General features: G+C 40.1%; 2 protein-coding genes and 1 non-coding gene across 8 annotated transcripts; 1 reads left to right on the forward strand and 2 right to left on the reverse strand.

The window, feature by feature from the left end:
- Positions 1–5205: 5205 nt before the first annotated feature.
- LOC131220995 (OVARIAN TUMOR DOMAIN-containing deubiquitinating enzyme 11) lies at positions 5206–37255 on the reverse strand. 5 transcript variants are annotated; one of them, XM_058216045.1, is made up of 10 exons: positions 37099–37255; positions 29753–29949; positions 27251–27324; positions 26573–26627; positions 25928–26002; positions 22589–22662; positions 22385–22433; positions 19344–19428; positions 5874–5930; positions 5206–5484 (listed from the first exon to the last, which is right to left on the reverse strand). In XM_058216045.1, the coding sequence occupies exons 2-10, from the start codon at positions 29915–29917 to the stop codon at positions 5441–5443; spliced, it is 678 nt and encodes a 225-aa protein (XP_058072028.1). In that variant the 5' UTR covers positions 29918–29949; positions 37099–37255; the 3' UTR covers positions 5206–5440. The 5 variants fall into 5 exon arrangements, with proteins under 5 accessions (XP_058072028.1, XP_058072032.1, XP_058072029.1 ...); XM_058216049.1 differs by having other exon boundaries at positions 29753–29918; positions 37099–37248; XM_058216046.1 differs by having other exon boundaries at positions 36977–37114.
- A 2346-nt stretch (positions 37256–39601) lies between these two features.
- On the reverse strand, positions 39602–39674 carry TRNAK-UUU (transfer RNA lysine (anticodon UUU)). Its single transcript has one exon. It is a non-coding gene; the product is annotated as a tRNA-Lys (tRNA).
- Positions 39675–84947: 45273 nt separating this feature from the next.
- LOC131220996 (exocyst complex component EXO84C) lies at positions 84948–113362 on the forward strand. 2 transcript variants are annotated; one of them, XM_058216050.1, is made up of 8 exons: positions 84948–84966; positions 85041–85153; positions 94044–94138; positions 96567–97602; positions 106036–106554; positions 107584–107772; positions 110823–110959; positions 112350–113362. In XM_058216050.1, the coding sequence occupies exons 2-8, from the start codon at positions 85055–85057 to the stop codon at positions 112594–112596; spliced, it is 2322 nt and encodes a 773-aa protein (XP_058072033.1). In that variant the 5' UTR covers positions 84948–84966; positions 85041–85054; the 3' UTR covers positions 112597–113362. The 2 variants fall into 2 exon arrangements, 1 of the variants encoding a protein (XP_058072033.1); XR_009158936.1 differs by lacking the exon at positions 84948–84966 and having other exon boundaries at positions 84973–85153; positions 112350–112662; positions 112844–113362.
- Positions 113363–121896: the final 8534 nt, after the last annotated feature.

Raw genomic sequence — 121896 nt, forward strand, 5'->3', positions numbered from 1 at the left:
CCAGTTTAGATACAACCAAATAAGTTTGGTTTATGATTGGTTATAAGTAACTTTTTTACTTACTTTGATTAAATTTTTAAGCTTTTCTATTTTCCATAATTTGTTGAAGAAAGGCATCGGGAGAAGAAAAATTGATAAGTATGCTGTTATTGAAGCATATTCATATTTTTAATAAGCAGAAACTAAGATAAGCTACTTGTGGAATAGGTAACTTATTTTAAGATACTTATGGTCTAAATGGGCCCTTACAGTGTAAGGAAGAATATTCAGACTTCATTTCACATGATTTTCATGGTTTCTTTTATTAATGACGACTTTCTATTATTACTGAATTTAAATTTTGCTCTATTTCACTGAGGAGCATTTTAATGATAAGTTACTTAAGATAAACTATTTATGCCTCAAGTAACTTATCTTCGTTTCTACCTATTCAATTGAAGTGATTAAGCAACTTTAACTTTAAAAAATTATTTATGGTGCTATCCAAATGGGCCCTGAAAGTCATCATGATTCACAACCCAACACATTGGCCAGGTTTTTTCTATTAAAAATAAAAATAAAAATAAAAAAAACCTTTAAAACTAAAATATGGAGATCATTTCCAATCAGGCACACTAGACATTTTGTCTCTTATCAAGACCATACATCTGCTAGGCCCCACTGCTGATAGGCTGCAGTCTAAAATTCACACAGATTAGATTATCCTAACTGTCCAATCAATGGATATTTCTCCAATTGAATGTGGACCATTGGAAACTTCCATTGCCAACCATCCACAACGAACTTCACCGATTGGGTGGTCAAGTTACAATCCAATCATTAACATTTGATCACTGTCCATTCAGGCACCTCTTGAACGGTCCAGATCACCAAACCGATTGTCCAAGCATACACTAGCAAAATCTGCAGAGGGCCAGTCTCAGTCCAACCCGCCTTACCAAAAACGACATCCATATCCTTCTCCACCACAAGGGCTTTTTCGTCATTTACAAAAATACCAGCTTAATTTAATTTCTGTTAGATTTTTAACAGAAGATACATAAACAATAATTACTTAAAAAGAGAGTGGAATGTAAATATAATAATAATAAGGTACTATTTTGTCAAAGTGCCTTTAAAATAGAAAAATGCTCCAGTGCTCTAGAGCACTATAAGTTATAATGCTCCTAGTTGCATTGGGACACTTGGAATGTTCAATCCATTCATCTAGACCGTTCATTAGGTCATGTGCACATTTCATGAGCAGCCAGGCAAACATCACACCAATCTAAAAAATATTAACCATTCGATCCATAGTCATTAATATGGATGATCAAGATGATTTGCAGAAAAATAGGTAAATTCAACGTTGGCACGTTTTATTTATTAGAGACTATCATGGATTACTTATTATTCTAAGGAATCACTTTTTCAGGTAATCATAGCCATCCATCCATGGACAGCTGTACAGCTCATGTCTGAGCCACACATGTGCCAACATGGCATGTAGGTCCAAGATCCGATCCATCTATTAGGATGGACCGACTTTTAGATGTTTTCCCATGGGCCGCAACATTGAGAACAGGTGGACCGGTTAGAACTTCATCTAAGTTTTTTATCACCGTACATTTTATTTGAAAGTTGTGGTTTATCTGACCACTGGATCAATCTGATTTTTTGTCTAGCGAATAAATATAGTGGTTCCCATCTGATGGATGGATCGGATCTTAGACATACATGTGGCATACACATGGCTATGTTGCACAAGGGTGAGAGCTTAGCAAAGCTCTATACTTCTATGTTTCAAATTTTAAAATTATTTAGGCTACGTTTGGTTGCACCAAAGTTCTTGATATTTCATGAAAATTTGAACCAAATTATGTAATTAATCATAGAATATCATGATATTTTAAGATATTAGGTGCAACCAAACGCAGCATGAGGAGTGAGATGATTTGGAAAATACCAATATTAGAAATATTATCACAATAATATATTGCTTGGGTTATATCTACATGATTTGGAACAGGCGTGACTATGATTTTATGATCTGAACCATTGAATAAGATGTACAATTAGACCCTTTCAACACCTTGCATGGTTGGAAGTCTAGGGTATAAGAGTTCTATAAGGTATCCCTAATTGATCAACTGTCTACATCTTCCTAAGGGTAGGGTTGGATATCATAATCGAGTATACCAATGGACTCCAGTAAAGTTGTAATTATTCTAAATTTGTATAGAAATGGTACACTTAATTACACGCACAGTCTACTAATTTGACTAAGAATGCTAAAATCATGTGGAGCCTTGAAGAAGAATAGTTTTGATGGGTTTCAACTCTATTATGTAATTACTTAAACTTGGTTGGCTAATCACACCTAGACTCTTATTTTGAACTTTAAAAAAAGGATGTAAGGTGCAGAAGATCCTGGCAATTAACATTCAACAAGCAATATCTCTATAATCAAGTATGCTTTAAATTTCTAGTTATCAGATCCTAATACTCGATGCATAATGCGGTACTTTTTCGTAGGGATGACTCATGGTGTTGAACCGAATTTGATCTGAGTCCGAGTTGACTCGGACAAATCACATCAGACTCGTCCAAGCATGATATGAAATGATAGATGAGACTTTATTGATTCTGATTGTCATTACCACCGCAAGTAGGGAGGCTTGCACTCTTACTAAGCTGACTATTGAGCTCAACAGCCGTAGGATGGCGATGGATGGGGACAGAAAGCCGCCTCGTTGTCATTCGAGAAATTTCAACAGCCTCACCGTCATTAGAGCAATTTCAACAAGATGTCTCCATGCACGGAACATGTGATTGAGTGAAATGTTTCGAGTGCAGACAGCTTGACGGTATATGACCGTCGTTTGCAGGTTCAGTCCCTCTGACCCACATGTTTCACAAACTGGTCCTTACTTTTCTGGTTTATTCTTTTTGGTTGGGAAATTCTACCCTCCCTCTTACCATGGTTCAAAAACTCAACTCGACATCTAGTTGGGTTGAGTTAACTCGAAGACCTGACCGAGTTTTTAATTGCACCAGGTTGGTCAAGTCCTTGAGCCGCCTCGACGAAAATTGCTGAGTGAGACTAGTCCGTGAGCCCAACTCAGACAAGTCATGCCTAGCCAAGGTCAAAAGCGAGTTTTCAATAGACTCAGTACATAATCTGGCCGAGTTGAGTTGACTCGGGCGAGTCTTGAATCGAGTCACCAAATTTTAGGATATACTCTAGACCTGGCTGGGTCATTTTTTTTGTGCATGGCCACATGTGGTACCAGGGGGAATGGATTAGGTGTGGCCCAGCTTCACCGAAGATGGCACAACACTTACCCGTGCGACCCACCTTGATGTAAGTGTTCTATATCCACACTGTCCATCTGTTTTGCTAGATCATTTTAGGGGTTAAACCAGAACAGATCCATATCTCAGGTGGATCATATCATAGGAAATAGGGTTGTACACGAGCCAATCTAGCTTAAAAAGCTCGCTCGGCTTGGCTCGATCTAGCTCGACTTGAACGACGACTCAAGGCAAGCTAAGATTCACATCACCCAGCTCGTTTTGAAAACGAGCCGAGTTCAATCATGGTGGATCTTTGACTCAAGGCAAGCTAAGCTTCACATCACCCAACTCGTTTCGAAAATGAACCGAGTTTGATCATAGTGGATCTTGACTCGACTCAACTCAAACTCGGCCCAGCTCGAAGCTCGATCTCAAGCTCTGCTCAGACTCATATATATATATATATATATATATATATATATATAGAGAGAGAGAGAGAGAGAGAGAGAGAGAGAGAGAGAGAGAGAGAGAGTTAAACTTAAAACCTTACCCTACATTTATGTCCCTTTCTTACCATTTTCTTTTCCCTTACCCAACTCGCTTCTTACCATTTTCCTTTCCCCTACCCAACTCATCACACTCGAGCTCCTCTCTCTCTCTCTCAGCACCAACAACAAGGTATCTCTATGGCTTTATCTAATATTTTATATATATTATTAATTGAATATTTGATTTGGAGGTTAAATCGGTGTAAGTTGGGTCTGTTGGGTCAGGTGGCTGGGTTGAGTCAGGTGCGGGTTGTTGGGTTGAGTTGCGTGCAAGTTCGGTCTGGGTTACATCGGGTTAAGAGCAGGCTCGACTCGAGATAAGCTCACCTTGACTCAATCCACTAGCTCGCCTCGAACTCGACTCAAAAGGTTTGGCAAACAAGACAAGCTCCAACAGTAAGCTCTAAGCTGAGCTCAAGGATAGCACGAGCGAGTCAAGCCAAGCTTAGCCCACCTCAACTCACCTCGGCTCGTCGATGTACAGTCCTAATAGGAAACGGTGGTGATTGACCCAAATTTTCTTGTGGGCCACAAAAGTTTTGGATCAAGCTGATATTTGTTTTTCCTCTTCATCTAGGTTTGTGTGACCTTATCAACAGGTTGGATGGCAAACAAACATTACAGTAGGCCCTAGGAAGTTTTTAACGATGGCTCGTTCAATCACCATTGTTTCCTATAGTATGGTCCACCTGAGGTTTCGATCTGCTTCCTTTTTTGGGCTCATACCCTAAAATGATCTTGGCAAAACAGATGAACAGATGCATTCATCAAGGTGGGCCGCATGGTGAGGGCCGCACTTTCTTGGGTGAAGCCGGGCCGCACCCAATCCACTCCCCGGTACCAGGGCTTCTATGAAGCCACTAGATCAGGAATGCTCTGAAGAATTCTCAAACATATGGTTAAGGTGTGTGTGTGAAAAAAAAAAAAAAAAAGGCCAAAAAATCTAACGGTTAGGATCTTCCAATCTTAAAGGTACACAGGGAATGCCCCATCCACACTGGGGCCCATCAGCTAGATCCACAATATGAATGAACAACAGGCCCTAAATGTGTGTAATTGAGAGCCTAAGCAAAAGAACATATCTTAGGCTGCATAAATGCAATGACAGAAGGTTCTTTGGCAGTTACATGTGAAACCCGTTAGCACTGAAGATTTCACAGCCTCATTGCATTGTGGGGTCTTTCTCCTTGCAGCCCTTCAAACCCCCCATATCAACAATTCAAAGTATCTGTGATGCAAATGGGCCAAAGCATTTCGTACCCTGCAATCAGATATCATCGCATACAGAGAATTGTGACAGCTGCACGCAAATGAAGCTCAAAGTGGCACACAAGCGAGATCAACGTCAATATATCAGTGGGTCCCACAACGACACATTCCATGCCCATAATAATCCATATCTTTCTCTAATCAAACACATCAAATTCAAACAAAGATGTTGTTTGCAGCATTCGATTTCAAATACAAATCTATAACTGAATTCTGTACAATAAAGATACAGTGAGGAACTGAAAAAAGATCCTTCATAAAAAAGATAACGGTACCTGGGTTGATTTCTATACAGTGGGGTGGAACGATCATCGGTCTATGACTTCTACACCAAGCCACAAGATCCTCTAGAAAAGCCAATGCTTTTTCTTGGCTGTTCGAGTAGGAACATCTGCAAAATCAATTTGGGTGCAAGTCATCTTTCTTTTTTTTCTCCATTGATTCATATGCATAAGCAAGAGGAATTGAAATGGTCCTAGCACTGATAAATGTACAGTTTGCTTATGCTGGCCGACTGTTATGCGATCCAGACCGTCAGTCTTCTGGGCCTAACAATAGACAAGGGGGAGAAAAACTCCCAGATTGAAATATTCTACCCCTTTAGCTTTTAGCCCTGCTTTCCATCAAATGTGACATTTATTTCTAGGACATAGATTGAATGGTTATGATCTTACATCCATGTGTACTGAATTAGAAGCATCAGCAAACCTTACATTTATAGAGGTAGAAAACCCCATATTTCATCCATTTGCAAATATTAAAGACAGAAAAGCCTATTACCTCCAATTCCATACAAGGAATTGTAATGCACCTCACTCCAAAAGCTAAGCCAAAGCTCTGAAATCAAATGATACAAAGACAAAAACTTAGGCTCGTATAAGCTAAAGATAATACAGTGAATTTCACACCAAAGAATACATGTTTGTAAATCGTGAGAGTTGTAAATTATCTGCGTTTGCTACCGCCACACACATCTATGCAAGGACACTTGCCAACCTATCACATGTGTAGGACATCCAAGTTGTGTATCCATGGGAGATACGATATATATCATCGGTGTTAGGGGTGCAACTCAGGTAGTTTGGGTCAGGTTGAGGATCAACCCAAAGCCCGACCCAACCTGAAGAAAACCTAACCGGCAACTGACCCAACTGGAATTCTAACCCATGGGGCCCAACCCAAACCCAACCACAATTCCACTATACTCGACCCTAAACCGACCAAAACTGACCCAAATGTATGTGATTATTCCCAAACTGACCTAACCAACCCGAATTTGCTCAACCTGACCTGATTTCAAATTGGGTGGACATTTTCCAACCCTAACCAGCTAGACCCAACCCGACCCGACCTCGGGTTAGGTCAATTGGGTTTAGGTTGATCTGAACCCAAGTTGGAGACCTAATTGGTGCATATGACCAGGTAAGTCAACTATCTGGTTGACAGCACATGTATGAAAATAATGCATGCTGCAGCCAAACTAGCAACTTCTTTTAGACCATCCATTGTTTCTGAATGCATGTGGCCAACCTATAAAGTTGGACAGTTGATCTACATGGTGAACCTCACCTGATATGTGGTTCAGATGTCCTTCACATGTGCAAGGTAAGCACACATCCACCAATGAAGAGATAGGTGTGGAAAGTACGTGTTGGGATTTGCAAACCTCCGCATCCTTTCCACCTCTAACATCATTCAAGTTTTGGATGGAGCATTACCATCTAGAAAAATGCTATCATGATTCATTCTTCATAAAGTTCTATGACGTGCCACACACATACACGTGGCAAGTTTGTGTGGTGTTTGGGACATGTTTTGGTCCATATGTTGATGCTTTTCTTGCTGTCGATCTTCATTAGAAAGATAATAAACTGAAGTACATCCAAGAAATCAACTTGAGAAAATTGCATGATACATGCCTCGAGATCTGACTTGGCTGACGACAGTCTAACGAGCGGATATAGCCTTGAGGCCAAAAATTATATTGAATTCGCTTTGGATACTTCTCCAAGAGGATGATTATGAGTTGCCGGTTACAAGAAAAGCAACTGTAATAGCAGTGGCACGGATTGATAATTTCACTAAGTCAGCTGCAACTCATCCGATTTGACTAGGACTTCGTCAATTCCAATCCAGTTTTGCACCAAGAGCCAGTATTGAGAATAGAGGTTGACTCCGCCTGAGATTCATCTGAGACACCCCAGCACCACCACCCAACTCAGCCGAGACTCGACTAAACACAAGATCAAACTAGTCAGGCTGAGGCACCATGCCAAAAACCATGGCCGTTACTGGGTTCCCTAAAGTATCAACCTTCTTTTCCCCCACCAACCATAGATCCAGCTTCACTTCTGCCGCCAAAAACCTCCATGAGCATACATCTTGTTATCAAGGATGAAAACAATATCCAAATCGATTCAGTTTTCGAGCAACCAAGATAGCATGCCCGTAAGGGCCATCTCTAGCCGAAGTCGCTGGGAAACAAACAAATAGATCTAAGTCTGGTAGACAATGGGTCAATTCAATAAAATGAAGCCCAACATATGGTATGGGCTACTTTCAGATGTATGGGTTTATAATGGGTTAGGATCTTCCGCCCTGAGAGATTCTTGGGGCATCTTTCAATGTATGCACTACCGTTGGGCGTTCACCAATTGGATGATTTACTTGAAAACTACGCACATAGATAAAGTCGCAGAATTCATGTAACTAATCTATCCTAACAAGTGCGATGGATGATACACGGCTATTTAGAAATTACTTCATATTTGCAAACGTGGAATACACATAGATCAAATCAACTATCCAGATTATCTTTTGTAGCTTAGACGCATCATCATCATCATTTATCATATAAGCCCTATCGCAACTAATTGGGGTTGGCTACATGATTCCTTTTCCATGGCCATTCCATCAAGGGCCATAACTTTGGTTAGACCATAGGTTGTCTAGTCTTTCCTTACTACCTACACCCATGTCATTTTGGCCCTTCCCCTTGCCCTTTTAGAGCCTTCAACTTGTATGAAGTCGCTCCTAACTGGCATAGGTCTTGGTCCACATTGCACATGACTAAACCATCTAAAGTTTACTTTCCCTCATCTTGTTACCTATTGGTGCTACTCCTAAATTCCCTTGAATGTATTCATTTCAATTTCCATCCTTCCTTGTCTTGCCACCAATCCATCTCAACATCCTCATTTCACCTACACTCATCCTATGGACGTGGTGTTCCCTAACTGCCCATCATTTAATCCCATAAAGCATGGCTGGTCTTATAGCCATACTACAAAATTTCAATTTTAGTTTTAGTGGTACATAACGATCACATAAAACTCCAGAGGCACATCGCCATTTCTTCCACCCCGCTTGAATTGTATGGGCAACATCCTTCTCAATCTCTCCACTCTCCTGAACTATTGACCCAAGACATTAAAAGTGGTAATTTTGGAAAAGTTCTTGGTCAACAATCTTTACTAATTTCACGTTCCCACTCCTATTGTTACTAAAATTGCACTCTATATACTTTGTTTTAGTCTGACTAATTTTAAATCCTTTAGATTCTAAAGCACCTCTCCATAAATCTAACTTCGTGTTTAAACCCTCCCTCTTCTTGTCAATCAAAACTATCTTTCACAAACAACATACACCATGGGATATTTTCCTGCAAATGCCTCGTTAACTCATCCATAAACAATGCGAAAAGGTATGAGCTCAATGACGGCTCATGGTGCAAGCCTACAGCAACTGGGAACTCACTTGTCTCTCCACCAACTGTCCTCACATTTTTTACTGCTTCCTCATACATATCCCTAATCATGTCGATATATCCTCTTGAAACTCCTTTTTCTCCCAACACCGATCAGATTGGTTTTTGAGGAGTCGGCATTTTAGCTCCCTTTTTCTTGAGTGGGAGATGAGGCAACGGTTTGCAAAGTGCATCCAAACACATAACAACAACCGCCATTTGGATCAAAACAGCATTTCAGTCTCAAAAGCCCCCTCTGGAGGGGCTGTCCAAATGGGCCCCAAAGCCATGTCAGTTGTCTTGGCTTCCTACTCTTTCTCACGATCCTCGTGCTTGTATTCACACTCCCATGCATGTGTTTTGATATAATTATAACTCCATTTACATTGTATCCAATCTATCTACAAACACTAAGCTGAGGGTCAATTTCTGAAGTTGTGCCTTAAAACTAATACGTGTCTATGAATAGAAAGCCAATGGCAGTTGGATGTTGAATATGTTTCAAAACCAAAAAGGTTGTGGATATGTGGGGGCCAAAAATTAGGTGGGTCTAGTCAACAGGTGGGACACATGAAGAATGGACCAATTGGTTTTCAGGCCATGGCCCACCTTGGAGAAACAGGTATGCGGCAGGCCAATCTGAGTTCTGTTTTCCTCGGATCAAAATCATAAGGAAGAAGGGCTGCTATTTTCTTCATGAGGATTGGGTAGTTTGGGCACCCCCTTGTCAAAGGAATTTAAAGGATGATGAGATTGAAGAGTCATGAGATTAATGAATCGACTTGAATCTATTGTTCTCCTCAATGAGAGTGATATGATGGTTTGGTCTACTCATAGTTCAGATTGGTTTTTAATTCACTCTTTCTATTCATTATTACAATAACCATCACATGCTCACCACACTCATTTTCCCTCTAATTTGTGGTCGTATGGTGCTCCTCCTCGAGTTGCTGCTTTTGCACGGTTTATGGGTAAAAAGTGAGTTTTAACAGTGGACAATTTACAAAGAAGAGCTCTTATTCTTTCAAATATTTTTTTGATGTGTGTGGAGGATGCAGATTCCATTCATCATTTATTCATCCACTAATCTAATGCAAGACGAATTTGGGAGCATTTCTTCGCCATTCCTTGTACTGAATGGGTGATATCGAGAACTGTCTTTGATCTTTTATGGGCTTGGCATGGGGGTGGGGTTGGAAAATCAACAAAAGCAACATGGCGTTTATTAATCATGGCTATTTTTTGGGTAATTTGGGGGTCTCGAAATGATCAATGTTTTCATAATAGGGATGTTTCAGTCGAGGATTGTGTTCATAAGATAATTCATTGCATTTTAGGGGTTGTTTGATTTTCATTCCATGGTAAACAGGTCATTACTATTCATTGCGCCCGTTTGAAAATAGGCGAGTATTTCCGCCTCGAAAACCGGTCTAGAAAGGGCTGACTTAAATTTGTGGGGCCTATCGTGATGATGTGAGATATTCATGCCGCCATCTGTTTTACTGGAATATTTTAGGGTATGAGCCCAAAAATGAGCCAGATCTAAAGCTCAAATGGCCCACAAAAAATCCTCCCCAAGATTTAAAAAAACTCCCATGGATGCCTTAATAAAGTAAAACCGACCAACCCTACAGTGAAATTCCCAAAAAACTCATGCCAGAAGAAAAAAGAAGAAAAAATGGAGGCGGGAGAAAAGGAAAATGGAGATTGGACGATCATCCCGGCCAAAAGAAAGAGGTTTTCTCTGCCCAATATTAGGGCACGCGATGTTGCAAGCTATCCCACGCTATTCGTAAAGGGATTTCCGGAGGGGTGGTTTCCATTAAACCTGGAGAGAGTTTTCGGCCGAGCGGGGATAGTGATGGACGTTGTCCTTCCAAGGTGCAGGAAGACGGGAGCCATCCGGGGTTTTGCGTTGGTCAGGATGAGCACAGATCGGGAGCTTTTTCAGGCGATTAAATGCCTTCATGGCGTGAGCTTTGGAGGTCAAAAAATGGTGGTGCAACGGGCGAGATTTGGTCCGGAGCTTAGACGTAATCGCATCCCTGCAATGAAGATGAAAGCAAAGCCAGATACGGTTCAGAAGGTTCAGTGGCCTACCACTCCTCATTTCAAGCCAGGATCATCCTCTTTCAAAGAAGTGCTTCTCACAGCGCCAGGGAATTCTCGTCCTGGTAGATCACCTTCTCACACGGCTGAGGAAGTCCCTTTGCAAGGTCAAGGTAGCTCGCAGAAGTGCCCTACGCAGGCTGACGACTCAGTGATTCAGATCAACTTGGACTCATTTTCCAAGTCCAAGATGGATCTTCGTGGATCGGTGGTGCTTATAACTAAGGAAGGAGAATCCTTACCATCGGTTAATAGATGGCTAGAGGATATCGGAGAGATGAAAGCGGGGTCTTACACCTCTAAGCCGATCGGTTTTAATGAAGTCTGGATGAAGGGGCCTTCAGGATTTATAGAAGACTATTCTGATGATGGCAGGGGTGTTGCATACCGATGGTCCGGTGTCTCAAATCCTTAAATGGGAGGAGTTCTGGGCCTTTGGGTATGTAGAAATATGGGTTCTGATTTGGTCGATTCCACTGGAAGTATGAAGCGTAGAGTTATTTCGGGTCTTGATATCTCGTTTGGGAGATTTAATCGAGATAGACCCCAAAACATTGGCAGGGGAAGAGTTGGGGGTCATCAGAGCTCAGATTCGGAGGAAGAAAGGGCAGCTGCTACCACCATTTCTAACGATTTCATCGGAGGAGAGGCAACTGATTTTGCCGATACAACAGGAGAGGAAAAACGACCCTATCCCAAGGTGGGGTGACCTCTAGCAGGCCAGAGAGATCCGTCCGTCGAGCCCGAAGGTCTACAATGAGAAGGGGAAGGAAGATGGTGCACAGATTCAATGCACCACAAGAGCACCATACCTCTGCGAGGTCCCATCCCACACGCGTCGCGCCCTTTCACCTGCTTTTGGGCACGTGACGTTGAGAGAGGGTGACGCGCAGATCCCCGCGAGTTTTCCTCAGTCCTTACGTGCGTCGGACGACATCTGTCCTCTGGACCCGCTTCGCACAGAGTTAGCGTGCGATTTACTTTAGGAGACTACACGTGGCACGAATTCGAGCGACGCTGGTGAGTCTTCCAAGCCGTCACGTGCTTCTCTCGAGCGAGCTGCGGAGCCTGAGTCTGGTCGTCCCCTCGGATGCCTCGCTGGCAGTGGAAGACAGGTTAGGTCTGTCTATTCGAGGCGCAGGAGTTGCATCGATGGTTACAAACCTCTCGAAAGCTCGGGTCGGGTAGTCAGGAAGAATGATGAGATTAGCTTCGGCCATTCTGTGGGTGGCTCAGATTTTTCGCCATCTAGGCCACTAAATCTGAGCCTTTCTTTATGTGCGGCTCACGTCCCCGATCCTTCTTCAAGCCTGATAGATATTTCATCACCAATCTCAGACCAATCTTCGTCCTTGCAAGAGGAACCGGACAGAGATGAGGATATGAACTCGGAATTCCTTATGCAAGCATCGGAATGGGGAAACCAATCTGATGCAGGGTCTCTGCCTTATTCCTTCAGCTCGGCAGACGCCTGTGACCAGGTTATTCTTTCTCTTCTCCAAGAAGACGCTGCTACCTACATTCCTGAAGATTAGGTTCAAGGCATCCTGGAAGCGGAACCTCTTCAGATGCGAGTAGCGACTGTAACAGTAAGTATGGAATCGACGCAGGTGTCTGAGGCCCAGAAAGCCAAAATTTCAAAGTGCATTCAGAAGAAACGTTGGATAAGGGATACCCTGGGACATATCGGGAGGTTCATTGGACTCTCATTCGGAGACAATCCAGAAGATTTCGTGGCTCTGTTCTAGTGTATAGAGGCGCGCGGTCGGCCTCTTTCAACATCGGTACCTCGGCGTAAAAAACACACTCGTACAAGACATAACAGGGAACTCCACAGTCCTCTAGCTAGTCCTAGTTCTATGTGTTTTAGTGAGAAGGGAACGACTAAAATTGGTCGTAGGGGCAGATCAGTTGCTTAATAATTATTATATCATGGAATATTAGAGGGGTGGGCTCTAGACAGAAGAGAAGTATGATAAAGGATATTTGCTCAAGAAGCAAGGCGGACATCATCTGCTTGCAGGAAACTAAAGTCCAAGCTTTTACTGACAACATTCTTAGCTCGTTGTAGAAGGTGAAAGATGGCTCATGGGTGGCCCTGAATGCAAAGGGTAGTGCGGGTGGAGTATTAATAGCGTGGAATCCAGCGGTCTGGTCGCTAGAGCAGAGCTATATTGGGGAATTTTCTGTCTCGGTTATCCTCATTGAGGTCAACTCCAACCGTAGCTTCCTCATCTCCTCTGTGTATTTTCCGAATCAAGCTGGTTACAGGGAAGATTTCTGGAACAAACTGAGTGATGTCAGGAAGAGGTTTGCTGGGCCGTGGTGCATAGGTGGCGATTTCAACATCACTCGTTATTCGGAAGAGAAATCTACTGGGGGTAGGGTGAAAGCGGGTATGAGACGTTTTTCAGATTGGATCGAGGACCAGGCGTTGATAGATATGCCCCTGATGGGAGCTCGTTACACTTGGACGAATGGTAAGGTGGATCCAATTCTTGCGAGATTGGATAGATTTCTTCTTTCTTCGGATTGGATTGATCTTTTCCCTTTGTCCACTCAATCTTCCCTCCCAAGACCGACGTCCGATCCCTGGCCGATCAAGCTGTCCATGCCTGAAGATAACTGGGGGCCAAAACCCTTCAGGTTCGATCTCTCTTGGTTGAAAATCGAAGGTTTCCCTCAGTTGATAAAAGGGTGGTGGGCTGATTTTGCAGTACAGGGTTTTCCTGGTTTCAGAATTCTTCGAAAACTCAAACTCCTTAAAATCAAGATTAATGAATGGAAAGTAGCTTTCCTGCGTGCCAGAGACCGAGAAACCGAGGACATTCTTGCTGAGATTCAGGCTCTGGATGATTCTTCTCTTATCAATCCCTTGTCTGCTGACTCTTGAAATAGAAGGGCTCAGTTGATTCACGATTATTCCTCAAGGGTCTGTGAAGCGGAGACTTCGTGGAGGCAAAAGTCGCGTCATAAATGGATTGTGGAAGGGGATAAGAATACTAGATTTTTTCATATCATGGCCTCTGTTCGTGCTAGAGCCAACAGGATCAGTTCTTTGGAGATTGAGGGTGAGCAGACTGAAGACCAGCAGCGTATATCTGAGGAGGTTGTAGGATATTTCAGTTCTTTATTTTGCAAAGAAAAATGGCGTAGGCCGAAGCTTGATTCTCTCCCTTTAGTCAGATTTCTCCAGCTGATTCCGTTGCCCTAGAAGCCAATTTTCCGAAAGAAGAAGTTCTTCAAGCTCTTAAAGATATGGAAGGAGATAAAGCCCCTGGACCGGATGGTTTCCCGATCGCATTTTTTCAGTTTTTTTGGGATATGTTGCAAGGAGATTTCATGGATTTTTTTAGCAAATTTCGTGAGAGAGGCAGATTATCCAAGGCACTTGGAGCTACCTTCATCACTCTCATTCCTAAAATTCAAGGTGTTGTCTCTTTAAAAAAACTTCAGGCCAATTAGTTTGCTGGGTGGTCCGTTCAAGATTTTGGCCAAAGTTCTAGCGACTAGGTTGAGAAAGGTTATGGGGAACATTATTTCGGAGAACCAAAGTGCGTTTATTGCAGGTAGACAGATTATGGATAGTGCATTGATTGCAAATGAATGTCTTCATTCCATTCATAAATCGGGGTCCAAATTTCTGCTTTATAAACTTGATCTTGAAAAGGCTTATGACCATGTTGATTGGGAATTTCTTCAGTATATGCTTCAGCGGATGGGTTTTGGGGTTAAATGTTGTCTTTGGATCAAGGAGTGTGTCAGTTCCGCCATGTTCTCAGTCATTCTCAACAGATCCCTAAAAGGGTTTTTTGGGAGCTCTAAGGGACTGCGGCAAGGGGATCCTCTATCCCCCTTCCTTTTCCTTATCGTCGGGGAGGCCCTTTCTCGTATGCTGAAAAGAGGCCAGGAAATGGATATCATTGGAGGGTGTGCTATCAGAAGGATGGACGCCCCAATATCTCACGTTCAATTTGCAGATGATACCCTCCTCTTTTGTGAAGCTAAGCAGTCTAAAATCAGCAATATGTGTACGGTCATCCGGTGTTTCGAAGCGGTATCAGGTCTCAAAGTCAATCTTTCTAACTCTAAAATGTTCGGGGTTAACATGGAAGATGTTGAGACTGCTCTGTTCGCTAGTTCTTCCGGCTGCTCAACCGGTAACCTCCCGTCTAACTTTGTTGGCCTTCCGTTATGCTTAGGAAAGCCTCCTAAATCGTTGTGGGACAAAGTTATTAATAGATTTGAACATTTCCTAGCCAGATGGAAATACCGGTATTTATCCTTGGGAGGGCATCTCACTATGATCAAGGCGGTCATTTCTAACTCGCCCTTATATTTCATGTCTTTATTCAAATGCCCGAATGCGATCTTGGACAAGCTCGAAAAACTCAGACGGGACTTCCTTTGGCATGGCAAGGAAGATAGGAAGAAATTTCATTTGATGAATTGGAAGGCGGTGTGTCAGAATGTGCATAAGGGCGGCACTGGTGTGAGGGATCTTAGAAGCATGAACCATGCTCTCCTAGGGAAATGGACGTGGAGGCTTGGTAATGAACCAGATACTCTTTGGAACCGTCTGATTAAGAGTAAATATGGCCACTCTTCAGGCGGGTGGTGGACGAGAGACAACTCAGTGTATAGGGCCTCTGCCTTTTGGAAAGATATTCTAGGCATGAAGAAGGATATTCAGCAAGGCATTCGATTCTCCATCGGCAAAGGGAACAAAGTTCAGTTTTGGGAAGATGTGTGGGTAGGGGATCAACCCCTTAAATGTGTTTTCCCAAACATTTATCATCTTGCTACCAAAAAATTCATTTCGGTGGCCGATAGTTATGATTTTCATGGAAATGAGGTTGTGTGGAATCCCCCCGTAAGAAGGAATCTCCAAGATTGGGAGATTTCGGAATACGCGGGCCTCTTGGAGTGTATTAGTAAAGTTATTCCCATCCAGGAAGACATCGACAAATTGGTTTGGAGCCAAGATAAATCGGGCCTCTTCTCGGTTAAATCAGCCTATAATTTTTGTGCCAGGAAGTCTCTGTCGACGGAAGAAGTGTGGACTGATAAGCTGTGGAAATACAAGATTCCTCCAAAGATTGCAGTTTTTGCGTGGTTGGTAGGTAAAGGAAAAGTGTTGACGGTAGACAATCTAAGGAAAAAGGGTATGATTCTCCCCAACATTTGTCTGTGCTGCATGGCGGAAGAAGAGTCAATTAATCACTTGTTTATTCACTGCCCTCTCATAGGCCACATTTGGTCTTGCATCCTTTCCTGGTTCAATCTCTCGTGGGCCCTCCCCAAATCGACGGGTCAGTTGCTTATGGCCTGGCATGGGGTTTCCTTTTCTAATCAGAAATCTATTATCTGGAGATTATCTATTGCGGCTATTTGGTGGGCAGTGTGGGAAGAGAGAAATGGGAGATGTTTTAGAGGGGAGTCTAAAGGGCGGGAGGCCATTTTGCAAAGGGTTCAGTTCTATATTTTCGAATGGGCTTCTATTGTTATTCCCCTAAAAGATTGTAATGTTCTTTTGTATGGAGCTAACTGACTCGCTATCCCAGCGGGCTGGTTGCTCCCTTTTCCTCTTTTAATGAAAGTTTCTGTTATCTCTCAAAAAAAAAAAAAAAATGGTCCACATCACAAGAAATAGTGGTTGTAAGATTTCCACACCGTTGAAAGGTTTTTTCTTCCTAGGGCCCACAAGATTGTTTATTTGTCATCTTACCCGTTCATAGGGTCACACAGACATGAATAAGGGGAAAATACAAATATTAGGTGTTCAATTCCCACTGTTTCTTATGGTGGGATCCACTTGAGCTTTGGATCTGCCTCATTCTTGGGTTCATGCCCTAAAATCATCTAGCGATAAGCCATATACATCACAGTGGACCCCACATGAAATTCACACCCCTCATTGATTTTAGTATTTAAAAAGCAAAACGTCAATGTCTGCATTAAGAATAGTGTTGGAATTACATTGGTAAATAATTATTACTTATTTACAAGTATTTACCATGGTGAATTAGAAAACAAACACTCCCTTAGGTTGGGCTCCATATTTAAAGTAGATAAATACTGACCATCTCCAACTGTAATTTTTGTCACAGTTTTTTCTCTTTCATATTCTTTTTGCTTGCTCCTCGCGAGTTTTTATAATATTAATGTTATTTTCAAAAAAATAGAAGGAAGAAGCGCTACGTGCCTAACATGTCTCTTTATAGCCTCAACATTATATGGAAGCCCTAATCTAAAGAGGAAATACCTAAAGTTACCTTATGAAGCAATTAAAAGTTGACCAATAGGTGAGGGTATTTTGTCAAATAGCCTTATTAAAAGACAATTTTATATATATATATATATATATATATATATATATATATATATATATGTTTAATAACCAACTAACTGCACTTGTTCCTTCTCACAATTGATCAATCATGACCATCTGCTTGGATCCGTGGACCACAAAAACATGGAAACGGTTCCATATTCACAGTTCAGATCACCAAACTAACACAATTGGGAACCTTTGATGGGGTTCAAAACTACAACATAACAGTAGAATGGTCTAGGTCTGTGGTCTAGCAATTGGATTTGACAGATCTTTGAACAGAACCAGCATTTGGGCCGAATCTGGGCCTTAAAGCCAATTATTTATGCTAGAAAAACTATTATTCAATAATCAACTGAGCACGGGTTCCTTCTCACGCTTCATCAGAACACTGAAACAGGGCCAGATATCTCATCATCCCTTAAATCTTGTCCCCATCACCAGCTTATACAATTGGGACCCTTTTATAAGGTCCAGGTCTACAATCTAGTTGTCGGGTGGCTAGGCCTATGATCTAGACAGTTGGATCTGACAACTTTGATCAGGACCATTGGTTGGGCGTGATCAAGACCTGATATACAATCTAATGGCCCGATCTCTCATCGGAGAGGCTGTGTAGCCATATTGTTAAATTAGAAAGAGCCCAACTCCTTTCCTCATCCTCAAATGCGTAAACAACTCCTCCATTAGGAAGGTCCGGAAGGTTAGACAACATCTCAATTTCAAAATCCCACATATTCCTACAGTATTGTAAGGACCAATTACCTAATGATTTTATTATTCACCACTTCATGTAAGTCTTCGATAAGGGTATCTTGGCTTGAAAGGGTGTGAAGTCTTAGGAACTTATTGGAAAGGGTAGAGTCCTAAAGCCATAAATCTTCCCAAAAGCAAACTTTCTCACACTATCCTCATTGGAAAGGGGATTTCAGTGCGCATAGCTATACTTACATATACAAAACTCTCCAAAGTTACATCCCATACAAAATATCCAAAGCTTTTACTGAAACTAGAAGAATCCTAGACCTAAAGCCAATTGGCTCACACAAGTACTTTAACTTAATTGTCTTAAAGCAGTAATAAAAGACCGAACAAATAGAGAATTTGAGTGAAGTGTCCAGCTGTTATTAAATTGTAAATAAAACCACCCATAAGGAGTGCATATATCAGCTGTATGGTGTATGGATTGTATAAAACCTCCACATTTTTCTTTGAACATTATTAGAACCTCCACAATGTAGCACAGTTCGCACAAAAGGGAATCTGGCTACTGTAAAAAGTCCAAATACACATCTCCATATATACCAATCGTATGAGTCTTTGTATACAACCGTATGGAGCATCACTGTTGTGTGGTCATATACAATCCTCTAAATAAGCAACTGGGTGATGTATGTATGTATGCATGTGTGTGTGTAGAATACTGTTGTTGTACAGTTGTATATGATCCACTAAATAAGCAACTGGGTGATGTATGTATGTACGGCTATTTAATCTCTCTTGAGAAACCAATTTCAACTAGAATACTCTATATGCCATTCATATGGCCTCTGTTATAAGTACAGTTGGTACACAAACAACAAGCCATATTTTATCAATTGCATGATGCATAGGGATGTTTGGACCTGTGGGTCCCACAGTCCAATTGGGTTTCATGTAAAGGGAATATATCACGCATCCAGTCCATCCTGGCCCTCTGTTTGTGCTGCATGACCTGATGGCCTCGATTCACCAGCAGGCCACACCATGCGGATGACCTGCCAGAGAATCAGACTGGCCCACATATCAAGGGACCCCCAAATGTACACTGAAAATGGATCATTGAGTTTGACCTTTTTCATTGTATGGTATATCTCTTCATACACAAGGAGCCCACCTAATGAGCAGACAGGCCTAGAAGTTTTTATGTGGCACACATTGGAAAGTGTGCCTGCATGTAGAAAGGTGCATCTGGGACCTGGAATTTAGCAAACCTCATTCTTGAAAAATATGAATTTTCACAGACAACCGAAACATGTGTGCCAGTCTAGAAATCTGAAAAATTGGAGAATGTATCCATTACCTCTTGAGGGATTATGCTCCTTGGGAACAATTTCAATTAAGCAAGTATCTCGGAAGGATGTGAGCAGACAAATCTTGGCTCCGAACTGAAGTTAAAATGTTCAGTTAGAAACAAAACTGTGCCTTAATGAAGGCTTAGAAGTGCAAAGACAAAACTAGGAAGAAGAATGTTGATATAGAAACAGAAATAGACACAAGACTGTAACCAGTTAAGGCAAAAGATGAAAATTTGAAACTTTTTCATGAGTATTATATGCAGAAGATCTAAATTGTTCTTATGCCCAAGAATCATCAGTGTGCAACATAGCAAGAAATTAAAAAGATCTAATGTGCACCTGAACTATTGTGGAAACAACCCAATGTCTGAAGAAATAACTCACCTTTGGTAACCTAAGCCATTGATCTGACAGCCCACAATATCTCCCATTTCAATTTTTTTAAAGAGTGTCTCCCATTTCAGATTATCCTAGACTTCTAACGAAAATGGCAACTGTAACCTATGGTCACATTTAACGGGGACGAAATGAGATAGTTAGGATGATCTGATAGGAGAGATTTTGGGGATCTCTCTCATCCACATTGACCCACTATATTAGAGATTTGAACCAGCAGAAAGTGTAAATGTACAGTTGTTTGGCTCAAAAGATGCCTTTTTCTTCTTTCTTCGCTCAATCAACGCTTTTTTCCTTTTCTTTTTCTTACACAATACTAGAGCATTGTATGTTTCCTCGAGTTCTATAAACGCGCAGCAAGCTTGTCAGAAACTACATGATCTAAACCCGAACTCTTTAAAAATTCCCCTTCATATGTAGCATGATAGATGGGATAACATGGTGTGTGGTAAACATGGATCAGTTATCAGTGGTCATTTTGCCACCGTACAGCCGCTCTAACATGTAATCAAGCATGACCAACCATGTGTGTGTGACTCATCTCAGTGGCTCCTCCATGACCCTAATATGCTTGCCCTTCAGGATGCGCGTGGAATATTTGGGCTGGGAGTTAGTACTGGGTGGGACCACATTGGCATGCAATTGTCAATGTTGGCCTCTGCAAGGGTCAGTTTCCAAGAGCCCAGGTAAAAGAAGGTTGACATTTAGTGGGCATGTGATTGTAGAACTTTTGTCCATCTACCTTTCAAAAGCCAAACATAAATTGCTAGGAAAAGAGACTGAGATGATATATCTTCACAACATCACTTAGGCATGCAATCAAACATGTAAATGACACAAAATAATAGAAAATGGTGGTTTTCAAAAAGTTTGATTTTACTAAGGGCCTATTTGGATTCGTGGAAATTTTTTTGAGGAAAATGGTGGTTTTTGAAAAATGCCATTTCTAGAAAACAGTTAGAAATGAAAATCCATTTTCCCTTATTGTTTTTCAACAAGATTATCTTTTTAAAACAATAAATTTTTAAATCTATTGTTTAGGAAAAGGAATTTTTCATGAAAATTTTACTCAAAGACCAAAGGTGACACGTGTGTTGAAGGTTAATTGTGGCACATGTCACATTGTCACATGTGACACATTCACATATTTGGGATACTGGCACATGTGGGATGCTTGAGATGGATGGTAACACATGTTGCAAATGCCGCATGTCGACACATGTAGCACATATGAAACGCTTAAAGATGAATGGTGGCACATGTCACATTGTTACAAGTGACGCATTACAGATGCGGGACACTAGCACGTGTGGGATGCTTGAGATGGATGGTAGCACATGTTGCAAATGTGGCATGTTGACACATGGCGCATATGAAGCGCTTAAAGATTAATGGCAGCACATGTGGCACAATAGCAACAGTGGTACATTTGCACCTTTGGGGTGCTTGAAGATGAGGGTGGCACATGTGGCACATGGCAAATTGGGGCATGTGGCATGTTGACACACTTATCAATGGGTGGTCACACATGCCGCACATGTGGCACATTGGCACGTGTATGGTGCTTTAAGATGGATTGTAGCACATGTGGGGCACTTGAATGGACATTTGCACGTGGGGGCACTTGAAGGTGGTTGGTGACACATTTAGCATATGTCGCACATTGGTGCATGTCGTGCATGTGAAGCGGTTAAAGATGGACAACATCCATGTGGTGCATGTGGCTCAACAACACATATGGCACATGTAGGGCATTTGAAGATGAGGGTGGCATATGTTGCACATGGCACATTATGGTGTGGCACATTGAAACATGGCCACTAAAAGATGGGTGATGGCACATGTGGCACAATGGCACATGTGTGGCACTTTAAAATGGATGTGGTACATGCTACACATGTGGCACGTTGCCACAAGTGGGGCACTTGAAGATGGAGGGTTGCACGTGGGGCACTTAGAAGATGAGTTGTGGCACATGTGATTACCATGTGGAGTACTTTATAAAAATAATGATCACTTTCTCTGATTTCCCTCATTCTTGGAAATGACTTTCTTTGGTCTAGGCAAGGAAAAAAAAAAAAGGTAGAGAGAGAGAGCATTTTTCAAGAAATGTGCAGGAAATAGAAACAGTATTTTTGAGAAATTTACAAAAACAATGGAAATGCCATTTTAATGAAATTCACATTTCCTCAATTTATATTTCAACGAATTCAAATAGGCCCTAATAGTTTGCACCCAAGAAACAGCTTATTCGCTGACAGGAGCTACAACTGGAACCAATAGAATGAAAAGGGTTAATGAAACTAACATTCTATACTTCTGGCACTGAAAGGTTTTTCTATATAGTCCTCAATGGGTGCCAATCCACTCATTGTTCTTGTAAGAAAATGAATTACTATCATTTGAATCATAAATGAACATCATCTACAACATTAAATCTAGAAACCCAGCAGCAGCACATCGCAACAATCACAGAAGAACATGTTGCTGCCACGTCCTTACATCTGTTCCATGGTCCACAACAAGTATTGAAGTGAATGGTGACAGTAACCCCAAAAAAATCATGTCCTGATCTGTTTTTAGAAGGTCCTAAATGAACAAGGTAAAAAAAAAAAAAAAAAAAGGACTCAAAATCGAAATGAAATCTTACCCGGTCTGCAGCTGCTTGAAGAGTAAGATGGTCTCCCCACTCTCCTGATCTGAAGACATACAGTAATTTGTAAGATAAAATGAATTAAAATGTTGTTTCCACAAGAATTGTGTGAATAACTAGAATCTGAATAGTGAAAACTATTTTTGATTTTTAACATTTTATATAAGGAAACAAGGAAATGTGGCACATTAGGCATCAGACCTTTTCATCTTCTTTAGGTAACTTTTGTACTTCATTGGAACATAGCCTTCATAAGATTTCTCGAAATGCTTAAGCTGAAAAACAAAATGACGAAACTTGTCATGATAACGTTTCATAACCCAAATGGAAGCTTATTTCAAAGCAATGTCTTCAAGAACAGTCTCTGTGTGTGCGCGCGCGCGTGTGTGTAAGAAACTAACAACACTCAAACAACACAACTATCGAGGTCGCAAAACCTGGCAATCACAAAAAGAAGAGTAACCGCAGACAATACAATCATAAAATGGAAGATTAGAGATTTTTTTTTGGACTAACAAATGGTGGAAACAAAGCTCCAAGCATTATCTAGATTGACGTGGACCTAAAATAGCACAAGAACAATTTGCACGGTTTTGAGGTCGTCACACTCTGATGGTTAAATCTTCATGCGTCGATGTCCGATTGTTGCTAAGGAGACCTGAACTTTCTACTCAATGAGGATTGACATGTTGGGTCAATTGGATTCACCCAATGGCTTGAGAGGAGTGAAAATCATGAATGTATGAATCTCAAGCACATAACACTTCAAGCTGATATGAATGGCACAGGTAGGAGGTTGGATTGATGAAGAGAATGAATAAGAAAATCCAGAGAAACACAAAGTCTGATGACCTCGTCTCCCTATGCCTCCGAAATTCCATTCTCTTTGAAGGTGGAGGGCATCAGATGAGTCTTCAACAATTTCAGACAGTTGAAAGACGTTTTCCTTGCCTTGGACAGAGAATCTGCGAAGCCCAGGAGCATTGCCTTTGTTAGATTCAGCCGACGGGAGCAAACAAATGATGCAATTTGATTCTTAAATTGGCCAAGGTAGGATTGTTGCTGTGGAGCATGCCAAAATAGCCAGGGGTAAAGCTGTTTTTAGATCGAATGTAGTGAAGGAAGAGTCCTCTTTCATGGGTTGCAGACAAGGAATAAACGCTCATCACCAGGAAGTATTTTGCTACAGCATTCCTTTAGGGCCATTTGATCCTGCCTGACAAGACTTATAGCATGATAAGGGAATATAAGGGAGTTTGATTGGGCCCGCTGATTCCAACTAAAGTCATAGTAAGGAGGAATGTGGCTAGAGAGAACATAGTCACCGACCAGTCAGTGCCTGAGGAGAATAAGACCATCCTCAAAGCTTTGATGGTTCGCAATTGAGGAGAACCTGCAAGTTACAATGGAAGTCTAGCCTCTTTCCAATTACACTTTTAGAGGTCCTGTTAAAGCTCTGAAAATGACTGACAATCACATTCTATTTAAGTTCCAAACAGCAGTCACCAATTGTGAGCATCTGAGGCAGTGGTAAACATGGGAACAGCAGCCTGAAAGGCTTATCACCCCAGTTGCACATGATTTCAACGAGGGGCATTGTGGATCAAGATCCATGGCACTCCACACCTGGGGAAAGAGGAGAGGGTGCAGAAAATACCCCATGGGGAAAGTCAACATCGATCGTAATTACACAGGCAAGCAGGTGAAAAGAAGATTGAGCAGGTAAGTTTTTTTTTTTTTTTTTTTTTCTTGTGGGGGGGGGGGAGGGGGATGGGGTTGTGAAGATGAAAATAAAATTGTGGATTATCAGAGGATTGTGACCTAAAACGAAACGAAGATACAGTCGTCTTGTGAGGAGGAAAGCTAACGCATTATTCATTTAGGAAATGGAATGGACAGCGATAAATGACGCTAAAAGTTTGGACATTTGGGGTGAAGGGAACTATCGATGGGTAGCAAAATCGTCAGGTGCCGCAGGGGCATCTTGATCGTATGGAAGAAAGATATTCTAGACAAGGTTGATCAATATATAGGGGATTTCTCTATCTCTGTTTGTCCGGAATGTTGTTGATGATGGTAAGTGGGCCATAACCAATGCGTACGGTCCTGCGGACAATTGTTTTATGGACAGAGCTTGGAATTATTTGTAATAAGTGAAATATGTAGTGGTGTCTGAAGGGTGATTTCAATGCTGTGTTAGGACTTGGGAGGATCTCAGATCACAAAAGGTATGAACAATTTGCTGACTTTGTGAGAAAAATGAAGTTAATTGGCATGCCCTTCATAAGAGGCTTGTTCTCTTGGTCCAATCACCAAAGATTCCCCGGTGTTGTGTTAAAGTCCCTTGATATGCATTGATACACCATCCTCTAACAGCTCGAGCTTTTAGATCAAGTGGTTGGTTAACGCGGTATCAAAAAGGAACATCGAGCTTAGGGGGAATGGACATATTTATCTGTTCAAGCTTGAAAACAAATGGCTGCTCAAATCTTGTAGTAAGGAAGGCTTGAAGAAACTCTAAAGAAAATAGAAGAGATTGATGATAGGAGGTTTTGTAAAAAAGGAAATATTTATCACGGCAAGAGAAGATTACTTGGAGGCAAAGATTGATGATAGGAGGTTATGTACAAAAAGGAACATCGAGCTTAGGGGGAATGGACATATTTATCACGGCAAGAGAAGATTGCTTGGAGGCAAAGAGCCCTATGGCTTAAAGAAGGGAACTGTAACATGATGTATTTCCACAGGTGTCTCCAATACTAGGAGAAGGGAAATGCTATCAGTAGCATCGCAGTGGAGGGTAAGATGAAAGAGGGAAGAAATGAGATGAGTCTGTAAGTGCACTTGTGGGGCAACGAAACCTCTACCATGTGAATGCAGTACAAGATAACTTCCCAAACCTGACAAAAATCCAGTTAACCTTTTCATCCTTCGCCATGCCCAAGCTCAGAACAAGACCTCTCCCTTAGAAACAAATCATTGAACTTTTATATGATAGTTTTTTTCCATACAGAAATTCGAGTGCTAATCTATGGTCTAACTGAAGTTATAGCCATTAATAGAGTGGAATGGCAGACAGGATTCGTGTTATCCAAACCCAATTAGTTGGAATAAGGCTTAGATGATGATTATGAAAATTCTACTGAAAGCCGGGCGACGGTTGTTACAGACTTCCTATGCGGCACACGTGTGGGATCCAGGCCATTCGTCAGGTGTGGCCCATGCCTTATAATCAAGCTGGTCCACTCATCAGGTGGGCCAAATCTCTATAAGAAAGGTGGATAATTAGAAACTACGACAAACAATCCATAATCAGCATACATGTGCTGGAATACACCCAAAAAATCTAATGGTCGACAAGAAGCTTCTTAGATCAATTTGAAGAGGTATAAAAGGTTCTGAAAACTGTCTGTCAATGTTGGGGCCATGACATCTGCCCCTAGGCTGAAGAGCCAAGAGCAGAACCACGTATTTTAGAAGCATCAAAACGGTCGGGTCAACAAGATTAGAAAGAGAAAAGGTGAGGTATATGAATAATACCTGCTTCACAACTTGCTTCCTCACATGTTTGTGGTATTCAGGATTGCGGAACAGCTGATCCGCCAGAGCACGGAACTGTTCATACATCACAACAATATAGTGTAAAGCAGAGTTAACAAAACAAAAGAGCAAGAGATGATTGTATAAACAAATGCATTTTGCTTCTCAATATGTGATTAATGAGCTTTGCTAAGCGAACACGCGTGTGCAATAAAGCTCATATACATGACATACATGATACATGTGCCAACATGCCACATAGGTGCCAGATCTAACCATCCATCAGGTTGGTCCAGCCTTTTTTTTTGTCCCAAAACAAATCTGATCCAATCAGCATGGGCGCCTAGGTGCATGGGTTAGGAAAACTTAAGCCAAGCTTTTCAGACTCATGTGTTTGTTTTGAAAACTGTGGCCCACCTGAACAGTGGATAAACCTGATTTTTGGGCTAGGGCATCAATATAGTGGTGCCGTGCTGATGGATGGATTGGATCTCATATTAATTGTGCCATGATGGCACATGCAAGGTGTGTACATGAGCTTTGTTGCACATGCATGTGGGCTTAGCAAAGCTCACCATTAATACTCCTACCAAAACAGATGGTAAGTACAAATTTTTAACCTATAGACAGTTATATTTATTGTACCTGGCAATTTCCATCCCCTTCTACGTGCAATTCAGCTAACCCATATGTGGCTAATCTGATGGAGAAACCCAAAAAATCATGCACCGAAATAGAAGTAATTAGACCATAATAAAAGGCTGAAGTACATGCACAGATCTGTTCTTATGTTTGTGTACTAATAGAAAAGTGAAGAACATATCAAAATTGTAAGAAAGAAATAAAAAATAAATAAATAAAAAGCCAAACATTTTAGAAGATGGATAAAGAAAGCCTGGCAAGAGACCATGCCTGCTAAGAAAATCTCACACCATTCACATAACTTTTTTAAAAAATGGATGAGAAATGCGAGGGCTACTAGTGTAAATAGGAGTCAAATCCTATTCTCACACACATGCCAATGTCAAAAATGTGTACAAGATCCAGGCTTTTCATCATGCAAGCCCACTATGTACATGAACAACATAGCTGGTCTGTTTAAAAAATTCTAACGAGATGTCGATGTTCAACATGCTGATATGGTTTGCTTGATGATAAGACCAAAATATGTTGGGCCACGGCATATACACATTGAGACCCACCCAAAGAACTGCATCAATCTCATGCGAATGAGGAAAGTAGGATTCAACATCTTATTCGCACAATTATCCATCGCTCATTCAAATTCCATACTTAGATCTATTAGAAATTATATATTCGAACCTCTCTGACAATCGTTCATGGTCTAAGGTTGCATCATCCACATCAGGAATTGCACCATTAACTCGAGGTGTATGCTGCCAATCCAATACAGAAAAATAAGTAAATAAATTTGCTAATGAGTTTCAAAGCTCTGCTATCAAGAACTAAATACGGGTTACAGCACCAAGAACAAAAGCAAACAGCATCGAACATAGATAGTCATGGTTCAATTGATGGGGGATTAAGCAATCTAAATTATATAGACAATCTCAAAACAGGGAATCTATAACCAAGTACAACCAATAGCCTCTGGATGTGTTCCAGTAAAACAAATTAATATTAGTTCTTGTCCCACATAAATATACCAAGCTATTACCCGTTGTAATAGAAAGGTCGATTGCATAGTTACCTGAATTGCAGTTCACCCTTTTTGAGTTTGTATTCGTAGTTCATAGCTCAACGAGTTTTGAAATTTCTTAATTCGCAGGGGTAGGTACATTTAGTTCGATTTTTAATTTGTCCAATTCCAAATTCGGGTCTGCCTAGTTCGATAAACCAGTACAAGACGTTACCCATTGTAATAGAAAGGTCAATTGCATAGTTACCTGGATCGCAGTTGGCCCTGTTCGAGTTCGAATTCATAGTTCACAGTTCGACAAGTTTCGAAATTTCTTAGTTTGCAAGGTTAGCTCCATTTAGTTCGTCCATTTCGCAATTTGGGTTCGGCTAGTTCGATAAACCAGTAGAGTTCTAGTTTGAAATAATTCGATCCAGTTCATATAGTTCTCAGAATCAATTCATATAAATATATTCTACATCATAGTTGCAAAGAACTCTTATATTATCATGACCACAATGAAAGTAACAAAAATTTTCAAACAATACATTGAAAAAATAAATGTAGCTACAAGATTACTTAGGCCATGTTTGGTAGATGCCTAAAAATGGGTTCATCTTTTAGTTAACTGTAGTTATGAATTAGAGATATTGATCTCTAATACATAATGAGTTCATGCTAACAATGATTGTGTATTAGGGGTCAAGATCTCCAATACATAATTAGCGTTAACTGAAACGAAATGAACTCATTTTTCGACGTCTACGAAACAAGGCCATAGGGTTTTATTTCTATAGATGGGGACCATCTGCCAGTGATAAACCGTGATCTGATGATAGCCCTGTAATCGATGGTTGATGTCCCTAAAAATATCTCGGATCTGAAGATCCCATCCCTTTGATATGATGCCTAAAATTAGGTGATTAAGAAAGAATGCAACAGTGGTCATCACTTAACCCAAACCAAAAAAGGCAAGGCATTCCATAATGGTAACGGCGGCCATAACGACTATCGCCTTTACCATTACGATACAGACAGTAATTGCCATTATGAATTATTTTTTTTCGAAAAAAAACCTACTTTGGTCCCTTAACAGACCATTACAGGGCCATTACGGATTAACTTTTCCATAACAGCCATTAAGACCCCAAAACACGTAACAGTTACCACTATTACCGTTACATAATTGTCCTTTATGTAATCATTTTGGGATACCTTAAGAAAAGGGTGTGGATTTTCTACTCCTAAAAACTTTTGATGCATGCTCCATCAATAGTTGGGCCCATCATATAAGCATTTTAGATCAACGAACAATGATCCCACATATACAGGAGCATGCCCCCATTTGGAATGTTGGCTTTTTTTGTTCTAACATCCAGTAGATGGTCCACGAATCAGCAAATTACCATCATCTTTTCAGCAGATTTTGGGGTTATTAGATCTATGGCAGGGCCCAAGATTTAGGCCTTCCACTCGAGGTACATGTCTCCCACATGTGCGTTTTCAATCTGCATGTGTATGGCTCGCTCTCCTGAAGTTCTCTCCTGTAACCCTTATTCATGCAACCCAGGAAAACAAGAGACCATTTTGAGGCATTCTCTTGTTTACAACCACCACTCACAAGTTACAGCGAAAGCTTTCTCATTATTTCTGAATTTGAAAATTAATTCGAATAAGCCCCAACCACCTAATTGAACTACATCAGACTAGCTCGATCAACCTGTCTAACCAGAGTGAATCGAACTGTGATTTTGTTCGTTTGAACTAGTTCACAGTTCGAGGGATGTCTAAGTGAATTAGGTAACTATAGTCAATGCATGGAATGGTAATTCTCATGACTACACATTAATATAAAATGAAATAAAAAAATAAAGGTACTGTGCATGACTGCACATATCTCTCTACGACTACTAGCATGCGCCAGGCATGTATAACCTTTACAATACATAACCTTCTAGTTCAACACCGGCATCTTTATAGTTCAGATTACAAATGTTAATCAAAAGAAACAACTTTTAGACCTTTTAATAGGAGATATACAGAAATATTAAGAAAGAAATACCAGAACAGAGATGAGTTTCACACAAAGAGACATCAAGCCAAAAAGAAGAAAAAAGCTAAGACACAGCAATTCATTAAATCAGCATATGTGAAACATTACAAGAAAGTATGAGCTTGGGTCTTACCGGGATGGAATCTAAATGAGATAGACGCTTCCCAAGTCTCCTATCCTCTCCGACATGTTCCTCTGATAGGATATTGGCAATAATCCTGTCATCCTCTGTATCTTGTAGGCTGCTATTCAGGCTCGAGCTAGAACTTGCTCCAGCATTGTCATATTGTTCAGACATGCTAACTCAAGAAGAGCATCTCGTCATAATCACTACAAGTCAAGCAAATACAGAACTCAAGGGGCCATCCATCAGGTGGATGAACAGTTTGAACTACATACATTGGATTACAGGAGCATGCAAATACACAGTTTTGAACTCCATGTGACATAATTTATTGGTATAACTGAATGTTAACTTTTACGAAGGACCTGTTTGGTGAACGCCTAAAAACGAGTTCGTCTCATTTTAGTTAACAGTGATTATTTATGAGAGATCTTGATGTCTAATACATAGTTACTGTTTAATATGGATTCATTAGGTATTAGAGATCAAAATCTCTAATACACAATTATTGTAGAATAAAATGAGATGAATGCATTTTTAGGCATATACCAAACAGGGCCCAGTAAGTTCATGTCAACAAATAGAAAGCAACCAGCAGCACAAGAACAGCAAACCAATACATTGCAATCTGGAAGTTAAAGAATAACAATAACAAGGAATAAAATTAACTCTTTTTTTTTTTAAAGTTGAGTAGCAACTGCATCTTCCAAAAATGTCAAAAAATTGAAAACCACAGAATTTATAAAATTTCATGAAGCTGAGTGTTTTTTTTTTTTTTTTGGCTTTGCACCAAATGCTTCTTTTGACCTAGCTAACTATAACAAGCATGCTATGGATATTTTGAGCCAATCGCACAACTATGACAGTTTGGGTGCGCTGACAAGCATATCCTTCTCTTGCTGTTGTGACTGTGATACAAACAAGACATCCTATTGTCAGGATTATAATTTATCACTGGGAATTTGTACAGAAGACATGCAAGGAATTATGTGGCACAACATTATAGAATTCATCAAAATAAAAAATACCACTTGCAAAACCCACCAAAAAATCTGCAAGATCATATAGAATTCAAACAAGATACCCAGAAGAATTTTTCTTTTTACAAAGACAGCCCTGACTCTTCATTCCACAACAAAAATACCTGGCTAAAAAAATCCCACCAAACAACTAACATGATACAGGAAACTATAACAAGATACCCTAGGAAAAAAACATTAAAAATAAATAAATAAATGATGCACCCCCCATTTTTATTTGCATAGATGCATTTTCCATTTCAGGGAGTAAAATAGTGCACTGTAATATTCCAATTCACAAATTTTAAAATGTTTGCATGCAAATCAAACGAAGGTGGGTATAAATACTAATGCCATGTATATAATAAAATGACCAATTTCCTCATTCAGCAAGAAAAAATAACCACTTTTAAGACCCCATCAAAAACTATGGCATAAAACATCAATTCTAACAACATACCAAAACAACAACCACTAAAAAAGGGAAAAAGCTCCTGTGGTCCCAAGAAACACCAACTCTTAGAGCACCCCAGTTCTCCTAGACACATGGACAGTCTAATCATTTATCTGGACCGTCCGTTAGGTTCATCCCACCTCCCATGGAACACCACAAGGAACTCGTTTCAATCAAAGGACACTAACCTTTCAAACAACACCACTGTTTTTATAGGCGTATGTTTACCAACAACAATGATTTAAATATCAATGGTGTTTACATCCAACCGATCACAACCAGATCAAACGGCCTGCAAGACGCCATGTGGCAACCATGCCACACGTGGTGTAGACAAACTACAAAGGGAAAGAGGTAGAGACGCGTACATGTGGGAAGCGTTAAATACTAAAGTCCCATCAAAATAATTTTCTAGCAAACATTAAATGCTAGAATCCCACCAAAAGCAACTCTCTAAAAAGCTTCCTACGCAAGAGTCCAATGACGTGAAGACTCCAGCAAAGCTTCATATGCAAGAGTAGTACTATGAAGACTCCAGCAAAGCGTCCAACACATATTGCAAGACTGTAATGGCAAGAGGCGGCATCATCTCTTTTGTACACACAACACCACCGCCTCTCTAAGTCCATGAAGCAACGCACGAATAAGAGCTCCAAGCCATAAGCCAATACAACAAAACTCAGCACAACGCTACTTAGCTATCTGTCATAGACGATTATCTTTCTTTTATTCTATTTTAGCTCACCATCGCTCGCCAACGCAACACTACTCATAGCATGGGGTCGTAGTCTTTATCCTTAGTTTATCTCTCCACTCTTCATCCACGGTATCCCGCTAGATCGCAAGGAAGCTCACTTAGTTTTGAATGGAAAATTGCGGGGCTTTCCTGCTACATGCTAGGTGATTCTAGTGTCATCTTACCACAAAATTCAGTCCACACTATACAACGAACAGATAGTCGAATCACGATCACCTCGCTACGTCTTGGTTCACAACCATCCTGCTACAAAGCTCAGTTCATGTTAAGCGACGAGCGGATCGTCATCCCTCAAGCTATTCATGAGTGTCCATATTATAAAATCATTAATAAATACTTTCAGTTTTTATCTTATTTCTCTATTGTTCTATTATTGAACTACGGTTGTAATCACGTGAATATCGAAGTGCTTTCAACCCAAAGGCAATAAAAAGAATCAATTTGAAGGATGAACCCTCTCTTTCACAAATCATTTGATCTCATACAATCGGTGGTTGGATAGACGGTCGATCTTCACAGATTCAGTCTTAAATGGTTTATCTCGGCGCCTGGGGTCACAAGGACTTCGGTTCGAATCAAGTTGCATCCAGATCTGGCACGCTCGGCACGTACGCAGAATTTGAGCCAAACACCATTTTCTAAAATGCCCAGTGGGACACATGTGCAACTACAAGTTCAACAGTTCAACAATATAGTTCGAAGATCTAGTTGACTCAGAAAAAATGACAGAAGATTAAGGAAGGCCTTTGCAAAAGGATATGTGCATAGATGTCAATCATCCCCCAGCAACTGCAATCCATGAGTCTAGATCCTCCAACAACAATTCACCTCTTGGATGGCATACGTGCTATCCTGCAACAAATTTCAGAATAGATGAGAATATATGCTGAGAACATCAACAGGTTCATGGAAATTCTTATAAAAAGAATGCGACTTCCTAACAATTGGCCTAAGATGTTATTCCTCTAATGAATCCAGGCTTAGGAAGAATGGCTAAGCTTTAACTGAGGCTTGGCCGATAAAATTAAGATCGATATTTCTCAAGTTGATGGAGAAGCAACAACCAACGGCCAACCATATGGCCAATATGACCGGTATGACCCCCATAACTCATACCCTAAGGGGCAGTATTACGTCAATGCCAACCAGTTCAGAGGGCAACCTCCCGTGCCTCTGGTGCCACACCCTTACTATACACGTGTCGAATAATCCAAGGGACAACCTCCCGTGTCACTGGAACACCTCAACAAAAAACAAAATTGGCCGTCAAAATAGCAAAGTTGACCATCAAAATGATGATGTTGGTAGTTAAGCTGCAAGAAACAACAGCCAACAATGGCCAAACAATGGCCGACAATGGTCAATTCGACCAAAATGACTGACTGAATGGCCAATATGACCAGAATTGTCAAATTAATGGCCGGAATGTCTAATTTCATGGCTAGAATGTTATACCTAACAGCCAATTCAACTCGAATTGCCAAATTAACAACCAACTCACGGCCAATTTGACCAGAATGGTCAAATTAATGGATGAAATATCCGATGTAACAACCGAAACGGCTGGTTTAACGACCGAAACGGCTAGTTCAACAGCCAATTTGACCAAGGTATCCCTTGTAATGGGAATCATGGAGGACAATAGAAAAAATGATCGTCTCAAAAGCAAATTTGATGAAGAACTACCAAAGCCTCTTCACATTCTCCGAATGCAAAGAGATGTCAAGGAGCATTAATTACACCCGGTCAATCACAACGAGATCAAACGGCCCGAAAAATACCACGTGGCAGCTATACTATATGTGGTATAGACTAACTTCAAAGGGAATGAGCTAAAAACGTGTACATGTGGAAGCATTAAATAGTAAAGTACCATCAAAGCAACTCTTTAGCAAACATGAAATGTTAGAGTCCCACCAAAAGTAACTCTCTACAAAGCTTGCAAGAGTCCAGTAACATGAAGACTCTAGCAAAGCGTCCAACATGTGTTGCAAGACCAGCACAACAAGAGAAGATGTGATCTCTTTTGTACAAGTGGCCTAATACAATATATCACACTTACGTGGAAACTTAAGAAGATTTGCACTGCTAACTAGCTTGATCTCTCACATTGTCATACGCTACGCAAGGTCACCGCCTCTCCAAGTCTATAAAAGCAGCACGCGAAGAAGAGCTCTAGGCCACATGCCAACACAACAAAACCCAACGCAACGCTACTTATCTATCAATCCATCATGGATGCTTATCTCTTTTTTAAAATTCTAATTTAGCTCCCCATCGCTAGCTAGTGCAACATTACTCATAGCATAGGGATATAATTTTTATCCTTAGTTTTTCTCCACCCTTCATCCATGGAATCTCGTTGTATTGCAAGAAAGATCACTCAATTTTGAATAGAATGTTGTGAGGCTTTTCTATTACATGCTAGGTAATTCTGACTACCATCTCACCACAAATTTTGGTCCACACCAGATAACAAACAAATAATCGAATCACGACCATCTTGCTATGTGCTCAGTTCCCACTTGAGTACATGAACAGACTATCACCCCACCGGCTATCTTGCCACAAAGCCCAATTCCGACCGAGTTATGAACAAATTGTCGAAGATCTATCCTCCATCAATCGTCTCTCCATGAAGCTTGTTTTCGATTGAGTAACGAACAAACGACCATGTTGCACTTCACAATTGTCCTGCTATGAAGCTCAATCCACGCTGAGCAATGAACGGATCGTCGTCCCTCAAGCTAATCATGAGTGTCCATATTGTAAAATTATTAATAAAATATTGTCAAGTCTTCTTTCTCTATTGTTCTATCGTTGAACTACGGTTGCAATCATGCAAATACTAAAGTCTCTTCAACCGAAAGGCAAAAAAAAGAAACCATTTAGAGGACAAACCATCCCCTTCACAAATTGCCTAATCTTATATGATCTATGGCTGGATAGATGGCCGATCATTATAGATCCAGTCTTAATTGATTTATCCAATCTTCTTCGTACACTACTTTTATAAACTTAAAGAGGCGGTGACCTTGCGTAGCATACATTAGCATAAGAGATCAAGCTATACAAATCCTCTTGAGTTTCCACATAAGTATGGCCCATTGCATTAGGTCATGTGTACAAAAGATATCACGTTTCCTCTTGCCATTCTAGTCTTGCAACGTGCGTTGAATGCTTTCCTGGAGTCTTCACGTATCTGGACTCTTGCATAGAAAGCTTTGATGGAGTCTTCACATCACTGGACTCTTGTATAGGAATCTTTGCAGAGAGTTACTTCTGGTAGAACTCTAACATTTAATGCTTGCAAGAGAGTTACTTAAATGGGACTCTAGCATTTAATGATTCCCGCATGTACACGTCTCTAGCTCATTCCCTTTGAAGTTCGTCTACACCACGTGTGGCATGACTGCCACATGGCATATTTTGGGCCGTTCGAACTGGTCGTAATCGGCTAGGTGTAAATAATATGCATCAATACTAATATTTAAATCATTGACCAAGACACATATAGGATGGTTATGGTCGTCTAATCTAAACAGTTCCTTGGAGACATGATACAAAGTGGACTCTACCGAATGTACAACTCATATTGAAGACTGGACCTTCTTCGATCCCAAGATTCCATTTTTGTATGCCACCTATCAAATGGAGAAGTTCCATTGACCTGCATGTATTTTTCATGATGGCCCCTGCAAAGCAGGATGAACCTAATGTACTCTCCAGATCAATAATTTGACTAAGAGCTTCATCGCACCCTGCTAGTCATCCCAAAAAATATTCACAAGACAATAATAATAATAATAATAATAATAGAATGCATAATCCATTAAAACCACAGAACAAAACTATAGCCAAATACATAGAACCTATGCAACAAGCATAAACTAACCATCCTAATTTGTTCAAAAGACAGCAACGCTTTTGTACATTTCAAGTATTTGAAATAGTACACTTTCCTAAGGCACTTCCATATTATTGCAATTCCCAAGATGGAAAATGGGTGTATGCAAACCAATCGAGGTGGTCCAAATATCAAATCCCTAAATATAACAATAAAACCCCATTTCTTCATTCAAAAAGAAAATTCACTTTCAAGACCACATTAAAACTGCAATGTAATGCATTAAATCTCACAACATACCCAAAGCAACAATCATTAAAAAAAATATTGACAGGACAATAAAAAATACTAAATCTCATCAAAGCTACAACTCGGTGCATAGAATCCTTACAAGAAGCAAAAATGAGTTTCTTGATAAGACAGCAACACTACACCTTTGTGTATTCCAATTCCCAACATGGAAAATGAGTGTATGACAATAAATCAAGGTGGGAAAGATACCAATTTCTTAAAACATATCCAATCTCTTCAGCAAGAAACAAGATACCCACTTTCAAAATCCTATTAAAATTACAAACAGCATACCCAAAACAATAATCATTAGAAGAAAATGATTGAAAGACGATAAAAACAAACAAATACAAGATCCTACCAGAACTACAGCCTAACACATCAAATACCCAAACGAATAATGCATTAACCAACCCAATTTCAACATAAGACAGCATGCTTTTATACACTTTGAGAAATACGCCATCCAATCCAATCATCTCACACGCCACACAAGGATGAATGGAATCCTAAAAACCAGGGCATTCCAGGACTGACGTGGGCCACACCACGTGAATCTAGAGTTTTTAGGCATGATTTTACAGCATTCCCTATGGTGTGGCCCAGCAAAGTCTTGGATTGCACTAATATTTTGGATCCATGGTGAAATTGTCGTTGTGCACCTGATGGACGGGGTGGATCTGATGCTCATTCTCCCCCAGGCAGTGTAATTAGTCCAAACTACGACCCAATACATGGAATTCATTCAAGAAGCATATATGCTAACCAATCCAAATTCTTCATAAGACAGATATACAAAAACCCAATTCAAAATTCAAAACACAAGGCATGGAATTCAACCTCATGAAAAAGAATCAAAAATTACAATTTAGTCCACTGATTTCAAGAACAAGAAAAACCCAATCCACCCAACAAAAAGAGGAACTGGTATCAGAGCTGAAAATTTCTATTTCCAATCATTGCAGAGAGCGAGGGAGAGATGCATACGAGGATTTTTGGAGCGTTTGGATCGGATGAAATGAATTTCTGTATAGGAACGAGGCTTGGACTTGAAGTTGTTTGGTCTCTGCCGCACGACAAGAAAACGAGAAATACACGGTTTCACAAGCTCGGGCCCCACGTGTCTGATATCCGAACTGCTGAACATCGGATCTACATTTTGCAAATACAGGCACCGGATTAGGTGATTCCCTTACCGTAGGGGCTACATTTATCGATTTACTCTAAATCCACACCGTCCATCCGTTTTTCCAGTACGTTTTAAAGCATCATGAAAAAAATGAAGTAGACTAAAATCTCATGTGTACCATACCATAAGAAACAGTGTTGATTGAACGATCCACCATTAAAAACTTCCTAGGGATTACAGTAATGTTCCAGCAATGTTTATTTTCCATCCAATCTTCTGATAAGTTGATACAAAACTCTATTAAGTCAAAAAAAAAAAAAAAACAAATATCATCTTGATCTAAAACTTTTGTGGCACACAATAAGTTTTAATGGTCACTCACCACTATTTCTTATGATACTGTAAACATGATATTTTGATATGATTTTTTGTTTGGTAGCATGAAATGATCTATAAAAACGAATGGACGGCGTAGATTTAAAATAAATATATCAATACGGCCCCAACAGTAAGGGTCGCACCGTCTTGGGTGAGGCCGGGCCGCACCTTATCCGCTACCGCAAATACAAATATCAAATGTTCCTATTGAGACCGAGCTTACCGTAAGTTCAGGTAAGGTCTATGAGGGATCCACATGGATGCTTATGTGATATCTGAACCATGAATCTGATGAATAACCTCCTAAAAATTCATTTTCCAAAAAATCATACGTACATGAATCTCGAATGTGCCACATCATCTATAATAGAGAAAAGTCATGCCTAATTGACAACGGTCCAGATTATTTGCATATCTGTAGCCATATGATGATCGAGTCAGCTTCCTATCAGTGAAGAACGACTAATGAACGATTGAGATTTTATACACGTGCGTATTTTGCACGGGTGAGGTGGATGCACTTGCAAAGTGGCACTCGAGCGAATGCCCCCCACATCATCATCTCCGTCCGTCGGAAGCATCAGAAAATCCACGGGAACTTCGTTTGGTCGTCGGTGCTCTTCCGGATATGAAAAACTCTAAATACTCTGATGGACTACAACCATCCATATACATGCCAAAAATAAATTACACGTGGCAGATATAAATCACAGTATATACTGTGAAACAATACGACGCAATGATTTTAGGCCGTGATCTTCAATTGATGACATTGAAATAAACAGTTAAGTGGAATCTTCAACGTCCCTGATTTAATAAACCAATGTCAACCGTTGAGAATTTGTATTATCACAATCAAATAGATTATTTTCCATATGAAACTAAAAGTAGGGTGAATTTTAACGGATCCGATTATGTTACGATTAAGCTACGTGAAAGATAAAGTGCGCATGAGTATATAAATACTCTGCCAGCGTATCCGCGGAGAGAACAACGCACGCCTTTCTCGCCTCGACACGTTATCACCGCAGCCCTCATCCGTTGACGTGTGCACTCGATAACTTGTTGTTTGTCTCTGTCGCGACTAAGAGTCCAGGGTACGTCACCACCAACAGGGACCCACATGCTAAGATGGTCCAATAATTTGAACCGTTAAAATTACTTTAATACTGTAAATATACTATTTTACTGTAATAATGTTCATTAATTATCATCAACATTGATTTTTTAAGAACAATGTGAAATTTTGAAATTTTAATTTTCAAAGTTATAAATTCATCTCCAGAAAATGATGGTAAAAACTATCTTTTGAGACATAAATCACAACATTTATGGTTAAGATCATTGTAGAAATCAATATATGGGCCCCAATAGCGAAGACATACCGTGGATCCTACGTCGCAGCAGAGGCAAAAGAGCGATAACTTGACCGGACAGATTCTGATACAGTGACAGGGTGATTCGCGAGAGAAGGGCGCAGAAGAGTCTATTCACAGCACACGTGTCAGAGTGGTCACATGTGTGAAATCTCGATCACTAACCAGGTCGGGTCCTACCTGAACATGGCATGGTCCAAATTTTAATTTGGTATACTCATTTAGTGTGCGACATGTATGCATTGAATAAACACCGATGGTTAGTTTCTAACCGTTCATTTTTAATTAAAAAATAAGTGTGGCCGGATTACAATAATGAACTCAATGATCTTTTAACCAATACCATATTCCAACTGATATTTACCTGATGAATGGTTAGGATTAAGAAAATAAAATGTAGATAAACATTTACGCTGAAAATCCCCTTTCCAATCTGTCCACGTGCACGTCGCCTTTGATCATTACTTCTGTAGACGGATGAGGCGATGAGATGATGAACCGGTACGGAAAAACACGAACTCTGCTTTCCGGACGGCACCATATGTTTATATGGCATCCAAACCGTTCATAAGGAATTGGGTGCGTAAGGGCCGTATAAAAAAAAAATCGCCGTCTGTGGGAATCGAACCCACGACCACGTGGTTAAAAGCCACGCGCTCTACCAGCTGAGCTAAGACGGCAAGGTTGTAAGAGCTATCTCTGAATTATTTATATTGATAACTATTATCAGTTCTTGGCCGCCGGTCACTCTCCGACATGGACGTTCCACCTTCTTATTTCTTTTCTTTTGCACGCGGGAGATTTGTTTTCCGAGTGCGGATCCTCTGTTTCGTGGAAACAGCGATCCAGCTTTATTGTTGGTCCAGGTCACTGTAAGTGCCACGCCATCAGATTTTTTTAATATATTTAAAAAATACATTTGAGGAGAAGTCCAACGGAAACGTTAGAACTTAGACGGTTTCCATTTGGAAATAGGATTGCATACTTAGTACAATAGGCTCTTATACTACACAGTAAACTCAGTTGGGCCTACATTATATGTAAGTGGTATATCCACGTCGTCCATTCGTTTTTCCTTTTAATTTAGGGGGTTGGGCCCAAAATTGAAGTATATCCAAATATCTAGTGGATCATAGTACAGTAAACAGTGGGGATAATGATTTCCACGTTGAAACCTTTCTAGGCCCCACAGTGATATTTATTTGTCATCTAACCTGTTCATAAGATCATACAGGCATGGGTGAAGGGAAAAAACAAATATAAGCTCCATCCCAAAACTTTTGTATCCCTAAAAAGATTTCAACGGCGAACATTCAATTTAACTGTTTCCTATGGTGCGGTCCATTTGAACATTGTATATGCTTCATTTTTGGTATGTTCTAAAATTACTTGGTAAAATTGATCAGCGGAGCGGATAAAATACATAAATCATGGTGTACCACAGAGTTTACTCAGTACGCTGCTACGCAATCCGCTTACTTCCATACGGGGATTCACAATCGGCTTCCTTCGGTACAGGGTTTTGGCGGACGGGTTGAGCAGTGAGACTGTTAAAGTAACGTCACCTAGTTACATAGGTCCTAGCATGATATATGTTTTGTGTCCACACTGTATATCCATTTGGAGATATCATTTTAGGGCATGAGCTAAATAATTAATTAGATCCAAAACTCGAGTAAACCCCACCATATAAAAAAGTGGAGAGAGTTATGCCCACCATTAAAAACTTTTAAGGGCCACAAAAGTTATCGATCAAGCTGATATTTGTGTTTTCCCTTCTTTAATGTCAATGTTACAGAGGATACAGGGGATCATCACTCTTGTTTTCCATGTTCCACATTTTCAACCCCGTAGTGGATTGGGCGTTACCTTACCGTGGGGCCCACCTTGATAATGTGTTAGATATCAACACCCTCCATTCATTTTTTCAGCCCATCTTAAGGCGTGGTACCAAAATTTAAACATATCCAAATCTTTGAATGCTTGCCATTTAAAAACTTCCTAACCCCATTGTAAGAAAATCAATGTTTATTACCATCTAACCTGCGGATAAAATCAGTCATGAATGAAGGGAAAATACTGTTATGAGTTTGATCCAAACTTCTGGGACCTATAAAAAGCTTTTAATGATTATTCACCTCTTTTTACAATGGTGTGGTCCACTCTAAATTTGGATCCGCTTGAGTAGGCCAACCTACTGAAAATAATGAGATTAAGATGCCCATTGTTGAAATCATTCCATTGGTTCTTTATTTATCTTCGTCAATGCACACCGTTGAAATCATTTTATTAGTTCTTCTTAGTCTCTGCATGTAGCATGCACTTAGTTGCACCCATTCACACCCAGATCCATAGCTCAAGTGGTAGATTGAGTGAAAGATACCACATTTCAACACTAGGGTCTTGGTATCGATTTCCTAGAGGGGGTGGCTAGCAGTGAAGTGTGAACTGACAATGGGTGTACTAACAAGCTAACAACAATATAAAATAAAAATAAAAATAAAAATAAAAAATTGCACCTATTTTCCTTTATTGTCTTCTTAATATCTTGCCGCTAGTTTTTTCTTTTTCTTTTTCTTTTTCTTTTAAAATTTTGAACCATGCTATATAAATGCTCAACCACTCTCAGGGCATCATGAGTAATAAGTGTGCCCGTTGCATTTAAGTGCACTAGGACACCTGAACTATCCAATCCATCGATGTATATTGATCATTTGGTCCAACACATTTCATGGATGACCATGCGGCAGCCTACCAATTGACAAATATAAACCATTCGATCAGTGTTATTTAACATGAATGGTCAGGGTATTTACACAAAAATAGGTCCAATAATAGTTTGATCCATCCATTTATTAGAGAGCATTGTGGATTGCTTCCTATTCTAAAGATCCACTTTTGTTAGGCAAACATAGTCATCCCATCTGTGTCCTTAAAATTGAGGATGGATTCAATCGTCATATCAACATGATTTTTGCATAGTAGTCTTATAAATGTATGATGAACTTAATGGACAATTCAAATCAGTCGATTAGACCGTTCAAATCAATCAATTGAACTATCCAACTAAACGAATATAAGTAAAAGCACTATAACTTACAATGCAGCGAGGGTGTTGTAGCATTTTCCTTCAAATTATATGTCATGCTTTTATATATTTTTTTAAAAAAATTTTGGCAGGCATAGTGTAACACCTTACTCTTTTTTTTTCAATGGTGGATACCCCTTTCCATTGTTCTTATGGTACGGCCCACTTTAATTTTGGAATGGCCTCATTTTTAGGCCCATGACCTAGCATGATTGGGCAAAACAGATGAACGAAGTAGATTTCTCATACATCCCACATTGGACCCTACGTATATACCGAATTCAAATAAATTTATTGTTAAGTAACGTGTGTTAGCACGTCACAGCTCACGGCAACCGCCCCATCTCCCTCGTCCCTCTTCTTCATTTCAATACCACACAACCCGACTCATCCATGATTTACATCGTCATCATGGAGGGACCCATCTTCCGATTATAACTGTCCATCTATCCTCGCACTGCACATCCCAACCATATTTTTCTCCAGACACTAAAAATAACTAGTTACGAACTCTACAATCCATGTTCTTTACATCAACAACTTACAATATAAAGAATTGCAAAACCTCCAAACCCATCGGTCCAACGTCTTTGGAGCTTCAATCTCAAGCATTAACAAGCATCGTGGGATTGATCCTGACTTTCCAGCAAATTCAAAATGAAAGATAAAACGTCAAGCCAATATTTGCCATTGGAGATCGTCAATAAACTGCAATCATGCAATCACGAATGGGACGCTAATATGCATTGTGAAGCTATTTGACAAGTGAAATCATAACTATAGTCCAATTATGATTGATGCAGCGTATAAAACTCAACCGCTCATGAGAATAGCATTGGCCTTACAAGTTACAAACCACGTCTTTGTCGCATCTTCCGATTTGACTTACTTCCAGAAATATTAGGGTTATAAACCTCTCTACAAATTCATATAGAGGGAAAAAATAAAAGAAAATCTAGGAAAATACTTGCAAGAAAGAGAAATAGAGCATTACCATCAAATCTCCACTTCTAACGTTCAACACATGAAATGATATGGAAATTTAGAGAACATAAAAAAATAGAAGGAGAAAATAGAAAAATAAATAAATAAGAAATAAGGACAATGAAAGAAATGAATACAAGAAAAAGGATGAGGCACAGCCGAGTCAACTCGTGACCAGACTAGTTAAAGTTAAGCATGTGCTTAATGTCTGGCAGGTAATCACCTTTCCTATTTTATTAATTAAGAATTGACCTTAAATGTCATTTTTATGTTGCAACTCAGTGAGTCAATTCACTTAGTTAAGTTGTTGTAGTAACTGTATTTAATATTAGAAACTTGTGAATCTTATACCTAAGGATGTAGGACAAGCGTGTGAAGTTTTGTGATGAGATTTTGTCAATGCACGTCAAAGATGCGTGTTGAGTCACATAAGTAAAGTTACGAAGATCTGTGTATGACTAGAATCAACCGAATTAAGCACATGTACTTCACGATGTTAAATCGGACCTCTATGTTCATACTAAGTAGGTGATCTTCCCAATTGAAAACCTCATAATAGTTGTCGTTTGATTCCATTTGATTATATATCGTATATTGTGGATTTTAAATTATTTGATTAATTATCATATATTATATATTAAATTAGTTTGATTATTGTTACTTATTATTGGTGAAATTTATTTATTTATTAGTGTATCATATACTAAATCTTTATTGTAAAGTACTAAATTGTCGGAGACTAACCTTTGTAGATAAAGGCTCAACCCTCTCATTTATATATATTAATTGTTCAATTCAGTGAAAGTTAGTATATAATAGATAGTATGCTTTGGATAATGATTAGTAAGAGTTAGAGACTAATTAGTTAGTATAAATAAAGGGTGGAATTAAGAGTAAGAATGTCCCCATCGATCTAAACTCTCTGTTCTCATTTACACAAGCATCGAAGCCATTTTAACCACTCAATATTAATAGAGTATAGTCGGAATCCTAGATTTGTGGTTATCTCATTTGGGATGAGTGTCTTTGTAACATCCCGTCCAATCGGTACAGTGTCCTGAGGCGTCCACGTAGGATTTTACCGCAGGACCGAACGTTTGAAACGTTCGTGGCAGGGATGCCATGAGCTAATTAATCTAGGATTAGCCCATTTGCCTGTACCGGACAGGCCATGGCAAGACCAAGTGCGGGCCGCCAAGCCGGATGACCATTTACACTGAGTTACAGTCCGTCCAGGCTGTACCGCGACGCCGGAAGGTCAGAAAAATCTATAAGTTTAGGGGATCATAGGTCTCACTGGGCTTGTAAACTATCGCGGACCGCGGACCCGGCAGACACTCAGAAGTGGGATCTGGCACTGACTTAATGCACTGCGACTATGCCAGGACCAATCTGGCGCTGGCAAATGGAACCAAGATTCCAGGTTATCCGACCATTGGATCTCTTCCATATTCACCGTGGAGGCCTAATGGATTTTCCTGCGCCTGCCCACCAACTCTGGGACCCGATCGTGGGCCGGTCACCATCGATCGCAAATCGGACCCGTGCGGTCAAACCCCTGGTCCGATCGTCCCCAAATTTTGCGTGGCCCTTCATCAGGCCATGAAGCACTCATCCTAGAAATCTCATAGCCTGAGGACCACCAGAATTACTCAAATCACTAAAATAGACCCCGCAGGGCCGTTTAAAGGTCAAAGCCTTTGACTCAAACCCCATTTTCGTCTATCCGTTTATTCCCAAATTTGACGCGGGCCCTAGTCGGGCCATAAGGCACTTACCCACTGAGTTTGGTGGCCGAAGGAGCATTAGAGCCACGTCAACCCCGAAAGTGTCCTTTGTAGGCTATTTTGGGAATATGAGGAAACTTGGGGTCAAAGGGCCCAAGTCTAGGGAATAAACCCTATCCCTCATAACTCCCTCTCCCTTTTGCTACAACTACCAAGAGTGAAAGAGAGTAAAGGAGAGTAAAGAAGAGAGAGAGAGAGGAGGAGGAGATCCAAGGTGGACCTTAGATCAAGGTGGGTCCCAAGAAAGCCAACCCTTCCACCTCTTTACCGCTCTTACAAGGAGGAAACTCCTTCCCTTAGCCTCAACAAGCATCCGTGGGTTGCTTAGGTGAGCTTTTCCCCCATCCTTCTTGAAATTCAAGTAGTACTATGGATTTTGGTTGGAACTCTAACATGAAATAGCTTGATTTAGGGATTCCGACCGTTCTACCCAAAAGCCCTCACTCCTAGGGCGTTTTCCGAGCCTCCATCGAGCCATAGGTGCGGACTATTACTCCTAGGTGGCCTAGCACCAATTTCAATACGAGTTTAATGATTATGATTGTTGGTTGACGCATTTAGAGAGTGTAGAGAGGACCTAGGGATTTAAGCCTATTTTAATGGTACTAAATTGTATGTTTTATTTGACTCCTCACATGATGACATTCGTGCTTCTTACATGACTCGTTGAAAGTTGATGATCGCTTGTTCTGACTTGTTGGATTGTTCTTATGATTGATGCCCTGTTTACCACATACGTAATATGTTTTCCATGAGTTGTAGGAAGTGCGCAACTTCCCCACCAACACACCCAACACACATGCACCATTGCTTATAAATTGTTAGCTTGTTTATTAGTTAAATCTGGACTATATGATTGAGGTATGAGAACATGATAATCTTGCATGCTGATACTCATGTCCGTTGACTTGTTGTGGACCACCATTCAAACCTTGCGGTTGGCCAAGAAATCAAGGAAAGCTAAGGTGGTCTCGTTGGTAGGACCACCTTAAGGCTAAACCCTCGGATTTGGGCGAACGTGTGTGGGCGGCTGTAATTAGACTACGTGGGTTGCTTGCACCCGATGTCGTTCTGTCACACGCTTGCCTGGACTCATGCGGTCTAGCCTACTGCCTGGCCAACCATGATTGTTAACCCTGTATGCTCACATTTGTATGGAACCTAGGACTCCCCACAACCATTGTAGCCTAACGACAAACCACTTGAAATCGGTCCACAGCCTCGTGAGCCGGGCATGGTGGAATGGGACACTGTGTTCGAGCTGTCGGCCTACGCTGGGGTGCCGCGCCTCCCCGTAGTGACCGCGAGCTATCCCTTTTCTCTTGGCACTCCTCATGTGCTTGAAGTCGGGGATGAGGAACCCGACGGGATCATGGACCGCGGGGTCTCGGCCTCACGCATTGGGGGGTCTTGGCCTCGCAACCAGTTTAGGGCATTAATTAGGAGGGGTGTTCTAAATTCTCGAATCTGCTGGTTGAATCAATCTAACTAATAACTCGGCTAACACGACCGCATCGCATCGCATTAGTTAGGTTGGCGACTCGGCAGTCGAGGTCGCAATGAGGGAGTGTTGGCATTGGTGATCGTTAGATGGCGTCGCATGAGGGAGTGTTGGGCGAGGGCATACATCATATCATCCCGCATTCATGCGCATTAACAAGACTAAAAAGATGCTGATGATTGATCGCTTCTCATTAAATTCTTATTACAATTGATGCATGTTGCAACTTATGGCTAATAGCACCCACTGAGTTGATCACTCACTCCCACTCTGGGACGGTGTTTTAAAACACCAACCAGACCCTTTGATAGATGCAGGTGACTCAGGACTGGAGGAGCCTAGCGAGGTGAGCCTAGACGAGGAGCTGGAGCTGTCCTACTTCCAGCTGATGGAGGGTTCGCCGCCTGCATGAGAGGCGGGATAGGATGGCTGGGTTTCGGGCTCGGTCCCATCCCTTTGGACATCATATTCTTTTGTTATTTTGGCTGGGCAACGCCATGCGCGACCCATTTACATCTATTTTTTTTGGACTTGTATATTTATATGTGAGGCCTCTTCATTTCAGCAGACTTGTGCGTACATGTTTCATGATCAGGGAACTTCAGACTGCGCAACTCAAACAGATTAAATGCGCATTTATGATCATCTGCATATGGTGACTCTCGGGAACTCGGGAGTCGAGCGGATGGGCGACCCCCGATTTCCAGGGTGTTACAGTCTTATCTTTCACTTCATTCTCCCACATCTCCAAATGCATTGGCAGTAATCTGATTATTTTTCTTTTATTTTTTATGTTCATATTTTACATATTTATTCTCTTATATATTCAGCTTTAATAATTATTGGTCGTATGCTCTGCACATTACTGAATTTTCTGATCTCAGTGTATTATAAACCAAGTTTTGCTTAAATCATTTTTTTTTCACCTGATCATCTACATGTTACATATATTTATCTCTATTGATGGCCACCACCTCATTAAGTTTACTTAAGTCGGGACACTGTGACCTCTCTAGCATATAACTTGAGAGAGTGATAATATATTTAGTTATTGACACATATTGTCACATCCTTCATACAATGCGTTAATTTCCATATATGTTTGTAGCAACCATCTCTTCCAATATATATATTAGGCTGAGGCATTGTGATCTCGTTGGTGGTCACATGGGGGAGTAGTGGCTCGTTAGTCGGTGTCTTATACCGTTGGTAACCAGGATAATCTTTTTAATATAAGGCTTTTTGGAACCTCAAAAATCCCTAAAAATATTATCACTGAGGTCCTTAGGATTCCTGTTGCAAGCTTTACGCAGGAATCATATTAAGTTGGAGAATCTTCAATGTTAAGACTCAAATATTGCATATTTTCTCCATTTATATCTTGGTTCTATGAACATGATAATGCTTAATAGTATATTTTATACATGTTTGTGTTGCAAGGTGAGTTAGAGTTTGGATTGAAAAAAATGCTAAAAGTATAGATTTAAGACTCAAGAACTGTCAAAGCAAAGAACGGATCTTTAGAGACCGAGATTGAAGATTTCAAAACCCCAAGATCCAAGAAAACCAAGTGAAGAATGAAGGAAGTCGGAAGAACAGAGTGCTGAAATTCACTTCACAATCCGTGTCATTGACTAATGTTCAATGACATCGAAACCATCATTTGATGACATCGAATACAACTCAATGACATCGAATTTTCACAGGAAAGTCAAGTTAGTTGCTAGACATATTGGATGCAATTCTCGATGAATCGAAGACATGTTCAATAACTCGAAGAAGATGCTCGATGACATCGAAAACTGTTCGATGGCATCGAATTTATTGAAGAATTTGAAGCAACTCGTTGGACTGTTTTGGACACTTTTTCGATGGATTGAAGACCCATCAATGGTATCGAAGGACTTATCGATGACATCGAATGAAGGTTTGATGACACAGAGACTTACGCAGTATGAAATGAGAAAATGCGTGACTTCTGGATTCAAACCCCTTTGATGACATCGAAGGCTGTTCGATGACATCGAAGTATTACGCAGAATTACACGGACAATGTAAAATTGAGGCGGTTTTGCGATTTTGCAGAAACTAGCCTATAAATATGGGTTTCCTAAGTCTTTTTGAGATATCTAGGATTTTGAGGAGCAAAGCAAAAGGTTAGAGTTGTTATCCAAGAGTTTCTTCTTCTCTTATTCTTAGTTTTTAATACTTTCTTCTAGGGTTTTGAATCCAATTATGTCTATGGTTGGTTAGATCCCTTAGCTAAAGCTAAAGGATGAAGCTTGTAGCGTGATCGGGGTGTTTTTCTTGTTTGATTTTTATTTTTATTGAACTTCTTTGATTATAATTTGATATTTAAGGAATACTTTTAGTTTTTAATGGTTTTTTGTAACTCAAATAACAATGGATCTGTAATAGTTTTGAGTATCTTCTTTTTCTGAATTGAGATTGTGAAGTTAGTAAATCCTGTTGTTCACCATCGTCCCTTGGGCATGGTTGGCTGATGGAATCTCTTATAGCCTTCATAATTCTCTTATATTTGGTTGTGGGATCAATACATCATGTTGTTTACCATTGTCTCATAAGCATAGTCAGATGATGGAATCACTTCCAATCCTCACAACTCTCATCCGTTAAGAACCAGGTCAATGGAAGTTCAGATCTGATTTGATTGATATATTTTCCAATTGGATAAGATAGGACTCCGATTTCAATTGAGTTCCTTGAATCAAATAAGGAAACATCCTAATAGTTCTAAGTTCATATATTTGAATTCTTAAGTTTTAAATTAAATACCTCATAACTACTTCATTTTATTCATAATTTAGACTTAGATCTTTCTCTAGTTCTACTTCTAGTTACTTTCAAAATACACACGAGATTAGTCTTTGTGGATTTGACCTCAGTCTTACTGATATTATTACCACATCGCGACTCTACACTTAGGGTTGTGAACATTCAACTCCCTAACCCAATGCAATTATACGGGTCTAGCTAACTGTAGATTATAAGCCTTCTTTAGCTAATGGTAACCCCAAGTCTTTTAAATGCACTATTCCGAGTCCACCTCATACATTATTGAATCAAGCTACACAAATCATGAGACACATTTGAGTATGTTTGCCCATCTCCGTTGCGTCAGCTTATCCATACCTCTTTATGATCCCTTAGCTTTTGAAGTTGATTAGCCGATTGACTAGTGGCTTTGGCCTAATATACTTCTAATTTGAGACAAGGTTATCTAACCATTCTATTGTTGCATATACCTTTATTTCTATTTCCTGATGACTTTCTTGTCTTAATGGATAACTGGTAGATTTTTATATGTATGGCCAAACATATATTGTCATGTGTTACCTGTTGGACGTAGGCCAGTGGGGCTCATTGGTGAGCAATCACTAGTGAGTGGGTCCCATAAGTTTAGGCTTATTTCGACCTCTTCCTTTCTGTTATATTTTAAATTCAACTTCGAATTTGATTTTAGATGAGAAATAGGGATATGACCGGATTATCTGGTCTCATCCAATCTCTCATTCTTTCCTATAAAAGGATGAGACTCTCTCGTAAAATAAAAGATAAGAAATACCGAGAGTATACAGAAAGATATAGTGTGCACAGTAATCTAATCCATTTTAGCTTGTCCTTGAGATGATCTAATTCATGTATCGTGATCTAGGGTCATCTATATCGTAGGATCAGAGGTGTGAATAAATCCATCTGCTCCAGTAGTAGATAGGCGGGCCGTTGGAGCGTTAATCGTCTACTTTATAAGGGTTCCATATCATATAGACCGTCAGATCTTGAGGGCTCACACTTCCATGTTTCCCAAAAGTGGTATCAGAGCAATCAACAACGAATGTCCGATTATTTTTATCTAAAGAGGTAAGTGGCCCTCCTTTATTTTTTTGGATTGGAATCCTAATTATGACTTTCGAATGGTATTAGATCAGTATGCACACTATAATTCTCAATGTGCACATATGCACCAAATTTGGGCTCACATGGATGTATGTGCACGTGTAAAATTTGGACCTGGACAGGACTGCTGTAGACAGTACCCACCACCATGACCTATCAATTTAAATGATCTAGATTCCATACACGTAAAGCCATGTGTACGGTGAATAAATACCATTTTCAAAAAAATTAAGATTGGATCTTTCAAATTTCCTTCTAAATTTGCTACAGCTACTCTTATCTGAGTTACTTATGAAATTTAAGATCCATCTCAGCAGTGCTTAAATGCACATGCAATCTTAAATATACATACATGCATTCTGCGTATTTGCATTGTATTCATGACAGACATGCATTGGACTTACCAACTACATCATGGCCCCCCATGTTCTCATAGACTCCGCCAACATTCCTGAGGACTTGTGTTGGAGTCGGATTCTCCCTGGATGAGAGAATTTCGGTAGAAGTTCTCTTGAGTGCGAGAAAATAGTGTAATGTTAAAGCGTGCAGAAGCTTTTGCTTCCGGTTCGATTGAGAAAATCAAGGTGGGGTTTACCGTGATTAATTGTCGATAAATCCACTCCCTTTATTAGTTTTGTAAAATAATGTTAGGCCATGGGCCTGAATTTTAAGTGGTCCTATGGATTGGACGACCCACATATAGAGTGTAACGCCCTGAAAATCGGGGATCGAGCGGGTACCCAACTCCCGAGTTCCAACGCATCACTTATACAACATAGATAATGATGATTTGATGTTGTCCATGTTAGTGCATAAAACATGAATGAGATCAAGCTAAATCAGTAGACCATACTCCAGGGATAGTTGAATTTACGCAAGCGAAAGACTATGATCAGTGTATAAAATATATAAATCATTGTAGGTCCCCAAAGTATGAACGCATTGCCAGGTCAAATAGTTACAAGTATTGTTTCAAAATACAAAATGTCTAAAAAGTGATGGTCCACTACAAGTATAAGCCCTGAAGCCCATTGATTAGAACGGCATTTGTCAAACAGATTATTGAGAGATACTATAGTGCTTTTAAATCACTATAAGTTTCAGTGCTCTGAGTTGCAGTGGTACACTTCAACAGTCTATCTATCTAGATTTTCAAGTAGATCCAACACACATTCTAGGTTGTAACGCCCTGAAATTCGGGTGTCGAGCATAACTCGGCTCCCGAGTTCCAAAACATCACTTATGCAACATAATTAATGAGAGATGTATGTTGGTGTATTAGTGCATAAAACATGGAATAGATTAAGCCAAAACACAGATATGATTCAGGGACAAGTGAATAAAGCAAGCGGAAGAATGCTTGAATTTAAATAACTTGGAATGTAACTGCATAAAGGAAAACATGCGCATTCATAGGAGTATTGAGAATCACTTCTCAACGCCCGCAACAAGTGTAATAAGTTACACTTAGATCATTCATGCATTTCTACAAACACTTAGCATACATGGAACAACATACATGACGTATGTTGGAATACAAGCACTTAGACAATTCCTTTTACCAAGGAGTCGGATGTCATTGGTAAGTTCGGTACCCTAGATTCAAGCAGTAGCGTCCATACATGGTGAACATACAACGGACAATCGGGTTACTTAACGAACTCGACTAGCACGAGCGCACGTTGAGTTGAGCGACATAGACTGTGCAAACATTTCGCGTGGCCAAACCACTGCCGACAACTCTAATACGACTTGGGTTCGTCTAATACGTCCTACGTGGCGAAAGCAACCTCAGCCACGAATATAGGGTCAATTACCGATTTTCTGGACTAAGGCATAGTCCCAAACACTTTACACTACTACAGATATTCATATGGAATGTAAAGCAGTAATGGATCAACAACTCAAATCATGGTACATACACATCTGAAGAATATCAACTTAACATAAATGTAAGCATAGGAGATGCTTGAATTTAAATAACTTGGAATGTAACTGCATAAAGGAAAACATGCGCATCCATAGGAGTATTGAGAATCACTTCTCAACGCCCGCAACAAGTGTAATAAGTTACACTTAGATCATTCATGCATTTCTACAAACACTTAGCATACATGGAACAACATACATGACGTATGTTGGAATACATGCACTTAGACAATTCCTTTTACCAAGGAGTTGTCATACATGCATCTAGCATACATACATGACAAATAATCATGGCAATCTCAAGTGAGTTTTTTTTACGTATACGGTACTTTATATATACACTTCGAATACACAAATCTCAATATAGCACATTTGGTCACTACGGGGAGGCTCGTCACCCCAGCGTAGGCCGACGGCTCGACCACGGTGTCCCATACCACCATGTCCGGCTCATGAGTCTTAGCGGATCGGTACCATGGTTATTAGGATTTCACTGGTAAGTTCGGTACCCTAGATTCAAGCAGTAGCGGCCTACATTGATTGGTGACGAGCCCTTTGTAGTGACCTCGATACCGCAAGGAGGTGACGAGCCGATCTGTGGTAGTAAGGGCATGAAAGGCGTGCATTGATTGGTGGCGAGCCCTTTCTACGACCTTAACTATATGATCGTATGAGATATCTAGGATTGACGACCCTAGTATGGATCACTGTTTGGATGGTGATATGAGGAAGGTATCTTAGCTTCCCAATTCTGTTGTGTGAAATGGACTAATAACAACTTGGTAATCATATCCATGCACCGCATTTGCATGTGCTTTGTAAATGTGGCGCACTTTGAGGCGATGTCATGCGTAACGTAAGATGAAGACGCCGAGGGTGTACGCGTGAGGGCACGCATCATATTGCATTCATACTTGCATTAACAAGAGTACTTAGGATTTAATTACTTATCCTGCTTTATCATTCTTGTTTGATTGAGCTGATAACATGTTAACCAGTTCCTTATTGTTCCACGAGTTGATCACTCACTCCCACGTTTACGGCGGTGTTACACACCCACCAAACTCTGTCTTAGGCTCGATGTTGCAGATGTGGATGCGGCGTCTGAGGCAGAGCGGGAGATGACGGCGAGGCTGCCTTCTCCTATATGCGGTTTTCAGACGGGTTCAGCGAGCCTTGGTCATTGCGCGGGATCTCTGGGATTATATTTTGGGAACTGAAATGATGTAATTTGATACTTATAATTTTGTTAAATAATACTTTTACACGATCTGGTTGTATATGTAATTCAAGGGATTTACACTTGTACACATTTTATTATAAGTCTTCCGCTTGCTTTATTCACTTGTCCCTGAATCATATCTGTGTTTTGGCTTAATCTATTCCATGTTTTATGCACTAATACAATCAACATACATCTCTCATTAATTATGTTGCATAAGTGATGTTTTGGAACTCAGGAGCTGAGTTATGCTCGACACCCGAATTTCAGGGCGTTACAACCTAGAATCAGAGCATGATCTGGATTAAACCGGACCTGGGTTATGGTCACACACCGCACGTTGTCGCCACTGTAGTGTAATTGGGTGCGGGTCTATCATCGCTTTGTGTTTGTGCTCCGTAGCTTCTATCGGCGAAAGTTTCTTGAAAACCTTTGCTGAGATCGAGTCTGTACTCTTACCTGATCACACACCCGAAACCTTTTCTAGACCCTCTATTAATGAGTGTAGACGGACTATCTACCCATTTTACAACTTTAAACCGTTCAGAAATCGCTATTTGAATCAGATTTCTGTCAGAATGACCCGATAGGCGTCAAACTACGCAAGGGGCCAATCGGGGCATTTTTAGTGGGGCCCAAGGGGGGACCACATGTTTTGGACCATAGGGGACCAGGAGGGCCTCGCCAAATCGGCGAGGCATCACCGATATGTCCAGAGACCGGCGATGCCATCGCCGGTTCGGCGAGGGATCGCCGGTCGCCGGGCCGACGCGGGCCAATCGTTCATGGGGCTTGTGTGGCCCACCCCTCCATGGTTTTCATTTTAAAACCCTTCCTGGTACCTATTTCCTGCACAAAACCCACCCCCAAGCTTTCCTGTTCTTCCAAAACCTCTCCACACGCTCTCAAATCTCTCCCAAATCTTCATCTTCCTCCCATTTTCGTGCAAACCCATCACCCCATTCTCAAATCTTCTATTCCATTGCTGATTTCTTCTTTTTCCCTTCTCATTTAAGCCCTTTCATTCCCTATTTGGCTAATAGTTGTGTGGAAGCTTCACCATCTTCCTATTTCTCTCTTTCTCTCATTTCTCATGGCCCTCTTTGAGATTGTGACGGCCATCTTTTCCATTTCTTCCCTTCTTTCCTTGATGGGGAAGAAGAAAGCGCCCGTGGATGAAGCCGGGCCGAGCCGCCCAACCGTGCACGGAGGCCAAGAGGTACCGCCGCAGCACGTCCGCCACGCGTGAGTTCCAGACGAGCGGGACCTCGATCCTCGAGCTCTCGTCAGTAGGACCTTGTTGGCGAAATTGTCGCATGGAGTCTATGAGGGGCGTAGAACGGTTTACTGAGTTGGGGCGGTATGTTCCTTTGATCCTGGGTGATCAGCCGATGAGGATGCGACATTTTTCTGAGGGGCTGCGACCTGAGATCCGATCGAAGATTTGCTGTGCCAGCATTTCTTCATATGCGGAGCTGGTGAGCATGTCTTTGCGAGCAGAGTAGGACGGAGATAGAGCGTCCCACATGCGAGCACCGATGCCTCCTAGGCCGTGACCGGACTTTCAGGGTGCACCTTTCCTCGGCAAGAGGCCGCGTGTTGATTCTCCTCCTAGGCGTTCAGCGCCGCCCGCTCAGCAGATGAGAGCTGATCTGAGATGTTCTTATTGTGGGAAGGTGGGGCACTTGGACAGTTTATGCTTTTCCGTATGTGAGCCGGTGGTTTTACTCCACCGCAGAGGGTTAGCCGTCCGATGCCTCGGTTATTTCTCCTCCTCCTCTTCGATCGGCCCTCATCCATCCTTCGGACTGCAGGTTCTGGTTTCGAGGCCACCTCGGTAGCCCATGGTTCCTCCACCGAATCGTCAGGGAGGCTCGTGTTCATGCGCTTTCATCTGAAGCGCTATGTCTGACTTGGTGCCAAGGTCCTTTGAGGTGACAGCGCATATAGAAGGTATTCCGTTCTGTGTTAGTGGATACGGGGTCCACTACTTCTCTTATTTCTTATGCGGCGATTAGGCGTTTGGGTTTGAGATCTGTTTCTATGCAAGGAGTGACGCTTACTACCGCTACGGGGATGTCCTCTGCTTTGGGCAAGCGTTGTATGGATTGTTTGGTCGATCCGGGAAGTGGATCGATCCGTGTTGATTTGCTAGTCGCACCGCTTTATCACTACGATGTTATTATGAGTATGGATTGGCTCACGAGGATGCGAGCTGAGATTGATTGTGAAGCGAGATAGTGACGATCCATGGACCTGAGGGCGAGACTGTTACTTTCCCAGTTCAGGTCAATTACCCTATTCGTATTGATTTTTATTCTTCTCTGTTGGAGAGTTCGGTGAGTCGGCGTTGGTTAGTACGCCGGTAGTTCGAGTTTGAAGATGTGTTTGAGTCGATTCTGGATTACCTCCTCGGCGTGAGATTGATTTTGCTATCGATCTTATGCAGTGCGGCGCCCATTTCTTTACCCACCTATCGGATGCCTCAGCGAAATGGAGGAGTTGAGGAAGCAGATAGATGGTTTCTTTGGAATTGGATTTTATTCGGCCCAGTGTGTCTCCTTGGGGAGCACACGTGCTATTTGTGAAGAAGAAGGATGGTTCCTTGCGATTGTGTATTGATTATCGTAGGTTGAATCGTAATCGTGAAGAATAAGTACCATTTGCCCGGGATTGATGATCTGTTTGATCGATTGAAGGGGGCGCGGTACTTCTCGAAGGTTGATCTGTAGTTAGGGTATCATCGATTGCGCGTCAGGATGGGGACGCGCAGAAGACCGCTTTTAGGACCAGCTTTGTTCATTATGAGTTCCTTGTGATGTCGTTCGGTCGACGAACACACCGGCCGTGTTCATGGATCGAATGAACAGGGTTTCGACCATTTCTGTTTCGATTCGTCATTGTCTTTATCGATGACATTTTGATTTACTCGGCGAGGACGAGCACGAGGAGCACTTAAGAGCGGTTTTGGGTACTCTTAGGGAGCATCGGCTTTTCGCACAGTTCAAGAAGTGTGATTTCTGGAAAGAGGAAGTCAAGTTCCTGGGACATGTGGTGTCCAAGGACGGGATAGCCGTCGACCTTGCCAAGGTAGTTGCAGTGCAGGACCTCGACAAACATTCTTGAGGTGAGGAGTTTTCCGGGTCTTGCAGGCTACTATCGACGCTTTATTCAGGACTTCTCGAAGATTGCCGGACCGTTGTCGCGGTGACACGGAAGGATTTGAAGTTTGCTTGGAGTGAGCGGCGGAGTTAGCTTTTCAGGAGTGAAGGACAAGTTGACGTCCGCCCTGTGCTAGTATTGCGAGCAAGGGGTTAAGTATATTATTTATACGGACGCCTCTCGCGTTGGTCCAGGTTGTGTCCTTATGAGAAGGACGGGGTGATTGCTTATGCTTCGCGTTAGTTAAGGAAACACGAAGAGAATTACCCTACGCACGACCTGGAATAGCAGCTGTCATCTTCGCATTAAAGCTTTAGAGACATTACCTCTATGGTGAGGAGTTCGAGCTCTTTTGCGACCACAAGAGCCTTAAGTATATTTTCACGCGGCGTGATTTGAATATGAGGCGGGAGATGGATGGAAACATTGAAGGACTTCAAGTTCGATGTTTCTTACCATCCCGGTAAGGCGAACCTTATGGCGGATGCGTTGAGTCGCAAGAAGGCTTTGGAGTTTGCGGCTCCGTGATGATAGTAGAGTGGGATATGTTGGAGTTCGTGCGCGATTTTGAGCGAAGCTTACGGTGGTTGAGCCGTATGAGGTTATCGCACACATTCGTGTACGGCCGTTATCGACGAGAGGATCGTTGCGGCTCAGGCGGATGATGAGCTTTTGATGAAGATAAGGCAGCGGGTTGGTACAGATGAGAACTCCGACCGGAGTGTTAGTTCGATGGGGGCCTACGTTTTCGTGGCGGTTATGTGTTCTTGACATCCACTGACTTGAGGCGTGAGGTTCTCGAGTTAGCCCATAGTTCTAAACTTGCGATGCATCCAGTAGCACGAAGATGTATCGAGGATATGAAGAGGTCTTATTGGTGGGACAATATGAAGGTCAATTGGTGAATTTGTTTCTCGTTGTCTCAGGTGCCAGTCAAGGGCGAGCATCGCCGACCTCCTGGGTTGTTGCGGCCCATGCCCATAGTGAATGGAAGTGGGATTTCATCTCTATGGATTTTATTTATGGGTGAGGACGAGAAAGGGATTTGATTCTATTTGGGTGTTCGTCGATCGATTAACGAAGTCGGCGCATTTCTTACCGATCGAGTCACTTACTCTGCAGACGAGTTGGCTAGGTTGTATATCAAGGAGATAGTGCGTGTGCATGGATTCCCCTGGAGATTGTGTCGATAGAGACACGAGTTTTACATCTATCTTCCGGACTCGATCCAGGAAGCGATGGGTGTGAAACTGAAGTTCAGCACCGCGTTTCATCCGCAAACAGATGGGCAGACGGAGCGGGTAAATCAAGTCTTGAAAGATATGTTGCGAGCTTGTGTTTTGGATTTCAAAGACAATTGGGATGATTGTCTTCATATGCCGAGTTCGCGTATAATAATAGTTTCTAGCGAGTATCGGCATAGCTCCCTATGAGGCGTTGTATGGTCGCCGTGCAGAGCACCATTGTTGGGCCGAAATTGGTGAGCGTAGTTTGCTTGGCCCAAAGTTGGTGCAGGTACTTCCGAGAAGGTTGACATCATTCGCGTCGACTTCTGCCCAGAGTAGCAGAAGAGTTATGTGGATACGAGGCGTCGACCGCTTGAGTTTGTAGTGGGAGATCATGTTTTTCGAAGGTCTCTCTATGAAGGGAGTTCTGCGGTTCGGGGGAAGCTGGCGCCGAGATTTATTGGTCCATTTCAAGTTCGGATCGAGTGGGAGCGGTAGCTTACCGCCTTGCTTTGCCCACACCTCTTGCGGCGTGCATAACGTATTTCATGTTTCTATGTTGAAAAAGTACGTTCTCGATCCTTCGCATATTATCGGTTGGGAGCAAGTGCAATTAAGTGAGGATGCCACTTATGTCTGCGACCGACGCGTATTCTCGGTAGGAAGGAGCAGGTGTTGCGTAGCAAGGTTATCCCTCTTGTGAAGGTCTTATGGACGCATCATGGTGTGGAAGAGGCTACTTGGGAATTTGAAGCGAGGTCGGGAAGACCTACCCTCCGATCCTCGAGGATTATATGAAGGTATGAATTTCGAGGACGAAATTTTCTTTAAGGGGGTAGATTGTAACGACCTTGGATTTTCTTGTGCTAATCTTTCCTTAAGTAGTTGTTTTGGAGTAATTGGCGCTTTACTCGATTGCTTGTGAAATCCGCATCAATCACTTTAAATTGTATCTGCATGGCTTTAAAGCGTGTAGATTAGTGAGCGCTACGTTACTCGGAAATTGGGATCCATCGCTAAATCCGGTTGTTCGGTGAATTTTTGGAAGATCTGGATCGGACTGGATCGCGCGTCGAAAGTCCGATGGCGATGATCTTAGGCATTGCGGTCACTAAGTTGGGCTTGATCTTCACCTCGAAAATCAAGTCGATCCGATGTTCTTGGTCGATTTGATAGAGTTCGGAGTGAAGAGTGTGAGAACGGTTGGAATTTATTAGGCTTTTATGAAATCTGAGTCGTGTCGCTTGTGCGACGATTTTAAGCATTCTCACCGTTGGATTTCGACCCAATTTCACCCTCGATCGGGATAGTTGGCCCAGGCATATCCTAGTGCTTGTGGACTGATCGAGATTAGTGACCGTTGAATTGAGTGTGGTTCGCCACGGTCTCAAGAGCCGGTCGGTATGAAAACTCGGCTTGACTGGATCCATGGTCAAGGAGCTTAAGTCCGACCTTTCGTGGTTATAGACCCACCGAAGTGCTTCGTTGGATCGAGAAAGGCTTACTTTGGTTATAACTTAAGTATACCTTGACCCCGGGGGTTATTTTCATCAAGAATAGGCCTACGAAGCACTTCTGGTGGGCCTATAACCACGAAAGGTCGGACTTAAGCTCCTTGACCATGGATCCAGGTCAAGCTGAGTTTTTACCGACTGGCTCTTCAGATCAGTAGTGGCGGACCACACTCAATTCAACGGTCATGGAATCTCGATCGGGTCCACAAGCACTAGGATATGCCTGGGCCAACTATCCGATCGGATGGTGAAATTGGGTCGAATCCAAGCGGTCGAGAATGTTTAAAATCGTCGCTAGCTCGACTCATTTCAATAAAAGCTTAATAAATTCCAACCATTCTCACACTCTTCACTCGAACTCAATCAAATCGACCCGAACATCGGATCGACTTGATTTTCGAGGTGAAGATCAAGCCCAACTCGGTGACCGCAAGAGCCTAAGATCATCGCCATCGGACTTTCGACGCGCGGTCTAGGTCCGATCCAGATCTTCCAAAAATTCCCCGAACAACCGGATTTAGCGATGGATCCCAGATTTCAGAGTAACGTAGCGCTCACTAATCTACACGTTTAGAGCCATGCGGATACAATTTAAAGTGATTGATGCGGATTTCACAAGCAATCGAGTAAAGCACTAATTACCCCAAAACAACTACTTAAGGAGTGTTTAAAACACTGTCCCGTAACCTGGGAGTGAGTGATTAACTCAGTGGAACAATAAAGCAAATGTTAACATGTTATCAATTCAGTCAAGCAGTAATGATAACGTAATACAACAATCAGGTCTTAAGTACTCTTATTAATGCAAGAATGATATGAAATAATGGTGCATGCCCTCACCTGCGCTTCCTTAGCGACTTCATCTCACGATCACGGCATGAAACACTTCCTCAGTGCTTGACCTGCTACGCCAAAGGCACACATAATACGGTGCATGAGCGTGCTTACCAAGTTCATATTAGTCCTTTTCATACAGTAGGATTGGGAAGCTAATGTACCTCCCTTATATCAATTCTCAAACAATGATCCATTCTAGGGTCGTCAGTCTTAACAAATCTCATACAATGTTGTGGTTGTAGGTCACTACAAAGGGCTCGTCACCTGATCAGTGTAGGCTTAGTTTATACTCTAGTTGCTACGGAAAGACTCGTCGCCTCTGCGCAGTCTTAGAGTATGCCCGAGGTCACTACGAATGGCTCGTCACTTAGACGTAGTCCGATAGCTCGAATACAGTGTCCCATACCACCGTATTCGGCTCACGAGTTTGGGTTGTTCACTGGTAACTACGGGGAGGCTCGTCACCCCAGCGTAGGCCGATAGCCCAATCACGGTGTCCCATACCACCATGCCCGGCTCATGAGTCTTAGCGTATCGAGGTACCAAGGTTAAAGGGGTTTTCCACTAGTGAGCTTGGTACCTTAGTTCAAGCAGTAGCGTCCATACATGGTGAACATACATCGGGTCAATCGGGTTACTTGACGAGCTCGACTGGTACGAGCGCACGTTGACTTGATCGACATGGAGTGCGTAAGCATTCCGCGTGGCCTAACCACTGCCGTCAAACGACGTACGACTCGGATTCGTTGAACGTATCCATCGTGGCTAAATCAATTCAGCCACCCATCGTAAACCATTACCAATTGTCTGGACTACATCGTAGCCCCACTCACATTCCAAACAATCGCACTCACATATAATAATTCAAAATAGCATGTGACAACCAGTGTAAATATAAATCTTACTTAAGCATTTAAACAACCACATCATACACATGTTATCACACATAAGCATTTCATCTATAATCACATAGTAGTAAGATGGGCTTCACACAGGAAACTGTAACTACGTATGAGGGGATCGAAAATCTTATCTCAACACCCTCATTAGATACATTACATCAAGCATTTTCTCATTTAGGCATTTTATCAAACACTTAGACTACACATATTACATACATGTAATATATTAGTTATAACACACATTATAGCAAATCCTTCCATATAAGAGTTGTCATACGTACAACAATCAAGTATTCCCAATAAGAAATCATGACAAGCACAAATCATAATTCCATACTCATTCAAACATTTCAACAAACACATGGAATGTATTTAAAATCAACATAGTTCACATATATGTGTATTATACGGAAACCCTCGTATCTAAGCACATGTGATAGCAATCAAGCCAGTCATAAATCATTACTAACATTGAAAGCCTTGAAAACCATAACCTAAATATTTATTGTCTGTACCTTACGCCGGTAAACAAGTATCGAACTCAGTTTGTATACCGAGTCTTTGTCTACGGCACAACGGCAACCTACAGTATGAAATAGGTTAGCTATTTCACCACTAACACTATATGATACCCTAAAACAGATTAGGGTTAGGTTTTTTTACCCAAGTACGCTGTCGAAAATGCCGAAATATCACTACAGACGCGATAGATAAGCGTGTGGAGTGGTAGGAGTAAATCCCATGAACAAACGCCAGTACACTCTCTCACTTTCTCTCTTTTTCTTTCTCTTTTCTCTCTTCTCTCTCCTAGGGTTTTCCAAATTCGTATGAAGGCCCTTATATAGGCCCAGGTCTGATGGAAATGGCCCCAAGGCCAAGGTATACTTAGGTTATATCCAAAAGGCGTCTGTTTCAGCCCAACGGAGCACTTCTAGTGGCCATTCTTCTGCGTGCGGTCGGACTTAAGCTCCCTGACATTGGATCTAGGTCAAGCTGAGTTTTCGGTCTGATCGAATTTACAGATCGACTGTGGCGGATTAGTTTCAGTTCAACGGCCTCAGGTACTTGATCAGGGCCACAAGTGTACTGACATATGTTGAAAATTTTTCCTGATCCAAGGGTGTAATTGGGTCAGATTCTGACGGTCTGAATCCTTATATTTGGACCTACAAGTGAATTGCTCAGTTTACTTAAGTTTAGGTTTACTTCTTAAAGGTATTCGCGTTTCTCACACACTTTGCTCCGGGCTCAAGTTGTGCGTTTCTGGATATAATTAGGACTTGATTTCCGAAATAGTTGTCGAGTCCAACGAGGCAGTCATCTTCGGTATGGTTTCGTGGTCATTGGACTTTCGACGTGCGGTCTAGGTCTGATACGGAGTTTCAAAGCGCTCCCAAGAGCAACCGAGACTTGAGATTGATCTTAAGTTTTAAGGTAATGCGGCGGTAATGATTCTGCACGGTTTGGGTCTTGCAGATCATATTTAAAGTGATTAGTGCTAATTTCACAGATAAGCTAGTTTATCACTAGTTAATTGCCGCCTAATTTCTAAAGGATTTGGTCCTGTGTGATTTCTGCCTGAGGTGGTACTCGGGCCTTTGTACGGATTTTTTCGAGACGTTACATAGAGAGATGGGATAAAACCCATTAATGTGATAACCCATTCTTGGTTGTCTGTGGATAGATTCTATTCCACTTGGGTTGGATAGGTGGGGTCCACTAATGATGCCTTCTTGGGGATTCGCTTCGTTCATTATTTTCTTTATATCATGTCATGATAAGGGGTTAAAAATGAGGCAGATCCACTAATCAAGTGGGCCACAACACGAGGAACAATGAAGATGGGATGTCAACCATTGTTTGTGTATGAGGTCATCGTGCGTTGTGTGTATCTTTCATCAAACCCGTTAATCAATTATATCTAATAAGGATGAAAGCCTGATTTAAAACTCACGTGAGACACTGTACCATTGGTGTGGCTGACCTTAGCTATACTAGGGTTGATATTTTAAATATGTGGTTTAAATAAAGGTAATCACTAAATGGACTATGTGGATTTACATATTTAACTTGGTTAGCCCCACAGTCCTTGAAAGGGAAGTGGTTAGGGGCACTAACAGTCCATCCCATGCTGCCAATGTGTTAGGGGCACTTGCAGTCCTTTACAACTCAAGATCTATCCCATGGAATTGACCTGTGAACGGCCGGTCACTCGCCATACTCTATTTTGATCGGTGGGTCTTTCCTTGTACGAAAGAAATGTATGTTGGACTAAATGAGCGTTCCAGATGTATTGATTGAACACAGGAAATATTGTAAATCAAGGATACAATTTGTAGTAGATGTGCATGAATGCCACACTTGTGAGGCACTTCACTGTTAAAGCACCGACCTAAAAGTTGTGCTGGGTCATTGATTGAACCAAATGTTGGACATAGGCTTATGGGGGCCACCTTTATATATTTGTTTCATCCATGCCGTCCATCAGTTCTTTCACTCATTTTAGGGGATGAAAGCCTACCATTGAAAAGTTTTAGATCATGTCAGTATGTGTTTTCCCTTCATCCAACTGGTTGGACGACGAATAAATATCATTGTGGGTCCCAGGCAGGTTTTAATGGTGAATCCATTTTCCCACTATTTTCTAATGTGTGGTCCGCTCAAGCTTATTATATACTTCCATCTTGGGCTAATGCCTATAATGAGCTACCAAAATGGATGGATGGTGTAGATAAAATCTACTTTGAGAATTAGTGATCTAAAGATCATTAGTGATCGAAACGATAATCAACCATGATGATCAATATTGATGAAAGGATCCATCATCAACAATGATCATTAACGGTGATGATCGGATCTATCGCTAATGGACATGATCGTTAGTGAAAATATAACTCTCTTCATATCTTAGCCTTTTTTTTCTTTTTGATGATAATGTTTACTTGTGTGATATAATTTGGCTTGATTTGATTAGATTTAAGCCCATTTTTCACTAGCAAATAGAAAAATTAGTACTGGAATGCTCCCTACACATATAATTAGGTTGTGTATAACTTGAGTGAGAGTTAATTCTCCTCCACCAGATGATGCATGCAACCTGTAATGGAAAGTTGTGCGTTATACAAATATAATTTTATAAACGCATTACTTTTATTTTAAAAAGAGAACTTAAATGTTCTACACCACCCATACGGGTATGTGGATTTTCAGATCTCATTAAGATGCGTTGACTACTTTTATACTTTGAAAATTTATATAACACGTAGAAATGCTGATGATTAGTGTCAATACCTTAGATCATAACTAAGTAGTGATACTTGATGCGATGTAGAGATGGCTACCAAAGCGTTAATCGCTGAACAGTTTAAAGGACAACAATTCGACGGTAACAACTACGAAGACTGGTCCCGCGCAGTATGAAGCCTTCTGAACAAGAATGACTTATCTCACACACTTGATGAGGTTCAAGAGGAACCCATATTGGCTGAAAATGAAAATTTACAAGAACATAAGGTTGCAATGACTCGCTATAATAAGTGACGAAAACAGAATCGATCAACTCGTAATGTCCTTCTTACCACTATGCACAAAGAACTCATACCTACGTATGAAGTGCATGACACTGCTAAGGGAATCTGGGAAGCACTAACAAATGCTTATGCGTAGAAGTCAGATGCGAAAGTTCGGGCTATGAAATTAGAATTCCAGGAGTATAGGATGTCAGTCGGCTGCCCCATCAAAGATCATATCCGTAAGATGGAGCAAAAGATAGGTGCCCTTATGAATGTTGAGTGTAAATTGACTGAAAATCAAAAGATAATAACCATGTACCGTTCCTTGCCTGAATCTTGGGCCCCAATCAAAAGAATTCTAAATCATATTGATTATATCACTACGTTTAGAGACTTTTGTGGCTACTTGGTACGTAAGGTTGAAATGAATGCAATTCAGCCAGGTTCAGCCAATGCATTTGTAGCAGAGACCCAAAAGCGGAAAGCTAAAAAGAAACAGTTCAAAGCTCGCAAGAAGGCGAAAAAGAATAACCAAGAAAAGAAGACCACAACACCTCCTCCAAATTTCAAGAAAGGGAATGAAAAGAATAAGCAAAAAAAGACAAATTTAGTCTGGTTTGTATGCAAAAATTTTGGCTATTATGCTCAGTAGTGTGCTCATAAAAAGACGGCAATTCCTAAGTCACAAGATACTTTGTATGTAGGCGTTTGTTCTGAAATCTTTTCCGTTGATACTATATCCAATGAGTGAATTTTGGATTCAGGTGTAACAAAACACTTACATACAAAGATTTTGTATGTAAGCCCCTTCATGCATTGCCTTGGTATGACTCTCAGTACTCATTGCATGGTATTCATGATAAGCCTTGGTAAGGCTGGTGATATTCTCATTGAGCATTTTTCTTTCCTTGTATCTCCTACTATTCTTCTTTGCACCATTGACACACACTTTCACCACCCTCTAAGCTTCTATAAGCTTATGCACGATTGATGCGTACATGAGACTCTAGGTAGGCGTCTTAACAGCAGAGCGTGAAGTAGAGTTGAGCAGTGAGGACTCCAGTGTTGCTGATTTCTCTATCTTTCCTTATTACCTTCTATATGTTATTTTGAACCTGATGTAAACTTGTAAAAGTTCAAATTCTTAATGGATTTTTTGATGTGTGCCCTTTGTTATTCTCAGATGTACTTGCTGTGATCTTGGGTATGCTCGTATTAGAATGATTATACTGCTGTTAAAATCCTTCTTATAGGATCCCAGGATCGGAACCTATCTCAGGAGTCGAGAATGGGGTACTACGGAGGCTGTTGCGGCCAGAACCGGCCATCGGGTTCCTTACGAGTCCGGTTATCGAGTCTGGGGCATGACACAATAGCTTACACTCTATAACAAAATAGTGTTGCAGAGAGAAGAAATAAGACACTATTGGACATGGTTAGATTAATGATGGCACAAACCAATCTCTCTACTACATTCTGGGAAGATACACTGTTAACAGCCGTTTATGTCCTTAATAGAGTCTCATCCAAATCCATTCCCAATATCCCATATGAGATATGGTCTGGGAGGATTCCTTCTCTAACCAACTTACGCCCTTAGGGGTCTTTGGGATATGTTTTGCTGCTAACTTTGCATAGAGATAAACTTGATAGTGTAACCATTGAATGCGTGTTCATAAGGTGCCATATGCTTTTAAAGGGATAAGTTCTAGTTTATGGGGATCATGGACGATGGATTGAGATATAATCTCGTGATGTGACCTTCGTCGAAGATAGATACTCCAGCCAAATGAAGCAAAAAGTTCCAATAGAACTTTTTGAAATACCCAATGTATCTTAGGAGAGTATGAGTTTTGCTTCTCATAATGATGATGCTCTTATAGTTCATCAGGACAGTAGGAGGACATCTCAACAGGCACCTGAATTACATCGAAGCGAAAGATGATTGATTCCCCTAAGATACTTCGATATCGAGGGGTTAACATTCTCTTGCGTTGTGGTTGATGATGATGAATCTGATTCGTATCAGGATGCATTATTATCTTCTAACTCGGCTGATTGGGTGAATGTTATGGACGAAGAGATCACTTCCATGGAAAAAAATAAAGTCTGGGAACTTGTTGATCTGTCTTCCAATCGCAAAACGAGAGGTAATAAGTGGGTACTAAATATCAAAAGAAATGCAGATGGTACAATGTACAGGTATAAAGCAAGATTAGTTGCTAAAAGTTTTACACAAAAAGAAGGCATTCATTACAAGAAGACCTTTTCACATGTTGTAAAGTTCTTCTCAATCCACATGATCTTAACTATTGTCTCAAGTTTAAACTTAGAGTTCTATCAGATGAATGTAAAGACCGCATTCTTAAATGGTGACTTGGACGAAGAGATATACATGCAACAACCCATAGGTTATGTGGACAAAAAGCATCTAAAGAAAGTCTGCTAGTTGTTGAAATCTATCTATGAGCTGAAGCAATCTTCAAGGCAGTGGTACATGAGGTTCCACTTGGCCATCACTACTTTTAGATTCATGATGAGTGAAGAAGATCATTGTGTATACATGAAATGGTCTGGAAGATCTTTTCTAATACTATCTCTATATGTATACGATATCCTGCTAGTTGGTAATGACATGCAATTGTTGATATTGACTAAAGATTGGCTATTCTCGAACTTTGAGATGAAAGACCTCGGTGAAGCCAACTTTTTTTTTTTGGTAAAAATCATCAGGGATCACCCTAAGAAATTTTTAGACTTGTCTCAAGCCACTTATATACAAAAGATCTTATAGCAGTTCATGATGAAAAATTCAAAAGCTGTTGAGACCTTTATGGATAAAGCTACTAAGCTAGACAGAAAATCGTATCCCTAGACTAAAGCCGATAAATCGACTATGTCCTCAGTAACTTATGCAAGCGCAGTAGGGAGCTTAATGTATACTATGCTTTGCATCAGACCGGATATCAGCTATGCAGTTGGTATAGTCAGCCGTTATCAGAGTAACCCGGGACAATCTCATTGACAAGCCGTCAAATGTATATTCTGCTATCTAAGGGAAACAAAAGACCTAATGTTGTATTATGAAGGCACAATCCTCGAGCTCAAAGGATATTCTGATGCTTCTTGGGATAACAACACCGACGAGGGAAAGTCTACTTCAGGATATGTATTCTTACTTGAGGGAGGAGCTATCTTATGGTCGAGTAAGGAACAGATATCCACAACCCTTTCATATATAGAGGCCGAGTACATTGCATGTTTTGCTGTAATCCAAGAGTGTGTTTGGGTTCGTAGATTTCTATTAGGTCTAGATGTTGTACCGAGTGTTTGTCAGCCTATATCACTGAAGATAGACAATACTTCTACCATTGACTTGGCAAATGACCCTAAACACCACTAAAAGTCTAAGTACATTGAGATCAAGTATCATTACGTCCGTGATTAAGTGAGAGATAAGAAGATTGCCCTCAGTTACATTCTTACTAAAGAGATAATGGCTGATCCCATGACGAAACCTATATTTAGAGATCTATTTAAGGTTCACGTCAGGCAGATGGGATTGAGGAAAGTTTGACTGATATACTTGTTTTGTAGTACCTTTGATCTTTCATTAATAAATAACACGTTCTATTTTTTCGGTATTGAACACTAATATAAACTAAGTAGATCATTAACATTTACTTTGAGATCATGTAGGATTTCTTTTTTTATCGCAGGCCGGTCACCCACTCGCACGGGTTAACTAATCTTGAATGTACAAGAGAGGTACATTTGGGGCCATGTTCATATACTGAGGTATGAACTTCTCTTTACTGTGAATAATAAAGGATGAGGATATGAGTGAGTCGTATCCACCTACAATATTTTAAGATTGAAGATGAGACCGATAAAGTCAAATAACATAATCACATCATTCATTTTTCATGCGATCAATATTATGACCTAAATTTATAGGTAAGTTACGAGGTTATGAGATGAGTCATATCTCATGTAGAATGACTTACATATTGTAGACCCAACAAACACCTAGTACTGTCTACTTTACGACGTGGATTGTAGCCACGTGCTGGAACCTTTTACCTACTGATTGTTTTGATTCGATCTAATCATTCTTTGTGTCCTTAGCTACCCTCCTCTTGTGTATATGAGGATGAGATTGAGTGACGCTACTTTAGTGTACTATGACGAAAGGTTATTGATTGCCCAGACTCAGTTACGCTAGGAAAATGGCTTGATTAATTTCAAATTACACATCTATGTGGGGAAAATCCCGTGACAGCTATACCAAGTTTCTAGAACTATAAATACGCACTTGAAGACTTATCCGCCAGCAGTATCGAGTTATTTTTAATGGAATCTTGTAAACAATATTTTTTCTTAAAAGCATATATATAAGTATTGCTTTAAATCGATTGTAGTCAAAGTTTGTGAAAAATCAAGTTTTTAGAATAACTCGATAAGTTGGATAAGTACGTATGTTGGCCGAGTACTCCAGAACGGGAGTTAATTCCATCCGGTATAGTCATGCGAACTAGGACAGACATTGCAAAGCTTGAATTATTGAGCACTAGTTAGGTGGTTACTTAGTACTTAAGCACCTGTGAGAAGATTACGGTAATCCAGCTGGTCCCACGCCTCTGATTTTTTTTATCGCAATGCTTGGTCTTTGATTTTTATTAGGTGAGTTAGATGGACAAATTTTTTTGCCTATCCCACAATGTAATTAAGTGGGAGATAGTAGACGTAGGCCAGTGGGGCCCACTTGTGAGCAATCACTAGTGGGTGGGTTCCATAAGTTCAAGTTTCTTCTGGCCTCTTCCTTTCTATTATATTTCAAATTCAACTTTGAATTTGATTTTAGATGGGAGATAAGGATATGACCGGATTATCTGGTTTCATCCAATCTCTCATTTTTTCCTATAAAATGATGAGAGTCTCTCATAAAATAAAAGATAAGAAATACCGAGAGTATACAGAAAGATATAGTGTGCACAGTAATCTGTCCATTTTGGCTTGTCATTGGGATGATCTAATTCATAGATCGTGATCCTGAGCCATCTATACCGTAGGATCAGAGGTGTGAATAGATCCATTTGCTCTAGTAGTAGATAAGCGGGCCATTGGAGTGTTAATCTTCTGCTTTGTAAGGGTTCTATAATGTGTAGACCGTTAGATTTTGAGGACTCATACTTCTACGCTTCCCAACATTACCATACATTGCCACCTCAGTGTTACACTGGGTTACACATGCTCTTTTACACACGCATAACTTATATCTCTTGACCACGAACTGCCTCTAGGGTTTTGGTGGTAGGTGTATTTATAGGTGTTGTGGAAATCTAGCGTGTCATATATATCTAGCAAAGGCATCTTTTAGATCCTTACGGTCTCTTTCTACGCTATGTGAACACGTTTTTTTTGATTTCCATACGAGTATTGTGACATGTTGTGGCATCTTATTTGTTAGAACTAGTGTTGGTAGAGTTTAAATACAAACAATCCCTTTAGGGAGTACACAACTATATAAAATGATAAAAGCTTTGATACTCCACAATCTTAGGGATGATAAGCAGACTTTAGAATTTGCACACTCAAATAATTACTTATAAATTACACATAGATATTGGACCTAGAGTAGCATAGACTAAAATTTATGGGGTCCATCGTGATGCGTGTTTCTTATCCATGCCGTCCATCTATTTTATCATTTCATTTTAGTGCATGAGATTAAAATTGAAGCACATCCAAAGCTCAAGTGCACCACACCATAAGAAACCATAAGAATTGAATGTTGAAAACTTCTCAGGGCCACGGAAGTTTTGGTTCAAGCTGATATTTGTGTCCTCCCTTCATTCATGTGTGTGACTTTATTTACTGGTTGTGTGACCTTATGAATAGGTTGGATGACAAATAGACATCACTGTCCCTAGGAAGGTTTCAACTTGCGGATGTCATTATCCTCACTCTTTTCTGTGGTGTGGTCCACTTGATCATTGAATATACTTAAAGTTTGAGACCATGCCCTAAAATGAGCTGATAAAATGGTTGAACGGTGTGGATAAGAAACATATATCACGGTGGGCCCTATAGATGACTCAGTACGCTCACTCAGTGCACAATCAGCATCCCTAATATTATTCCCCACGTAGTTTCTGTGTCCAATATTGGAAAGAAAGAGAAATTTACGACTGTGGACCCCACCTTTTATCCAGTGGTTTTTTTGAAGCAATACAAACTTTGAATACGCACTTGGACCTCCTCGTACGGCCACCGAATTTGAGGACGAAAATACCCCCGTCTTCCTCTGGCTGGCGTGCAGAGAAGAGCGCTGACGGACAGTCCGGGCGATGGGAACTCAGGTGGGGCCCACTGTGATGTTTGTGAGAAATCCTCCCCGTCTAAGTTCATTCATAGGGTCACAAAGACCTGGATGAAGAGGAAAAACAAATTTCATAATGATCCAAAACTTCTGTAACCCCTAAATGGGTTTCAATGGTAGACGTTCAATTACCCACTGCCATTTACAGTGTGGTCCACTTGATAGCTAGATTTGTCTTATTTTTCATCTCAAGCATTAATACGAGTTCTCCAAATAGATGGACGGTTTGGATATAACACATACCTCATAATGGGACCCACAAAAATCGGTGGGGATTAAAACAGGGAAGAAAGAAAAAAAAAAAGGAACCAGTGAGTTGGGGTCGACCGGGTTGGGACCCAGTTGACCGGGTCAGAGCTGGGCTATGGCTACGGATTATAACCGTAGCCATAACTGTAATGCTATGCACCTTTTTCTCTTTTTTATTTTTATTTTTATTTTTTACATGAAGAACTTTTTCTCCCTTACATTTTTCTCTAATACATAATTATGTAAATATGTATATATAAGTATATAAAAATATTTTTCTATCTTTTAATTCATTTCTTTGTCTATTTATTTAACAAGCATATTTCCTAAACTAGATTTTTTTTTTTTTTACACATGCACACACACCCCCATGCACTCACACTAGTGGAATTTCACCACGTATGGATACTCGAATGCTTGACCGGGTGTTGAAACTCATAAGAGTCTACCACCCGAGCAAGAGTAAGAATCCTAAACTAAAATGATTTACTTACAGGGAAAATTTTGGAAAAATTTTGGTTCATCGTGCGACCCATTAGATGACTGACTTGGATCACTAAACCATGCGTCACAGTTGAATAAACTCAAGACCCAAGAGTACTATTCATATTATCTTGTCAACGATCATATCATTCCTCTCCAAGTTTTACTGTTGGCTTTGATTTTCATGTTTATTTGAATAGGTAGGAAACCATTATGAACTCACAATCATACGGTTAATTAAAAATGTGAAAGCAATGAAGAAAATTAAAGAACACAATTATTTATGTAGTTTGTCATGAAAGTGATTATGAGATTATCAAGTAGAGTTAACCATATGAAGATTACGAGTAAAAGCTGTGAACGCGTCATTTTTTGTGTTCTCAAACCCTATTTCAATTGGGAGCAGAAAGAAAGATTCAGACCCCAAAAACTCCAAAACAAAAGTTTCATCCAAACAAGGAAACTATGTGGTTTATACATGACGAAATCACCCATGAAAATTAGCGGGGCAAGCATGAAAATGAGCGGGGCAAACTAGAAAAACAGCGGGACAAACTAGAAAAACAGCGGGGCAAACTAGAAAAACAGCGGGGCAAACTGAAATATGAGCGGGGCAAACTAGAAAAACAGCAGGGCAAACTGAAATATGAGCGGGGCAAACTAGAAAAACAGCGGGGCAAACTGAAATATGAGCGGGGCAAACTAGAAAATTAGCGGGGAAAAATGAAAATGAGCGGGGGAAACAAGAAAATCAGCGGGGGAAACATGAAAATGAGCGGGGGAAACTAGAAAATCAGCGGGGGAAACATGAAAATGAGCGGGGCAAGCATGAAAATGAGCGGGGCAAACTAGAAAATCAGCGGGGCAAACTGAAATATGAGCGGGGCAAACTAGAAAATCAGCGGGGCAAACATGAAAATCAGCGGGGCAAGCATGAAAATGAGTGGGTCAAGCATGAAAATGAGCGGGTCAAGCATATGAATCGTCATTTTTGCAAACACAATTTTGCTATTTGCCTGTGTCATATATAATTGCTACACCTACATATGAATCGCCATGCTGACAGTGTGTAACAATAAAGCCCATTTTCTCTTCTTTTTTAGTGCAATACTGACTAAAATACGAAAATCTCACGATTTGTTATTGGACACTTTTGGTGTCCTGCTCAAAGCTATTAAAAGAGGTTCAATGCCATCGACGAACCGTCGATGACATCAAAGTCCTATCGAGAAAATCTGAAAATATATGTTTAGTCGCTAGAACATTTTGGTTAGTTCGATAACATCGAAGATGTTCGATGCCATCGAAGTGTCATCGAATGTTTCATCGAACGATCGTGCGGGATTTATTTCCTATTTCGATTGTGATTCACCTAGATGCCATGTATATGTATGTATGTGTGTGTGTGTGTGTATATATATATATATATATATGGGTGTGATCAAGAATATGAGGTATCAAGAGCTTTCTAATTCGTTCGTAGGGTTTCAAGCTTATAGCTTAGGTGATTCAAAACTTGTTCGAATCGGGTAATCTCTATCTCCTGTAATTTTATTCTTTTATAGTGAATATATGTCGCTTTGTGCCTTGATACATCCTCAGTGGAAGTCAACTGACCAATGAATTGTTCTGCATCACCCAAAAATGTCTCCCACTTGTGAAAATTAAAAACTATGCATTCTGTACAAAGATGTGGACCACTGTAATCAAACCATTGTACAAGGACACCAACAAAGTGGATAGTCAAACACTATAGTTTGTACTCTTTTCACTACAGTACAACTCATACACATGATAAGGACACTACCTATTTCACGTGTATACCAACATTTAATATATAAGGAAAGGACTACATCTCGAACACATGCATCATGAATTTCTCCATCTTCTCTTATTCTAAGGCCATCTATACATTGTCACCTCCACCTCTCCTCACCCCAATACCATCAGAGAGCAACAACACAAACTCATCCATTCCACTCACAACTGGGCCACCATAGGTGGGCCTCCCATACCTAAAATCCAACTCATGGAAGGGCAGCTTCCACCAAGCTGACACATAAAAATTCTCATCTAAAATGGAAGGGACCCCTCTATAAACCTCTAACCAATCTACTATTAATTTCACATAGTCATCTGTCACCATCTCTATTGCTTCTTTCACCTTCTCAACATAAAATTCCTCTTTGCTGATTTTCTAGTTTGCCCTGCTGATTTTCTAGTTTGCCCCGATGATTTTCCAGTTTCCCCCGCTGATTTTGTAGTTTGCCCTGCTGATTTTCTAGTTTGCCCCGCTGATTTTCTAGTTTGCCCCGCTGATTTTCCAGTTTCCCCCGCTGATTTTCTAGTTTGCCCCGCTGATTTTCATGCTTGCCCCGGTGATTTTCTAGTTTGCCTCGCTGATTTTCTAGTATCCCCCGCTGATATTCTAGTTTGCCCCGCTGATTTTCTAGTATCCCCCGCTAATATTCTAATTTGCCCCGCTGATTTAGGTATGGGAACCTTGGGTTGGGTTGGGTCAAGGTTTAGGTATAGGAACCTTGGGTTGGGTTAAGGTTGAGCACCAACGCGAACTAACTCGCCCGACTTTCAGCCCTAATTTCATGTTTGCCTTGCTCAATTTCATGTTTGCCCCGTCGAATGTCTAGTTTGCCCCGCTCAATTTCATGTTTGCCTCACTCAAGTTCATGTTTGCCCCGCCAAATTTCCAGTTTAACAGCGAAGTGATTGAAATTGACCACAAACTAAATGAAATGGATTTTCGACCATCGACCCGATGGAATCTTGGAAAATAACTAGGTTGGTTGGCTAAATTAGCTACTCCTACCCCTAAAATCTTATGTGGTAAGTTAAGTAAATCATTCTAATTTAGGAGATATGCTTGTTAAATAAATAGACAAAGAAATGAATTAAAAGATAGGAAAATATTTTTATACACTTATATATACATATTTCACCACCTACGGATACTCGAACGCTTGACCGGGTGTTGAAACTCCTAAGAGTCTACCACCCGAGCGGGGCAAACTAGAAAAACAGCTGGGTAAACTAGAAAAACAGTGGGGTAAACTGAAATATGAGCGAGGCAAACTTAAAAAACAGAGGGGCAAACTGAAATATGAGCGGGGCAAACTAGAAAAACAGCGGGGCAAACTTAAGTATGAGCAGGGCAAACTGAATTATGAGCGGGGCAAACTAGAAAAACAGCGGGACAAACTAGAAAAACAGCGGAGGAAACTGAATTATGAGTGGGGCAAATTAGAAAAACAGCGGGGAAAACTGAATTATGAGAGGGGCAAACTAGAAAAACAGCGGGGGAAACTGAATTATGAGCGGGGCAAATTAGAAAAACAGCGGGGCAAACTTAAGTATGAGCGGGGCAAACTATAAAAACAGCGGGACAAACTGAATTATGAGCGGGGCAAGCATGAAAAAGTGCGGGGCAAACATGAAAAAGAGCGGGGCAAGCATGAAAAAGAGCTGGGCAAACATTAAAATGAGCGGGGCAAATATGAAAATGAGTGTGGTCCATTTGAAGATTGGATACGTTTAGATTTATCGGCTCAAGCCATAAAATTATCTGTTAAGTTTGCCCCGCTGATTGTCTAGTTTGCCCCGCTGAATTTCATGTTTGCCCCGCCGATTTCCTAGTTTGCCCAGCTGATTTTCTAGTTTGTCTCGCTGATTTCTTAGTTTGCCCCGCTGATATTCTAATTTGCCCCGCCGATTTTCTAGTTTGCCCTACTCAAATTCATGTTGCCCCGCTGATTTTCTAGTTTCTCCCGCTGATTTCCTAGTTTGCCCCACTGATTTTCTAATTTGTCCCGCTGATTTTCTAGTTTCCCTCGCTGATTTCCTAGTTTGCCTTGCTAATTTTCTAGTTTGCCCCACTAATTTTTTAGTTTGCCCCGCTGATTTCCTAATTTGCCCCGCTGATTTTCTAGTTTGCCCCGCTGATTTTCTAATTTCCTCCGCTCAATTTCATGTACGGCTGAAAGTTGGGCGGGTTCAACCCGACCGACCCGACATTGGGTTGGGCTCGGGCAGGATATATCGGGTCCGATCTCAAGCTTGGGCTATACAAACACCAACCCGATAAAACTTAGGTTGGGCTTGGGTTGAGGTCTCAGGTTGCCCGACCCAACCCGAACCCGATCAATATATTAGTTACTTATAAATTATAATTGAGTGTGGATTGTTTGTGTAGAAGGTACACTAGTGATGTCGGGTCTCATTTGTCCACGTCATTTCCAAGGACTCACGCTAACAAGATATGCCGGATTTCTCTCTCCCAAATAGATTGCGTGCTATGCTACATGACTTTTTAAAGGAGTAGTCCTATATTTTAGCTTGGTTTTTAAAAGAAAAAAATGAAGTTCTTTATGATGAATAATCACGTATATAATTAATAAAATCATAGATACAAAAAATAAGTCCTATATTGAAATATAATAAACTAATGTAATAACGAAAATATTAGCACGTATACACCCGACCAACCCAATCAACCCGTCGAGCCCTCTTGGGTTGGGCTTGGGTTGAGAATTCCCAACCCAAGATTGGGTTGAGTTGGGTCAAGGTTTAGGTATAGGAAACTTGGGTTGGGTTAGGGTTGAGCACCAACCCGAACCAACCCACCCGACTTTCAACTCGAACCAACCCGACCGCGAAGTGATTGGAATTGACCACGAACTAAATGAAATAAGATTTTCGATCATCAACCCGATGGAATCTTGGAAAATAACTAGGTTGGTTGGCTAAATTAGCATCTCCTACCCAAAATTATATATGGTAACTTAAGTAAATCATTCTAATTTAGGAGATATGCTTGTTAAATAAATAGATAAAGAAATGAATTAAAAGATAGAAAAATATTTTTATATACTTATATATACATATTTAGATATAAAATATATAACATAGTGAGCCTTAGAAAGTTTTTAATGAGTTTGGATGTTTTTAATTTTTAAGTTCTTGAGCTAAAATGAGTAAGCAAGTTAAGGACCTATATAGATTTACAGCCTAGATAGTATAAAACTGTATTTATGAATACCTTGTCCTAATAAAAAGACAATGTAAAACAATCTCATACATAAATCTAAACAGCCCTTAAACGAATGGCGTGAATATACAACACATGCATTAAGGTAGCGAGGGGGTTGGGTATAGGCGTGAAAAGATTTAAAACGTGAATCACAGCACACGTGAAACTCGACACTTGTGTAGGATATAGGCGTCCATGAATAGATGGGTAAACCTATAAAATTTCGGACTCATTACTTAGGCCCAGTCTACTAAGTGGGCCACGCATGTACGATGAAAATGGACGGTTGGAACAGATCTCTCACACGTGTGCCACGCCGCCAAGCGTGCTGACGTTGATATCGTCTCTCTCCTCTCGTGAATCACCACAAGCATTTCTTTTTTCAGTTGTCGGTAGAGTCGGCTCTATCATAGTACAATACAGTACCCTCCACCGTACACGTGGGAGGGAAGACAGTGGATTGAGACTGTCCACTCTCTCTTCCATGGATGGTCCATGGTTCAAAAATCACGAGGATCCGAAAATCCTAGCCATCACTTTCCCTTCTTACTGATAAATGTCTACACAATCTTTGTTTATAACCGTCTATCTAGAGCCCACTAAATAGATGTCTCATAAAAACTATTTGTGTTATTTTTTTAACCAAAATCCTTTAATGACAGGGTCCAGTAGTTGAATGGTCCAGATCCTATCTCTTCCCTACTACAATATCACTGGAGGAAGGACTCTATCATATCATGATAGATCCTTCTCTATCATACTCCCTCGCTCATAATTCAGTTTGCTCCGCTGTTTCTCTAGTTTGCCTTGCTATTTTTCTAGTTTGCCCCGCTCATAATTCAGTTTGCCCCGCTGTTTTTCTAGTTTGTCCGACCCAACCCGAACCCGATCAATATATTAGTTACTTATAAATTATAATTGAGTGTGGATTGTTTGTGTAGAAGGTACGCTAGTGATGTCGGGTCTCATTTGTCCAAGTCATTTCCAAGGACTCACACTAACAATATATGCCGGATTTCTCTCTCCCAAATAGATTGTGTGCTATGCTACATGACTTTTTAAAGGAGTAGTCCTATATTTTAGCTTGGTTTTTAAAAGAAAAAAAATGAAGTTCTTTATGATGAATAATCACGTATATAATTAATAAAATCATAGATACAAAAAATAAGTCCTATATTGAAATATAATAAACTAATGTAATAACAAAAATATTAGCACATATACACCCGACCAACCCAATCAACTTGTCGAGCCCTCTTGGGTTGGGCTTGGGTTGAGAATTTCCAACCCAAGATTGGGTTGGGTTGGGTTAGGGTTGAGCACTAACCCGAACCAACCCACTCGACTTTCAACTCGATCCAACCCGACCGCGAAGTGATTGAAATTGACCATGAAATGAATGAAATAGATTTTTGACCATCGACCCAATGGAATCTTGGAAAATAACTAGGTTGGTTGGCTAAATTAGCTTCTCCTACCCCAAAATCATATGCGGTAAGTTAAGTAAATCACTCTAGTTTAGGAGATATGCTTGTTAAATAAATAGACAAAGAAATGAATTAAAAGATAGAAAAATATTTTTATGTACTTATATATACATATTTACATAATTATGTATTATAGAAAAATGTAAGGGGAAAAATGTTCTCCATGTAAAAAATTAAAAAAAAAAAGAAAAAAAAGTGCATAGCACTATAGTTATGGCTACGGTTATAATCCGTAGCGATAGGCCAAGCTCTGACTCGACCGGGTCAATGGCCATTACAGCCAGATGGGGTCGACCGGGTCTACCGGGTCGACCAGGTCAGGTCAAAACAGTGAGTTGGGGTCGACCGGGTAGACCCGGTCGACCGGGTCAATGGCCATTACAGCCAGATGGGGTCGACCGGGTCAAGTCACAACAGTGAGTTTATAATGTGTTTTTAGTTTTTTTCCTTCACAATAATCCTGATGGCATTTTTCTTTTTTGTCAACCTCACTTAGCAAAACCAAGTTTGAACTCATTTTGTCAACCATACTTAGCAAGTAATGTTATTATCAGGCCCACACAGGCATTTCGTCGAACACAATACACATCAGTGGGTTTGCATATTTATATAATCCTCAAATATAACATATGTATAACATTTTTACGGATATTTGGAAAGAGAAAACCCGATTAAATGCTTCAACCTAGGGTTTGGGTCAAGGGTCGTCAGAACCTATCCAACACACGAAGTTTATAAGGATAGTTGGAAAGAGAAAATCTAAACATGAAATTGAGCAAGCATGAAATTCAATGGGGCAAACTAGACAATCAGCATGACGAACTTAACAGATGTTTTCATTGCTTAAGTTGATAAATCTAAACTTATTCAATGTTCAAATGGACCACACGAAATAAAATTTTTAATTGAACTTCTATTGTTGATCATTTCTTGGGGGCTATAGAAGTTTTGGATCAATCAAAAACTTTTTTTTCTATTAATCCATGTCTATATGATCTTATGAATATGTTTGATAACAAACAAACATCACTATTGGGCCCATTATGGTTTTAACGGTGGAAATCATTATGCCCATTGTTTCTCGTGGTGTGATCCCTTGGAAATGACGTGGACAAATGAGACCCGACATCACTAGTGTACCTTCTACACAAACAATCCACACTCAATTATAATTTATAAGTAACTGATATATTGATCGAGTTCGGGTTAGGTCGGATAACCTGAGACCTCAACCCAAGCCCAACCTAAGTTTTATCGGGTTTCTCACAAACATCACAGTTGGCCCCACCTGAGTTTCTAATGGTTGACGCTCATTCAACACTGTTTCCTGTAATGTGGTATAGTTGAGATTTGGATATACCTCATTTTTGGTATCATACCATAAAATGATTTGGAAAAATATATGGACGGCATGGATGAAAATCATACATCATGATGGGGCCCAGGAACCGACGATCCGCCATTGGTGGGTGGCGGGAGGAGTACCCAATCCGTTTCGTGAAAAGGAGGGGTATTTCCGTGAAAAATAGCAGAGTAAACTAGAAAAATGGCGAGGCAAACCGAAATATGAGTGGGGCAAGATAGAAAAACAGTAGGGAAACTGAAGTATGAGCGGGGTAAACTAGAAAAGCAGTGGGGCAAACTAGAAAAGTAGCGGAAACATGAAAAGCAGTAGGGCAAACTAGAAAAGCATGGGAAACATGAAAAATAGCGGGAGAAACATGAAAAAGCAAAGAAACTAGAAAAGCAATGGGAAACATAAAAAGCAGTGGACAACTAGAAAAATGGGGAAAACATGAAAAACATGCCTCATTGTTTTCATGTTTTCCATTTTTTCATGTTTGTCTTAACTTATATAGATTTCATGTTTTTCATATTTTTCCACTGTTTTTCATGTTTTCCTCGTTATTTTTCATGTTTCCCCTGTTTCACCATTTTTCCCATGTTTTTCATGTTTCCCACTATTTTTCTAGTTTTCCCCATTGTTTTTCATATTTTCCCCGTGCATTCTAGTTTGCCCATTGTTTTGTCTCCCCCTCTGCTTTTCTAGTTTGCCCATTGTTTTGTCTATTGTGGCCTTTTTGGATGGTTGTTCATTGTTTTTCTAATTTGCCCTGCTCATATTTCATGCTTACCTTGCTCATTTTTATGTTTGCCCCGCTCTTTTTCATGCTTGCCCCACTCTTAGGATCGATACCAAGACCTCAAGTGTTGAAACGAGGTATTTCCACTCAGTCTGCCAGTTGAGCTATGGATCTAGGTGATAGCTAGATCTGTCTTATTTTTCGTCTCAAGCCTTAATACGAGCTCGTCAAATAGATGGACGGTTTGGATATAACACGTACCTTATAATGGGACCCACAAAATGCCGTAGGAATTATAACGAAAAAAGAAAAAGAAAAAGAAGCTAGTGAATTAAGGTCAGTGGGACCCTATAGCTAATGGTGAAAATAGGTGTTTTGACCTGATAGAGGGAGGTGGTTTCACACATACTGCATAGTGGGCTATATAATTAAGTAAATATGTATATATAAGTATATAAAAATATTTTTCTATCTTTCAATTCATTTCTTTGTCTATTTATTTAACAAGCATATCTCCTAAACTAGAATGATTTACTTAACATACCACATATGATTTTGGAGTAGGAGAAGCTAATTTAGCCAACCAACCTAGTTATTTTCCAAGATTCCATCGGTCGATGGTTGAAAAGCCATTTCATTCAGTTTGTGGTCAATTTCAATCACTTCGCGGTCAAATTGAAAATTCAACAAGGCAAACATGAAATTAAGTGAGGCAAACATGAAATTGAGTGGGGAAAACTAGAAATTTAGTGGGTAAAACATGAAATTGAGTAAGGCAAACATGAAATTAGGGCTGAAAGTCGGGCCGGTTGGTTCGGGTTGGTGCTCAACCCTAACCCAACCCAAGGTTCCTATACCTAAACCTTGACCTAACCCAACCCAATCTTGGGTTGGGAATTCTCAACCCAAGCCCAACACAAGAGGGCTCGATGGGTTGATTGGGTTGGTCGGGTGTATGCATGCTAATATTTTCATTATTATATTAGTTTATTATATTTCAATATAAGATTTATTTTTGGTATCTATGATTTTATTAATTATATACGTGATTATTCATCATAAAGAACTTCATTTTTTTCTTTAAAAAACCAAGCTAAAATATAGGACTACCCCTTTAAAAAGTCATGTAGCATAGAACGTAATCTATTTGGGAGAGAGAAATCCGACATATCTTGTTAGCTTGAGTCCTTGAAAATGACATGGACAAATGAGACCCAATGTCACTAGTGTACGTTCTACACAAACAATTCATACTCAATTATAATTTATATTTCTTCTTCTTTTTCCTCATTGATTTTCTAGTTTGCCGCTCATATTTCGATTTGCCCCACTCATATTTTGTCCCCCCGATTTTCTAGTTTGCCCCACTCATATTTCGGTTTGGCCCATTGTTTTTCTAGTTTGCCCATTGCTTTTCATGTTTCCCATTGATTTTCTAGTTTACCCCGCTACTTTTAATGTTTCCCTGATTTTCTAGTTTGCCCATTGTTTTCTAGTTTACCCCACTCATGTTTCAGTTTGCCCGCTACTTTTTATGTTTCCCATTGATTTTCTAGTTTGCCGCTTCTTTTCATGTTTCCCCATTGATTTTCTAATTTGCCCATTGCATTTCATGTTTGCCCACTGAATTTCATGTTTTTCCCATTGATTTTCATGTTTCCCTGATTTTCTAGTTTGCCCGCTCATATTTTAGTTTGCCCATTGTTTTTCTAGTTTGCCATTGCTTTTCATGTTTCCCCTGATTTTCTAGTTTACCCCGCTCTTTTTCATGTTTGCCCGCTCTTTTCATGCTCGCCTTGCTCATTTTCATGTTTGGCCCTCTCATTTTCATGTTTGCCTCGCTAATTTTCATGCTTGCCCTCTCATTTTCATGTTTGCCCCGTTGAATTTCATGTTTGCCCCACTGAATTTCATGCTTGCCCCGCTAATTAACTTCTCCTACCCCAAAATCATATATAGTACGTTAAGTATATCATTCTAGTTTGGATCCTTACTCTCCCTCGGGTGGTAGACTCTTAGGGCCTGTTTGGCCAGTCGGATTGGAAGGGACTGAATGGTATTGGATGGGAATGCAAGTTAAATCCTGGGATTGGCCGGGCGTGTCAAACAGAGTCGGTGATCCGATCCCAATCCCATGGATCTTAAGACAATCCACCGACAACACCATCACTACCTTTAAATCCCATCCAATCCATTCAAAATTGCCTGGGACGTGTTTGGTTCGAGGGATTGGAAAGGATGGGAAGGTTTAATCCCAGGATTAGCCAGGCGTGCCAAACAGACTGGATATAGCAATCCAGGGATAGAGCAATCCCATGGATCTCAAGACAATCCACTGACAACACCATTATTACCTAGAAATCCATGCCATCCACCCTAATACCATTCAATCCCTCCCAATCCACCCGGCCAAACGGGCCCTTAGGAGTTTCAACACCCGGTCAAGCGTTTGAGTATCCATAGGTGGTAAAATTCCACTAGTGTGAGTGTGTGGGGGTGTGTAAAAAAAAAAAAATCATTTTAATTTAGGAGATATGCTTGTTGAATACATGGACAAAGAAATGAATTAAAAGATAAAAAAATATTTTTATTTACTTATATATACATATTTATATAATTATGTATTAGAGAAAAATGTAAGGGAGAAAAAGTTCTCAAAGTAAAAAAAAAAAAACCCACAGACAGACTGTCAGTGGTTTTTTTTTTTACTGTGTTGCATGTGTGGGTCCAATCATGAGGTTTGTGTTATATCCAAACCGTTCATCTATTTGGCGAGCTCATATTAAGGCTTGAGACGAAAAATAAAATAGATCTAGCTATCAAGTGGACCACACTGTAAAAGGCAGTGGGGAATTGAACGTCTACCATTGAAACCCTTTCAGGGGTTACAAAAGTTTTTGATCATTCTGAAATTTGTTTTTCCTCTTCATCCAGGTCTTTGTGACCCTATGAATGAACTTAGATGGGGAGGATTTCTCGCAAACATCACAGTGGGCTCCACCTGAGTTTCCAATGGTTGACGCTCATTCAACACTGTTTCCTGTAATGTGGTACACTTGAGACTTGGATATACCTCATTTTTGGTCTCATACCATAAAATGATCTCAAAAAATATATGGACGGCATGGATGAAAAGCAAACATCATGGTGAGGCCCACGTACCACTGACTATCCGTCTTGGGCGGGTGGCAGGAGGCGTACCCAATCCGTTTCCGTGAAAAGGAGGTTTACGTGAAAAGGAGGGGTATTTTCGTCCTGAAATTTATCGTCCGTACGAAGAGTTCCAACTGCGTATTCTAAGTTTGTATTGTTTCAAGAATATCCAATGGATAAAAGGTGGGGCCCACAGTCGTAAATTTCTCATTTGTGATCACATCACCCGAAATGGAAAATATTCAGAAATGAAAAATATTCAAAAATGAAAAATCAAAAATATTGGACGCTCTTATTCCACAGACAGGTGTCCACGAATCAGATGTTGGGATTGCTCAAACAATCTGATTGACTCGAAGATAGTGATCTGCACCACAATCTAGTCGGTTTATTGAGTTGATATATATGCCACGTGTATAATTCCAGTGTATCAACCGTCATACGCTTTGCGAGTATCATACAACTCTTCATGTCTAAGAGAAAAACTTTGATACTCTGGCGGACTAAAATATATGATACTCAAGCACTTTTAGAAGTTGCACATGTGGAATGCAATTAGTCAAATTAAACCGTCGAAATACACTAATCAGTATAAATGTGTCAGGAACTAAAAATTAATCTTAGTTTTTTATATTACTATCAAATTGATGGGTATCATTGGACGGTTAAAAATGAAAAATAGGCAAAGGACCTATATCTATAAACAAGTGTACACGAATCAGAGTCTAGGATTGTTCAACCAATATGATCTTATTGGTCGTTTACTTGAAGTCAGTGGGACTCACAACCTAGACGGTTTATCTGAGCTAAATACGACACGTGTACAATTTCCGAGTGCCTGTGTATCAAGCATCAATCGCAGCGTGAGTATCCTATAGTAACTCTTCTCAGCAAAGAAAGCGGATTGCATACTGAGTAAACTATGAGGCCCATAATTGTCTTATCCACGCCGTCCATCCGTTTTAAAACCTCATTTTCTCCGACAAGCCTAAAGTTGAAGTATACTCAAAGCTAAAGTGGACCACACAACAGGAAACAGTGTGAATAATGATTTCCACCGTTGAAACCTTTCCAGGGCCCAAAGTGATATTTATTTGTCATCCAACCTGTTCATAAGGTCACACAGAAATAGATGAACGGAAAACCCAAATATCAGATTGATCCGGAACTTCTGTGGCCACCTTTTAGTTTTCAACGGTACACGTTCCATTCACAGAGTTTCTTGTGGTGTGGTCCACTCGATACTTTTATATTATTCAACTTTGAAATAATGCGATAAAATGATATTTTAAAAAGGACGGACGGCGTGGATAAGAAAAATACATCACGGTGGGCCCCACACAGTGTACTCAGTCCACTGTAGCGTATTGAGTTATCCAGTACGCTATCTGCTTTCCAAAGCGAATTGCAAAACCTCGATCCCCCTCTCTCAGAAAGTCAGAGAGAGAGAGAGATTTGCAGAGAGATTTTCGGAGAGAGAAAGAGAGATTTGCAGAGAGAGAGAGAGAGAGAGAGAGAGGGGGAGAGAGAGAGAGAGAGATTTGCGGAGAGATTTTCAGAGAGAGATTTGCAGAGAGATTTTGAGAGAGAGAGAGAATGGAGAGTAGCAGTGAAGAAGAAGACGATTTCCCAACCCACGAATGCATTACCCCTCAATCCAAGATCAACTCAATCTATCAATCTCACACCGAAAGGGTGCGTACTTCACCCCTTCTCTCTCTATCTCTATAAAACTAACACAAATGAAGTTCCCCCATTTGCAATCTCAATCAATAGATGATGCTGTTTTGTTTTAGTCATACATACATGCACGCATGCATTCATACATGCTCACACATTCGTAATGAAATATGGGGAATTAATCAATGATCACAGACATTCGGATGTGTGGGTCCCACCATGATGTATGTGAGACATCCAAACCGTCTATCAGATGAGATGGGTCCCCCTCAAAAATCAGACCAATGCAGAACTCAGGTGGGCTCTGCCGCTGGGGAAACTGAGAAGCAGTGGGTAGTGGGACGCCCAGTTTAGAAATTTGCGTTATTGCGTGTGGGGCCCAACATGCTGTGTACTCCATCCAATCTGGCTGTCGGATGCGCCCGCCAAGATAAAGATACATCCTTAGGCTATTCCATAATATAGGCGGGCCAAACCTCATGAATTTAGGGTTTTAGGTGTGACTTTACATTGTTTCCTGTGGTGTGGCCTACATGAGTTTTGGGTCCGCCTGATTTTTGGTCTACGCAGTATGAGTAAGGCCGCACCCTGGAGGTATGGTTTGGATTCCTCATGTTGCACATCACAGTGAGCCCCAAAGAAGCTTGAATGAGTGGGAACTCTCATATCCCGTGAAATGTATGATTTTTCATTGCTTTAGCAACAAATACATACATGTCTGAAAGTGTTTATACAATGCTCGGGCCAAGATGTTGTAGAGTACTTTTTGGGCTTCTAGTTCGAAAAGGCGGGCCCATGGTTCAGTGATCTGAACTATTGATATGCTGGATCTCACTGAGAAAATGGCCCCAAGTTTGGGGCTTCTTAGCTGTATAGTATTTGTCCTTTTCTTGGTTGAATACTTGAATCTGAACCATCGTTGTATTTTCTTGTTTATTTTCTATTTGCTGACGATCTAAGGGTCAGGGTTCTTCCAATCCCGGTCCTTTTTAGGTGAATGTGCCATTCACGACAGGCCCTCATATTCCCCACTTGCCTCCAATTGGACAAAATGAATGCCTGTATGGTACTGTACAATGTTTTGGCCTGAGCATTTATAATTCTTCTATTCAAAGTGACCCACATTTATGGTGATTCATTCTAATTCAAAGGCTCTTCTACAAGCATTAAACACAAAACTCACCCCACATGGCAATGTAACATGCGTGCTTGATCTTGGACGTTTGCAAGGTGATTCTGATGAGGTGTGTCTTATCCTAAAGTGAGGTCAGTTCACTCATCAGGAAAGCAATGCACGTCAAATGTTGGTTGGTTATCATTTTTCTAACCATCTATTTCTTCCTACATGCGTGGCACACTTCATAAATGGATGGACTGGGTTTTTGGGCTAAGGAATGGTCACCACAGGGATACCCAATGAACGTTCTAGATCCTGCAGACATGTGCCACTTTAGCATGGCTGCTGCACTTTTATGTGGTGCTTTAAGTAGGGGCATCAACAATTTGCACTCTTTTATGGTTTGCTTTTCTAGCTTAATCAATAGTATTAATGCATGCGTTTATGGTTTTTTGATAAGACCATATACTTTGATAGTATTATATTTTCCAGGGCTTCATGGGATATGCATTTCATTCTAAGGCCCATTTGTTAAATCTAAAGTCTAAAGCCTGAATCTGAAATCTGAAGCCTAAATCTGAAATCTGAATATGAAGTCTAAATCTAAAGTCGAAAAACTTGTTTGGTAACGGTTGCCGAAGTCTGAAAATTAAGTATTGAATTTGAAATAACATGTTTGTTAACAAACGTCTGAAACGTCTGAAATCTATTAATCTGACACATTTGCCCCTATCCCCTGTTTGGAGATGTTTTACATTATGAAGAATTTATTTTTTATTAAATAAAAATAAAATCATTAAGTTAATATCCATTTAATTCAAATAAACTGAAGTACTTATCATTATCCATAAAAAACAGAGCAAAAAAACATCAATAATTTGTATGTATAAGTGTGGCGGCAATTTCTTCTCTCTCTCTCTCTCTCTCACACACACACACACACACACACACATATATATATAGAGAGATAACAAAAATTTCATTAAAAGAGAGGAAGGAAACAGAGAGGGGATTAGCCCGCTGAGATAGCGATTCGATTACCCTCCAGATAGTAATAGATTACAACCCTTTAAGTTTACCACATTAGAAGCCCATTCAATAATATACCTATGAACTCTAATAACTATGGAGCCCACCAATCTGGATACATCGTTAAAAACCCTCCCATTTCTTTCTTCCCACGCCGACCACCACATGGCCAAAATGGCCATTCTCCAGACTGTGGATGTTTGGTTACCTAGAGAAACACCTTGCCAAGCTTTAAGTAATCAGCCCATCAAATTTGGAAAAGACCAAGAGACACCGAAGGAGAGTAAGATTGTTGACCAAACCTTGCTGATAAAGGGGCAATGAATAAACAAGTGGTCCACCAATTCTTTGTCAGCCATACAACAGTGACAAATGTTAGTAATTATCATTCCCCCTTTCCTCAAATTATCAACTATAAGAACCTTGCCCTTTCCGACCAACCAGCTGAAGAATGCAATCTTTGGTGGAACTTTATATTTCCACACTTTATCAGTCATGGACTTCCCTACACCATCTGCTTTCCTGTCAATGAAACTGTATAAGGACTTCATTGAGAATGAACCTTTTTTGTCCGGTCTCCAAACAAGCCTATTTGCATAGCTCTGGACAGGTTTGCAGCTGCTGATACAACCAAGGAGAGCTGCAAAGGCTTCCATCTCCCAGTCATGGAGATTCCTTTTGCTGGGAGGGTTCCAAACGATATCATTTCCAAGGGAGGAATAGCAATCAGGCATATCATTCTCTGATTCAATATTCATATCCAAAAGAACTTTTTTTATCTTTGTATTTGTGTTTTTCCTTCATCCAGGTCCACTATGGTTTTTGTGGAAATCCACCCCGTCCATCCGTTTTGTGAGATCATTTTAGGACTTTCCACCAAAAATTAGGTGGATCAAAAATTCAAGTGGGCCACACGAGAGGAAATGGTTAGAATTCAGTTACCACCATTGAAATATTCATTTGGCCACAAAAGTTTTGTATCAGGTTAAGTTTTTTGTGTTTTCGCGTCATCACAATGGGAATTACCTCGTAAACGGTTTGGATTGCCTATAAACATCAAGGTCGAGCCTAGAAAGGTTTCAACAGCAAGAATTTCTTTCCCCAATTTTCCTCTCACTCTTACCATTGAAAGCTTCCTACAGCCCATCATGATGTTTATTTTCCATCTAACATGTTTATGAGGTCACATAGAGCTGTATGAAGGAAAAATAAATAAACATCAGGTTGATACAAAACCCCCATAAATTTTCAACAGTAGGCTTTAAATCCCCACTGCTTCATGTGGTATGATTCACTTGAGTTTTAGATCTGTTTCATTTTTGGGATTATGCCCTAAAATGATCTTTCAAAATATATGAACGGTATGGATAAAATATATAGATCACAGTGGGCCCCATAGAGCCCTAGACATAATCGTCCGTCTTTAGTAGGGTGGATCCAGACGTGAATTGCCTTCTGGCACTGCGCGTTAGCAGTAATGTGGTGGATTGTGATGGGGATTGCCTATTGACGCTACCACAGTGAGGTGGCTATTAAATAGTGTTTTTCCTTCACCCATGTCTGTGCGACCTAATCAACAAGTTAGATGGTAAATAAACATTATAGTTGGCCTAGGAAGATTTTAATGGTGTCCGTTCAATCATCACTGTTTTCTTGTGGTGTGGTCGACATGAGATTTGGATCTGTCTCATTTTTAGGGAAATGCATTAAAATGATAACAAAATAGATGAACAATGTGGATAAAACACATATATTATGATGGGACACAAAGAGCATTGTCCACTATGGTCCTCTCTGCTGGTAACGTTAGTGGGCAATCCCCATGGCACGCGGATTTCTTGCTAAAGCATTTCGCAAGAAGTTGCTGCGCAAGGATTTTGGGAGGGACCCATTGCGTTGTTTGTGAGAAATCCAACCCGTCTGTCCGTTTTTAGAGCTCATTTTAGGACATGCGACCAAAAATACGGTGGATCCAAAACTCAAATGGGCCACACGAGAGGAACCGGTGGGGACTTAGTGACCAACGTTGAAGCATTTATATGGCCACCAAAGTTTTGTATCGGTCTAAGTTTTTTGTGTTTTCACTTCATCTCGGTGAAAATGACCTTATAAATGGTTTGGATGGCATATAAACATCAAGGTAGAGCCTAGGAAGGTTTCAACAATAGGCATTCCTTTCCCCACTGTTTCATCTCGTATGGCCCACTTGAGTTTTGGATCCTTCTCATTTTTGGTTGCATGTCCTAAAATGAGCTCGAAAAATTGATCGGATAGTGTGGAGACTAGATAGATGTGGAAGGTTCTCAATTGCTTCTTTATACACTTTCCTCGACAGTATCAACTCCTCTCCCATTGTTTCATCGACGGCTCAGGTATGGAAGTATAAAGTCCCTCCCAAAATTGCTGCATTCGGTTGGTTGGTTGGCAAGAAGAAAGTCCTGACTATCAATAATCTGAGAAAAAAAGGTATGATCCTTACAAACATCTGTCTCTGTTGCATGGATAATGAAGAATCGGTCAATCACTTATTCATTCACTGCCCATTCTTCATTAGCGTTTGGTCAATAATCTTAAAATCTTTTCATACTTCCTGGGTTTTTTCTAATGCGACGGACCGGCTCCTCCAAGCTTGGCATGGTCCTTCTTTTGGCAAGGAAAAGCAAACAGCGTGGAGAATGTCCCTATTGGCAGTTGGTGGTCCATATGGGAAGAAAGGAATGAGAGATGCTTTAACGACATCTCTAACTTGGTGGATTCAGTGATACTGAGAGTTCAACATTATATAGCTGAATGGGCCTCCATTCTCGTTAATCTTCAAGGTTGTAACTTGTTCTGTAATTGAGGGGAGTCACCTCACTATCTCAGCGAGTTGTATCCCCTCTTTCTACTCGTTGTTTTCTACTTTTGTTTTCCTGTTTCTCTATTTTCTTTTTTAATAAAGAAATCGTTACCTCTAAAAAATAAAATAAAATGGATGGACGATTTGGATTTCTCATAAACATTATAGTGGACCCTACCTTGCATCCCAGCGTAGGAACTTCTTGGGAAAGGGTTTAGCAGGAAATCAGCGGTCGCCATCCGCATGGGATCCACCGATGCCACTTCTCGTGCGGAGAAGGGAGGCCATGTTAGTGGCTCTGTGGGGCCTATCGTGATGTATATGTTTTATCCACACCGTCCATCCACTTTTCCATATCATTCGAGGGCATAAGACAAAAAAGGAGGTAGATATAAGGCTCACATGGGCCACACCTTAGAAAATAATGGAAATTGGGCGCCAACCGTTGAAAACTTCTTAGGGCCACAGAAAGACCTGATCAAGTTGATATTTGTGTTTTCCCTTTTTAATACAGGTCCATGTGACCTTATGAAGAGGTTATATGGGAAATAAACGTCATATTGGACCGTAAAAAGGTTTCAACAATAGTTATTCAATTTACGCTGGTTGTTACGGTGTAGTGCACTTGAGCTTTATATGTGGCTCATTTTTGGGCTCATGGTCTAGATTGATCTGAAAAAGTTCATGGATGGTGTGGATTTAACACATAAATCATGGTGGGGGCTAAGAAGTTCCACATGTTAAAAGTTTGATTTTGTACTACGCAAACTATCCATAAGAGGAAAAATCTCCATAGTAACTTGAGCGGTAATTTTGGAAGCATTTTTTTATTTTTTTTAATAAAAGAATTCATGGAGCGCATTCTGTATTCACCATTAAGCCAGACCCTTGTCGCCGAAAAAAATCAATGAAAAATCACGTAGCGCTTTCCGAATTCGGCGTTAACAAACAACACTTAACATGAGCATTTTCTCATTTCCACATTAAGTAATATTTTTCAGAGTTAACAAACAGGCCCTAAGGCTAGATTCCAATTTCATTGGCCAGCAAGCAGTACATTGTTGCAATTCATCCATGATGGAAGATGGGTACTTACCCGCTAATGTAGACTATTACAATAAGGGCCTCCATTGTGCAAGGGGCATAGGCTTACAATGCAATGTTTGGTTGCTGACCACAATGGATGGTTAGATGGAAAATGGTTGATGGTATTGTTGTAAATAGCATTTAGTGTATTGTGTATTGTTTAGCCCTCTATAGCGCGTGGCGTAAGCTACACTATACTTCTATTTTTTAATTAAAAAATAGAGGAAAATATGATAAATAATAAGAATAAACGTTAAAAAAAAGAAGAAGCCAAAAAAGGACAACAACAACACAAAAAAAATAGATCGACCTCGTTGGATAGGGCGATGGGCCACATAAAAAATACACTGGCCAACTGTGAGCCATCTAAGAAAATCAAGCCTACGGTGCAAACCCCAAAAGGGAAGCAAATGGATCAATAAAAAAAGAAAGAAATTGCGGGAAAGACTCAACAATCCTCTAGCCAAATGCTAGAGATCACGAATCTAAGACTGTGAGCAAGCTCAACAATCACGAAAAAACATAAGCAGCATGATGGCATGACGCCAAAAACACAATGCACCATCTAATCAACTCCGAAATTGAACACGATGTCTGTTTGCCTTAATGCTCCTTGATGCAGGACGGATGGCCTAGCCCAGAATGATGCAATGAGATCATCAACGGATTAACTAGAACAATTTAAAGCATAAAATAAAGCTAACCTAACAAATTTTGTCTTATTTAAAAATTCAGCAACGTAACATGTTCGAATTCAAGCCATACGATAGTCCTGCAATTTAGATCCAATAAAATACCAAATAATCAGGATCTATGGAAGGTAGGACTTCCATCTAAGCATAGAGGTTGTTGTCAATTCATAGGGGTTCACTTGGTTTGTGAGGGTTTGGGTAGCTTAGGGTTAGGACTTTAGGGTTTGAGAATTGGATTTTGGAAATTAGGGTTTGGAAGTAAGGTTATGGGGAATTAGGGTTTTGAGAGTTAGGTTTTTGGGGAATTAGGTTTGTGAGAATTAGGGTTTGAGACTTGGGATTTTAGGAAACTAGCGTAGGAAATCAAGTTTCAGGGATTATGGTTAAACAGGAGAAACAAAAGGATGAGAGAAAGGGTAAGGCTGACCGTACAGACAAGTGGGTATGGACAGATATGACCGTACGGTTTTATGTTAAGAGGGAGCATGCTGGGTGGAGTTTGGGTTGGGTTAGGTTGTTGATGTAAGTGTTGAAAGAAGGAAAAAAACAAAAGTAGTAGGGATTATTTGTACATGGAGAAAGAAGAAGAAGAAAGAACTAGAAAGAAAGGGAAAGAGAGAAGATAAGAAATATGTTTTGATTAAAGAGAATGAAAGAGAAGGATAACTTGAAATCGCTCATCGACATCACATCAATTCACTCCAATCGCAAGAGATTTGCTTCATCTCAAAGCAAATAGAAAGGAGAAATTTATTTCACATATTCAGGGTGTGGACTCCAAGCCTTATATGGTCTTATAAAAGTTTTACACACACACACACACGCACACACACACACAAAAGATGCTCTCAGATTGAAGAATACGTAGCCCTCCTCAATTGGATTTACAACACCAATCCGAATCAGTACGCAGCTGACAGTCTAGCATGGCGTCTGGACAAAAACGGAAAATTCTCAGTGAAATCTCTTTATAGTCATCTCGCCAGCAGCCCTCCTCCAATCGAAGTGACATCATTATGTCATGGCTGGAAATACCAAGTCCCACCCCCCCCACAGGATTGTGGTTTTTGGATGGTTGGTTGGCAAGGATAAGGTACTCATAGTAGACAATCTGAGAAAGAGGGGTATGATCATCAGTAACATCTGTTTCTGCTGCATGGCTAAAGAAGAAACGGTGGATCATCTCTTTATCCACTGTCAGTTCACATATCGGATTTGGATTGCAATTCTAGCCTCCTTTAAGGTCCCCTGGACCTTTCCGGAGTCAGCTAATGGCCTACTTGAAGCCTGGCATGGAGTGAGGTGTGGGAAACATAGATCAAAACTATGGAGAATGTCCCTTCCGGCCGTTTGGTGGACCGTGTGGGAAGAAAGGAATGGAAGATGCTTTAATGTCACTTCTAAATCAGTGGAGGCTACAATTCTCAGGGTGACTCATCTATTAGTCGAATGGGCCTCTTCAATTGATAAATTCAAGGATTGTAACTTACTCTTTTTAGGAGATTAACTGGTCGGCTATCTCAGCAGTCTAGCTTTCTCTTTCTCTGTTTTCTCTTTTCTTTTTTCAATAAAATTAGATTGTTATCCTTCAAAAAAGAGAGAAAAAGACGCTCAATAAAATAAATTTTGTTCCTAACTCTCTGATCTTAGCAAAAATATAAGCTAAAAAATAAAATAAAACAGAACATAAAAACAACTAAATAAACTAAACTATTTTGTGGCCCACTATCAAGATGTCCAATGACGATGATCCAACGGTTGGAATGGTCCAAGTAAGTAGCTTACGTGCGTCTTCCTAGTGCGGGGCCTTCAAAGATGCATAATTATGCATGGTCTTTAATGGGCTAGGCACTCGAATCGGGCCCATGGGGCCCCTTGTATGCATCACCTAGCCATAAAGAAATGGGAGCTCTCCTCCTCTAGTATATTTGACTTGATCAATTTTTTTTTGTTTTTTGAAACGGAACTCGATCAAATTTTAATCCATGTCTTTAGGCCGTAGCTATCCTTAGGCTAGCTTGACATCAATTTCTTAACTTCTTAATGTTCATTTTTTAGCATGGTTATGATACCGAATGCTTTTGTCTTCTAGAAGGCTGTTGCTGAGTCATGATTTATGTTATAACATTCGTTTCTACACAGGGAATCCGGAAGCTTTGTTCCGAGCTTCTGGATTTGAAAGATGCAGTGGAAAACTTGTGTGGGAATATGCACTCGAAGTACTTGGCCTTTCTCAGGTAATAAATGTCATGATTTATTTTATTTTTATTATTGGTCCTATTGATAAATAATAAAGGCTATTTGATAGTCCTTAGAGCATTTTAATTTGTTGGTTGGTCGATTGTATAGTATATTGTTGGTTCTTGTTAATGAACATGATATGGCTTGTGCGTTCGTGTGTGTGTGTGTGTGTGTGTGTGTGTGTGTGTGTGTGTGTTTTTGGGGGAACTTCAGCTTGTCTTTTCTGTACGTTGTCCTCTCCTATCTCTTTCTTCTTCTCTATTCCATCTCTCTTTCCACTATTTTACAGTTCCTTTTGTGAAATGTTCTTTGATGTTTGACGACACTTCAAACACATTGGCTCCTACTAGTGTTTGAATTATCAGCATCGCTACAAGTTTTTCTCATTGGGGATATAGAAACAATATTGATATCGCCGATAACAGGAAATGCGGGGAAACGTGGGGAAAACGGTGGAATTTTTCAGAGAAACTACATGAGATGCTAAAATACACATATTTGCATATTCAAAAATAAAAATTGCAAAAAAAAGAAGCATATATATAAGTTTCCATTTAATGGGGCCTTTAAAGCATGTGTTGTCTTAAGAAATCAATTCAACCATCCCATTTATCTATCCAATCATCTAACCTTCCATCCAAATGTCTATCGGTATTTCAGAATATCGAAAACACATGATATTTCGTTGAGATATCTTCGACAATTGGAAAGGAAACAAAAGATTGTTAGTCTTGATATCGCCCATGTTACGATAACAATAATATTGCAATATTATCGTTGACAATTTTAACATTGCATACAACCATGCGCTCATAAAAAAGGTTTGAAATAGAATTTTTTTTAATAAAAAGATTTTTGGCGATATTGATACATTGGTGATGTTATCAAAATATCGCTGATACATTGGCGATACAAGTGACACTTGGAATTTACATAGTCGAAAATATGAGCGATACATTGGCAATATCAATCCATTGGTGATACAAGCGACACTTGGAATTTACATAGTTGAAAATATTGGCGATACATTGGCGATACTTAGCGATGCATGCCAATACCTGGAATTTATGATAATACCAGTGATATCGGTATAGCTACCAGTGTTATTGGTATCGCCGAGTTGGGGATACAGATAATATCAAGGATATTTCCATAATATTGAGGGTACTCCGAACAATGGCTCCCACACATACCATCTGCCTTTCTAAGTGGGAATGGCCAAAGAACTTTTATTGAAATAGACATTCCATTCATGTGATTGCTATTTTTTTTTTTTTTTTACCTATCAATTAAAAAAGTCTTGCCATTCAAAAAATAAAGAAAATCATCTTTCTTACCTCAATTTTTTACATGGTGGAGGAATGAGTTATGTAGTTCGATTCTCTTTTCCTTAGTGTTTACTGTTTAATGTGTTTTAATGATTCTCTTTTCCTTCTGTTTTGGTGAATGGGAGGAATTGGGAGTAAATGGAGGTAAATGGCCTCTGAGATGTATTTGGATGGGTGTAAATGTATGAAAATGGAAATGAAATGAATAGGGAGTAAATAGGCCGTAAATGAAATCCTCTCTTGAAGGAGATATTTGGAAGTAAATGGGGTGAAATGCCTTTTTGGGCTCCTTGGAGAGACGTATAAACAAAGGTGTCGCCACGCAGGTGTCCGCTGTACACGTTGCTCGCTGATGATCCAATTATCAGCCACGTCACTACAATCACACCAATAGAATGATCCAAACCGTCCAAAGGTTGGCCATCTAAATGGATGGTTAAAAAATGTTGGCAAGTTGCTTGTGCTACTTACGCTTGTGCCCCACCCGAGGCTTGAAATTTTCTCATTTTTGGCTAAAGTATATATTTCAATGGGCTTATTACAATCATTCTATCAAATATTATATATGTACACTAATTTGGGATATTAAAGTTAATTTGGGATATCACATATGTTCCTATGAATAGATTGAAAAATTCCAATACATTCTAATTCCTCCCATTTACTACCATCCAAACAGAATATTTGGATTTCAAATGCATTTCATTTACTCCCATCCAAACACAACTGACTATGTCATTTACTGCCAATTCATTTACCTCCAATTCATTTCCCATTTACCTCCATTTACAAGCTTCCAAATGAGCCACAAGGGATGTTTAAAATTTGAATGCATGGATATGTTGAATACATACTAAATGTTGTATTCAATTGTATGGTATACACTAACATATACTGATTAACTGTGCTTGAATTCTTGTGGATTTTTTTTTCTAAAATGATATTTTCACTAATTTCCTCTTATATTCCCTATTTAGACGCCTTGCTCCCTTCACCTTCTAAAACATTGATTCCTGCGTTTGGTTAACTCACATATCAAATACTCGAGGAATGTTGACTAGTACATTAACCACTTTCATGCTTGCACTATATGCAGGATATCGGAGGAGGTCATAGAAATGGAACACGAATTGATCGATTTGCAAAAGCACATATCTGCTCAAGGAATTCTTGTACAAGATTTGATGAGTGGTGTCTGCCGAGAATTGGAATTGTGGCATGAAGCCAACAATGAGAACTGTGAAGCTGAGCAAGACCTCTTGCATAATGAAGCAGATCTCTTGCATAATGAAGCAGAGGAGCACAAGGCAACATTTTTAGAGAGGATTGACGTCCTCTTGGCTGAGCATAAAATTGAAGAAGCAATATCAGCTTTAGATGCAGAAGAGAAAAGTCATCTGGAGCTGATCGAATCTGGAGATGATTCATCGACCGAAGTCTCCTCATATAAGGTTGCTTTCCTGAAACGGAAGGTGATGCTTGCGGACCAGCTTTTTGAGATTGCCGAGCAGCCATCTGTTAGCATGCTTGAGCTGAAGAAAGCTTTATCTGGTTTACTTAGACTTGGGAGAGGTCCTTCTGCACACCAATTCCTGCTGAAAGCATATGGATCTCGTCTTCAGAAGGACATCGAGGCTTTTCTTCCTTCATGTTCTATTTACTCTGAGACGTATGCTGCAACTCTATCCCAGCTTGTCTTCTCTACAATCTTGCTGGCGGCAAAAGAATCAACTGCGATATTCGGTGATGTGCCTATGTATACCAATAGGCTCGTGCAGTGGGCTGAGTGGGAACTGGAGTCTTTTGTACATCTTGTGAAGGAAAATATGCCGTCTTCTGAGAGTGGTTCTGCTCTCCGTGCTGCAAGCATCTGTGTTCAGGCCAGTCTCAGTCACTGCTCGATGTTGGAATCGCAAGGGCTTAAATTTTCTAAGTTGCTCATTGTGCTTTTGCATCCATATGTTGAAGAGGTCCTAGAAATGAATTTCAGAAGAGCAAGAAAAATCGTAGTAGATTTAGCAGGAGATGGTGATGTGGTGCCCTTTTCACCTCAATTCCAGTCACCACTTTCGGCTGCTCCATCCAGTATTATGCTAACCAATGGTGGACAAAAATTCATGTCCATTGTTAGAGTAAGTTAATTTTTCTTTGTTTTGTAATTGCTTGTCCATTATTGAAGTAGATTGCAATGTTATTCATGAGCCCTGCCATGGCTACTCATAATAGCAGGATTACACTCATTCAATATGGCGTATGTGTGCGAGACTGGGCCAATTGTTTTGTGGGCCTCACATTGTTTGTCCTCTGGCCGGAAAATCAGGCATGTTCAGCCATAAATTGTGTTGCACATGCATATTGAATCATCGAATGTGAATTGCTGGCTGATGTTTTGATCCTCCATTTTTTTCATAAACGTGTGGTCCACTCGAATATTGAATCAGCCTGACTCTTAGGCCATGATGCATACGGTTGGGGGCCTTGGGGCCCCAGATCTTATGCACATTTACCACATTGGCACTTATGGGGAGATTAAGATTCATTATCGTATTGTCTTGGCTGCTCGTATCTTGCACAAACACAACATTTCTCCTCGTCCATTGGAACATTTGTACTTTGTTGTTGATCTAGAAGAATGAAAGGATAAGAGAGAGATAACGTGAGAGAGAGTAGAGAGCATAAGTAGCTCCACACGCCCATCTCTTTTGTTTTATTACTAGGGCTTTCACTTAGGAGTTGAAATTACAAGAATACCCTTATAGAAAGAAATATAAAGAAACACACTACTAAAGACTCAAAGACTCATGTACACTCAACATGAATGAGAAAGGACTGAACCCCAACAGGATGACCGCGTGGACACATCACATGTGTCCACATGTGTGTGACCATTCTAACACTCCCCTTCAAGCTGGAGCATATATATCATAAATGCCTAGCTTGTCAAAAAACCTGTCTAGATGAGCTCAACTTAAAGCTTTTGTGAACATGTCAGCAACTTGATCTTCATATTTGATGAACGGTGTGGATATTTCCTTGTTTGCGACCTTTTCTCTAATGAAGTGGCAATCCACTTCAATATGCTTGCTCCTCGCATGATAAATTAGATTATTGGTGATATGTGACGCAACTTGATTATCACAATATAGATTCATGGAAGTATCAACCACTAACCTAACATGCACATCAATGTCTTCAGCCTCACAAGTTCACACGTGGTATGGGTCATGGCTCTATACTCTGCTTTGGTACTAGAACAGGCAACGTCTCGTTGCTTCTTGCTTCTCTAAGTAACAAGAATACCTCCTTTAAAGGTATGGTAACTTGTGGTGGATCGCCTATTTGAAGGAGATCCAACCTAGTCTGCATCAGAAAATCCTTCCACTCTAAGATGTCCATTTCACTTGTAGAGAATTCCACGGCTTGGGGCGGCCTTCAAATATTTAGGTATGCAGACCACAACTTCCATATGAGATACACGAGGGGCTTGTATAAACTGATTAACTAGACTGACTAGATAAGCAATATCTGGTCGTGTAATAGTTAAATAGATCAATTTATCAATCAACTAGCGATATTTTCTCGGATCATCAAATGAATTTCCTTCACCTGTACTTAACTTAGTGTTTGCGTCCATGGGAGTTGTGACCGGCTTAGCCCTAGTAAACCTGTCTCTTCTACAAGTCCATATCATATTTCCTTTGCGACAAATTAATTCCTAACTTTGATCGAGCTACCTTAATACCCAAAAAGTATTGAAGATAACCTAATTCCTTTGTACAAAAGTGTTGTTGCAAGAACTTCTTAAACTCATATATGCCATTACCATCATTTTCAGTAATGATGATGTCGTCCATATAAACAACAAGAACCAGAGTGCTAGTCTCACTTTGTCTAACAAAGACCGAGTGATCAACATGACCACGTTTCATCCCAAACTGCATTATCACTTTACTAAATTTGTCAAACCACGCACGTGGAGACTGCTTTAACCCATAAATCCTTTTTTTAGCCGACAAACTTTATTAGACTCCCCCTGAGCAACAAAGTCAGGCGGTTGCTCCATGTACACTTCTTCAAGTAAATTACCATAAAGAAACTCATTCTTTACATCCAATTAATATAGGGGCCAATCTAAATTTGCAACAATAGAGATCACTGCACGAATTGAATGAAGCTTGGCCACTAGGGAAAAAGGTTTCAGAGTAAACTCCAAAAGTTTGAGTATATCCTTTCACCACCAAACGGGCCTTTAAACGATCCACAGTGCCATCAGATTTGTACTTCACGGTATATACCCATCCGCATCCTACTACACGTTTTCTTGCAGGCAATGTTGTCGTAATCGTTATCGTATCGTAAATTGTAAGATATTTTTTTTCCAGATTTTCATAAGACATGTCATAAAAAAAATATAAATTATATAAAAATAAAAATATTAAAAAAACACATCAATCATCCATTTTGTCATGAATATGCAAAAAAAAAAAAAAAGAAGCAAAAAAAGAAGAAGATGCATTATTGATTCATTATCAATGTGTTGTACTAGTATCATTCATGTAATAATCAAGTTCAAAAAATAATTCCTTTTCCCATCCTATGTACATACAAGTTTTCTATATGATTCAAAAAATAATATTTTCCCCGTTCTCATTCAATGCTCAAAACAAACCAACACGACAAGTTGGCAACACAAGTGACAAGCCTACATATTAAGGGAAAAAAACTATTTAAGCCCCACACAAATATAGAAGATTATAAATTGATTAAAAATGAGAAAACTAGTGAAATTTTGAAATAAATGAGAAAACTCTTGAAAAAAAAAAACTATTTTAGGCCTTCATAAACTCCAAATCTCACCACTATCTCTCAAAAGAAAGAAAAGTAGTGATATTTATAATGCATGTTGGCATAAATAACTTTTAAACACAAAAGCCCTAAAAAAGAACTGCAAAAAATTGAAAAAAATCTAAATATTCTAATTTTCTTTTCCGTAAAATCCATATTTTCACCAATATATGAAAGAAATGAAATAGAAAGGAATAACTGGATATTTTACATGAATTCATACCTATTTTAACGTAGAAATCGAATGCAACAAGCGGCATTTGATTCCGTTGAGCAATGAAAAAGATATGTTGATTTCTTTCTCTAGGTTTCTTATGACCTACAAGCTCCAAAAGTCCCCAAAACCTCTTAAAAGTTGCAAAATATATGTTTTTCTAATGAAGGTGGGGCCTAATTAGGTTTTAAAACCAAAAACACTAAAAAAATTGTAAAAACCAAAAAAGAAAAAAAGAAAAAAGAAGATTAAATCTTTAGACCGAACGCTGTCGGTTTTACGTGTGAGTTATCGAATCATACGATTTAGATACGAATCATATGATTCTACCGATTTTGCAATTCGGCCGTTCGATTCATAGCGTACGACCATATGATACGATACGAATCATACGATTTGTATCGTGAATTGTACGATAATGACAACACTGCCTGCAGGCAAGTTAGCCAAAGTCCAAGTTTGATTTTGATGAAGCACAACCATTTCTTCTTCCATAACTCTTTTTCACACATTAGCACATAGATCCTCTTGAAACGATCGAGGGACAAACACATGACAAGGACAAAACAAATTGTCGACATGAAGGTGATAGACCATTCAAGGAAACAAAATTGGAAATATGATGTAGAGTACAAGAACGTATACCCTTTTGAACAACAATAGGTTGATTAACTTCATTCAACAAGTCTAGTGGAGGCCCGTTACTAGGCGGATCTTCATATGGATTGGTAGAACTGATGGAGGGCACATTACCAGGTGCTTCAGTACCTCTCTTGCAATATCTTGAGTATACCTGCAACGGTGGAGGATTTGGATGTGATTCTGTGGCTTGCTTTCTAAGTACATCTGTGCACGTCACCACAGGAAGAGTGGTAGAGTTTTTGGAATATTGCAATGTCTTCCCATCATCTGAGAAATATGGAGTAGTTTTAGAAAATGTGACATCCATGGACACATCGTCTACGGGTGATAAGATTATAACATTTGTAGTCACACTGAGTATTTGACTACCCCAGAAATACACTCTTTATAGCTTTGGGTTCAAACTTATCACAGACATGATCAAATTGATGTACAAGCATCCAAAAGAAGAGAAAAGGATGGACACTGGGGATACAAGACAGACAAAGGAGTTTGACCTCCTAATAGTGACGAGGGCATCTGATTTATAAGATAACATGCATTTAAAATGGCATCACCCCAAAAGCTCTTTGGAACCTTCATGTCTAATAATAATGCCCTAGCTACTTCAAGCAAATGACGATTTTTACACTCAACAACTTCTTTTTGCTGTGGTGTGTGTGCACTGGACGTTTGATGAATGACATAATAAGATAAGAGATAGGAGTGAAAAATAATTTTTTTGAAAGATGACGAATTGTATTAAGAAACCAAAAAGATTACAGCAAAAAGGAAAAGAGTGTCCGTTGAGATAGCAGACTCAACTAAGTTCCTAAAAAAAGAAAATTACAACCCTTCAAGGAATCTACATGAGTAGCCCATTCGATCAAACTCCGCTTTGCCTTGGAGGAAACAGCCCCTGCGGAGTTGGAGATATCCTAAAACATTTGTTATTTCTTTCTTCCCAAACGACCACCAAACGGCAAGAATAGCCATCCTCCAAAAGCCTTGTCCTAACCTTCCCAATATGGACATGATCCCAAGCTTGAAGAAGATGATTTACCGCTGCAGGGGCGCACCAACTGATGTTGAACTGAATATAAAAATCTGACCATATCGAGGAAATGAAGGGGCAGTGCACCAGAAAATGATCGACTGATTCTTCTTCCCGCATACAACATAAACAAATGTTAGCAATAACCATCCCCCTTTTCCTCAAATTGTCTACCGTGAGGATTTTCTTTTTGCCAGCTAGCCAACCAAAAGCCACAACCTTAGGGGGAGCAGCATATTTCCAGATGTGAGAAGACTGTTGGAGATCAATAATGTCCAGGTTGTTATGGAGCAGATTGTAGAGAGATCTGACTGAGAACCTGCTGGATTTTTCCGGTTTCCATATTATGCTATCTGAACAAGACTGAATAGGATTAGCAGCGTAAATACATTCCAAAAGATCCGCGAACTCACTAATCTCCTAGTCATGCAGATTTCTTCTGCAAACCATATTCCACTCTATCTTACCGTTGGACGCCGAATAACATCCAGCCACAGAGATATCTTTGTTGGGAACAAGGTGAAAGATGTTTGGAAATCTTACTTTTCGCAGCACGTCCCCCACCCAAATGTCTTCCCAAAATCGAATGTTAACCCCATTACCAAGAACGAAACCAACACCTTTGAGCACCTCCTTTTTTATCTTTAAAATACCCCTCCAAATAGCCAACGCCCTATAGGAGGACGAATCTTTAGTCCACCCCCCACCAACTGATCTCCCATATTTGTATTTAATAATGTTATTCCAAAGGCTCCCCTCTTCTGCCCCTAATCTCCAAATCCACTTGCCGAGGAGAGCCCGATTCATAGCCTTTAGATCTTTAACCCCTGATCCACCAGCTGAAATATGATGACACACCTCTTTCCAATTAAGAAGATGAAAATTCTTCTTGTCCTCCTTGCGTGCTAAAGGAAATCACGCCTTAAAATTTTCAAGGATAGCCAACACCGAACCCGGGCATCTGAAAAGCGACATGAAATATAACGGAAGATTGGAAAGAGCGGCCTTGATAAGAGTCAGACGCCCTCCCAGGGATAGATAGCGACATTTCCATCTAGTAAGGTATTTCTCAAACCTGGATATAACCTTCTCCCAAAGCCTTTTAGGAGGCAAGCCTATGCACAAGGGGAGCCCCACGAAAGGAGTGAAATTTTTTTGATCTGTACTCCTTGGCATTATCTGATTTTAGAACACACTTTAGCATCAATTCGAGTTTGGATTTGAGCATGAAATTCTTTAAACACATAAACACCTCGGAACAATTTTTCATCAAATATAACTAAGTCATTATAGAGCAATCATCCATAAAAATGACAAAATATTTAAACCCAACGAGGTTTGGGCGAATGGTCTTCACCATAGGTTTGCTCCCTATAGGTGAGGGTTCAATTCCCCTCCTTGGCCATGTGGTTGTGGGTGATTGCGTGTATCCGCAGGGATTAGTCTCACTTCAAAAAAGAGGTGAGGACACCTTGTGTCTTCAAAAAAAAAGAAAAAAAAAGAGACAATATTTAAAGTCAGATAAACTAGAAATATGAACGCCTCCCCGTACATCTGAATGTATTAAATAAAATGGTTTATCACCAACTTTATCTTCACGAGAAAGAAAAAACATTCTGTGATGCTTAACTCATAAGCTTCACATTCTCACTTAGGCATATAGGACAAAGATGGGACAAGACTCTTCAAATTAGCTAAGGATGGATGCCCAAGCCTGGAATGCCATTGATGTGGAGAGATGTAGCTTGCAATTCTAGTGGTGTAGGATGATGGAAACTACCTTAGGATGCAAGATGAGAGATCAATTTACACATTAATTTTAGCAATCAACTTGTAAAATCAAACATAGCCACATAATAGATTCGAAAATTCAGATTTATAATACGAAGGTCCTAGGTTATCACATATGTGGTGCACGAAAATATAAAATAATTCAAGAATGGCCCACTTGGAAGTAGGGACTTCCAATATAGTGTGGGTCGTGCAACAAGCACGTGGATAGACAATGATGCAAGCAAAATTCTGGTTTGGGAAAAGTTTCACAAAAAAATCCTGATTTTCATGAGAGTTTTGTATTCATGGATGGAGATTTAGGAATGGGGTTTTTAGGGATTCAAAGGATCTAGGGTTTAGAGAGTTTTGGGGGGAAATCAAAGAGGGAAAACCCAAAACGGGGGCCCACACGTGGCTGCCTGTATGGACGCATGCAAGTCCATACGTGGCTAGGTAAAGGAGAAGAAAGAGAGGAAGGATTGATTAAGGTTTTGATGGGTTGAGAAGGGGCAGGGGGAAGACAAGAGAAGGAGGAAGACAAGAGAAGAAGAAGAATACCTTTTGAAGAAGAGAAAGAGTATGGATGCACCTTGGGGAATCCACCACCAAATAAGCCTCTACCCTTCCACAATTCAATTGGAAGGGAGCATTTCTCACAAACCCTAAACCACAAGGAGGAAAATTCCTTCACACAAGAGAGGTTATCTTTCTTTTTTTTTCTTTTTCTTCTCAATAACTCCACTAGGGTTGGACGTCCACCCCCGTTTTATAATTAAAATTTTGGAATTACTATAACTATGTCACTCACTTAAGTGAAATGGCCTCATCATCCAAAATAAGAAAACTAAAACACTTATTATCAATCTTATCCATCAAATAAATCCTAAAAATAACAAAAATATAAAGGAAGTAGGATTAGAGTCCAAGGGGTGGCTCGATGGCCTGATCGACAAGATCCAACGGTCGGATTGACTCGAAATAAAAATCCTATGAATAAAATGGTCTCCTAAGCAGCTCACATGCATCATCCCAAATTGGTGTCTTCCTGATGCATGTCCAATGCATGTGGGGTCTTCAAAATGGCGCGCCCCCATTTGGAACTCGTCTCCCATCCACAAAGAAAGCCGCGTTAATGTGGGTGGTGGTCTCTGTTCTAGTACACTTGAGTACGTCCTCTGATGTCCCCATCATCTAGCTTCAGTCGTTTCACTCTTGAGATTGTAGAGTCCATTAGATTCATGCCCTCCACCGATCATCCTCCCCATCTTTAGATCCTAAAACTCACAATAAGAGGGAGACAATCAAACATGTATGAGAACTTTGGAATATACAAAATCAAACATGTATGCAACCTAATCTATTAATTCTTCTTTTGCTTTTGAATGTATTGCTTGTGTTTCCACACATCTTCTTACATTTATAAATTATATGAGCTAGACTTTGAATATAATTGCACCAATTCAGTTAGACAATACATAGATTAGGACCCCATACAAAGAAAACCTATTATGTACACTTGTTTTTTGTAATGTTTTGATTTATAAGTGTATTGATGTCCTTTTTAACCATCACTGAAGTTTCATTGAAAAATTAGACCAATTTTCCTATGTTTCCCCGTGTTTCCAACGACAATGATGCATTACACAATACAGCCGACATATCCCATGCAATAACTGATATGTATCCATATCCCAGGGGTGTGATACGTAACGTGATACCGATATTTTGAACACTGGGTCCAACTTGTTTCAGCCAAAATGACTAAGTGAGGCTTATTCACTCTAGAGCCCTTTCCTTTTTCTCTTTCCAGAAAGACTTCTATTTCTCGAATGTAAACAATGAAAGGTGAGGAATCTGCCTACACTTTGTCTGAAGGAGCGATTGGGAGATTGTAGATCTCACCGCTCACTGCACCGTCAAATATATTTTGGGTTCAAATATAGTGACTGAAGCCTTGCTTGGGGTCTGAAATATTATATTTCTTTTGCCACCTATTCTAAAATGTTTGCCGTTTACCATTTTTATTCTTAACTTATCATCCCTAATTTTCTTTCACAGGATATTTTAGAGCAGCTAACCCCAGTGACAATGTCTCGTTTTGGAGGAACCATCTTACAGAGGCTCTCTCAACTGTTTGATAAATACATAGACACTTTGATCAAAGCCCTTCCTGGTCCATCTGAAGATGATATCCTGGCAGAGCAGAAAGAGAACATACATTTCAGGGCTGAAACTGATGCTCAACAGCTTGCACTTTTGGGAACCGCATTTACTGTTGCGGATGAACTGTTACCAATGGTGGTATCCAGGATTTGTGGCCCACAAAGTGAAGGAAAAGAACCGGGAAGTGGGCCCACTGAAAATACTATATCTAGCAATCCTGTGGAACTTAAAGATTGGAAGCGTCAACTCCAACACGCATTGGATAAAATCCGGGATCATTTCTGTCGGCAGTATGTTTTGAATTTCATCTACTCTAGAGAAGGCAAAACACGGTTAGATGCACACATGTATTTAAATGGAAAAGCAGAGGATCTATTCTGGGATTCTGACCCACTACCTTCATTGCCATTCCAGGTGGTCTATTTTCTTGAATTATCGTGAATTGTTTAGATGCTTTGTTGTGGTGTGAATCGCTGGTCTCATGGCACTGACAATGCGTGTCCGTAGTTGCATCTTCTTTAAAACATAACCCTTCCTAAAAGAAGGCCTCTCATTGTGGTCAATGGTAGCTAGATCTGGATCATAACAATGTGCATTTTCCACAAATTACCAGTGTAGCATAAATTCATGAGAATTCACAGTCAAAATGGTGGATCCGGATCATGGATGGGGCATAGCCAAAAGTCACACTGTCAAAGAATCCTAATTGTCCAATTGGCAGCCATGAAAATGGATGGTTAAAAGAAAATGGTCAGTGATCCAAATTAAACATGAAACCTTATATGGTTGAGATTGTCCACATACTGATTTTTGGGTCCCGATCCATTGACAATGGATTCTGTAATCGATGGTCTGGATTGTCGGGCATGAATGCCATGTATAATGTGATGTGTTACTGCTTAATACTTCACAGAAAACACGCATTTGAATTTAGCTGCATTTATTATTTAAGCATTTTGAGTAGTATGCTTTTGGATTCATGACAGAAGTAATGGCATAAATTTGACGCCGGCTGCCAACCTGAAGTAACCCTCCTTATCTAGGCTTGGGACCAGCTATGAGAGGACAACTCCGGCAGGCGTAATGTAATAGACTATTGCATAAGTTGATTACAATCAAGTGCTATCTAATAGTCTAGTACATATGTTGATTACAATCAATGAGTGATTACAACCGACGAGTTTTGACTGGCAAGAGGAGGGAGGGCGTGAACACAAAGCTAGATTTATGGAGGGATGCATTAGAATCTAAAGAACTTAAAATTTGTCGGACTAAAACAGAGTATATGGAGTGCAACTTTAGTAATAATAGGAGTGAAAATGAGGAATTAGTTAAGATTGCTGACCTAGAAGTTTCCCAAAATGATTTTATGCTTCATGATGTCCTGTTAAATGGCCTTCCTTTAACTTCCTTTTTATTACTGTTTTTGGGTCGTGGCTTCAGGCATTATTTGCAAAGTTGCAGCAGTTAGCAATTGTTGCTGGGCACGTGTTACTCGGGAAAGAAAAGATACAGAAAATATTACTTTCCAGAGTAACAGAGACGGTTGTAATGTGGTTATCAGATGAGCAGGAGTTCTGGGGTGTATTTGAGGATGACTCTGCTCGTCTTCAGCCATTCGGGCTGCAGCAGGTATGTTCTTCCAACCGCTTTTTTGAATTGCTTCTGTTCCTCGGGTTCATTTTAGACCTGGAAGAAGTATACGCTGTTCGGTCAAGGGAAACAGCATTTTTAGTGATGTCAACGCTACTGTATGGATGGGCCTCACTTTTCTGTGATCCTAACTATTCATCTGGATGGTCCCGTCATGATTGGTCATCTCCCAGAAATCGTCTCATCAGAAATCTTAGCCATACGATTCTGTGGGTTTTTTTTTTCCATTGTTGCCATTGGGCAAACCATCCAGTTACAGGCCAAGTTAAGATGATCTGATGGAGCAGGTTTTTAAGGGGCAGGCATCTATAGTGCGATCCATCAGTTGAATGGTCTCGATCACCAAAAAGTGAGCCTGTGCTGTTACCTGTATGATTCTGGGGCCAAAAAAAAAAGCCATTTTGTTTGGCTGAGCATCATTAATGTCTCTGGGAGAAGTGGAGTTATAGTATGTGCACTGCTGCTTGGGTTGGACCTTCTGTAAGTCAAACACTGTAAATCCAAATCCATCAGCTCACTTTACACCCTTATGTCCTAACTGCCAGGTAGGGCTGTCAACAGGTCGGGTTCAGGTTGGGTCCTATAGTACTCGTGCCTGGGCTAACCGGGTTCAGGTCCTTTTGGGTTGGGGTCTAGCTCTTGAAGACCCAGACTCAGATCTGATTGGGTTCAGGCAATGTTCGAAATATCGGTATCGCGCAATGTATCGCTCCTAAGGGATACAGATACATATCGGTTATCGCACGGGATATATTGTTTGTATCGTGTAATTTATCGCACTTTTTGGGAAATATAGGGAAACATTGAGGAAATAGTTGAATTTTACCTTAATACATACTTTTAAATCATAAAATCTAAAAAAAGAAGTATCCAACCTGTTCATAAGGTCACACAGACCTAGATGAAGGGAAAAACAAATATCAGCTTGATTGAAAACTTTTATGGCCCCTAAGAAATTTTCAATGGTAGACAGTTAATTCACAATGTTTCATGTGGTGTGGTTCAGTAGATCTTTATATATGTTTCTTTTTTGAGCTCAAGCCATAAAATTATTTGATAAAATAGATGAACAGTGTGGATGTAAGACACATACATTACAGTTGGCCCCACAGTTAAGGATCCATCAAGTGGATCCATCGAAACCACGTTTGGAGTGGGTTGGTACTCCCCAATCCACGCTACACATGGAACTAGCGATGTGGGTGGTACCTTGAATGTGGGCCCCACCATGATGTATTTGTTGTATCCACACCGTCCATCCATTTGGAGAGATTATTTTAGGGCATAAACCAAATAACGAGGCTGATCCAAAGCTTAAGTGGACCCCACTACAGAAAACAGTGGGGAAAGTGAGGTCCACCGTTGAAATTTGATAACTTACGGTGGGACCTTCCATAATGTTTATTTGAGATCCAACTTGTTCATAAGTTACTGGAGATATGGACTAAGGGAAAACACAAATATCAGAGTGATAAAAAACTTCTGTGGCCCGCAAGAAGTTTTTAATGGTAGGCTTTCAATTCTCACTGTTTTCTGTGATGGGTCCATTTGAGCTTTGGATATGCATAGTTCTTTGTACCATGACTTGAATTGATCTCTCAAAACAAATGGATGGAATGGATATAAAATATACACATCAAGGTGGGCCTCACCGTAAGGCCTACAAAATCTTAAGTGAAACTGGAGTTGCACCGAATCCCTGAGGGACTCGAATCAATAGATGAAACCCGTCTTCTTCTCCGTTAAAAGCGCAGCTCGCGAGCTTTGCAATTTGGAATCCATTCAAAATCCCCAAATAATCTCTCTAGCTTCTTTCTTTCTTTTTCAAAATTCGTACCCAAATCCTAAAAACCTCGATGGAAATCTAGCTTCTTTCAAAGCGATTCTCTTAGGAAGGAAAAAAAAAGGGTTTTAGGCTTATCTGGCGTTGTCGGCCCACCAAATCCAGTTGAAGGCCACCCCTTCAAGCAGATTTGAGGTAAGAAATATTTTTCCTATCTATCTATCTATCTATCTATATATATATATATATATATATTCAAATTTGTGGAATGGTAGGTGGCTACAGGAAGATATTGACGAATATCAACGATATCGTGTATACAATCAAGGCAAAAATCATGATAAATGCTGATATATAATCGATATCGGCGATATCGCACGATATTTGTGCGATATATCGCACGATACATCGGATTCCGGGGACTTTTTGTATTTCTGAGAGACTTCTTAGGGGTTTCATATCGCTGGCCATCAATAACGATAATATCAGCCGATAGTATCGATATTACGAACACTGGGTTCAGGTACCCATCAGGTCTTTGGATCTATATTTAGAGTTGTGTTTAGGACAAATAAGAGCATTTACATGGTTTGCCCACCTGATGGATGGGTTAGATTGCGCACACGTGTACCCTTTTGACACGTGCATGGTATGTAAACTGGTTCCGAGCTTAGGGATCTTATTCATTGCTAGAATCATCAATATATATATATATATATATATATATATATATATATATATATATATATATATATATATATATATATGACCTGACCCAATCCAACTTTAACCCTGTCCATCACATGAACCCAACCCAAACCCACCCCTGATTTTTAACCTTGCCCAAAGGCTGTGTCCTGAACCCAACCTGGTTCCAAAAGATGGAACCTGGACCATTAAAATTGGGTAGGGTCCATTTGCTACCACGGGTCTGGTATCTGTTGACAGCCCTACTGTCAAGGTAAGGCACTCCAAAATTGCATGGTTTACTTGCATCGTGTTGTTGATTGCTTAGTGGTTTGGTCAGAATTGCCCGACTGCTATTATAGCCTGTAGCCCATCCACCTGATGGGCCACCAGATCGCCAGTTCCAATCACCTAATCTATTTGTCAATTGTACATTTCTATGGTGGGAATGGCAGTTTATTGATCCTCTTTGAAAAGCATACCATATTAGTATTCACATATGCACTGCATTTAGCAATTTTTGAAATGCCTTGATTTCTAACGTTTTTCTCTGCTTCAGTTGATTCTCGATATGCATTTCATTGTTGAAATTGCGGTTTTCGGGGGTTACCCATCTAGGCATGTGCACCAGATTGTGTCAGCCATAATTGCACGTGCCATTCGGACATTCTCTGTGAGAGGTATAGACCCACAAAGGTACGTCTCTGTCAATCTACACTCGTTGTTTTCTTTTACTATTTAATTTCCGAGGCCGGATCCTTGACAACATTTGTTGAATAAGCTTATATAGAGAATGTTAGTGTATAGTAGTCTTGCGTCTACTCCTCTCTCAATCTTCTCCTCTTTTCTTCACATTATAATCATCAAACCATTCTCTACTGCTTATTCTACAACTCTTGCGTGGGGTCCAGGGATGATTTCATGGCACTGAACCTATCTAGAAGGGTTGCCTCACCATGAAATTGGTACGCCTCAAAAAGCAGGCCAATCTGGCCTCATCTGGGCCACCATGTGAATCGGAGGATTTTTGGTGGTTGTCCACTGTTTTCTGTGGTGCGGTCCACTGTTGTTTTTATGTGAGATACAACCTGATGTACAAGGGAATCAACCATTTGTATGATTCTTCAATAGAACGAACAAAAGGTTCTACAACTTTTGTGCGTGGGACCCAGAGATGATTTCATGACACCCAACCTATCTAGAAAGGTCGCCCACCATAAAATTGGGATGCCTCAAAAAGCAAGCCAATCTGGCCTCATCTGGGGGACCATGTGAATCGGAGGATTTTTAGTGGTCTCTTGTTTTCTGTGGGGTGGCCCACCATGTTGTTTTTATGTGAGATCCAACCTGAGCATCAGGTGAGCCCCACCAGGCCACCACTATGATGGGATTTCCAAAAAAATCAGGCCTATGCAATCATCAGATGGGCCACACCATAGGAAGCAATGGACAACCACCTAAAAACCTCCAAATTCACCTGGTGGCCGCATGATGGTTGGATTGGTCTGATTTTTGGGGTGCCCCACTTTGATGGTTAGGTGACTCTTTTGGACGGGTTTGGTGGGTTCCACCCGCAATGTTTGTAGAATCAGCTTATTCTACAAACACTGTAGATGGGCCTCTTAATTTTTTTAGGTATTCTAGGATGCTTGCTCGAAACAAAGGGCGTGTTTCAGTTTGACGACCCCACCCAGCAATGGTACAAGTGGAACCCACCTCTTGGTAATAAGGTCTGTTTGTTTACTGGGCTCTATCAGGAATCATATGTGTGGGGGATTCGGTGATATAAGCCATTTATTGGTGGTCCCATCAAGGGATGGATCATGCCCCAGGTATGTTTCTATCAGATGGGTCTAGCCGGTGGTCCACAATTAACTGTGCCGTGGTAGACCATTAGGATCAACTCACATGGGAGATTCTTGGGGTATCACCCATCTACCATGAATCCCATCACACAAATGATTTGGATGACCAAAAGGTGGGCCTCACATGCAGTCTGTTGGACCAAGCAAATGCTCGATCAAATATTGTTTGTTTTCTTTTAATTTTCTACTGATTTTCTAACTTGCACCAATGCTTTTCTTAGTGCCCTTCCTGAGGATGAATGGTTTGTTGACACTGCAAAGGCAGCGATAAACAAGCTTTTGCTGAGAACATCGGGGTCCGAGTCATCTGAAAGCGATGAGGACCACATGGTCATGCATGACGAAATCTCCGATTCTGATGACACCATTTCTACCCTGTCATCAGGGCACTCACAGTCAGCTGAATCTTTTGCTTCCGCTAATTGTGAAAACGAGAGCCCTGTCTACTTGACTGATCCTGAGAGTTGAGAGAATCAGACTACCATGAGGAGTTAGTACGACGATCCGAAGCACACAAGGTCACTGTAATTGTTGGTATGCAAACCATCCAAATCATGGACCCTGCTGTTACTGATTGGTGCTAATTCATGAACATTTTGTTGATTTTTAACACTTTTTTTTTCCCCATTTTGAATCGTTGATGGACGCCGACCTGACATCTACGACCAATCATTTGGCCTTTCCACCCCCTTTTTTGGTGAGCACCCATCTACAGCAGGGTCGTGTAATTTCGATCCTCCGGCAATTATGGATTCCATATGTGCAGTTGCTGTATGCCTGTGCATGGATTGTCATACTGTCCCAGCTTCAAGTAAATTCCTCAGGCTATTTTCTATCTGCATACGAGCATGACTGCTCAAGTGTCATGCTGGTTGCGTGCCCCGGAAGGCTCTTTCTGACTCAGAAGATGATATGCTGATTGGCTTAAATGTCATTGGATCGGGCCCTACTCCTATTCAGATTGTTCTACACCATTTAGGCGAATGTGATCAGGCCGAGTGTCATTGGCCTGCCTTCATACAAGAGTCACTCTGTACAGAAGGCACTGCTCCTTGAATCAAAATCTGATATGTATTGTCAGTTCTTTTCTGTACACCATATATCAACCCTAGTCTTGTAGTGTTTTATTATGTATGTGTTACAATTACATGAAAACTTGTGGCAGATTCTGTATTGTATTTTTGTATTGATTTTGGACTGGTTATGATGGAAGAAGAAACATTTCTAGGGGCAATTTCCACATTTCATTAACCAAACCATTCAATCTAACCTGGTGGGGGCATTTTGAGAACAAATGGTCAAAGTATTAAAACGTGCTGGGAACAAGGTATTACAATCCCTTTTTTTATTGAAAAAGATCTGAAAAGCTTATATCGGCTCTGTAATGGACCGATACGGGGTGTAACAAGCCATTACGGGGATATAACGGTAGTTATGCCCTGTAATGTGTAATGGTTGCCATCGTTTTCTTTACATAATGGCCTTTATGGTTTGGCTGGGAATAAAGCTTATTTAAGCGAAGGTTTAAGATTTGGTTTTGGTGGATCATATCATTCATCACAGATACAGGTCATATTGCCCTGCATTGTTCTGCCTTCTGTTTCAGCTCTGTATCATGCCAATACACCCGTATCATCTCTTGTGAGAAGGCAGATTCTGAAAATGATCGAGGCAGGGATTTCTGGTTCGGACGGTACTTTAAATCTTGATATAAGTGTACCAATTAGGATGGTGAGTTTTTCATTCTGTAAATGAGTGGATGTGATTTCTTAAATTTTGCAATCTACTTATGGGGCATTTGGGGAATAAATGCCAGAAAATGGTGTTTTAGGAATAATTGCCATAAACAAGGTTGCAATTTTCAAGCTAAATTAGATTTTGTTTTGTAATAATAGTACTAGGATCAATGTAGTAGCATGAATTTCTTGCATTTTGGTAAATAGATGTTGGTCTATTTTGAATGGTGAGGCAGTGATATTTTCCATATTGTATTAAAGCATGGATGTAAAGAGATTCCTTTGATATTTGGGCTCCATTTTGAAAATGTTGGTGAGACTTCATCCTTACATGTATCACTCATCTCCGGCTATCCAGACCATCGAAACTGTGGGGCACATTGTCAACGAAGCATGTCACTAACTATACTTGATCACGAAATCCTAGTCATTGAACCGACAGGTAACATATGTATGGTTAAAAGTAAAATAGTGAGTTGTCCAAATTCCAAAGCCAAAATTAGATGGTTGCTATTATGTTTATATATATATAATTTTTTTTTTTAATAAGTTGCACGCTTTCTTTCTCAATGTAAATTTTTGTTATGCTCCATCCACTGTTGGGTCAGTGATTTGGGCAGCTGTAATTGTCATACAAATGCATCATGTGTATGGTTGGAGAATGGAGTGTAGTCGGTGAGCAGTCACTGGAGTCGCACTTTGGTTGTTGGGGAATTTTATTTTTTGGATTTTTTGTTTATGGGAAATGTTAGAATTTTCTTTAGATTTTTTGGAAATGATTAAAGATTTGTTTGGTTGATGCTCCTCTTCGGGAAACCTGAAAAGTCTAAAATTCTGTTCTAATTTTTATATTTTACATTCTCCAACTAAAAGTGGAATATTTTTGTTTTTTGAGGATAAGTTTGGGAATGAAAAAGTGCAAACCAAATGTTTTTTAATTTTTTAATTTTAATTTTTTTAAAAATTTATAAGCCAGAAAATTTTAAGAAGCAAAAGAGAAATTCACAATGCTTAGCCCAACAATGCAACATTAAATTGTTGCAAGACTTCCACCCGGGTTATGCTCACCTTAGATGTTTTAAACTGGCCTCTAGTGAGTAGATTTAGATGTGCTCCATCATGTCTGCCTTTAAATAATCCTAGCCATCCATTTGTACTTTTCACACTTGCTGATGCCTCATTTCTTTATAAAATTTGTAGGTTTGAGGAGTAGCTAACAAATGAGAATCGTCAACTACACGTAGTTGTATCAAATCCTAGGACCAAAACATGCCCTAACATACCCAATCCAAGAAAAGATATTCTTCTAATAGAAACAAAAAATAAAATAAAATACAATAATCAGTGAATAATCGAAGCTCTCTCTAGTTTTAATAGTCTAAATCATACGTCCCCCCAACATGTGCGAACATGCAATTGCACAAGCCCTAGACCAATGATAGATCAACAAGTTTAGCTCATTATGAAAGATATTTGCGCCTCTTTCCACATTTTAATCAATGTCAAAATTCGTCGGCAAGTAAATCAACTTGATCCATCAATATTAGGTCATCCATGCCCTTATTAGTTTTGTTTAATTTAGGATTTCCTTTTTAGGGATGTATTATTCATCTCTTGTTAGTGTTGTAGCCACCATGTTGTTTCTTTCTTCTGCTTCTCCTTTTGCTTTGTTTTTCCACATAGTATTAGAGCCAAAAAAAAAAAAAAGGAAAAAAGAAGAAGAAGAAGAAAAAGAAAAGAAGAAAAATGAGTTTTGTTAAACCATGTGAAATAATTTATGCATGGCTAAAGCAATCAAAATAAAAGCAGATCTACTTTTAATCATGCATGATTTAACACAAATGTGAAAACATTCCTTTGATGAAGAAAGGAGTAGGCGATCGACGCTTGTCCCCTAAGGTTTCCACTCTGTGTGGCAAGGAGGCTTTCATAGGGTGTGGAACTCTATAGAACTTCTTCAGCTCATCATCATCATCTAACCCTAATCCAAATTAATTGAGGCTGGCTACATTGAATCCCCCTCCATCATTTCCCTCTATTAAGGGCTAAAACTTCATTAGACCATAGGTCATTTTACTATTTTCTTATTACCTCCACTTACATCCTTTTGGGCCTTGTCATTGCCCTTTTAGAGCCTTCAACTTGTAGAAACCCTCTCTTTCTAGCCAGCACAATTTTGTCTCTATTGCGGGTCAAACCATTTGAGGCTTCTTTCCTCATTTTATGACTTTTGAGTGTTACTCCAAAGTTCCCTCGAATGCGTTCATTTTTAATTCTATCATTTTTTGTCTTTATACTCATCCATATCAACATCCTCATTTAATCTACCTCATCCTACGCACATGTTGTACCTCGGCTGCCTAACATTTTGTTGCATAAAATATGATTGATTTTACGACTATCTTATAAAAATTTCCTTTTAGTAGGATCGGTGATCACATAAAATTCGAAAGGCACGTTTTCATTTCTTATGGCTTCTTACACTATTTCCTCGTATCTATAGACTTGTAGGCCATTCTTACTTGGCAATCCTAGTAGGCTACTTCACTTGCATAGGACTCTTATGAAGTTAAACCTCGGATGTTTCCTATATACACTACACAAGGATGTATGTTAGAACATGTCTCATGATATTATACACATATTATTCTACATATGCTAGCACCCTATCTCATGCCACAACCTTAAGGTCTAGAGTCCTAAAGCTCACCATATCCCACAGCTAAGATTGATCAATCCAAAAATAAATCAAAATCGTTAATTTTACAAAATAATACATACAATGATTTTGAAATCAATTGTTATCAAAACACTTTATAAAAGCACATTTGGCTAGTGATGTTGGTCACTCATTTCAATTCCTAATATAAGGCCATACCCATGAGGGCACTAGATCTTTTATTGAGAATTCAAATTCCTATAGGAGACCTAATTGATCACCCAACTCATCGTGATCCATCTAAAATGCTCACACATTTGTGAACTAAAGTAATTGGTTAGGCCCCCACTAGTGTGACAACAAGTGTAAGAAGCATAGGAATTACAAGTTAATAACAAACATTAAAAGGAATTATAAGTTAATAACAAACATTAAAATCTAATTTGACTTTCAAGATCAAGTCATTGTGTACACATGAACACAATGGACAATGTCCTACATTAGAAACTCACCACACCTAATACTCACACCATACGTTGTAGCCTATGGATTTATCCCGACTTATCCCCTAACCATGACAATATTCTACATTTATAAAAAATCAGACAAGTTAGGCCTTATAATGTATTTTATATCCAACTTGTCTTCACTTTCTAAGAGATCAATACCTTCAAAAAGTCTAATAACCATATCCATCTCAATTATATTCATTTCATGTATGCACGGTAATAAAAGCGTCAATAGTCTGTGGTGCGCCCTATCGCCTGTCATCTAAGCGATGGAAGTGTCACTATCTTTGTATGCTTTCGCCGGCGTACTCCCATTACCTGAATTGTATGATAGGTATTAGTTCGCAGAGGAGGGAGCCAAAGCCGTAGAGTACGTCAGGGAGGGGCTTGTCCGGGATTCGGAGAACGAAATAACAAAAGGCTTGTAGAACGTTTTATTGCAGTAATCACAGATGCTATAACACTGTTATCGTAACACCATGCACGTGTACAGTCAACTACAAATATGCATGCATGACACATAAGTGTGAGATCAATTCTATTGGGCAAATGTAACCCCCTAAAAATTAGGAGTTGAGCAGAAGCTCAACTCCCGAGTTCCAACGCATCACTTATGCAATATAGATGATGATGATTAAATGTTGTCTGTATTAATGCATTAAACATGAGTGAAATTATACCAAAACAACATATTATACTCTAGAGACAATGAGTTTACATAAGCGGAAGACTATGATATGTATATAAAGCATATAAGTGATTGTAAATCTCCAAAGTATGAACGTCACCAGGTTAAACAGTTACATGTATAGTTCCAAAATATACAAAATGGTGAAGTGTAATGTCATCTATCCATATCCCTGTAACCCCGATATGCAACTCCAGGTCTAATAGACCTACCAAAGAGTTGCATCTATGAGAATTCTCCCTCGTCATCATAGAAGACAGGCTCCATCCCGTAAGTCTCGTCATCCCCTGAAACTATAACAAAATCTAGTCAGTGTTTTAAAACACCGTCCCAGAGTGGGAGTGAGTGATTAATTCAATGGAGCTATAAAGCAAAGGTTAACATGTTATCAATTCAGTTAAACAGTAATGATAAAGCAATACAACAAGCATTCCTAAGTACTCTGGTTATGCAAGAATGATATGAGTTAATGATGCATGCCCTCGCCTACACTCCCTCTGCGACATCATCTCACGATCGCGATATGCACCCCTTCCTCTGTGCTCAACTCCAATGCCAAAGGCACATGCAAATGCCGTGCATGTGCGTGATTAGCTAAGTTCTTAATTAAGTTTATTCATACAACAGGTTTGGAAAGCTAAGGTAACTCTCTTTATATTATTAACTCAAACAATGATCCATATAGGGTCGTCAATCCTAGTTTATCACATACGATAAGCAAGTTCGCTAGTTTACACTGTAGGTTGCTACGGGAGGCTCGTCACCTCAGCGTAGGCTTAATTCACACTCGATGTCACTCCACCAATGCCCTACCAACTGGCAGTCTATTTTCGAAGGCTCGTCACCAACCCGACTGGGGACCACACCCAGGCTGTGCCGGGGTGGGCCTATTTTGTACTCGAAATCACTTTACCAACGCCTTACCAACTGACAGTTTATTTTCGAAGGCTTGCCACCAACCCGACTGGGGACCACAGCCAGGCTGCGTTAGTGTAGGCCGACAACTCGAATACAGTATCTCATACCACAGTATTTAGCTCACGAGTTTGGGTTGCTCACTGGTCACTATGGGGAGGCTCGTCACCTCAGCATAGGCTGACAGCTCGACCATGGTGTCCCATACCACCATGCCCGGCTCATGAGTCTTAGCGGATCGTGGTACCATAGTTGAAACGGGTCTTTACATTGGTAAGAGGTACCTTAGGTTCAAGCAATAGTGTTCATACATGGTAAACACTCAGTAGGCCAATCGGGTTACTTGACAAGTTCGATTGGTACGAGCATACGCTGAATTAATCGACACGGTACCACTGTCGACAATCATCGTACGATTTGGATTCACCGAACGCATCAAATGTAGCGAGACTAATTCAACCTTTTAAACAGGATTTGTTATCGATTCCTGGACTACATAGTAGTCCCAATCATACTTAAATGCAGCATATGGAGACATGTGATAATCATATAGGGATTTAACAAACAATCTATGTACAACACTCATTTGAGCATTTTATCAAACATATAGTGCACAGGTTAACATACATAAGCATTTTATCCATAAATCACGAAATAGCGAGATAAGTTACATGAGGAAAACTGTAATTATTAATAAGGTAATTGAGAATCATATCTCAACACCCTCATTAAATACATCTTAACAAGCATTTTCTCATTCAGGCAATTTATGAAATACTTAGACTACGCATATCAACATACACATAATAAATTAGTTATATCATATATTGTATCAAATCCTTACACAAGGAATTGCCACAAGTACAACAATCATGTATTTTCAATCAAATAATCATATCAAGCACAAATCCTTATTCCATATTCATCCAAACATTTCAACAAACACATGGAATGCATTATATTCAACATAGTTCATATATATATATATATATATATATATATATATATATATATATATATATATATATATATATGTAATATACGGAAATCATTGCATCGAAGCACATGTGACAGCAATCAAGTCAGTTATAAATCATTAACTGACATTGAAAGCCTTGAAAACCATAATCTAAACTTTTATAGTCCGCACCTTTCATCGATAAACTCGTAACGAGCTCAGTTTGAACACTATGCCTTTGTCTACGATACAATGACAACCTATAACATGAAATATGTTAGCTATTTCATCACTTACTCTATTTGGATCCCCCAAACAAATTAGGGTTAGGATTTCTTACCCAAGAACGGAGTTGAAATCGCTGGAATAGCGATACGGGAAGGATGATTCGGCATGTGGAGTGGTAGGATCGAAGCCTAGTAACGATCTCTAACTCTCTCTCTCTCTCTCTCTCTCTCTCTCTCTCTCTCTTCTCCTCACTTTCTCCTTCTCTTTTTCCTCTCTTCTCTCTCCTAAGGTTTGAAATTCGTATGGAATGAGAGAGGGGTGGGTTAAGGCCCTTATATAGGCCTAAAACTGATGCAAATGGCCCTAGGGCCATGATATACTTAGGTTATAGCCAAAGAGTAGTTGTTTCGGTCTAACGGAGCCCATCTGGAGGCCCCCTTTCTACATACAATCCGGAGTAAGTTCCCTAACGATGAATCTACGTCAGGTTAAGTTTTCGGTCCGATCGAATTGTGGATTAACCGCAGAGGACCTGTTTCAGTTCAACGGTCATCGTTACTCGATCAGGGCCACAAGTACACTGACATGTGTTGAAAATTTTCCCTGATCCGAGGGTGTAGTTGGGTCAGAATCTGACGGTCTGAAACCTTAAATTTGGCCTGCAAGCGAACGGCCCAAATCACTTAAGTTTGAGTTCATTTTTTAAAGATATTCACGTTTCTCACACACTTCGCTCCGGGCTCAAGTTGTGCGCTTCTGGATACTATTAGGACTTGATTTCTGAGATAGTTGTCAAGCCCAGTAAGGCAGTCATAACCGTATAGTTTCGCGGTAATCGGACTTTCGACTTGCGGCTCAGGTTTGATACGGAGTTTCAATGCGCCCCCGAGAGCAACTGGGTTTTGAGATCGATCCTAGGTTTCTGGGTAATATAGTGTTAACGTTCCTACTAGTTTTGGGCCTTGCAGGTCGTATTGAAAGTAGTTCAATCTAATTCCATTAATTATTTAGTTTAACACTTAATAATTTTTGTCTAATTTCTAAAGGATTCGGTCCTTGGTGATTTCTGTCTGAGGTGGTACTTAGGTCTTTGTACGGAATTTTTTGCGATGTTACAGCAAATGGTAAAACCATTATGTAGATTATAAAAATGAAAAATAAAGGTGGTCCACACTATACAAATGCATAATTGTGAAAATTTTACTTGTTGATAGGCGACTTGCCCTATAATAGTTCATCATATTGCATTGTATCATTCTCATGAAAGGAATTGCAATCTTATTCATTTTTTAGCCATTAGGCTAATATTTTGCAAATACTCATTCTAAATTTGGGCATGTGAAGTTCCAAATGAGACATTTGGGGCCGTCTGGATAGTAAGTCCTTTTGCTTAAGTCATTTATGCCTCAAGTAGTAGTAAGTTATCTTGCATAAGCTACTTATTCCTCAACTAATAGTAAGTTATTTTGCTTAAGCTACTTATGCTTCAGGTAGCTTATCTTAATTTCTATTTATTCAACAGATATAAGATGCCTCAACTAGTTTATCTTAATTTCTATTTATTTAGCAAATATAAGGATGTTTAGTAAATAACATACGATATCAGGCAAAAATCATATAAGTAATTTTTAAATTTCTTCCATAATCTTTCTCCTCTCTCTCTTCTCTTCCATTAAAATCTCTTACTTATTCATGCAAGTTTCACCTTTAATATTCACTGTTCATCATATGTGGCCAATCTTTAATGTGGACCGTTTATTATGTTGGGCCACTTTCGCCCAATCTTCAACGTGAACCATCCACATGCATGACCCACCTTGGATATGGGTTGTCCATCATGTGGGGCCCACCTTTAATGTAGAACATCCATCAAGCAAGGCCCAACTTTAAATTGGGATGCTCATCAATCGGGCCCACCTTGGATGTGGGCCATTCATCATTAGCAGTCAACCTTTGATGTGGATTGTCCATCATGTGGGGCCCACCTTGATGTGGATCATCCATCATGTGGGCCCCACCATCAATGCTAATTACCCATCAAGTAGGGCCCACCTTCAGTGTCCATTACCTATCAT

This window comes from Magnolia sinica, chromosome 12, assembly GCF_029962835.1.
Source record: "Magnolia sinica isolate HGM2019 chromosome 12, MsV1, whole genome shotgun sequence".
NCBI lineage: Eukaryota > Viridiplantae > Streptophyta > Magnoliopsida > Magnoliales > Magnoliaceae > Magnolia > Magnolia sinica.

Coding starts and splice junctions, on each gene's coding strand:
- LOC131220995 (XM_058216044.1), bottom strand. CDS start 36,279: ATGTTGGGAATTGGAATACACAAAGGTGTAGTGTTGCTGTCTTATCAA. Junction 29,919..36,211: donor GAAACTCATTTTTGCTTCTT/GTAAGGATTCTA, acceptor TTCTTGAGTTAG/CATGTCTGAACAATATGACA. Junction 5,485..5,873: donor TTCCTTGTATGGAATTGGAG/GTAATAGGCTTT, acceptor TTGATTTTGCAG/ATGTTCCTACTCGAACAGCC.
- LOC131220996 (XM_058216050.1), top strand. CDS start 85,055: ATGGAGAGTAGCAGTGAAGAAGAAGACGATTTCCCAACCCACGAATGC. Junction 107,773..110,822: donor AGCCATTCGGGCTGCAGCAG/GTATGTTCTTCC, acceptor TCTCTGCTTCAG/TTGATTCTCGATATGCATTT. Junction 110,960..112,349: donor AGAGGTATAGACCCACAAAG/GTACGTCTCTGT, acceptor TGCTTTTCTTAG/TGCCCTTCCTGAGGATGAAT.